This window comes from Ictidomys tridecemlineatus, unplaced genomic scaffold (assembly GCF_052094955.1).
Source record: "Ictidomys tridecemlineatus isolate mIctTri1 unplaced genomic scaffold, mIctTri1.hap1 Scaffold_38, whole genome shotgun sequence".
NCBI lineage: Eukaryota > Metazoa > Chordata > Mammalia > Rodentia > Sciuridae > Ictidomys > Ictidomys tridecemlineatus.
In genome coordinates, this window is record NW_027522508.1 from 1,201,690 (window position 1) to 1,339,235 (window position 137,546).

At 39.2% G+C, this 137,546-nt stretch overlaps 1 pseudogene; it reads right to left on the reverse strand.

Annotated features, from left to right (window-relative positions):
• Positions 1-49,462: 49,462 nt before the first annotated feature.
• LOC144373385 (biotin--protein ligase-like) lies at positions 49,463-121,487 on the reverse strand (annotated as a pseudogene).
• Between the last annotated feature and the right edge of the window lie 16,059 nt (positions 121,488-137,546).

Below are 137,546 nucleotides of genomic sequence, written 5' to 3' on the forward strand. Positions count from 1 at the left end.
CTGGTCAATGGCACTAGAAAGTGTACAGGAAAGGGGGATTTAGGAGATGAGAGAAGGGGAGTCAAAGATGCCTTACAGGAGCTGATGTTTGAGCAGAACTTTGGAAAGGGAGGTTGGGCTAGAGAAGGGAAGAAGAGCATCCTAGGCAGAAGGGATAATGTGGCAAAGGCAGGGACTTTGTGGGAGGATGAATCTGATGTATTCTGAAGTGATGTGCTTGGTGTACTACAGGTGGAGCTGAAAAAGTACACCCACAATGAATTTTTGAAATGTGGAATGTCAATTTGAGGAATCTGAAGTTGTTCTTATAGATATATAGGATTCCAACAGAGGTTTTCTAAGCAGGAAAATAACATACTTAGATATATTATTTTAATCTTGGAAATGACCTACAGAAGGAAGGAAGGAATGGGGGTGAAGAGGTCGGAACAGATAGCTGCAGCGGAGATGGGTCAAGTCTGAAACTGAGTGATCACAAAAGAGATGAAGAAAGATGAGAATCTTTGCCTCTGAGCTGTAGCCCCAGCCCTAAGCCCCCTATTTTGTAGGATGAACAAGTTGAGGGAGGATAAAAAAATGGGCATCTAATTCTTAATGTCAAAATGCAGTGGGGCCTTTGTAGAGCCTAATGGGTAGAAGAGCTGACAGACTGCAGGGATGTTGGAGCAAATGGGGAAGGGAGTGAGCCACTGAAATAAGGAATGGAAGTCAATCCTACCAGAAGTTTGGGGGGGGGGGAAGGAGAGATTGGGAAAGAGCTAGAAGGGGTTAGGGATTGTTTGGGGGTTTTGTTATCTTGTTTATATTGCCAGAAGAGATTGGCTGGGATTATGAAAAGATGGGGGGGGGGCAACTGAGAGACATCTGATGAAAGGTGTTGAAATGAAGGGAATTACAGCACCTTTTCTAGATAAATTCAAAAGTATGGAAGCCAGGCCAGCAAAGAAAAGCTCATACCCTTTTTTCTTTGTTCAGTGCAACTAAAATCTCTTGTTTCTTGAGGGAAAAGAGTATGGGTACTAGTAGAACATGAAGGCTGTGGGACCCTGCGGAGAGATTATGTTCATTCGGGTCCTGGAGGAAGAATTGAGGGCTTCCCTTAAACTTCTTAGGTTCCAAGCTACCACTTCCAGTGGACTTGAATAATAATAAAGAGGGTGTGTGGTAGGGGACAAGTGTCAAACCTAAAAATGCCATCGGGAGTTTTATTATTTAAAATATTTGTTCGGTGACTTAGGATGGCAACAGACAATTTTAAACCATGTGCACTGCAAACAACAATGTAATCGGCACCTCACATGGGTTCAACTCATTACCTGGGGGTGTGTATGTGTGGAATCCAGAGCCTGGCCTGGCTTGGGGCCAAGGGGAGTCTGGGAACTATGAGGAAGAGATGAAATGAGTTGCAGACCCAGCTGGAACCGCAACGTGTAGGTTAAAGCACAGACGGGCACTTCTACCAGATTCCTGTTATTTCCTTGGGAAATCCTTTATTTCAGATGGTTCTGCGGCTCTATCTTGGCAGCTTGGCCCTGGGCTTCCAGTGCCAGCGGACGGAGAGATGACAAAAGATGCCCCCTGCCTTGGTCTCAGCACCCTGATGGAGCCCTGCTGGGCTGTTTTCCAAACCCCAAGCCTTGGTTGCCACTTGCCTCCCTCTCAGCCTGGCGAGTCGCCCTCCGCCCATCCTCGCCTAGGTAAGAGCTTTAGTTCTAATTTGGAGATGCTGTTAGGCTGAGAGAGCCATGTCCAGAATGGATCTTTACATTTTACTTTTTAGTTAGTTAGTTTTTAAGAAAGCAGAGGCCCATCCAGGAATCCAGGACCTGGAAGGATGTGAGCCACTGGGAGACGTGTGTCCTACCTGGAGGATATGGGAGCCCAGTTCGTGGCCAACGTGGTCCAGGGGGCTGGTCCGACTTGAGTTGCCCCCTGCCTCACCAAGCCCTGGGAAGAAATAGAAACAAACTTTAGTATCAGAATCCCAGCCCGAGTGTCAGTTGGGGACCAGTTTGCATTTTTTGTGATTTGTTACCCATTAATGCAAGAAGCCCCTGATAATATTTCCCGTCCCCTCCACCCAACCTGCACAGTGGGAAAAGGTTATTCCAGAGAATAAATTTTGTCCCCTCCCTGGGTTCCGAACAGAGGCCAACCTCTGGCTCTGAGGGAACCAGGTGTCTCAGCTAGGAAGGCTCTCCTGGAGTGCTTTCCTGGCTGGACCTCAAGGGGCCTCTGCGCTAGAGAAGCCCCCAACATTACACAACAGCGATCACTTTTGCGTAGGTTCACTAGGTTGTTTAAGGAAAGGAGAGACACTCATTTATTGCCCAAAGTTTTCATCATTGTCCTTACCAAGAGGCAGAGGATGTCCCCCCACATAGCGAACCTCTGCCCGCAAAGTGGCCCCCCAAAACTGGCCAGGTTCATCTGGTCCCTGGCGTCCTCTGTGATTGGCTGCGTGACTTTCTAGACATTCTCCTCTCCTGGATCTGACTTTAATCGCCTTCAAAAAAATCCTTGAGCTTGCGGTTGACTTTCAGTCTGACGCTTACCAGCATCCCTTCCTAATCCTTCATCTTCCTTTTCCTTGTGAGCCCCAGCATTTCACACCCTAGTCCTGTCCCCTCCACCTCCAAAAAGGGGCAGGGGGACTTCCCTGAAGTCGGTTACCCTGAGGTTCTAACAATTTCTTAGCAATATTTTCATTGCATTCTTGACATAGAAAGTAATTCCATTCTCTACTTGTCAGGTACCGTCTCCTATTAACAAGGACAGTCCATTCATCTCCTCTGTTACCAGGTTAAGATCTTTTGAGGCTTTGCCAGTTTTTATGGTGATGCCTAAAACAGCAAACCTTCAAGACTCTCATGGTTGATTTTTTAAAAATTAATAGTCTACTCTATTTATTACCTGTGTACATAAAGAAATAAAAAGGCAGAAGAAACTTGGACAGAGCTATGTTGAATTTGTTATAGATAATATCTCTAACAGGGCTTGTGGAATGATATCATCTAGAGAGTGAAGTCCTTCCATTCTTACATCATTGTACAAGGTTTAACATGACATCTTTTAATTTTTTTAGATGACCTTCATTAGGGGAACATTCTTAAAATGTACGATGACAAAAACACTCTAAATGTGGCGCTGGGAAGAATCTTTCACAATAAAGCAAGGAGTTAGGTTTTTTTCAAGGTGTTGGCCAGGAGCTGCTTCCTAAGCAAGCAATCAAAATCCTGGCAAAGAGTAACACTGAATGCCCCTTAAGCTCAAATAGGGTCTTTCTGGGCGTTTGAACATCTAACTAAATCTAAAGATTTCCCCACCGCTTGGTAAACACTGAGGTCCCTGCCTGCAAAGGGACTCCTGACAATCCCTCGTGCAGACTGACTCCTCCTGTCTTTTTAGCCCACCCCAACTTCCCTCCCCAGAGTGACTCCACTGCCCTGGTTTCTTTCCTTCTCTGGACCATTCCAGGAGGTCCTTGTCACAGTCACCTGTAAACACCCCTTCGTGTTGTCTCCTTCCACTTTGCTCCTCATGATTAAACCAATCTATTCTCCTTGATATCTGGCACCACATTTTCTTTTCTTTTAAGTCTCTGTTCAGACATTGCTACCCAGAAGAAGAGTCAGAAAGAGCTGACTGTGGAGGCTAACAGGGTAAAGGAAAAGGACCCTGCAGAGAGTGCCGAACTACATGGTTTGCCAACATATTATCAACCACCATAAACTACTGGGAGGGTCATCTGGCATCCCAGGTATTTCCCTGTTTCATGCTGATTGGTGGCTGCTAGGGTTGCTATGGATCCCCACCTAGCCTGACTGAGTCAGGGACACCTGGCACAGCAGATCTCTCCGGTTATTTGTAGATAAACAACTTAGCAGGGTGGGAATGTGCCTAGGAGAGCTCTGTGGGTTTTTCCAAGGACAAAGATGATGTCCCTTCCTTGGACAGGTTTTTCACTAAGTCTTCCTTGTGTGGGGAGACCGACTGAAGCCCCCAGAAGTGTTGGAAACCTGTGCATGGCCAACAAACGTCTTCAATGTGAAATTCTGTTGGTCTCCAGGAGCGCCTATCCTACCAAATGATCTGAAGATCTCCCGGGCTGGGCTGTTAGGGGTGGGGGTGGGACACTGGTCTAGGACTTGCAGCCACCCTCCACTGTTTCTGGTATCGGGTAACGGCCTTATTATTATGCTCCTATGAGGGAAAATAAGACCTTTCAAAGGTCAATAAACAGCCCATCAGGGACGGGTTAACAGAGACCTCCCTCCCCCTCACTTATCCACTCTCCACCCACCCCCACCACCTTTTTAAGGAACCTTTTTGCTTTCACAAAGCATTGCCTTCTATTTTGGTTTCCCTTGGAAATCTCCGTCACTCGGTTGAGTCTGGCTTAAGGTTTTATAAGGAACAGGCTACCCTCACCTGTCCGTCTTCCCTGAGATAATACCAGGATGAACTCGCCCTTTGGGGTGCAGAGGACACTCCCCCAAGCCTGCATCAAGGGTCCTCCTTTCCAAAAGTCTCCAAGTGGGCCAGAGACCCCTCTCCATGGACCCCCTCCCTCTTTCATTCAGTGTCGCGCTCTGGCACCCAATTTCAGTTGCGAGGGGGGAAGCTGAGATTTCCTTTCTGCACTTGACCTACTGCAGAAAATTTGCAAATCCTTTTGATTGTATGTTTAAAATGAGGAGGAAACCAGCTCCCTTGGCGGTGGGATTACAGTGGGAACAAGATCTAAAGATTCTCTTGTAATTCGGTGAGGCCGAGGGAACAGGGTTTTGCAAAGGAGAAAAGGAGCTCTGTGAGGGAGGCAATCACTAAATCGTTTTTTTAGACAAAAAGATTTTCCCCAGCTAAAGTGGCTGAAGACAAAAAAAAAAAAACATTATCTATTTTGGAAGATTTCCAAGATATGCCACATTAACCTTAGCAGACAAATTTTGCTTCTCCCAGGCCCCCCTCTTTCCTTCAAGTCTGGTTTATCATATTTACATAAATAGCATTAGAAGGGATGTATCTATTATGGATCTAAAGGGCTAGCTCACATTTCACGTGAAAACCCCTGTAAGTTTCAAGGTTGCTTTACCCTTGGTTCAAGGTGCCATTTCCATTTAAATACCCCCTGACCCAAGGATTACCTCGATGGACTGACTGCATGGGTTTTGTAATTTTCTGAAAATGAGATTTTGATTTATAAAACAAGAAACCAATTAGTAACCAAATGAGGCTAAGTAGGTCCACTAAAATTGACCTAATCCCACAGGCACCATTTAGGCCCATTCTTGCCGAATGAATAATGTGCCTCAGTCTAGCTGAGCCCAAAGCATCATCCAGCTGTGTTATTGCAAGCAGCAGAAATAAATGGATTGAGGTTTTCCTTCCAAATGAATTTCATACCCTTGACAAAATACAGATTACAGATCCTGCATCATTGCTGCGTTCACTCTGACAGGAAGAGGTGGAAGGAAAGAGCGTGTTCTTTCTTGTATTCTGTACACCCTCTACTGCCTCAGAAATGCATGCTCCCTGTAGTTGTTCCCGGGACCACTATCTACTCGATGGATCAAGGTATGCCTTTCAGGCAAGGAGGGGATAAATGCATAAACTAGAGAAGCTGTCCCTCCATTGGACGACCACCTAGAGACTGGGGCTGGGAAGACCCTGGAAGGCACAACTCCTAATGTTTAGTCCGAAGTCATTTGTCCAAGCTACCTGGGGTGAACTGCGACCAAGGGTGAGGGGGAGAAGGCTGGACCAGGAAGGAAATCCCAAAGCCTATGTATCCTGCAGAGCCTGGGCATCATCACTGAACACAAATGCTAGAATTCCTCCGCCACCTTGATACCACGCCACCTTGGTGTTGGGGTTTCCTGCGCCTCTGCAGCTGGACTCTCTGGGGAAGAGAGATGGAGAATGGACACTTCCCATTGAGACAGACTCCTGGATCAGTCCTTGGGCAAAAGGTCAACTGGGGAATGGACATGCACCCTCTTCCTCCTCTAGTGCAGGGGCACTTCTAAGCCACCCGGCCTGTGTGACAGTGCTCCCTAGGGCATCGATGACCCTGCCCTGCCAGGCCTTGTCCTGCACCAGCTCCCCGGGGCCCCACAATGTATGACTCTCCTCTGTCTGCAATGCATGTGCCCTGCCTTCGTTTGCCTGCCGCTCAGGGGCCAGAGACGCTCTGTGGCTGTGCCTGAGAAGCCACTAATGTTACTGCAAATGTGGGAATGGGGTGACTGGGCCACTGCAGAGAGAATGGGACTCACTATGCCAACTTAATTGGCCTTGGACCTTCAGACCTTGATACAGGTGAAATGAACTTGAGACTGTGATATGGTAGCTGTCCCTAGCCTAGGCTGAGCCACAAAGGCACAGTAGTCGCCCACTGTGTGGGGAGACCTGAGGAGGAAAATTTGTTTCATTGTGGACATTCTTTTAGCATCCTCAGAATAGAAGGACCATTCCTAAATAATTGAGATTCCTCTTCCTAGCATAAAATTTAAATTTTTATGGATCAAAGACTGGCAATGAATAACCCACTAAAATCATTAATATTATAAGAGTCTGAACCTTTTTTAAAAAAAAAATTCCTGGATCTATAGAGAAATGCAGCATCAATCCGTGGCTTTGTATTCTGTGTCACCATTTGTCAGGAAAAGTCTCAAGCTACTGGGATTCCCTAGAACTGAAAAACAACTCTTGTAAAAATCAGGTTTTTTACTCTGTAAGCTTAGTATTGTTTTAGCTTCAAGTACATGATCATACCTTATTTGAAATCATCACCATAGCTTTTTATACCTGTTTTTTTTTATATTTTTTCAGGTTATTATTTTTTGGTAGTGATCTGTCTCCTTAAGAAAAAAAGTGTTCCTCCCACCCCAGTGGCTAGACCTACAATTTCTAGCAAATAAATCTGCCTTGCAAATAATCTGCACAAAATTTAGTTCTTCACTCCACATTTTAAATCAACATCAAAACTAGAATCAAACGGAGAAAATCAGTGTAGAGCATAAACTGTGCTTAAAGGCTTTTAAATGAGAAAAACTTCTGTAAGAAAATAAACATGGAAACTTAATGGTCAATCATTTCCTTGAGCAGAAAGAAAAACAGTCTTGAATCACCGATGCACGTGGGAAATGGGCGCCGCTTTCTTTTCTTAAGTTCTCTGCTTCAAAAAATATAATACAATTAGGGATTTCAATCTAGAGATGAATATTATAGAAAGGGTCTGTGGAGGTTTGCTTATTCATACTCTCTTTCCTGAACACTCACTCATTTCAATTGTGATTATTTTTATTTTCTAAAGAGGTTTTGACAATGAAATGGCAGATATTACCAAGACTGAACAGCTATAGACTTGAAAACATATTTGATTCCTTCAAAGTTCATTCCACATGCCACTATGCCCAGTAAAATTGCATTATAGATGGATAATTAATATGTATTTCTTTTTAGTTGAATTTTTCCTATTTAGCACACAAACAAGGTCAAGACATCTCTTTTTTATCCTGTCTTTCCAGCTTTGATAGCACATAAGATTTATATATTTCTACATGCCTCAATCTTTCCTTTTCTAGACTATTTAGAAAAGACTATTATCAGTCAGAAGATATGTGCTTTTAATGATGTCACAATAATGTTATCAGAATTTCTTTTTTACTTTACTTTTTTTTACTATTAAATCTCAAATTCAACATAGAAATCTAATGTTTTATTCTTAATTATTTGGAATATCCATATCCCATCCTCTTTTCTCTATCATCCTCCCTTTATTAGTTTATTATTCTCTACTCAGGTAAAATAAGTTTAAAAGCTGAAACAGGCCACCAAATAAAAGCTAATAGACTCTTGAGTGAAAAACCACACTTAGCAAGGAAGATTGGAAAGGAAATGATCTATATTTTAATTATTTTTCTCCTTTAAAAATAAGTATGGGGAATTTTATTTGTTCATTTAATTTATAGCTTTTTGCATTGTACAGTAATATAGTTGAATTTGATATGAACAAAAAAAACCAAATTTTACAATCTCATTATGCCTATAGCTATGTCACCAGATTTATAATTATTTGAGAGTGTCTTACAAGAATCTTTGTGTAATGGAATATTTACCATAATAATCCCCGACGTTTGCTCTTCAGTCCTATTGCATCCGAGATGACTCTGAGTCCCTTTATGTAAAACATGAATCCCAGGTAACTCTTTCCGACCACTGCGAAGACAACAGCATCAGAGCCTAAGAGATCTGTGGCTCCGCCATCACACCCTTGCCCCTATTCCGAGAAACTGCTGTGAAGGGGCCTCGGCGCCCTCGGCTTTCCTAGCAAGGATCAGTCATTTTTGTTTTTTTTTTTAAGATACAAAGAAAGGAGCAGCGGGACTGAGCACCCTGCAAATAACGCTCGCCTTCCCTCACCCATGTCAGCCACGTTCTCCAGCCTACTGGGAACCTGCCCAAAAAAACAAAATACATATTTTTGAAGACCCTTAGAAGATCTTCAGCCTTGGGTCTCTGCACGGGCGCCCAGGCCAGGCACACGTCCCAGGAAAGCAAGTTTCAGCCAATCAGAATCCTCCACAGCTCTGCGGACAACGCCTTTCAGGCCCGACCTTGGCAGATCTGGAGCTGGGTCACCTCTGTAACATGGGTCTCAAGTCTGAGGGCTTCTCAACAAGTGGCACTGACTCATCAAGCCCCTCGGGGCTCCAGAAGGGAAGAGACCCAGCAGGGGAGGTAACCCTCGGGGTACTCAGCGCCAGGTTAACAGGTGGCACACTCACCGGCAGCCGCTTCGCAGGCGCTGGGGGACGGAAGCTTCCCAGCCTAGCACCCCCAGCCTCAGAGCTGGAACGACGCTGGGCGGGCCTAGGGTGTCTTCTGCTTTACCTACCTTCAGTCCTGGAGGGCTGCAAAGGGTGCGAAGAGACCCACCTCTTAATTGTACTCATGCCTATGGTCCAACTGAACAACTATGCCGGCCTCTCCGATTCCCGCTAGCAGAGAGGTGCAGAGCATTCCCTGGCTCCTGTCCCTTGATCATTAATTGGGGGAGGGGTACGTGACGGAAGCAGGAGGATGCCGGCTTTGGGACGAAAGAGGTGGTTTAAGAATCCTCCTCCTCGGTTGTTGCCAGTATTATTCCTAATTGGAAGCCCAAAGCGCCCCTCAGTAACTTCTTTACAGCTCAAGGCGCTTAGCTTCCACTTCACTCCCGGGCTCCCTTTCTCCCACCCTTTCTCAATGCCACTCACCAGTCTTCCCACCTCCTATTGGCCGGATGCGCCTGCGGGGCAGTGTTCATTGGCTAATGGAGCTGAGTGATGACAGGACGCCCCCACTGCCCCCAAGTGCCCCCGTCTGAGCTCCCAGTCCTACCACCCGCGGGGTCACCACAAACCTAATGAGACCAGGGTGCAGGGGTCCAGTTGCCAAGCTGCCATGGTCTTTCCGGGCCTCTGGGGCCTGCTGGGTGTTGTGCACGCCCCGTGCTATCCCTGCTCCCCTGGTTGGGTGTCTGAGCACTCAGCTTGAGGCACCAGCGTAATGGTGCTGGGAGCACTTAGAGGTTGTGTGCTGCAACCCCCAGGCTGCAGAGGGCGGGCTTGGAGGCTGGGGCTGCCGGCAGGCAATACCGTTGCTTCCCGGACTGAGCACTCTGCCCAAACGCTATTTTCTCTCCCATTTCTCTGAAACCAGAAGGACACCGAATTCATCACCAGAGGAAATAAATACAATGCCTGTCTTTACTCCCAAAGAAGAGCGTCTTTTTTGAAAGGCGTCGGATTTGTGGCTCATTTGCTCACTGTGGAAATCTCTGTTGGGGGAGTTTCTTCCTATGGCAAGCAGCAAATGGACACTAGGAGAAAAGAGGCTATATTTCAGATCCAAATAGAATTAGAAGTGATTGACAGATATCTCACAACAACCCATTATCTTAAATATCAGCCGACTCTTTAGTTGGGTTTTGTTTCAAGAAATAAAAGCCCAACATGAATATTCTTTACAGAAAAGATACAGTCTGCAAAATTGAACTTAAAATGTCTACAATTCCCCACTAGGAGCTTTTTAAAAGAACGCTCCCAAGTGTTGTTGCTGACAAATGATGGTTTAGATATCCTCTAATTTGGATTGCCCTTTCTTTCTGTCATCTGAGAAAAGACAACAGATAGCAAGTCCCAGAATTGGTTTCCTAATTTAAGAATATCTTGAAAATGCAGAATAAATTTCCTATAGGAAGCCAAGAGACTGGGTCAATTCAGGATGTATTTGTATGAATATACCTCCTCACTTGCAGAACCATAGACATATAGAGGAATTATTATCTAATTTAGTTAGATGTAAGTAGATCTATCCATATCTAACAAATATGCAGAATCTAGCAGTGTTCCTGCTTTCTACTGGATACAATTCAAACAAGTGGAATAAAAAAGAAAGTCATGTTTGGATTAGTAGTACTTTCAATTGAGCCCAGTATCTAATGTGTTGACAAAAGCACTGTTGGGCTGCTTCCCAACCAGACACATCAGAGGGACTGAACAGAAAGTATTAACAGGGCAGTAGAGGGAGCTAGGAAAAGGAAAAGCAACCTTGAGTTTATCGAGGACTGAATCAAGTAGGTAAGCTAAAATTCCCATATTTACTACAAATATGCACCCATATTTACTACAAATGTAGTAAATATGGGTGCATCTTCCTCACTTGGGTAGGCTCATTGTCTGGCAAGTTCCTACCCCCTTTGCTTTGAAATTCCTTCCAGTAAAGTCACTTACCTTGTGCGAACACCCCTCTCATTTTGAGATAGCTGGTCATGAGTGAGTCTGATTATGGAAGCTTTGTCCAGCTGAGAGGTGATAGCTGAGGGCAAAGGCAGTGATTCAGCAAGTTCATAAAACTCACTGTTTTCCTTCTCCCTCCTAGTCTGGGCAGCATTTTTGGACTTCTCTTTCATTGTGTCTCGTTCCCCCCTTCTTCTTACAATGTGAGCTCCACAGATTTATCCAAAACCAAAAATCAATTTTCAATTAGATATCATACTTGGCAAAAACATAAGACATACTTTAAATGAAGAGGCTGAAGTCTGCACCAGGGAATGCAGTGCTGGTAGTAAAAGGACAGCACAGAGAACAGAAAATATCTTCTTTGAAAAAGTGTACAATAGGAAAGTTGCTGATACACGGCAATTTGGGCAATCCTGAGGTTTCTAGTCTCATATGTTGTCAGGGCAACAGAGGAACCAACCTTTTCTTGTATTCAGTGCTGTGAACCCCATTCCTTGGACAATCTTTATCCTCCCGTTTATGGTGCTGATTGCTGCTGGAAAAAAAAATACTCTAGAGAGGGTTGTGTGCCATTCTACTGATGTTCAGAACACCTTTAAGAGTGTTTGTTTAAAAATACAGACATCTGCTATCTCCTTGCTGCTCAATGGCATAAGCTCTAAGTTGATGTCAGCTTTCTGGTGTTATTTTCACATCTGGGCAACACCTGGCAAAAAGGGGTCAAAGGTTGGGATAGTCAGAAAAGAGGGAAAGAACCAAACAGATTTTGTGGGTGTTTCAAAACTGGAACCAGCTAGTGGGCTGTAATCTAGAAGGAGGAGTCATTTCCCCAGTGGGTGTAGCCACTTGGAGACCTATTCTGGGCAGTACGCATCACCAAATGGTGTACAGTAGCAAGAGATGGTTAGGAAGATTGAGATGTTATGTGGTCTGGTCGCTTTTACACAAAATTCCAGAAAGATCAGATAAAGTCAAGTCAGCTACTACAGTAGCAGTAGCAATTGGAACCAGTGGGAGAGATTCGGAGGGCGTGAAAGAACCTTTCCTAGCTCTCCTCTTTCTGCCAGTGTGGACAGATATCAGGATAAGATGGAGCCACCGGGCTAAGCAAAGCCACTTTAGGGTTAAGAAGCAGTTTTCTATTGTTCTAGACAGGATTCCAGTGAAGTCTGCGGCTGCTCTAAACCCTATCTCTTTTGCAAATAGCGTGCAGGTGTGGAAGTGCTTTTCTGGAGTCTGAAACCTGTACTCTGTAGGGACTCTGGTGGGCGGGGGCGTGTGGAGAGCCTGCATTTCCCCCCTTTTCATGCAGGGTGCGTTTTAAATGGAAGAAATGTAGTATTTTTTCCTCAGAAGCAAAAGGGGAAAAATCAGTTTTGAAGTTTTTACACCAAAGGCGGATGTTGTGGGCTGCCTAGCGGGTTACTCCAAGGCCCCAAGGTATCTCTTTTGTTGATGAACCCAGTAAAGGTCATTTAATAAACAAAGTGAACATAGGGCCCTGAGGTAACAGCCCCTCACTAAATCCTTGGCATACAACTGTGTGAGCCGTGTTTACCCAGAGAGTGAATCAGCACAGCGACATAACACCTGCTTTTCTAATCTCTGAACTCAGTTTGGAGCAAGGACTCTTTCACTCCCCCACCCGACCCAAGGACCCCACTTGGCACCCTCTTGGCAATCCCGCCCACCAGCCCCGCACGCATCTGCGCCTTGCCAGCCTGGGACGTGAACCCTGAATCAGAACTTCAGGTGCCTCCCACGTGTTCTGTGAGTTTGCCTTTGCCTCCAGCATGGGAAATTTTAAATAAGTTTCTTGAGACTAAGAGGCTAATCCTACCAACCTCTTTTCCAATATAAGAGGAAAGCAAAGAGATGGGCACAGCGAGCCACCCACACCAAACAGGGATCCTACAGAATCTAGGCCATCGCCTCCTTTGTATTAAAACTTAGCCCTGTGGTCCAGAGGTGGTCTACACTGCCCCTGGAGGAGACTCAATTAAGTGAGGAAAGTGATCCTGATCTATACAGACATCTCCCCCAACCAAGAAGGGCAAACAGACGAAAGGCAGCACGTTGTTTCCTGAGCCCCTTCCACATTTGGGGCTCCCTAGAATGCTGCCTTCGTGGAACCTGCTAGCAGCTGTGGCCCAGACACCTGGACATGCATAAGCCCAGGGCTCTGGTGGGGTGAGCTGTGAGCTCGCTGTGGCGGATTGGGAATCATGCCTGTGCCTGTGAAGTCTCCTGCACTGCATGTGTTCAGAAAGAAAAAGAGGGGGGCCCCCAAGAGCCGCCTGACCTTTTCGACATCAGGCCAACTCTGACTAGAGATGCTGTACCTTGTATTATAAAAGAAAAGGTCAATGCCAAGAGGAATTCCCAAAACAAACTGCCAAACTGGATTGTAGCACTGCGGCACAGACCTGGGCCCATTGCCGTTCCAATCCTGCTCCAGTATAGACCTCCGTCCTGTCTTCCTGTAATTACTCTCTGTTCCCAGCTATCTGAACATTTTAATCAAAATAAGAGTGATTTCTGATGCTTTTCTTTTTAAAACTGCCAGAAAGTCACACAGTGTCATCTTCTCATATCACATGTGCACAGATGCACAAAAAACACAGACATGGATTTTACTCAATGAGCAAGGTCAGAATGAGGGATATATTTATAATCAAGATGAAAAATTCAAAGGTGTCCACATAAACATCTCCGTATGATATATCCAAATGTTCACTCTTTACCATGGAAAAAGGAAATTTTATCCAGAAAACGTTAAGGTCTTTAGAAATAAATACTCACATGTTTCTTCCATGTATACAAGGTGGATTTTTTGGTTTGCTTTGGTTTGGTTTGTTTTTGTGGTACTGGGGATGGGACTAAACAAGTTAATGTTAATCTTGTCCTTGACCCATTTTATTACTATAATTAGGATGTTGACAACTCTGTGAAGTTGTGATGTTGAAGCAGAAAAAAGGGATAAGCCTATCAGAAAAGAAAGGAAAAGAGGAAACAAAATAAAGGGGAAGTAGCCATTCTTAATGCCTTAAAATTACAGGAAATATTACTTCTTTGATCAGGAAGTTTTGAAAAGTATATTTTCTGCCAAAGAAAGAAAGAAACCACACACACACACAAACATACACACACACACACACACACACACACAGAGAAAATAAAGCAACTTGAAAGATAAGAGTGGTGAATATAAGAAAGGATTCTGCACAGTTTCTCTAAATATTCTGAATAATGTTATCCATCCAGATTTTCAAACCACATTCTAAAACATAACCTTTAATTGGTTACTGAAAAAATGAGTGCTTTAAAACATTTATTAGAAGTTGCAATAGCTACAAAGGAAAGTCTGAAACTGTTTATTCTGAAGATAGAGTCAGGTGGGTTGCCTTCTGTTCCCAGAGAGGGCCATTTTTACAGTTTTTTCCCCTTCCAGAAACCAACTAAGAATGATGCGTGCACATAAGCCAGCAATTGTGGACCTAGGAACACAACAGAGATATTCAAACCTGATGATGAACATGGACTAACAACTTCAGGTTGAAAGATACTTTGATTCCTAAATTGTTTCTGTATTTCAGAGGAAACTACAATCTTGGTAAAACTGCCTATGGGGGGGGGACCCTGCTAATAGCCAAGAGGGACTGGGTAATGTCATTAGCCTGGGAAAGGCTGAAATCCCTGAGAATGGGCTGGATTCAGAGGGCAGGTGCCTATGTAACTTCAGGTCTTTAACACAAACTTTTCACAACCTTTGAGACCTTTTGGACTAGGTTTCTAGAGAATTTCTACCTCTGAGTCCCCTTCTCAGGACCCAGGTGGCAGTGCACCCCAAATTATGTCACAAACACCTAGCCCTGCACTCTTGAGGCAGGGTGAGTAAGGGATTCTGGTGAGGTGAATTCTTTAAATCCATGAACAGATTCTCTACTTCCAGACCTGGCTGATCCTCAGGGTTACCTAGTACAGAGGTGAGAAAGGAAGGCATCTTTTAAATATGGGCTGTGGGGGGCCTATCTGATTTAGGAATCAGAAATTCCTTTTGAACTCCCAAATTGGCATTCTGTAAGATGAGAGGCAAGGCGAATCTGATCACCAGGCAGCCACAAACGTGGGTGGGAGTGGGAGTAAGGGTCCACTGATCCAGAGGCATGAGTGCATCTCCTGCAGCTCAGTAAGGGGGCAGGGATCTGCAGCAGTTTAGCAAGACTACCACACTGCAGGACTAAGGGCTTTGAATCTCCTGGCACAGAGCCAAAAGTAGCTGCTGCCTGCAATTGCTTTTGTGGTGTTGCATCAGGACCCTGGGCCAGAGATCAAGTGCTTCAAGTCTAGGTAGCACATCCCTATGTCCATCTTTATCTCTGGGCCAAGGATACCCATTATCTGCCCTTGAAATGCTGGGTGCTTAGCGTGGTGTATTTGAAACTTGAGTATGCACAGAAATCTCCTGTTGTGTTGGTTAAAATATAGATTTCTGGGTCCCATTATAGAGTTCAAGATCAGTAGAACTAGAGTGGGACCCAGTGATTGACTTTTCAGGTGCTGCTGCTGCACACTTAGAGAACTATTGCTTTAGTCTGCTTTTTCTAAGTCTATTTATCTTATTTTATTTTTTATTTTTTTCTTTTTAGATATACATAACAGTAGAGTGTATTTTGACATATTATATATGCATGGAGTGTAACTTATTTTAATTAGGATCCTATTCTTGTACATGATTTCAGTCTTGCTTTGATTAGGAGGGAAAAAATATTGTAGTGTCTAGGGCATGTGACATGGGATAATATGGCTGACAGATTGAGGCCCAGGAGTGAAAATCTCCTCTAGAAAAGTGACGGGATCTCTGAAGGTGGCTCCTTTCTGTTTTCTAAGGAAAGAGCATGGCCTCAAGATCAGGGAGAGTAGGCCATGACTCCAGCCAGACCACACTTCTATGGGGAGTTTGGCCTCAGAATGATAGAGAAGTGCTTTTGACCATTAGAATGTTCCAGGGTTTGGGGGTTTTGGCTCTTGCAAGAAAGAAGTCCAGAGAATTCAGGAAAAAACTAGGCACTGGTTCTTCTGTTGGTCCCAATTTGTTTTCCTAATTTTAAAAGAATATGTATAGATAAAGGGTCCAAGGTATTTGTGGTATTGTGGCAGGGGAATAGTCCATAGAGAAAGAGGCCCTGACATTGGGCTGGGGAGGTCTAGGCCTTCTCCCTCCTCTTCAGATCACATCTTAACATTATAACTTTGTTGGCAATTAGGAATTTCTGTTATGTTTTTATGTGCTCCTTCCTCCATAAGAAGATATTTTAAATTATATTTTATAACTATTGGTATAAAGATGGATGCAATTCATGCTGGATTTATTATCATATACTTATTATTATGTTTATTTTTATTCTGATTATAAAAGAAATTAGAGTTAAAACATTCTCATAACCCATAAAATTATATGGGATCAGGGAATATGGCTAAGTGCAGAATGGTTAAGTCAGCACTACTCCTGAAAGGGTATGGAAGCTGCTCATGCCTCTTTTAAGCTGTGATATTTATCTCTGAGTCAAGTTCCACATCTGGTGTGAAACTGGTTGGCCCCTTAGTACATCTACTAAAAAGTCTGTCCACCCAAAAACCGGGTAGAAAAATTCAGACAATTAGGTTACCAGCATAATCTTATCAGCTGGCCTGTGTAATTTATTTTCTTTATCTGAAAATCCAAATTATTCCATGAAATCCAATTGATGTAAACCAAGCAAATATATATTTGGACTATTCTTCTCTGCTGCTATACAATGACTTAAGTTCCTAATATCTTACTAGAATTTCTTTAAAGCAAACACTATGATTAATATTTTATACCCTCTTCTGCACCTATTTTTTTTTGTTTTTATTTTTTTACTTCTCATGACAATATGCACGGATCTTCTTTATCCTTTCTTTCCTAAACACCATGTAGCATTCTGTTTTAAGGATATAGTGGTGCTATTTACAACTGAAGGCATCAGTTTTGTTTTCTGTTATTGATATCACAAGCAATACTGCAATGAATAACACTTTATACATGCCATTCACCTGTGTACAAATGTACCCACAGAAGAGTTCTCAAAAGGGGAGTTGCTGGGCCAAAGTTTACATGGATTTGTACTTCTGATATACATTGCTAAATTGTCCTTCATGAGAATTGTGCCAACTGACATTCCCACCAACAATGTGGAAGGACAACTGTTTGCTCTATGACTGAAGCATCTTATCACTCCCCACCCCTTACTTTGATGGGTGAAAGTCATCAGTTTATTTTAATTTTTTTCTTTTATTAGGGAGATTCAGCCTAAAAGCCATTTTAATTTCTCATTTGTGAACTGTCAATGCAAGAACATTTGAAGGTGGGGCTTTCTCTGGCTCTAAATTGGTTAAAGCCCCTTGAAAAGGAAGAAGAGGTAGAACATGGTTTTTAAAAAGAGATGAGGGCTTCTTGAAGCCCTGGGAGCAGAGCTCTCTAATCAACCTGACAAATGGAGATAATTAGGAACACAGGTTCAAAGTTCAGAAGTCATCTACCAACACTTTTATTCATATAAAATATTTAGCACTCTCTAATGCAAAACACAGAATAAAAATATGCAAATATAGTTCCAGCGTGTCTTTATCCAACAGACTTCATGACTAATTATAATAAATTCTATTATGTGTACATATTTTAAAATTGTGATTAATTTCTGGATTCTGATTGCTTTGAAATTCAGTCACCCCAAATTGACATTTGATAAACCTTTTTCTGTAGTTTTACCTACAAACACACAGGGATTTTACCACAACAGCTCAAGTAGTGACATATGCTAGCCAATCACTTTTCATGATTTGAACAAATAACTTGGATAAAACAAGGGGATAGATTCAGCTCAGCATCAGTTTCACAGGAGGGAAAGCCATAATGTTTTGGTTAAGGATCTAAAAAAATGATGCATAGGAGAAAACAGAGGAAAACAAGTGTACTGCAAATGTGCAGCTATGGCAGTTTAGATCTGATCTGATATTTATTTTCACTCCTGGAGAGCCAATAATCTGTTTTCAATGATAAATGTCATACCATAAGCCATCATGTATTCTCTCTGAATAATCAAAAGTCACAAAAAAGAAACCTTGATGACAATGTATTTTACTCCAACACTTATAATTTTATATTAACTCTTCTTAATTTTTAAAGACCTAATTTATTTAAGAGCCTGGCAGCATTGGGAGTATAACCCAGTTCGATATCAGATAGCATCCCCTCTCTTTCTCTTTCTCCTGACTCCCGCCTTCCTCCCATCAGAAAGACATGATAATGAGAAATTATTCCAGAGGAGGAGCTGCTTTAGAAACCAATAGATTTCATGGCAACTCCTGATTCCACATGACTCCTAATAACCAGCATTTCAGTTAAAAATTGTCTGTCTGACAATTACTAATTGGGCATTATGTAAAATTGTGGATGTGTAACTGACGTGATTCTGCAATCCGCATTTGGGGTAAAATTGGGAGTTCATAACCCACTTCAATCTAATGTATGAAATATGATATGTCAAGAGCTTTGTAATGTTGTGAACAACCAATAAAAAAAATAAAAAATTAAAAAAAAAGCAGAAAGAGGTTCAAAAGCAAGTAATCCCTTCAGAAACCCTCCTGCTCTGAAAAGGCTTTTACTAATTCTTTGTACATCTAAACCAGAAATAGTATTTAAAACCAAAAGACAATGTGTACTTCCTTTGTCTAGATCTGTTGGCAAGTAGACAGCAAGTAAAAAGAGCAAATCTTCAAGCCCCAATCACTCAACAGTGAGCAACCCACCCCTCACTCAATGCCGTCACCTGCCTGAAAGTGAGATAATTTAAATAAAATGCTATTTCCAGTATAAGGGTTACAATTACCCTTTCGTTACCAACAGGGAAAGTGAGCAGCAGATTAAGCAGCTGAAGCTGTTAAAATAGTCCATTCTGGCTAGGCCTGCAAAGACACAAGCTGTAGAATGCCTGGCATACATGCTTAGCACTTTTTATTCATCACTAAAATTAACACTTAAAAAAAATTGTCTGTCTGATATTCTGTCCAATGCTGGTGCTTTATGTGGGGTTTGCCCTAGTTTACATCTCAGAAATAAAGTCTTAACCTCCAGTTTTATGAATAAGCAGCAGCAGCAGAGATATGTCACCACCTGTAAGCATGATGGAGCTAGTGATTTGTCAAGTATTTTTGTTTCTGATTTTCAGACTACCTGATAGAGATGGACACTGAATGAGAAATGTCCAGAGCTGGTAGCACATAATGTAGAAATCTGGGAGGTGTGTTCCACTGCAAATTGACAGGGAGAGTCAAATGTTCTCATTCCTCTCCAGACCAAGCATGGATCAGGCCGTTGATGGCAGGTTGTGAGTGTTGGGCTTCTAGTCACAGACCACTGAACTGGAAGATGAAAACTAAATAAAAACAAAAATCATCCAAAATCATTTGGTTTTGCCCTAATGAAGAATGATCTGCTGGCCTCCCAAGACATATTGGCACCACTGTCAAAAGTCAAAAGAAATTTGTACCAGGACAGATTTGTAAAACGTCACATCTAACTATTTTATAATTCTTCACTGTAACCCAGAAGCAAATCGTCACTAGTGAGTCAAGTGATTGCTCTTGGAAACACTCCAAGTCTATGATGGAGTTTGGTACAAAAGTAAGGCTGAGTTAGTTTTTATTCCTGAGCTTCTTCCATAGTTTCTGGGTCCACTTAGGGAGCATGGGCCTCAACTATAAAGAAAAAGACTGGAATTCAGCCCTGGATCAGTCCCGTGTCCCATGCAGAGAGTGTGACATTTTCCTGTTTGTACAAAAGCACTATACAATCTAGCTCCAGCTCTGCTGATGCTAACTTTGAGGATTTTTTAAAAGTTTGTGTGAAAAATGCCAAGGAGAATTTACCATAGTGCATTGGACATAACTATGTGGTGGCTGATGGATAACCAGCAAATGAAATTTTTACCCCAACATGGGATTGAAATAACAGAAGGTATATAGCAAATTTGCTTAGTGAGGGCATATTCCAGAGAAAGTGAAAGAATTAAAAAGGAATGTTTCTTTGAGGGAGAAAGAGATGAAAATGTGGAGGTGGGAAGCATTGAAACCAGTTTTACAAAAATCTTCACATCAACATGTACAAAATGCTTTAAAACTCAATTGATCAAGTTTAGAGGAAAATGCTTTAAAATATCTGGATATGTTTATTTTGAAATATTAAACAATCAGTTTGTGCATTAAAAAACCACTCTGCTTTGACTAACTGAAAATATAAAGAGATGTATGAACCTAGTGTAGACTCATAATATTTAATAATATTATAAGCCATCCATTCTTTTTTTTTTAAAGAGAGAGTGAGAGAGGAGAGAGAGAGAGAATTTTTAATATTTATTTTTCAGTTCTCGGCGGACACAACATCTTTGTTGGTATGTGGTGCTGAGGATCGAACCCTGGTCGCACGCATACCAGGAGAGCGCGCTACTGCTTGAGCCACATCCCCAGCCCCAGCCATCCATTCTTCAATGTTCAGAAATGCTGTAGTTTATACAGAACCTTTCCAACTTTTTAGAATGAGCTGAAACCTGACCAGTGAGACCAGTTCTTCAGTGTCTATGAAGTAACCTAAATGTGGTAGGTGCTCACATTAGGAGAGAGTGCTTACCCCAGCTCCCAGTTGTCCTGTGATTTCTGCATGGAAGGAGTTAATTAAAGCTTCTGTGAATTTGTAATCTACCACATTCCTGTGAATAAAGGAACATAGGATATCTTCCTAAGTGGGCAAAAGGGAAGGCTGAAGAACAGAGAGCTGTGAAACTTTTTTAGAACCATAGTGGGATAATCTTCACTCAGTTAAGGATTCTCTGAAAAGAAAAAAAAAGACCAAGTAAAAAGAAATTAAATATATTGAAATTAGAGTAACCAAGGTTGGGAGGGAATAGCATCCCAATAGAAATGAAGGAAGCAGAAACATCTCTTTCTGAAAGGAGCTTAATAGTTAGCATAGATTTCTTTTCTTTTTTCCTTTTGTTTTTGTTTCTATTTTAGTCAGCTTTTTCACTGCTGTGACTGAAAGTTCCAACCAGAACACATGTAGAGGAGGAAAAGTTTATTTGAGGGCTCATGGTTTCAGAGGTCTCAGTCCACAGACAGCCGGCTCCATTCCTCGGGATTTTGAGGTGAGGCTGAACATCCTTGCAGAAGAGTATGGTGCAGGAAAGCAGCTCATGTGATGATCAGAAAGCAGAGAGAGAGAGAGAGAGAGAGAGAGAGAGAGAGAGAGAGAGAGAGAGAGATTCCACTTTCCAGATACCAAATATATACCCTACAGTCATGTCCCAATGATCCACCTCCTGCAGCCACACCCTACCCATCTTCAGGTACCACTCAGTTAATCTCAGCCAATCCTATTAATTCACTGATTGGTTTAATTAAGAATCCTATAACCCAATAATTTCTCCTTTAAACCTTTTTGTGTTGTTTACATATGAGTTTGGGGGGACTCCCTCACAGCCAAACATATAACATAGAGTTTTGCTAAGTTGTAGAGGCTGACCTCAAACTTGCAAACCTCCTGTTTCAACCTCCTGAATTGCTGGGATTTCAGAAGTGTGCCAGTACTCCCGGTTTGGCAAGGATTTCTTGAAGCTTTATAAACTTCTTATTTTGAACTAATGACAGACTTACAGAAAGTTGCAAATAAATACACAGAGAAGTCCAGTACACCTTTAACCCAGCCTGCTACATTATTAACATCTTGTATAACTATATTGCATATAAATAACAGAAAACTGACATTGATATAATTCACAGGGCTTATTGGTTTTCTCTGGTTATATTTGCACTCATGTGTGTGTGTGTGTGTGTGTGTGTGTGTGTGTGTGTGTGTGGTTTTATGTGGCATTGTGACATGTGCAGCTTGGTGTACCATCAGCACAAGTCTCCCTTATACTACCTCTTTACAGACACACCTGCACCTTTCCCTCTGTCCCCATCTCTAATCTCTGGTAACCATAAATCTTTCTTTATTTCTTTAATTTTATTATTTCAAGAATGGAATATAGAAAGATGGAATCCTAGGTCACTGTTTGAAACTGAAGTGTTCACTAGGCATACCTCCAGAGAGTCACCCATGTTGTTCCTTTTTGTTGCTGAGTGATATTCAAAGGTATGAATTTGCACAGTTTGCTTAATCACTTACCCTCTGAAGTCATTTGGGTGTTTTCCAGTTTTATGATTCGTAAGGCTGCTATGAGCATTGTTGTACAAGTTTCTGCATGAATGTCAGTTCTCCTTTCTCTGGGACAGATGCCCAAGACAGCAACTGCCTGATCATATGGAAAGTCCCTTGTTTTGAATTTTAAAAGAAATGGCCAAACAATTGTTATCACCATTTTTCAACCCTACCAACATGTGTGAGTGACCCATCTTCTCTACATATCCACCATAATTTGGTACCACTGCTGTTTTATTTTAGCCATTCTGATGTCTGATATTGTGGCATTACTTTGTACCTCCCTAATGACTAGTAATAATGAATATCTTCTTAAGTACTTATTTGCCACATGTATGTCACTTTTGGTAAAATGTCAACTCATGTTTTTGTGCATGCTCTAATTGGATCATTTGTCTTTTTGATTTTACTGTTGAGTTTTGAGATTTTTATACATATACATACAAGTCCTTTTTGAAATTTGTAATTTGCAAATATTTTCTCTTTGTATGTAGTTCATCTTTTCATTTCCTTTACACTGTTTTTCATGCAGCAAAAGTTTAAAGTGTTGCATGGTATCCAATTTTTCATTTTTTAAATTGACTTTTTAAAAGTCTTAGGACAACATCACCCACAAAGGTCATACACCAGCATAAAACAACAGCCCCATGAGGTTGTTTCCATGATGGCAATAAGAACAGGAATGGAATGTTCATAGACTAGATGGATCAGAGTGGAGATGGAAAGTGGGGGAATGTGAGAGAAGAGGTCACACTTTGCATGCATTTTACTTTGAGCAAAATAAGGACATATGGCAAGGTCTTGGGCAAAGGGCTGAAAAGATTGGACTCGGTTTTGATAGAGAAACTCTGGCTATGTTTGAAGGGGGTCAGAAGGGAAACAGTGGGACTGCTATGGGGATCCAGGCCAAAACTTTAGCAAGGGGATAGCAGTAGAGGTGGTGACAAGTGGCTGGATTTTGCACATATTTAAAAGTAAGTACATCAGTATTTTCTGATGAACTGGATTTGGTGTGAAAGAAAGAGGAAAAAGAAAGACTCCAAGATTAAAGATAAAACAATATAAAAAAAATTCAAAGTTAATGAGAAGAAAAGGAAAGGAGGGAAAGAGAAAGAGAAATGGAGCCAATGAAAAGACAGCTCAGTCTTTGTATGGGGTGATTTATTAGTATTATTTAAAATTTAAAATCAAAATATACTTTGGTCCAACTATTGTTTAAATAAATCTGTCCTTCAGAGGTACTTGCCCATGTGCACATTTATATGTAAAAGGACTTGCTAAAGAGCTGTTTTTCATAGTGATAAGCAGAAACAACCTCAACATACAGCATTTGGGGAAAGTTTTTTATATTATATTAACTATAAACCACCATGTCCCATGAAACTAAGTGACATATATCTACACAATGCTCTTCAAGGTACATTGGTAAATGAAAAGAAAGCAAATAGTGGAGTAATATATGAACCAGGTGAAAAAATTACATACACGGTTGCTTCTTCACATATATGTAAACATCTAGGGACAGGTCCGAAGTGACACATAGGAAACTCTTCATAGAGCAAGGAATGATGAGAGAAGACATCTATTTTTATTTTCATAATATGTTTAAGACTTTATTGAATGCTGTTTCAATGAAACACATTGAATGGGATTATTATATACAATTTTTTTAAGTAGAAGTTTTTTTTTTTTCTTGTTAATCAACTCAATTATTCACTACCTTCCTTAAAGGTCCAAGGAGGTCCTGGCCTCACTCTAAGGAACATCACTTTCCTGGTTAGGGAATGAGTGTGGGGTGGCTGGGGTCTCAGATGGCCAAGGACAATCTATTCAGAAATGCTCTGGAGAAACTGAAGGCACGTTTCTGTGAGTGATACACCCTCAAAGAATTTGTGAGCCTACCCTCAAATCCTGGACCACTTTGGCACTTTCAGTGTTTTGTGGAAGATAGAGATAAGACTCCAGTATACCTCTCCCCTGAGGCTCCTGATCATCTGTTTCCTCATCTATGAAATAAGGGATAAGAGCCATGGTCCCAGGAGAGATGGTGCTAGAAGGACTTTGCAGTGGCAGTGTTGGTGGAGGGGGCTGAGGTCTCAGGCTGCTAGGGCTGTCAAAGTACGAGTGTTTTTCTCACTCCAAGCCAGGGGGTGCTATGTTGTAGGACCTCTATAAATATGTTAATAAATGCATTTGCTGCAATTCAAGGAGGTATTTTTTCAGGCTAATCTAAGTATTTTGTGGATGTTTTTTTCTAAGGTAAGTTTTTGTGAAAATGGTCTTTCTGGATCCATTTAGGTTTCTTCTTTTCATTCTTCAAACTTTACTTTCATTTGCATCCCCAGTGGCACTTGTTTGCAAGGGTACTCAAGGACAGAATGCCGGCAGTCCAATTTGCCACCTATAGGTGGACATTTTCATGACATGAGTTTCCCTGTGGCCCAGATAGTGGACTAAAGAAGCAAACAAAAACTAACTGCAAATGAACAAACAAACAAAAAAGTCATGCTCAAATCTCCTCAATGACTTCAACATCAACCTTACTCTCCACATTTCTGTTTTCATTATCCCATTTTGTTTTCATTATCCCATAAGAATTGATGTTAATTAGGGTCACTAGCCATGATTTTGTGATTACAAATCTGTACAACTTTGGTTATATGAAAATTCATCTAAATGTTTTATCTTTTCCTGTTAGGATTTTATAATACTATTTCTTCCCTCGCCTTTCCCCTGACACTGTGCCTAGTTCAAATGACTTATTTCTTTAAAAAACAAAAGAACATGCCTGTCACCCTGCCTTGTTTCTTATAGTACAGGAGGTGAAGCATGGAGCTGTGAGTCAACATCATTCACATGCTCCACTGATATTAGTCAGTGGAGGGAAGAACCCAGGACTTGTTTTACCTCTGAGCTTCATCATGGTCTTGCTTCTGAATAGACATTTCCTCATCTGCTGTGCAGTCCTTTCTAGCTCTAATAAGCTAGGCTCTATGGTCTAAATATAATTAAATCATAATAGTTCACATTGATTAATCCTTTTATACCTACCAGGCCGTGAACTAAGCACCATCTTATTTGATTTGTTTGACAAAACTGAAGTAGGTGCCACTATCACAAGTAAGAAAACAGAGAAATATGGAGTCTTCCCCAACTTAAAAGGAAATGCATGCTAGGCCAGAATTTGAACAGACAATCTGACTACTGAGTCCATTGAGCCTCGAGTCACTGTAATGTGTTTCCTGCTAAGTGTTGTCCCCTTTCATATAGATCCTGTGGATGTCTAACCATGTATTCCAATAATGTTGTCACCGCTACTTTTGGAGTACTGTTTAGAATAATAGAGTATTCAAACTAGTGTACTAATTTGAATCAAACTAGAAAGTTGGCTTTATTTGTGTTTGGATGATGCCAAGGTAAGCAAGCATCCTAGCCAACTGATGTTCTTTCTTTCTTTCTTTCTTTCTTTCTTTCTTTTTTCTTTCTTTCTTTCTTTCTTTCTTTCTTTCTTTCTTTCTTTCTTTCTTTCTTTCTTTCTTTCTTTCTTTCTTTCTAAAGCCATGCTAGGAATTGAACTCAGCCACAACTACTGTTTTTTTTATCTATCTGCATCCCACATATATCAAGCTCCTAATGATCTTTATACAAAGAGATAAAAGAAAGGGGTCTGCAAGACAGCATGTGCTGGTTGAGGGAGCTGTGGGAACTGCTGAGGGTCAAGAAAGGAGCTCCCTCCCAGGCAAAGTCCTTGTGAAGAAGGAGTGGAGCACAGCAGAGAGCATGTGGCATGTGAGAACAGTGAAGAGTTGGGCAAGTGCAGTAGGTATGTTTAACCAGAGAGGAGGGTTTGTCTCTGGAATCAGAGACAAAGAACATGGAAGTCTTGTGCGCCAGGTCAGGTAGTACAGAATTCCCTTGGGAATGAGAAACTTCTCTGAGCAGGGGTCTTGGGTGACCCTGCTTGGATCTTCACTTATCTTTTCTCACTGAGCTCTTAGATAATGTCCTTGATGCATTAGGGACTCCCCATCACCCCATTTCCATGGCTGTTCACATTTTCTTATAGCATAGAGCACTTCACATAACCCAGACTTGTATTAATATGCCACACCCATGTGCCTACTGGTTGTTTGCTTTAGGACACTCAGACTGAGCATGTACTGAGTGGGTTTCTCATTTGTTCATGGTCCTAACATAATGGAAGACACCAAGATCAACTGCTGAAGGACATTGTCAGATCTTTATCTCTTCTGTCTTTCACAGACCCCACCAGTCACCAAAGCCTATCACAGATGCATTTTTCCATGGTTAAAGCAAACAGACTTTGGAGTTGAACAGATTTGAGTATGGATCTTGAATGTCATTATTAGTTGTAAGGCCTTGGCCAATCTTATTGAGCCACATTTTCACCATCTATTAAATGGGCAAAATGCCAACCTTACTTTCTTACCCACAGAATTAAATGAGCTACATGTAACAGAAACTTGCAGTGATATTATGGGAATTTTCATTTTCAATACTCAGAAAATGTCTATTAGATTGAAGGTTTCTGAACAATCTCATGGTAGCTAAGTGCTCTTCCCCAAGGGCCTCCTACATATCCATTTTGTATCCTTTCTACCCTGCAGCTCTGTGCCCCAGATGCTAAATATATACAGAGTCCCAAGAGGAAAACTGGACTTCCTCTATCTTCTAGTTTGGTTTAATCAGGGGGCATCCAATGGAGAATGGAGGAGAGAAAGTTTTAACTGTTTACTGCCATGATTTGACCACTTCTTTCCATGAACTTGACAATGGCCACATTCTTCTCTGGTGCAACTCTGATGAGCAGCCTCTATCTATGGCTGAAGCACTCACCAGTTTAGGGAATCCTTCTTTTCTTGCCTCATCTTGCCCAGAGCAAGACCCTAGTGTTGCTTGTACCCAGTGTTAGTTACTCTTTGGTGGTGCCCAGAACAGGGTCCCATTTCTGCAAACAGGTTAAACCTGTTTTAAACCCTTATCAGTTAAACCTTGTGCATAGGCTCATCAGTTTGGGTTGGAATTGGGCTAGAATAATATACAAATGTCCTTTTGGAAAGGATCATCTGGTGGTGGCCCACAAGGTGGCTTGAAGGGATGAAATCTATCTGGAGAGAGATCTGGTGAGGGACTGGGTTAGAAGCAGCAGGCAGTTTAGTGAGGGAGGAGAATAAGGGCAGGTGCAAATGTCCTCTTTGCTATGCAGCAGCCCTACTTCTGCTCCCAGCTACGTTGTCTAGAGGACACAACTGTTCACTGCATATTTCAAATGCCAAATATCATTTTTAGGTGACTGAAAGATAAATCCAAGAAACAGAACATCTGATAGGCTCCCATTGTTCCAATGAAACCATAATCAGTGCTCAGGACTGTCTGCATCTCATCAGAGTGCCACCCTATCTTGGTCACCTTCACCATAACAAATTTGAGATTTGATTTAGATGACACTTTCCTAACTGAAGCATATTTTGCACTCTGTTCTTTTTCTTCTGGCTTTATGTGCATCCATCCTACCCACCCTCTTCCTTTCTGGCAGAAGCAGAACCTGCCTGGGAAATATGTGGGCACAGCAGGAGCTACTGGGTGACTGGGTGGTGCCTACCTTTGTGTTTCCCATGCGCAACACAGATTTTCTCTCTTGTCTTCTTCCCTGGCTTTCACTCTTTATATTTCAAAACTAGGAAATGTATTGTAAGACTGCTTTCATTGATTCCTGGATTAAAAGATGGTCTGACAATGCTGTGATAATCTCAAAAGGAGAGTGATACCCTGTCCCCAATAAACTCTTTCCTTTTTGTTTTTCATATTTTTATCTTTTCAGCCTTGACTAGGCTCAATTAAAAACAATGGCCACCTCTTCAAAAAGGAACACCAAGCCCTTTGAATGGGCTCATTCTGCTCCAGATTCTTGCCATCTATCTTCCCTTGGCAAGTGCCAGGAGAAGTCCGCAGGTAGTTGTCCAAATATAAATGAAAAGGCTTAACTCTAAAACATTACCATCTGAGAGGGGTTTTAGGAGACTTTACTCTGTGGTTTTGGCAGTGACAGTGTGTTCCTTTGCCAGCATGCAGAGAAATTTGCCCTGTGTCTCTTGGGAGTTAGAGATTTTCATCTCTAGTATCACCACACAAGACCTATCCACACTTTCACCTCCCCAATAAATCAGAAAACTCAAAAATAAAAAGTGAACAGCCAAAAATAAAATAAAAGTGAATGGAGAGAAGGTAGGGGCTGAGGAAACAAAGGAAAGGGAAAGGTATGGCAACACTGAGTCTATATTTTATCCCTTATCAAAGACACATTTATACATGTAAAAACAGAGGATATTTCAATATCTGAATGAAGGAAGAAGAGAGGTGTTTTCAAGCAGATTCCTCCAGTACAACTGTCTCCATGCTTACACTAGTGTGGCACATTATTGGAGTTATATATAAAAACAATGTATATTTAAATGATCATCAGATTCTCAGGTAAGGACAGAAAAATAAAGCAACAAGAGAATATTAGAGGGAAAGACCATAGGGTATAAGCTTTGCAATTTACCCTTAATTTTTTTGGTACTTTCTTTTTTATATGTCTCTGTTAGGCAGCAACCACCAGAGACAGGTCTTATGAACCTACAGGAAAATGTTACTTCCAGGCAAAATCCATTTTCCAAAGCAGATTCTGTTGTGTTTCAAAGTTGCAGCAAGTTTAACAGTAGAATGTGTCACATAGTAATATTATTGAGAACTTAGGGCTTCAATTATGAATCTAACATTAGATTCTTCAACTTTCTGAGTGAGTGATCCATTTTAGACTATTTAGAATACTTTATTTTCCATTTTGGTAAGCCATTCTAAGTATCTAATAATCTCAAATAACCACTGAAAAGGGATAAATATGACAGCTTTTTTTTTCTTATTTGGAGGCACAAAGCTTTGATTATTTAAGTAAAAGAACATAAACATCTGATCTCAACTTATAAATGACCTTAGAAAGAAAAGTTATATGAACAAAATAAAAATCCCCAGGTAAGTATCAGTAACAAAGGTAAAAACTCACATCAACAGTAGGCCAGTGTGGAGCCCTTGATCCTCCTTCTTGTTAGAGGGTGGGAAATCTTGACCCTCAGCCCTAAATATTGGGCTTAGGTCAGGGGACAGACCACCCAGCCTCAGTATCTGCCATCCCAAAGGTTCTGTGCAGACAGGCCACTTGTGCCTCCTGACTTAGAGTTCTCTTAGATGCCTGAGGCTCCTCCTCTGTTATGTGGCCCAAGGGAACACACACCCTGCTTTAGCCTGATGCTAGTTTCAGATGGGCTCATGACAGCTGACCACTCTACAACAGGAGTCCCCGGTAGCCTGGGTAACTCCAGTGTGTTCCCAAACACTCAGCCAGAATCCCATCTTAGCCTGCTACTGCTGCTGGAGGCTCAGCATGGAGCAGGGAAGATGCTCCTGTGCTTTCTTCTAAAAAAGAAAAGGGGCAGAGTTGGACCACAGGGAGGTACATAGATGCTTCCAATGAGTCCAGAAAGGACATCATTATAAAAAACTTTATCCTTTATTTTCCCATATGTACCAATCTTATTCTTTCCCTAGAATATGGAGAAATTGCCAAAAGAACTGAGCCCTAAGCATTATAAGCACCATGAGTGCAGAAATATTTTGTTCCTCAGCCCTTGTGATGGCATTACAGAGATTAGCACTTGATAACCTTGATGGTTGTGCACTTCTGAAGTAAGTAAAAGTCTCCTAATGAGCTCCTAAATTAAGGAAGAGAGGAGGCCCAGCTAACTTCTACATGCTATTAGCATCAGAAGCATGGCAAAGCTACAATTTAGCACTAATCTTAAAAGCTTATGAATGCCAGAAAATGATGTAAACTGAAGAATAAGTCTATCGAGCAAATCTGCTGTGTCCCCTCTATTAGATAATTAGTTCTGTGAGCTCTAAGAGAACTAATTTTCTACATTAGACAAGAAATAAATTACTGATCCAGGTGAAAGGGGAAAAATTTATCATCAAGTCATAAATGTCTAATTAAAACTTTGAGAAAAGCAATTAGCAAAAATGAAGGCTATGATTTAAGCTGATTTAGGCTCAAAAAGAGAAGAGAACACCTTTTTACACCATCCATTTGTGATCCAGCAAAGCTTCATTTGTGTGAAAAAGACTTTCAAACTTCTCTTTGTGCACTAATTTCCAAATTGACTAAGACAGAATCTCAGTATCATCTTGTTTTTGGCCAAATCTGTTTTTACCTAAATTGATTGTGTCAGATTTTTTTGCCATTTCCAAAGATTAAATTCTGTCTCCAAGAATGTTTGTCATCACAGAGGAAAAACATTCTTTAGGTTTGAAAAGGAATTCTGCAAAAAGTTTCAGAAGCAAGTGGGCAAGCTGGGCATAGTGCTGCATGCCAATAATCCCATGTTCTCAGGAAGCTGAGGCAGGAAGAGTGCAAGTTCAAGGACAGTGTAGGTAACTTAGCAATACTCTGTCTTAAAAAAACCCACACTAAAAGGTGGCAGAGATGAGCTGGGAATTTAGCTCAGTGGAAGAGCATTTGCCTACCATGTGCAGGGCCTGATTTTCATCTCCAGTACCAGAAAAGTAAAAATTTTAAAAAGTGCATAATAGTTGCATTGTTGAACCAAGAATAGCCTATGAAAATTATTGTTTTGCAGAAAATAATATTAATTTAATGTTATTTTAAACTTTGGCTAAAAGTCAAATTGATTTATAATTATTTCTTTTAAAACTAAGCATCTATATAATCAAATTCATGAAAGTCTTTTTTATATACTTTTTCTATTAAGTTATACATGATAGTAGAATGTATTTTGACACATTATACATTTCTGGAGCATAACTTCTCATTCTTCTGGTGGTACATGATGTAGAATTACATTGTTCTTGAAATCATATATGCACATAGGCTAGTAATGTCTGATTCATTTTACTGTCTCTCCTGTTCCCATTCCCCCTATCTTCCCTTCATTCCCCTTTGTTTAATCCAAAGTACTTCCAATTTTCCCTAACCACCACTTCCCTTATTGTGAATAAACATCTGCATATCAGAGAAAACATTCGGCCTATGGTTTATTTCACTTAGCATGATATTCTCCAGTTCCATCCACTTATGGGCAAATGCTATAATTTCATTCTTCTTTATGGCTAAGAAATATTCCATTGTGTATATATACCATATTTTATGTATTCATTCTTCTGTTGATGGGCACCTAGATTGCTTCCATTGTTTCACTATTGTGAATTGAGCTGCTATAAACATTGATGTGGCTGCATCACTGAGTGCTGATTTTAATTCCTTTAGGTATAACCCATGGAGTGAGATAACTGAGTCAAATGGTAGTTCAAATTTCAAGTTTTCTGAGGAACCTCAATACTGCTTTCTGTATTGGTTCTACCAATTTGCAGTCCCACCAGAAATGTATGAGTGTACCTTATGAGAGTCATTTTTAATCAAAGGACTATTGTTGAAATTTATACAATTGCTTTTAAGATAGTTGAAGAAAAGAGAAAATCTTTTGTTTCTCTTTAAAAAAAACACTGGCATGCTAAAGCTCTCCTTTTACATTCTTTGTTCTTATGAAAAGATCTCATTTCATTTTCCATGTCTATAATTATTGGCTAAGAAAAATTATTTCCTTTCACTTATTTTCCATTTTATCTTTACTCTGTCTTCCTCAGCCTATTGAAATATATGTTCTCTAAATTTTAGAGATTTTGACTGATTTTGAATTCCTTGAAATTATTTTCTTGTTGATAGATAGCTCTTAGGTAGCCAGGAAGTTGTGGGGTTCACCTAGAGTAAATAGAGATAACAAGCCCTAAAAGAAATCAGGAAATGTGTGAAGTCCTAGATTCTAATTCACTTTTCAAGATCTTTTTTCATCGAATTTCCCAGTATCTATCAATTGTAGTAATATGGAAGCATCATTGCCCTCAGCTCTGAATTAGTCTTTTCCTATTTCCCTATCTTCACATGCCACCTTCGTCTTGTGTCTAAAACTCACATTGACATCTCTGTAACCACTGGAAAATTTTCAAAGCTCCAAAGTTTTCTGAAGGACTGATTTAGAAAGATGAATTGCTTGAGGTGCATTTTTAAAACTTTTCCAAAGGTTTCCTATTCTTGTGGTAAAGCAATCAACATGGGTGAAAGAATTGCATAAAGCTCTAATCCTTGCTGAGTTATGAAATTATCACGTCTGCCTCACACACAGGTCAGTATACTGGTGCCTCACAGGGCACTTGGAGTGCAGAGGTTAGAGAGGTAGGAGGGTAGGTAGTGGTGATTTTTTGGAAATAAACAGCATTCACTGGTCAAGGTGTTTACATGATCTCTTTAGAAGCCACTGGGATAGAGATAGTGGGGCAAGCAAGGTGATTGTGACCACACAGTGTGGGAAGATAGGTTTCCAGGCAGGGAGGCCTCCATATGCCCTATCCTGGCTCTAAACTACCAGAACCCCAAAGAGTAGGAGACATGGGTGGCCACTGTGCTTAATGCTGCAATGTTGAGACCTGTGAGTTTTCCATATTTGAGTTTGACTAGCCAATCTCAAAGTCAGTGTACCAGGGTAGATGCTACAGCTGAATAGATATTTGGGGGTCAAAATTTCCAGTCTTGCTCTTCCCATGTATTATTTGCATGTAGAACTTTTGTGTGAGTGCTCTGTACCCTGTGTTTAACCATGTGAAAGGAGGTGTTCTGATTTCATCCTACAACTTGGAAACAAGATTCAAAGGTCTACGACACACAGGTAGGAAATGGCGGGGATATGGCTTCCCTCTAGGCCCAGCTCCAAGTCCTGTGATTTTTCTGCCACCCATGGGTCTTGGTAAATGTTAATTTCTCCTCAAGAAGATTCCTCAAATTTTGAGATAATAGGGGAGAAGGAGAGTGGGGGAACAGGCAACCCTGGTAATAATCTGAGGAAGGCACTGGTACTTTATGGGGACCTGCTGGCAAAGGAAAGATGTGTTTTCAAACCCGTCCTTAATATCAGCCATGGTCAACCTGAGAACAATTTGCAGTGGAAAGTTGCACCCAGAAAATTCTGCAGCCTGATCCTAATTAGGACCTAACCTCTTTCATCAGGTGAACTTTTTCTTTATTCCTTCACTGTAGAAAACGGACTTTAATTTGTTAGTGAAATAGCATATTAATATATGTAGCCTTATAATTTGTGGATGATTGAGAGAAAATAGTTTCATTGGAAAAATTGGGCTTTTGTTTCTAACTTTCCTTTTTTTATTTCTCCAAAATAATTAGTGCTTTAAATGTGTTCTTTCAGTTTTATAATAAAGGAGTGAAGGAGACAACTAACTTCTTCCAGAGCCTTCTTTCTTATCTACCTGTGTGTGTTATCTTCGTGGCTTTGTGGTTTCAAATCAGGGAGAGTTTATATATTTCCCAGAGGACATTGAATGGCAGTATTTGAAGTGGAGGCTGCAACCTCAAAGAAACTTACCAACAAATGAAATCAAGGCAGAAGCACATGGACACAAGTGAGAGAATAGGGAGTCAACATGCCCCAGAGAGTGCAGGTTTATAACCCAGATCTGACACCACTCTGGGGGACTTCTTTGCACCTTTGGACTCTTATTTCATGGATATTTTGAGTTGGGAGGAGCAGTGATTATAGAAGTGCTAGAAGCAGACCAGATGCCCAGTTTCTCCCTATCTTGACCTCTTCCCTTTCTAATCCACTGCAGGTTGCTTATATTCCAGGCAATGGCTCTTTATTTGAAGGTGTTTGAAAATGACATGCTTCTGTGTTCTGCCAACAGTAGGAAGAGGGCAGTTCCACTGAGGAAAAATTCATTGAGCACTTAAGTGTCAGGCCTTGGGAATAAAAGATGAAGAAACCCTGCCATGAGTGGGTTACCCCCACTGGACCAGGAAGACCCAAAGGCACTGTAAGCATCATGGGTAGGTGCCCAGGGAAGTGCTGGGGAGAACAGGGAGTGGACACTTGGCCAGTCAGAGAGATGCCTCTGTAATAGACTTGAAGAGGAGAAATGTCACAGGCAAGAAGAGGATAAAGACCTTCCAACAGAGCTGGGCCTGGACATGTGGAGAGGGAGGCAAAATGGGAGGTCTGCAGCGGAGACACAAGGCTGCTGGCACTAAGGCCTGGCAGGAGTCTCTGAAACCTGTGAAGCCCAGGAGGTAAAAGGAGAGGGTTTCTTCAGTTTCTTAGGGCTTCCATTAAAACAAAACAAAACAACAACAACAATAACAATAAAGCCAACTCCTAATTGGATGGCTTAGAACAACGGAAATTCCCTATGGCCTCACAGTTCTGGAGGGTAGAAGTCTGCTTTCAAGGAGTCAGCAACCTGGGGAAGAAGGATCCTGGTCTCATTGGGTTCCCATCACCCTTGACTTTGGCTTCAGTCTCTGTGGACTTGTTCTCCTGGGGTCCTCCCAGTATTTCTTCAGGCCATGATCCCTCCACACATGTCTGTATCTGTGTCCAGACTTCCCCCTTTTTATAAGGACACCAGTCCCATGGGATCAGGGACTCCCTGATGACCTGTTTGCATTTGAGTGCTTCTGTTAAAAACACTATTTCCAACTCCGGTTACATTCTGAGGTACTGAGAATGAGGACTCAAACGTCCTTTTGCTGAGAGAGGAGTGGGAAGAAGACACAATTTCAATCATTCTAGGCATTAAAGGGGAAAATAACCCTGAGATTTTTTAAAGCATAAAACAAGCAAGACAAGACCTCTTTTAACACCCCTCCACACTAACCACCTCCTTCCTCCACCCAAAAAAACCACAACTTTTTTTTCTGCCTAAAGCACAATGCAGGGTCTACTTTTGTTTTAATCATCCTCTATTGCAGACTCATCCCTGGTGACCATCTTACTCAGGATCAGAGTTTTATGGAGGACTTGAGGGCTTTGGGCAGCAGTGGGGTGATTTCCCCAGACTGCAAACACTTTGGAGGCCTTGTGCCTTCTCGGAGGAGGGTCTCCCCATGGACCCTCTTCACGGATGAAAAATCCCCCTTCCCCGTAAGTTGTCCTTGGCAGGAAATGAAAGCTTTTCCCTCGACTCTCCATGGGATCCTCTCCCTTCATACAAACAGCTCACAAACCACTTGTGAAGGAAACACTGCATTCATCTTTTGGCTTTGTTTGTTGGAAGCAGACTATGATTTTGAGCATTTTATTCTTTTTAAAATGTTTTTATTAGTACATTATAGTTATACATAATAGTGGGTTTATTTGGACAGAGTATATCTTCATGGAATGCAGTTTGCTCTATTTCAGTCTCCAGTACTTTCTCTTCCTCTCCCCTCCTCCTTCCTCCTGTTGGCCTTCTTCTCCTCTTCTGGGCTTCCTTTTATTGATTATTATTTTAATTAGTGCTTAATAGACATGCATAAAGATGGAGTTCACTGTAGTCTATTCATATATGTTCATAGCATCATTTGATTAATTTCATTACAAAGTTCCTCCCTTTTCCAGTTCTTCCTCCCTCCTTCTCAATTCCCTTCCTCCACTCCACTTATCACAGCTCTATTTTCAGGGATCCATCTTGTTTTTTCCCCCTCATGTTTGAACATATTCTTTTATCCAACATTTGAACCAATATTTTTTTTTTGTCATGCTGGTTATTGAACCTAGGGCCTCATGCTAGGCAAGTGCTCTGCCCCTGAGCTGTATCTCCAGCCTGAATCCAACTCTTTTCAATGGAAAATTACTGTGTGAGCATGAGGTTACCAAAAAAAAAAAAAAAAACCAAATACTGCAAAACATTAAACATGAAGTCTCTCCCTCTAATCCCTCCTCAGAAGCCACTGCTCATAAATTTTCTGTACAGCCTTCCAGAATTATTCTATGTAGAGCATTGAGTTCTTTAGACAACACACACTTAGTAGGAAACATGTTGTTAAGTGAATAGCAGTCTGGGGTGGAGGCTGTATAATATTCTCCAGCAGTGTCTGTTAGACGTTGGGGACCGAGTTTTACCAGAGAACTCTTTGCCTGAAAAAAACCTTGAATTTCTGAGATTCTGTTAGTACTTTGTTCTCCTTCATATCAGCTTTCCAGCTACAGGAAGGGATTTGTCTACCTAATGACCTGCAGCCAGGAAGGATATTCGGTAACCTCACTTTGTTCTGTTGACCTTCACTGGAGCCTCAACTGATCCTCTGAAGAGAAGATGGGACAATGAGCATGATGAGTGCTTGAGAAAGCTCTATTTAAATGTTCATTTTCTCCTGTTCGTTTGTTGGTTTTAATCCTTAAGTCCATTATTTTAAATCTGTCTGCATTGCACAGATCATTCTCAAGCACTTCCTCTGTACAAGGCTGTGGGTGCAGGTGAGGAGACAAGGTGAACTTGTGCCTGAGCACCGACAGCATTCCCGGCAGAGGTGGTGGTGACTCACTGGGTGGGAATGGTGCAGGAAAGGGCCAGGGAAACCATCCAAGGCTTGTTCTTATTGTCTTTTCTATTCTGAACATCTGCACAGTTCAGTTCCGGTCGAAGGTTGGACTTTGTATGTATTTCTTCTGATGATGCATATGAGATGCAATATATTCTGAGAGGGATACGGATTGCTTCTGAAAACAATTCAAATGATGAAGGAATTTTATATGTGATCTTTTTGTTTTTTCTTGAATAAACCTTAAGTTATGGTGACATGGTGACTGAGGTGCTCTGACAAGTCTGACATCTCTTTAAATAGATCCCCCATTTGGGTGTGCATCAGAATGAAAGCCATTCGAGGCAGTTCATTGCAGAGTGTTGCGGTATTTGCATTTCTCATCAAAGCTGTCTTTTCTTTATTCAGCACTTTTATTTCTCAGTGAGGGTGGTGTTGGAGGTAGTGATGTTGGAGGTAGTTTGCTTCTATGGTTGTAGCTAAAACTGGGAAGTAATAATTTTCTGGGTTTTCTTTTCCAATCCATGTGATAGGAAATACAAAAACATAAAGAAATCTGGTTAATATGAATACCCCAGGGAATACCATTTTACACCAAATATACTCTAAGGGAGGAATGATTGTTAATGTCAGCTTTAAAAGTCTGTAAATCAAAAATAGAAGAGAACCTTGAAGACCTTTGTCACACCATGAAGCATTGTTGATTCATGTTAACATTTTAGCCACCCTGCTTTTCTAGGAGAGAAAGAATTCAGGACACATTCCCATTTCTTAGGAGATTCACTAAGAGACACGGGCAGCCCAGTGGCTTCACTGTGCACCTTTGGGCAGAGCTTGCTGTGTCTCACTGGGAGAGCAGGAAAAGAGGGGGCTCTTGACTCTTATTCATGGGATTCCCAGGGAATTCTCCCAGAGGAAATCTCCCCAATCACAAAAAATCCCAGGAGTTCCTGGGAAGTTTTGCAGTTGAACCTTAGTTTAGAACAGCAGAAGAGCAAAGCACATGCTAACCCTGTCGTCTTGATATATTTAGGGTAATTGTGAGAAACTGTTGCCCTGTGGACCTCAACCTGGGTCTGAAATATGTTGTGTGGCTGCCTTTATTCTACAATTTCAGAATCACCTGCTGAGATATAGGGGCTGGAGGTGGAGCTCAGTGGTACAGCACATGCCTAGCCTTCACAAGGCTTTGAGTTCAATTCCAGCACCTCACCACGCCCCAAAAGTCATACTACTCTAGGAAAATCATCATTTATTCTGTCTGATTTCTTTTGATTCCTGAACTAAAATTTGAACTTGAATATTGGTTACCTATGTGCATTTTTTTTCTGCTAGGGATTGAACCCAAAACCTAATGCATGCTAAGCACATACTCTATCACTGAGCTATATCTCCATCCTGGCTATGTGCATTTTGATTAAATTAAAATGATAAGATCAGAAATGGGAAAATTTTTGTTGCAGCAATTATTTGTAGTATCATGCATATAAAAGCTCATCGACTTAAAAATGAGCAAACTGTTCTATGTTCATACAGTGTAATAAACTAATTTTGTGTGAAAAATGTTTAAAAGCTTGGTAAGTGCTTCTGTGTTAGTTATCTATTGATAATAAACCCCAAACATGTTAGCTTAAAACAATACACATTTATTATCTTGTAGGTTCTGTTAATCAGGGATCCTGGAAAGATTTAGCAGCTCATTCTGGCTCAGAATCTTTGAGGAAGCTGCCTTCAAACTCTCTTCTTGGCTATGGGTGCCTCTCTGCAGATCTTTTTCCACAGGGATGCCTCATGACATAGCACGGCCATATCAGCTGCCTATCTCCAATAGGGATGAATCCTAGAGAGAATAAGAGAGAGTGCCCAAGATAGAAGTCATAGTCATTTTATGACCTAACCTTCTAAGTGGCATCACATTACATATTCTGTTCACTTAATGAGAGAAAATTCCCCAAGGGTGTGAAGAATAGAAAGTTGGGATAATCAGGGGACCAAATGGAGGCTGTTACAACTGATTACTATTTTTGAATGTATTAAAATAAATGATAAAATTGTATAAAATATGAAAAAAAATTGTAGTAACATCAATAATAATATTATGAAAAGAAACATGAAATTTGGGGTGAGGATTGGCTCTTGGAATAGAAGGTGGGAGCAGGATTGGGAAAGGGTAAAGAGTACCTGTAATTTTTTAGTTCTCTTTAAAACAGTGAATATGGGGCTGGGGATGTGGCTCAAGCGGTAGCATGCTCGCCTGGCATGCGTGCGGCCCAGGGTTCGATTCTTAGCACCACACACAAACAAAGATGTTGTGTCCGCCGAAAACCAAAAAAATAAATACTAAAAAATTCTCTCTCTCTCTCTCTCTCTCTCTCTCTCTCTCTCTCTCTCTTTCTTTAAAAAAGAGTGAATATGAAAATGTTATACTTCAATAAATTTGGAAGACAGTGAATAAATGTACATTGACATTTCTGTATTGTTGATAGGTCTGCAATATTTCACAATATTAAGGAATGAGCAAAATAAAAATAATCAAAACCCCTTCATCTATCTTTTTTGAGCTCACTGGGATGGGCTTCAGACATTTGGCAGAGATGTGAGAGATAGAGGAGAGGGAACCCCCGACTCTCTGGTTATCTGTTTTGCTTGGGTTTCACTTTATTGGAGATTCTAGTGTTACTAAAGGACCACTATTCAGCCAACCAGTAACATTTTAGTGTGTAATAGACAGTCTTAGATTGAGTGATAGGAAAGCCGACTCACCCTCACACTCTAACCCGAGTCTTCCCTAATTTAGGGATATGGATCCTTGCAGGAGAAGGCATAGTTAAGTTTTCATGAATGGAAATTTGTTTCTGCACTTTATTTTTAAAGATTTCTAGAAACAACAACTTTCATCTCTAGTATTTAATAGGTTACTGAAATACATTTTCAATAAAATGAACTGGTGAAATGGTCTGGAGACCATATCTGTATGTAATTGCAGCCTGTGTATACTCTATATTTCTCTTTTTCATTTAACATCTCATTGTTGTCATATTATCTTCATCTGATCTTATTAAAAGATTTTTGTTATGAAACATTTTCCTAGGTTTTTTATTATTGTAATTGGTAATGTTTTTCTAAATTCTTTTTTAGCAGTTTTCCTGCATTTTAATTGGTGTTTTTCCTTTCTGATTGCTGATTCATGGATTTTCTGGAATGCACATGCAGATTGCATCTCTGTGAACAGTTATTTTAAATATGCCAGGATTGTTCCTAGAAGATTTCCTAAGTAAAAACTGATTCCAATCAACTTACTTAAATTCATTCTGAATTACCTCAGACTCTGTCTTTAACACATTCAATATTTATGAAATGCATCCCCATGAGTGTTTAAAAAATATTGTTTGGGGATGGGATGAAGCATCCAAAAATAATTAACACAGTGGAGAAAGATAACAAATGGAAAAAACTGAAATAGGTTTTTAGTGAATATAGTTAAATTGATTTTCATGCTTATATAAGCATGGGAGGAACACAACTCCCAGGAAGGTTGGGTGGGTATAGCTTGCAATATTAAGCAAAGTACATAAATGCTTTCAAAGGACACTACAGAACCTGCTTGACCATTTTATTTCACTCTAGGTGTAACAAACCTTATGATCCATACACTCAGTGAGAGTGTGAAGTACCCCATATTCCTGCTCTCAAAAGTTCTTCTGCTCCAGAGTGATCCCTGTTTCTGCTGATTCAGACATCAGAAATGGCCTTTAGTAGTCTGTGAAGTGGTGAAGTTTGTCTCTAGAACACAGATGAGTAGAAATGAGGAAGTCAGACCTCTCTTCTACTCTCTGGGCTTTCTAGGTGCTGTTTACTATCCCCTCAAAACATGGTCTCAGGAAATACCCACAGAAAGCTCCAATGAAGTAACTCAGGTTTCCATATGGGTACTGAGCTACATTTCAGAAGTGGAATACCTATTCCTGAGAAATAGGACACAAATACAAAAATTTATTATTTTTGGTAGAAGTGGAGATGGTAAAGTGTGTTTTTAGTCTACTACCTTACTGACACATAAAATCAACCCTGAGAATGACATTATTCATAGTTTACTAACTTAGACTTCCATTCTGTTAGCTATTTTTAATTATTTATCATTTTCTAAGCATTTTCACATAAATGATTCATTTAATGAAATTGATCCAACACTTGCTGTGTGAGAGGAAGCCTGAGCAAGAGTTAGCTCTGTTTTTATGGGTGAGGAAATGGGAACAGAGGATAGTCAATAGGATATTTTACCCTAAATCTTTCAAAATGTGATTGGATTACCACATACAACATGGGGTGAAGTAACACCACAGAAGCTCATTAAAAAACAAACAAACAAAAAAAACCCAATAAATCACACAAACAAGAACTGCTTCTTTTGGCATAGCAAATACAGCTTTTCTTTATAAGCTTTTCCTATTCCTTCTAGATCCCTGGTGAAATCATGTTGTAAAAGACAGTAAAGCATATTTATGATAATACTAATGAGCTCAAGTAACACAGATAAAGATGCACACTCTTGGTAAATAGCCCATAATCAGGCCATTTTTTGTATTGTAATTAGAAGAATTTATTTGAAGATAAAATTGAAGTTATCAGCATTCCTTGTTAGAATTGTAAACACTTTCATGCAATATTGATTTTAGATATTTAAGGAAATATTCAATGACTGGTTTCCAGTGTGTCCTAGAGTTTGGTAGAGAGAAACGGTTATGTTGAGGAAGATAATGTTTGATTAATGAAGATTTCCATTGGTAGTTTGCCTATTCATTATTTTTTAACCATAGTGTGAAGTTTGATTTTTTTCTCATTTTAATCAAAACTTTCTCTTCTATAATTTTATTTTATTTATTTAAAAATGTATCTTGTTTTTCATGGACATAAAATAATTGTACATATTGATACAGTACAATGAGGGTCTTGATACATGTGTCCATTATGCAACAAATTGCATCAGGGTACTTAGGATATCCATCACTTCATATGTTTGTTTGTGTTGAGAATATTAAAAATTTCCTTCTAGCTATTTTGAAGTAGTCACTAAATATTGCTGTTTTAAAATGTTTGATGAATATTGCTAGCCATATCTCTACTGTGCAATAGAACACCAGAACTTATTCCACCATTTTAACTGGATTGTCTCCTGAATAAATGGTGCTGGGAAAACTACAAAAGAATGAAGCTAGACCTCATTGCTCACCAAATACAAAAATCAACCCAAAATTGCTTAAAGGCTTAAATGTTAGACCTGTAATAATAAACTATTAGATACTCATTTTTTTTGCCAGTTCACTCTGTTTAGTTTTTTTTTAATTAACCCATGTATACAATTTGACTCAAGGCAGTTATAAACCTAGAACTCACATATCCAAATAAGTCCTGACCTTTTAGTTTGCTACTTTTGGAGAATATGTGCCAATCCTGACACGTTGTCATGAAGAACACTTTTAGGACTTCTCTTTTCTGATTGTCTTTCGTGTCAATTCACAAATCATGAGAAAAGTAGTTTCATTTTTGACAGTTAGCATTACTCTGTGTTATCAGCCTTCTCCTTCTCAGAAATTATTTGGTTATTTCAGAAGTTCCATTTATACCACAAAGGAGTAACATTTGACACCTTTAAGGGCATTTGGAAAAATGGGTCATTGGCTTTGGGGAGTTCCAGAATTCGCTGTAGCAGTCTAAAAAAAATAGACTTTCAGGACAACCAAAAATCAATTATTATTCTCAGAATTTTTGAGAACCTGGAAAGAAATAATATAACAAAACTTCTTAAGCTCAAATTTTTAATTTCTTGTGTTGGCTAGATTTTAAATTTTTATTTTTATTTATTTTTTAAAAATATTTATTTATTTATTTTAGTTGTAGATGGACACAGTATCTTAATTTTTATGTGTTTATTTTTATGTGGTGCTGAGGATCAAACCCATGGCCCCTGCGTGAGAAGCGAGTGCTCTACCACTGAATTACAACCCCAACCCCTAAAATTTTTAGTTTTGAAAGCAGGAAAAAAAAAGCTTATCCAATGCATGTCTTTGAAACAAATTTCTATATTCAGTAATACTCATTTGAAAGCTAAAACCTTAATTCAAGTTAGTTTTTCTTTTTAAAAAGAAGGTGGTTTATGACATATTTTTTGCCTACTCACTTTGGATTATTTCTGAAAGACAGAAGGCCCAAATTTTTACCAATCTTTATTCTTTAGATATTTGAAGCTTCTGTTTAGGAGGCAAACTAAAATGGTCATATTCATTTGCAACTTTAGAATACTTGTAATATCCAAGATGTATTGCTATATAAAAAATTTCACTCTCCTTTTCCTTAAATCACCATCATTGTTATCATCAAAATATCAATTAAGTATACTTTTCCTTGACAGAAGATATAAGAAGATCTGGTTAGTTTTTGTTGAGCCTCTAAGCATAGCTGTGATTTCTAGAACGAGGTGGAGGTGTGTGGGTACTTTATAATTCATCTGACTGTCCATGAACATTTAATGATTCAAGAAATATTTATTGAGCTATTGTTAAGGTGAGATTGCAATAAATCACCAAGTCGATCTTAAAGCAGGAGACAGAAACCTTATTCATCAGCCATTGGTTCAGATCCACCAGCTGGCAGGCCAAGGGGTAGGCTGCAGGTCTGTACTTTTTGACTCCCTCCTGGGATTTGAGGACACTTTTTGTAGTCCCAAACTATACTAATCATAAGTAGCTGCTGCTGTGATTCCAAACAAATTTCATGAGATCTAAAATCATAAGCAGAAGGGGGAGTGGGTCAAAATGTCCCTAGTTGAGTACAAGTTGAATGGTTACTCACATTTAGACAATCAGTCTTGGAGAGGGTACATTGTCCAAGAAAAATGAGAACCAAAGGGAGAACAATTTTACATTGTATAAGAATTGCCATTTTGTGTTGTCAAATATGCTTTGCTAAGCAACTATTGATGGATACAGAAGTGAGGCTTTCCCACGGGAGAAGCAGTTTTTATGTGACAGGGAGTCTCAGGGGAAGATGGAGTCTGTTTGGTCTTTGCCTGTATAACGTGGTCTAGAACACTACCACAAGCCAGGACATGCTGTCAGTCCTGGTTTTACAGTAAAAGACAAAAGTGACAAAAATTTCTGCCTTCCTGAATCTTAGTCAGGAGAGACTCCTGCTTCAGTAATAAACCAAAGGATAGTTTTATAGTGGTGATAGAAATGATGGAGAAAAACCAAACAGGACAGGAGAATGGGTATGACTGATGGGCTTGGCACTTAAACTAAGATGGTCAGACATGCCAAACAAGGCAGGGAAAAGCTTTCCAACTGATGGAATGAAAGGGAAGAGGGTTTTCAACTAGCCGCAATGTGACCCATGGTTTGATGTGAACTGAGCAGGAGAGAGAGTAAGGAGATAAATGAGAAGGAGGTGAAGGCAGGAGACAGCAGACCATGCAGGGCCTTGGAAGGCACTGTAAGGATCTGGGCTTTTATTCTGAGAAAGGCATTGGAATCTCTTGAGCAAATCAGACTCCTGTTAAGACTTAGGTTTCAAAAGGCTGACTGTGTAGAGAAAAGATTTGTGAAGGGGCACGATGGGTGGGAAGCCCATCAGGAGGTAGCATGCAAGGGGTGGTAGAGGTGGAAGTGTCTGGACGAATTCAAAGGTGTAGCTGAAAAGGTTTGCTGACAGATGTGGAAGATGTGCTTGGGAAACGACTGCAGTTTTCCAAGGATGCTGATTAGTGATTCACTAAAAGGGTATGCTGAAATTTGAGGGGGAGGGCCGATTTTGTGTTTTGACTTTGTTGTATTACTTGTGTGTGTAATATTTGGTGACCAAATATCTCATGTCACTGTATCCTCTTCCCACCAAAGCCATCTGTGGAATTTGAAAGAACAGGAAAAAGAGGGTTCCTTATCCATGTAAGAAAATAGGTATATTCCCCTTTAGATGCTGATAAAGCTTTTGTGTTCTTATATCAAGGGTTATGGAGTATGAAGGTGGTTTCAGATCTTGAATTCTAGTTGCTCCTACATGCAATAGAAAATGTAATAGGAATAAATTACAAATATATAATGGGGATATATGTACACATACAAATACATTAATTTACATTAATGGATGTGGCAAGGGGAAATACTGGAAGGAAAAAGGCTGATTTTTACCAATTAGTAAAAATTGATGCCCTATCATCACCCACCTCAATACAGGTGATAGCATGGGATCTTTGAGGAGTGAAGCCAGATAATTTACTTATTCATTACCTATCCTTTCTAGTTGCCCACCCAGATCCTTACCTCCTACTCACAAAGTTTCTGTCTTCCTGTTTTGCTGAAATACTTAACCATCACTAATGACAACTACACTCAAAGACCCTTGACTTAGTTCATGCTTCCTTGACCTCTTGCCTATTTGGTACCCATTACCCACAACAGACATGGATGCATGCCCTGTTAGGCTCTTGGGTGTCTCCTCTTTCTACTGATTCTTTGTTCTACTCTCAAAATATTCTTTTCAAAACCTTCTCTGGCCCCTCAGGACTCCTTACTAAGGAATACTATATATTAAATTATTTTCAGAATGTTTTTTCCTTGACTTTCTTAGTCATACCTTTCCTACATGTACAACAATCAGATTGATTTTCTAAAGAAAGTTTCTCCAGTGTCAAGCCCTGAGCACTCGTGAATTTTCCGAGAATTCCGTGGCATGTGCATGAAGTTTGCAGTCATTACTAACTCAAGGTTACTTCACAGACTTGGGTTTTTGTTTGCTGGACTCTGAAAATGCAAACCTCCCTTTCCTCTGAACGGAGCCTCCGCTGCCATGGATGAGATGGAAAGCCTTCCAATATGCTGGGCCCATCGACCTCAGATTGATCTATTTTGACCCTCAGCAAGCAGCAGATGCAGGAGCTGGAGGCACACTTCCTGAAGGACCCCTTTCCATCCCACGGTACCACGGTGGCCATGGCCTCCAGCCTCGTCCTAGAGGAGCAACTGGTGCAGAATTGGTTTACGATGCAACAGAAGATATAACCCAACTCTGAACGAGGCTGTCACCCATTTGCACAATGCCTCGGGAGGCCTTGCGCTCATCCTGGGCACACTCCACCTGGGCAGGCCCATTCTGGTCAAGCTTCTGTTGTCCATGCCCATACTGCAAAGATGTCCACTACCCCAGCCCAAGAAGAACCAGAAGCTTCTCCATTCAGGCCCAGGAGAGTGCCTGGCCCCTCACGGGAGAGGATGAGGAACTAGAAGCCGCCTTGAATAGACTCTACACTGCAGAGCCTGAGTAAGGTGACCTTGAAGACTCAGACAAATCATCATATCCAGCAGATTTCTGAGTGGATGGGAGTTCTGCACCTGCCACCTTCCAAAGGTCCCACAGGTCCTCCCTCCGGCTACTATTCCATCTAGTTGTTGTCCCCACCTGTCATTTGAGTCACCTAGAAGTGTCTGAGTCTCCAGTCCAGGAGTGCAATTCCTGGGTGCATTTCCTTCCCTTGATGCTGACCCCGCCCATAGCCAATTTTATCACTCTTTCCTAATTTATGGGGATCTTTGCCCGCAGCCCAGTGCCGCGGCTGCCTGCATCTCCAGGAATGAGGGACATCTGCTTTCCCCAAGGATTTTCCCACAGTCCTCTGCTGACAGCCACACCCACATCAGATCCCATCCCCCACCTCCATCTTTTAGATACTATATCCAATATAATTTCATCATTTTGAAATAGTTTGGAGCTTTGTCTTAATTTAGGTATTTTTCCTCTTATTTTCTTTTGGTCTTTGCTTTGTTACTTGTTTGAGGTTATTTTTCTGTTTGATTTTCCATAAATTTTCTACTTTTGCTTCAGTGAAAAAAAAAGAAAAAGAAAAAGAAAATGCAGACCAGTTAGACACTCTAGGTTGGGCTATTTCAGAGTCTTGCTAATACTGTTTTAACTGTAATCTTCTTTCATCCTCCCCTCCCAATTCTAATCAGCAGCATTAAATGATTAAATGTGTAGATCACTTTGGGTCATATGGACATTTTAACAATATTAATTTTTCCAATCCATGAAGATAGAATGTATTTCCATTTATTTGTGTTCTTTTCAATTTAGTTCTCTCTCTCTTTTTTTCTTTGAGTTCCTTATATATTCTGGTATTAAGATCTTGTTGGGTGAAGAATTTGCAAATATTTTCTCCCATTCTTTGTTTTTTTTCTTCACTCTTACTTATAATCTTTTGCTGAAAATGTGTTTTTTAGTTTTATAGTATCAGATCTTACATATGTAAGTCTTTAATCCATCTCAAGTTAATTTTTTAATGTGGTGTGAGAGAGGAATCTAATCTCATACATCTATGTGTTGACATCTAGATTTCTCGATAGCATTTACTGAAGAGGGTAATTGCCCAAAAGCATGATCTTGGTGTCTTTGCCAACAATTTGATTTTAAGTGCATGAATTTATTTCTGGGTTTGAAAAATCCTATTTTATTAGTCTTTGTCTATATTTGTGCTAGCACCACAGATAGTTTGGGTCACTATAGTTTTATAATATATTTTGAAGTTGGATTGTGTGATGCCTCCAGCTTTGTTATTTTTGCTCAAGATTGGCTATATTAGGTCTTTTGTCATTCCATATGAATAAGAGTACGAATTTTAGGATTTTTTCCTATTATTGAAATAAGTATGACTTTAACATTTTAATTGCATTCAACGGATACATCATTTTGGATAGTATGGATATTTTAGCACTATTAATTTTTCCAATCCATGAAGATGGAATGTCTTTATTTATTTGATATGTTCTTTAGTTTCTTTCACTAATGTTTTATGGTTTTCAATGTAGAGATCTCTTGCTTCTGTGGGTAAATTTATCGCTAGGTATTTTTATTTTATTTGTAGCTATAGTGAATGAGATTGACAAATGATGTGAGCAGACATCTCAAAAGAAGATTACAAATGGCTAACAATTACCTAAAAAAACTGCTCAATATTACTGGTTGTCAGGGATATTCAAACCAAAACCAAAATGATATCTAAAAACCCAGTTAGAATCACAATAGTAATAATAGTAATAATAATAATAATAATAATAAAATACCAAAAAGGCAAATGTTGATGAGATTGTGGAGAATAGAAAACTATTATACACTATTGGTGAGAATGTAAATTAGAATAGCCACTATGAAAAAAAGCATGGAGTTTCCTCAAAAAACTAAAAGCTGAACCAGTACATATAATAGTAACCCCATTACTATTAGCTATATATACATCCAAAGGAAATGAAATTAGCATATCAAAGAGATACCTACACTTTCATGTTTACTAAAACACTATTTACAATACTCAAATATGGAATCAACTGTGTCCATCAATGAATGAACTGATAAATAAAATGTCAAACACACAAATGAAATATTATTCAGCCATAAAAGAAAGGGATTATGTTATTTGTGGAAACACAAATATGTTGGACATCATGTTAAGTGAAATAAGCCATGCATAAAAAGACAAATATTGCATGATTTCACTCACTTGTGGAATCTTAAAAATGCTGAGCTTATAAAACTAGAGGGCAAAATACTGTTTATGAGAGGTTGGGAGACTAGGGGAGATGTTGAGGAGGAGATATTGGTTAATGTGTACAAAGTCACAGCCAAACAGGATAAATATAACTACATATCCTTAGTTATTCAATACACAATGTATCAATGTTCCAAACACCCATAAAGATGTACAATTATGTCAGTAAAAAGAGCATAAAGTAAAAATAAAACTACAACAAACCCGGTCTAAATATTCCTTAATATTTTTATGTAATATTTCTCTAACCCACAGAGCATTTTCTTCCTATTACTATTTTGATTTCTTTATCACAATTATGTACATCTTGTTTTCATCACTAGACTATCTCGTCTGAAGGGCGGGTATGTCTTTAATTCATTAGAGTACCCAACACGGTACCTAGGACAAATAGGATCGGCACTGCGACTATTTTGAATCGATAAAATCCAAAGGAATATGAAAATGACCTACCATAGAATTTTAGGGTTGTACAATGTAATAGCCAACTCAGAGATGATGCAGTATCTGAGGGGAAGGGGGCTGTGGGGAGTCTAGTTAAGAAAATCATTTTATGGCAATTAACTGAAATCTTTTTTCATTTCTCCCTAAGAAAACAAAATACTCCTCACAAATTTTAGGACAAATAATTCTCTGAGCAGTCAGTATTTGAATAATTTTAAATACTGATGAATTTTTAGGCCATGAAAAGTTATGAGAAATTTATGATTTATAAATCTAAAAATAGGACTAATCTGATTATTATACATCCTATTCATGAAACACATAACACTAAAATTTTGGGTGAGTAATCAGTGTGGATACCATCATAGACCCATCAGAATAAGATTAACTTTTGTATCCAAGTGCACCCTGCTTGACTAGTACCCTCTGTGCCTTATTTTGAAACTTAAAAGATTTGTCATGTTACTATTTTTTCTCTCTGATGGATATAAATCCTCCTACATCCTGTGTCATGATCAGTGAAGCAGATTTCCTACTTCCCAAAACCTGCGTGCTCCCTAACAGAGAGATGATGCTAAAAACAGGAAGTTTCAGGTGAGGCTGTATCCTTGCAAGTTTCTGTATGGACTGGTAACTGTTGTCTACATGTAAACTTCATTTTCTTTAAATTCCACTAAAACTACAGAGAAGGCACAAATCTCAATTAGGAAATAAACTTCCAAAAGAAAAAACACAGAGAACTCACTCTATCTAAAGCTTTTGGGGACACCTCATCCCCTCATTACTTGGCATGTTCATCTCAGTTATTTAGATTTTATTTTTGGAAAGTGACTGCTGGTTCCCTTCATGCTACTTTTATTTCTTCTTCCTCCTTTTCTTTTTATTTTAGCATGAAAGAGGAGATATACATAAACCATAAATTTCGAATTCAGAAAAACTTATATTTTACTACTTGTGACAATTAAAAAATATTTAAAGGTCATTCATTCAGGAATCACTTTTCAAAGACAGAATTGCATTCCACTAAAATATATACTATGTGGATGTTGAACTTTAACAACATTTTAGTTTCAAACAATATTTTTCCAAAAAGGAACTTTATGGACATAGATATTTCCATGATTATACTTGGGAACCTATCTGTGGAAGTGGATGATAAAGACCAAAAATTGTCTCCACATGTTACTTCATAAGTTAGACTGTAGTTTCCTCCTTGCATAAATAAATATGTCAAAAAGAGAAGTAGTCTTGAAGTAGAAGAGAAAGAAAAAGAGGGAAGAATAGGAAAAAGGGATATAAAGGGAGAGAAGCAGGAGAAAAACCTGAGTCAGCCAGAGAAGCAGGAGAAAAACTTAAGTCAGCTTGTCTTGAAGTGGCACTCTGTATATTTTATTTCCACCAGTATTGTATCTACCTTTTCTAAGATCAGTATATTCTTTTATCTTTTTTTAATTGTCATTGGACTCTGAAATATAGTTTTACATCATGTATTATTAACATTTATAAGAAATTTTTGAAATCATTTCATCGTGATCAGATCACAGTATAAATTTTGCTCACAAGACACACTGTATATCACCTCATAGATTTATACATTTTATGATGCAGAGTTAAAATCCTAACATGGTCACACCTCAATGTAGTTTGTATTTAAAAAAGGAAAAACCAGTATTCATGTAAACAGTACATTATGAGATGTAAAATTTGATTGATAACTCATATAACCTCAAATATACACAAATTATAAGATTATTCTACATGCTCATTCATTTTACATGTAAAGAAAGAAGACAATATTATAAAAGGCAACATTTGTTAAAAGGCCACTGTGGCTAACTTGGTGTCGCTGGAGTCAGTACTGCAGCCACTGTTAATTTCCTGGATGTCTTGAGGTTAGGAGTAGATTCTGTCAAGGCAGACATCAAGTAATTCAACTTTGTCCAGATGACTGAACAGCCAGATTCCTTAACAAATTCCTTCAAATGCACTGTTTGTGTCAGGTTATTGTATTGCCAGGTCAGAGAAGGCATCAGAGACCTCTGTGTGGACCTGCATGGAAATGCTTGCTTGTGAAACGTTGAGATAAATGTCACACTGCTGGTCCAGACCAAGGTAGCAGTCACTCATGAGATAGAGAGTGTAGATATACCTAGAATAAGAAAACAGAACAAAAATGTAAAACTGGTTTCCTAATCAGAGTCACACTTAATTCTTTTATAACTTTGGTGGTAAGATTCTGCTTACCTTCTGGGTATTTCAGTGGTGAAAAAAGAAAGGGAAGCAATGTGATGATTTCGAACATATCCTACTTGTCTTAAAGCAAGAAGTTCTCTCTTGTCCACTTCTCCAATATCAAGAACCATCCTTCATCTTTTGATTTGGGAAATCAAGGGGTAACTGCAGAGCTCTCTTGCTTTCCCTATAAACCACAGAAAAAGATAAACTATTGACTACATCTAGACTTTTCACATGGTTTGGAGGTGGTTAAAAGGCACCGCTCGGGGCTAGGATTGTGGCTCAGCAGTAGATCACTTGTCTAGCTTGTGCAGGGCCCTGGGTTTGATCCTCAGCACCACATAAAAATAAATAGATACAATAAAGATATTGTGTCCAATTACAACTAAAAAAAAGGCACTAGGGTCTTACCAGAAGGCCATAAAAAAAGAGTTCAGCACTTCCATCTGGGATGTCTTTAATTCCCTTCCTTTGTGGTGATTGATATGTTTTTGTATGTTTCTTCAGGGCATACAGAAAACCCTTTGAGCTACTACTACCAGAATATTTGGCTCAGAAAGAATAAAGCTCTGAATCCTGACATCAAATTAGTAAAATCTCAAGCCATTCCTCCAATTAACATTAATACCCCACTTATAGAAAAACAAACAGAGATATAGCCATGTGAACCAAATCTTCCCAGTCTTATTTACAAAGAACTGATGCTTAGGAAAACAAACAAAAACCAGTCAAGACTAGACTGTGTAACTCAAGATAATAAGCACAATATCAGATCAATATCTTCTTTCCACCCAAGAATAAAATACACATAAAAAAGCACATAGTATATCAAAAGTTCCTTTCTTTGAGGAGTGAGGAACTATAAGTCATGCAATTTGTAACACACAGGAATCACCACAATTTAAGACTAGCACCAAAGTCGGAGCTGGGGTTGTAGCTCAATGGTAGAGCGCTTGCCTAGCTTGTGCAAGGCCGTGAGTTTGATTCTCAGTACCACATAAAAATAAGTAAATAAAATAAAGGCATTGTGTCCAACTATACCTAAAAAATATTTTTTAAAAAATTAAAAACAAAAGACTAGTACTAATGTAATGACAGAATCTGGAGTCTTTATCTTGGATCAACTTTTACAAAAACAAGGTTACTATAATGTGTCTTTAAGACAATGACTTTATGGCATAAAACATATTAATAATGACATGTTCCTATTGAGATTTCACTCTGTATTCCAAGGGGAGATGCTTCAGTTATAGCATTTTAAAACAGAGCCAGAGAGTAATATATAGTTCCATAGCAGTTAGGAATAACATCTACAATTTTTTTGAACATGATTACATCTAATTTTAAAGTAGATTTTGAAGGTTAAAAAAAACAAATCTACCTTTGCTCCATGATTTTATCTTTATTATTATGATTTTTATAACTATTTATATGATTAGTTTATGATTATTACTATTTTTGGAAGCTGGAATTTAGTAAGTCATCTAGAAATGCTCATATTGAAGCTCTGAAATGCTAGAGGCCTATCAGTTCATGTTAGTATTGGCTGATATTTAGTATTAGAAATGAAATGAAGTGAGACCTGTACTGAAAGGACATTATAACAATACACATGACTATTCTATGAAAACAGAGAAGCTTACTCATCCCAGAGGGTTACTCTAGATATTAAAAACCCTGAATCCACTAGGATAAAAAGAAAAAAAATGGACAAATTCTTTCGTATTTTAATTACTATGGTATTAAAAACCAATCAGCTCACACTATGTGTACTAATATTCTTAGAGGACTAAATAATTGATTTTGGTGTCAGAGGCTACAGAAAAGAGCATAGTAATTTAAAATAAAACTACTGTACATTTTTGGTCTGTATGAAATTGACAAAGCTCTCTCATGTGCATTATAATGAAGGAAGCAGCTAGATGTGGCAACTGAGTCTCAGAAAAGCTTAGCTTCTAATTCAAATTCAATAGAGCTAAGAAGGAAAGCTTCAATTTCATCTGCATCTGGCCTGATGTGTTTCCTATACCAAAGTGCCTCTAGTGCAGTACTTCTCAAACTTTAATGTCCTTAATAATCATGTGTACATGGGGGGACTGGGGATGGTAGAGCATTACCTAGTGTGTGTGAGGCCACTGGATTCAATCCTAGGTACGAGAAAAAACCAAACCAAAACAAAAAAAGGATCAAGTGGGGCACCAAAAAGAGCTTCAGTTTTGCGAATCGCTCAGACCCTGAGATTCTGATTCAGTCATTCAGGAGTGGGGCCAAGAATCTATACTATAAAGGCACTCCAGGAAATTCTGCTAGACTGAGTGTGTAAACCACACTTTGAGAATAGTACTCCAGGCAATATATGACTATGTAAGGTGGATATTCTGGGGTTGAAAAATGGCACATGAGAACTGACTGACTACTGTCAAAGACTGACTCTTACTGGTTAAGGCCAGTTGAGAAAGCAGGATTCATGAATGACACGGACACATTAGTAATAGAAAAGATATGTGTGGTGGCACATGCTGGTAGTTGGTGCCAAATATTTGAGAATGGAGACCAAATACTATACCTTGTGGAACCCAAAGTGAACTCTCTGCAAGCTGACTTGGAGCACATACTCCTGATCAGCGTGCAATCTGATCCATTTGTTGTCATCTCGTTTGTCTGCAGTCAGAGTTGAGACAGAGAGTTCATTGTGTCCTTCAGCTAAGTCATCCCATGAGCCTTTAACACTTATGCCAACATCTATCACTGGCAAATGAGATAAAAAATTCCATGCCTAAAAAAAAGGAAAAACAACAAAAAATGTCACATGGAGTATTCAACTAAGAAATAGTGTAATTTTAGAAAAAAATCAAACTTTTAATTTTGAGATTAATTCTGAATTAGATGCAATTGAAAGAAATAATGGACATCTTTTGCATCGTTTACCCAGTATCATGCAATGCTGGCATTTTTCAATACCAGGATACTGACATTGACACAATCCACTGATTATTCAGGTTTCCCTAGTTTTTCTTGTACATAGGTGAATATATGTAGAACAGTGTTTTATAAAATCCTCTTTAAGTTTTTTTTATAAACCAAAAAAATTATTATCTAAACTTTTAACTTATTATAAATGCCTTTTCATATTGAGTGGTTATTGACTATACTTAAAAAAGAGGGATTAAAAGTGTTTATTGCTATTTTTTTTTAAAGAGAAGCATCTATTTTAACGTTTATGTGACATTTAAGGTAGAAAACATTACTTAGCGATATAAAGGAAATCTGAAAATAAATCTGTGATGCAATTGTTAATGTCAGTATAATCCATTGACACTTGTTATATAACACAGGGAATCCTGTAAGACTAGGGTTCCTTGTATAAACAAATAGGTTTTTTTGGGCATTATCATGCTGAAAGTACCAGCTAAAATCACACATATTAAAAGAGTAGAAATATTTTACCAACTTTATTCTTGCCTTTTAAATTAAAAGATATTTGTGGGTAATCAGTATTCCAATAGTACATGCTTAACAATGCTGAATGAACAAATCAAGGAGTGAATCTTATATTCATGGAAAGTATATATAACACAATAAACTTTAGGACTATGTAACTGTAACTTTTTTTTTTTTTAACATTCACAATTATGTGGTAATGTAACTATTGGTCAAGACACCTTTTTTTAACATTTATTTATTTTTTAATTGTAGTTTGACTCAATATCTTTATTTATTTTCATGGGGTGCTGAGGATTGAACCCAGGGCCTCGCACATGCTAGGCGAACGCTCTACTGCTGAGCCACAACCTCAGCCCAAGACAACTTCTTAATAGCTGTTTTATCAGTTGTTACTTTCTAAGGTCATTTTATTTTATTTTATTTTATTTTATTTTTAAGAGAGAGAGAGAGAGAGAGAGAGAGAGAGAGAGAGAGAGAGAGAAAGAGAGAGAGAGAGAATTTTTTAATATTTTTTTGTTGTTGTTCTCGGCGGACACAACATCTTTGTCGGTATGTGGTGTTGAGGATCGAACCCGGGCTGCACGCATGCCAGGCGAGCCCGCTACCGTTTGAGCCACATCCTCAGCCCTAAGGTCATTTTAAAAATTACACAATGAGTTTAATTTTAGTTTTCCTTTTAGTTCTTTTATATATGGTATGGATTTCCTTATAAGCTTTAATTTTCTGTTTGCTAAGACTTTAGTGTTGCTGGTATATGTAATTAAACGCAGTAGCCCTGATGAACCAAACTATCACTTAGGAATTAAAAAAAAATAAAGATAAAAAAATAGATCCAATGCAAAATTTCAATTCAACTCCAATCCTATAACTTGTCTTGTGAATTTGAAATTATGCCTACAACTAGACTTCTGAAATTGAAATTGTCAAGCTACAAAATGTACTTCAAGTACAAATGATGGTCTATCTCCTACTAGAACCAAAAGTCACTGAGTTCAGAAGCTGCACCAATTAATGTTCTAATATTGGCCGACACAGAAAAGTGGTCGAGGGAACACTTAAATATACAATTTCTGCAAAACATTTAATTTTGTGAAACAAAGCAACTAACATTTACCACACAAAGCAGGACTTCATATGCTTTTATACTCATACCATTAAATTAGTCAACAATATGATGTTTTCTGATATTAGCAACTCACTGAGATTTTTCTTTACAAAGCTTCCAAATGTCTAACTGGCTTATATTTACATATGACATCTTTTTGTAGGACTTATTATTATGTTTTAACTTATAATGTGTACACATATATTTATTTGGTTTATATGTATTTATGTATATAAAACATGAGCTTTTTAAAAGAAACTGCTAAGATATTTCAATACCAGCCAAACATATCTATCTGAGGATTAATCTTCATCTATTGAATGAAGCACTGCCATGCATACAATTATTTAATTAGCAGCCAAATCCTCTGCCAGTCAGCAACCGTTCCAGGCATACTGATGGGTAGGAGATGCAAATCTCACAGTTGTACTGCTTTTTCTCATTACTACTGCAATTAGCACTTAAATTGATGCTTTAAACATACTAATTTCTGGAATAATTCAGGATTTGTATGGGATCACCTCACTGCAAAGCCAACACCAGATTGCTCTGCAAATTAAAGAACTTTTGAGCCCAATAACCATCATCATATTAGACAGAGCCAATTTGCATTTGGTTTTAAAGATAACAAAATGGAAATTTATGCAAATAAATTAGTAAGTTTACTTGTGAATTCTCCCTGAACTAATTATAACACATCTTGTTCAAAAAAAAGTTTTACTTGGAAAGAAAAAGAGACATGCTTTAAAAGTTTCTTTAATATGTGCACATACAAATCAATATAATTATGTTATAAATCCTGAACATTCACTTTGACACATTTAGGGTAAAACTGCTTAAGACTTAAAAGGCTAGAAAGCCAAGTATCTGGCATTGTTCATTTGGTTTTTGGCCTTCCAAAGATTGTTTAGATTTAACTTTCCTTATAAGTTACATAGTGAACAAATAAGGGGTTTATTTGAAAGAATCTCTTTGAATCTAGGAACAATAATGTAATTAAAATAAGAGTGGAACATAAATAATTGAAGGAATTAGATGAAAATATACCCTACCATAAAAGGGCAAAACTCCCTAGAAGAGATGGAGTAGGTTCCTGGGTAATGCAATCTGGTGATGTAAAGGCTAAATGGAGCCTTCCAAAGTGAGCTTGAAAGCCTTATACTGAACAAGTTCTCATAATGCCAGTAATGTTATTAATCACTATTACTATCATTTGTTCAATTATTATTCTATGTCAAGAACTATATAAAGCAGCTTACATAATACTATTTTGCTTAACTTTCACAAGAATGTCATAAGATATATATAATGTTTCTATAGTTAGTAAATGACAAAGACAGAATTTTAACACAGGTGGGACTGACTTCAAGACACACACCCTAAGTTAGAAAACTCTTGGTACAACTTCACAGAGTAAGGCGGCCTTACCTGCTTTGTTTTGGTGACCTGCAGCTCCTTCTCAAACATGGAGCTGAATATATGGTCTTTCCATACACAGGCATGAATCAGGGAGGCACTCAATGGAGGTTTGGCACCTACACATGAGCACTTTATAACTGGTTTCCATTTCCTTAGAAATTATATCAACACCAACAAAATAACTCTTTCAAAGCACAAGTAAGATTTCTGATAACATTGGTGTGTATAATATTAACAATTGTTAAAAAATTATCATATAACTCTTTATAGGCCATTATATTAAGTTTTAAATATTGGCTAACATTCTTTATATCAACCTAAGGCAGTATCACTATCATTATATGAAATCTGTAAACTTTAAATAATGTATCAGGTTCAGTAAATACATAAAAGAGTTCATATGCAGTGGATGTGTTTCTATAGGAAGCACCGATGTGAAACAATATTTCCATGGAGATAAAAGTGCTGATGTGAAACCCTGACATGATTTTGGTGAATGTGTGCAAGTGTCTACTATAATTACTTGAATAAAGTTTTTAAATTTTAAGTTTGGGGAGCACAGAATTTAAAGTACACTTTGGAGAATTTTGAGATAAGTTTAAGTTGTGCCAGATCACAGGAACACGAGCCACCTAAATGTTATGGTAAGAAGAAAATATAGTTGAAATTATATTAATATTGAATTTTTAAGGGTGATAAGAAAATTGGACCAAATCTCCTATACCCTCCAGCAGATTCCCTCATAGATGATTCTGTGTGAGGTTGTGCCTTTAATGTGCTTTCTATACTACTGAAATCCAACTCACATAACCTTCAGAACCTTACCAGCAGAGCTTCTGACAAGTTGTAGATATATCTACCTTCTCTCCCTGCCACCTGTTGCTGCTATGGCTCACTTTCTGAATGTGTCTGTTAGTTTCCAGGGACATCCTATGGTAGGGAATCAAGCATACCTGTCACCCTGTCACCCAGTACACTTGATTCAAATTAGGGATTTTTCTTAGGGGACCCCAGGTGTTCCTGAGGTTCTTGGTGGCATCTGCACTTGGATGGCTTAAATAACTGTGATCCTCATGCAGCTTACAAGAGGTAGAGGGTGCATGATGGCAAGCCAGACTATTTTGGTTATCTCCATAACTTTGAAATAACATTCTGGCTTCAAGGTATCTCAACTGCTGTGAAACATTGGTGTGAAAGGATATTTTCATTTAAACACTTTCAATCTAGCGTGTATACTGTAATGTTCTTTTCCTTGTTAAAACATTTGCAGCCATGTATGTGAGACCTAAGTGTTAAATTATTCGACACTATTACAAACTCAGTACAGATTATACCTTGAACTCCCACTACACCTGACTATCTAGTTTTGGACATTTCAGATCCATAATTTACTATTTTTTTTTAAAAAACATTTTCTTTTAGTTGTCATAGGACACATATCTTTATTTTATTTATTTATTTTTTTGTAGTTCTGAGGCTTGAACCCAGCACCTTGCATGTGCTAGGTGAGCCCTACCCAGTCCCCCATGGTTTACTTTGGACAATGGATTTCAGATCCCTCAGTCTCTTCTACTTAACAGAAGCTGCCAATTTATCTTGGTTTTAGATCACAAAGCACCTTAATAATGTTTTCTTAAATAAAGCTGATAATGTATAGAAATAAATGCAGTTAAAATAGAAACATATTTAATATTGCAAAGGGAGAACACACAATTTAGGTAGGAGAAGGTTAAAATGAATTGTGGTTCAGCTTGGTACTGAGGGCAGGTCTCCTTCTGGGAAAGGGGCATTTTTACTCCAAAGAATCAATATTGTAGGCACCACATGAAATTCCAGTGTCTATATGTATTTTAATAAGGGAATTTTTGGGGATCTGGGTGTGTAGCTCAGTGGTACAGCCTAGCATGCATGAAGCCCTGGGTCTGATTCCCCAAAATACCCACTCCTCCCCCCAAAAATGCATTAAAAAACTTTTAAAAAATTACATTGCAAATTAAAACAATTACCTGAAAAGGTGAAGATGGTGCTGTTCTATGTTTGGTAGGTAAGAAGAGAAGAATCTTTTAACCACCGGCCCTGGATCAACATCTGAATGAGATTGGTGGTATTCAGGGCAGTCACCAGCCAACCTTGGTTTGCAGCCACATCCAGCATTGCCTGAATAGGCAAATAGCACATGTTACAAGAACATCAAGGCATTCACCCTCTCCCATTGGAAATCTTACATTAGCTTTAACAAAACAAACAAAAACAAAAAATCAATCATTTTATCACTAAATTAGTATTCATCCAAATAAAAACAGAATAAACTACAGTTGGATGGGGAGAGCAAAATGAATTTCCTGTAACATCCTACAAAAAGTCAAACCCTAAGCTAATTTTAAGAGTAAAAACTCATTGTACTTTGAAAACAAATATTTAATAATTCACTATATCAAGAATACTAGTAGTTGCATTTCTTCTTTTTTAAAACAATTCTTTTTAGTTGTTGATGGTCCTTTATTTTATTTATTTATTTATACACAGTGCTGAGAATTGAACCCAGTGCCTTATGCATGCTAGGTAAGTGCTCCACCACTAAGCTACAACTCCAGGCCCTTCACAGAGTCTTTTAAATTTGAAAACTATTTATGATGGTAAGGAGAGAGAAGGTTTTCTTGTGAAACCCTCATTTTCCCCAAAGAGCAAGTTAAGAATAGAGTCTTGTTCTCAATGACAATAATACACCACATCCTAGGCAAAGGGGCAATTGCCAGTGGTATATGTGGAATGATGGAGAGCTATTCATATCAGTCTATACATTTAATCCAATGTTTTATGAACAAACAAAACGCTGCATTTGCTTAAGGCAAAACTAAACAGTGAAATCTTATTAGTTTAAACAGTGAAGTCTTAGAAGTTTACACAGGCAAAGCCATTTCAATTAAATTAGATTCTGGAGAATGCTGTCTTAAAGACACATAAGTTAATATTATGATCTTAGGCAGTTATTTCATACAGTTTTAAGACTCCACTCTCTTATTTTTGGATGTACCTAGCAAAGCATTACAATGATACTTTAATGGTAAATATCTCACTGACAGCAAAATATTTTAAAAATATTGAACAAAAATCTATTAATTTTGAAATAATTTTAAACTGTTCTAGTAAAATCAATTTCCTGTACTTCTAAGAATTTTGACAGAAACACATTCTTCTAAGTTGCAAATTTACAATTCTGTGTTTTCTAATTTACAAAAAGTAAACTATTTTAATAAATTTGGTTAAACTAACCTATGATCTCTTTATATACATTACAGGGAAATAGAATAAAGTTTTTGCATACCCTAATTAGTGTTAAAGGATGGTCAAAATGATTTTTAGTACCTGCTAACCTGCTAGTTATACATTATAAAGTCTGAATGTTGGTGTAATAAATATATGTGTCTTTATGTGCATGTATGACTGTGTGTACACATATGAATGTACATATTTATGAATCCAGAGAAGATATATTTATATTTTTTTTACAAAGAAGAAAAATGCACTTTTTCTGTGAAGTATAGGAAACAAGCAGGTTATGATTAATATATGCTACATACAAAAAAAAGTAGTTCACTAGTTGTAACTCTTGAGACTTGCTAAGGGAAAAGGAAAAGAAAAATGAAAAATTATACCTAATTCAATATCATAACTTGTAATGTGGAGTAAGTATGGCAATTTTATGTGTGATTTTACATTACAACTTGACTGGAAATAAATTCCAGACCAAAAATTCACATACTAGGAGAGTTGGATGAATGAACCATATGTTTTTAACTTTGAAGTTTTGACGATAAAGTTGAAAGATTGCATAAAATTTATGAGACTTCCCCAGAATTTTTTATTTTATGATCCAGATGTGAAAATGTAAAAAAAAAAAAGCAAAATAAGTGCTTATCATGTGGAGTAAATGAACGGCCATATCACTTATCATTTATTTTTTAGTTTTCGGCGGACACAACATCTTTGTTTGCAAACTATTATCTTTTATTAGTTTACAGAAAAGTCAGGTGGGTAGATCAAGAATCCGGGATGATAAAAGGTTTTGAGGCTTGTGTGGTGAACCAAATACTATTCCCCTTTTCTCTCTGCTCACCCGGCCCTGGTGCTCCTGTTGTCTCCTCCCCACTACTTGATACTGATGCTCCTGTCTCTGCTGGAACATTATATAAATTTCCTTTATTCTCAATCTCATAAGTTTTCTTTAATTTGTACTTTATATTTTTTCAAATTGAATTTTTAAAAAGGTAAAACTGGTCATGTCATTCCCCTGCTTAAATTTCTTCAATGCCATCAGTTGGTAAGGAGAATAAAACTAACATGTCTCTCTGCATTACAGATGGTCAACACCCCACTATCTATTTGGTCCTTGATTTATCTGGTCCTTACTTTTCTCTCTGGCCATCCCCTCACATAGAGCACTAGAAAATTACTGGTATTTTTTCACATTTACCCTTGCTTTTATTTATTTATTTTGTAAAACAAATATCATTCCTTTTGTTCACCTGAGAAATTCCTATTCATTCTTTGGGTCTAGCTTAAACACTACTGAAACATCACTGATTCTTTTTTTTTAAGAGAGAGAGAGAGAGAGAGAGAGAGAGAGAGAGAGAGAGAGAGAGAGAGAGAATTTTAATATTTATTTATTTATTTTTTAGTTTTCGGCGGACACAACATCTTTGTTTGCATGTGATGCTGAGGATCTAACCCGGGCTGCATGCATGCCAGGCGAGCATGCTACAGCTTGAGCCACATCCCCAGCCCTTCACTGATTCTTTCAGATGGATTTAGTCCTTTCTCTATGCCTTTGCTGCTTTTGAGGAATGCCATCATTATTATAGCATGACTTTTTGTTTACACATTTGTCCTTTGAACTATAGGTTCTTTGACAGCAAGAATCTGGGATTATTTTCTATAACTCCAGCCCTAGCAAAGAACACTCAAAAAATACCTGTTCTACTAAAGAACACTGGAAAGCCCATGGTACATGCTGATAATCCCAGTGGCTCAGGAGGCTGGGACAGGAGGATTTTAAGTTCAAAACCAGCCTCAGTAATGTAATTAATGTCCTAAGCATCTTGGCAAGACCTTGTCTTAAAAAATAAAAAGGGCTGGGTATATGGCTCAGTGGTTAAGCACCCCTGGGTTTAATCCTCAGTAACAAACTAACAAACAAAAGAATATAGATTAAAAAATTATAAGAATTATAATAAATTCTGCCTAAGTTACTGTACAAAACAGAAGATAAAACACAAGTTTTGATGTCACACACACACACAGATTTGTATCCTAATTCTGTCTCATTTATAACTCAGGAAGATCACTTTACCCTACTGAACCTAAGCTTCTCACTAATAGAAGGGTACCATATTTCACCTCCACATGCTTTCTTTTCCAAGAAGCAAGATACTTGCAGCCCTGCCTGGCCTAAGTGGACAGAATGTCACATTCTTTAGCAAACTATCTGTTAACTGCCAGAGACCAGATTCTGAAACTTTGAGAGATTAAAAAAAAAGGTTCCTTCTAACCATAAAATCTGTAATCCAATTTGAACTGGTCAGCATGGGTGAAGGTGATCTGGAGTTGCTATGACAATGGAAACTTGAAAAATTCAAGAGGTGAACCTAGCCGGGAAGCCTGGCTCTTGCCCCTGGCAAGACCCCTTGCTATGACACTCCTAGGCCTTATATTCACTCCTTACACGTTAAACTGCCTGGTCCAGTTTGTTACGTCATGCCTAAAAGCAACAAAACTAAAGATGGTCCTGACTTCTGAACAGAAAGACCTTAAATATCCAGCTTTATAAAGGTTGATGCCTCATATGATACAGACAGGCATCAGAGGGGGAAATGAAGAAGAAACATTGGTTTACATTACATTACATTACTTTACAGTTTTGGTCTTTGTAAAAGTGTTACTTAATTACTCATCCCTGTAAGAGTGTAGTTTAGTGCTAGATTTTTTTTTAATATAGCTCTTAGAAATGTAAGCTTACAGTTTTTGAGAAACTGCTGCCTGTGGTGAAGGTCACTTGTGATTTCGCTTGGAGGTATTTCACTGCATTCATTCTGCATCTGGGTACTACTTATTGAAGAAATCCTGTACATGATTCTTGGTCACACAGTTCAGTAATTCAAACTCACCAATGTTGTAATGGTTAAAAGAAATGATATCAAATTTCCTACAACAGTTCCACATAACCTCAGCTCGGGGCCCAGAATTTCAGAGCACTAACTCATCTGGGTACACCGGAATCATAAACCTGAGTTCTCCAACAACAATCCCCCCCCACAAAAAGGTATCATATTTCCTTTTAGGTGATGTATGAGGGTAAAATGAAATGTTCTACTTACTATATTAGTACCTAATATACTATGCTACAGAGTGGATACTAATGGACAAATGCATATTTTAAAGTTCCTCTATGATAAGATAAAGACATCCTAAATCAACCCATTCTTTCTAACAGGAATTTTCTTTGATCTTTTTGTTGTTGATTTCTACACTGGGCAGTAGTAGATGGGCAAAGGAGATGCATGGGATGGAAAGTACAGGTCCATCAAAAGAGGTGTGCAGTTATAGGAAAGCCAGGAGAGAAGGTCAAAAGCTGATCCTGCAACTTAGGTCACACTGGAAGGTGTGGGCCTTCTCAATTCAGTAGGCAAGTTTATTTTACTCTTCAGAAGTGCATTAACTAATAGGAGGTAAAGATGGGGGTGGTCTAGGTAAACAAGCTGGGGGATTCTGGTAGTATGTACCTTTATATGACTGAGCCTAGAAGAACTGACTCTATCGCCTTATCTTTATAGTAGTCTGTCTGGAAGATAAGGTCTAATATGCTCCTCTCCAGAGTCTGGCTTTGGCTACAGTGGAGAATATGGCTTAGTTTCCATGTTACCTTGAAGTCCTTTACAGTGATGCAAGGCTTAACAATAAAAGGCTTCTTCAGTACGTTGAGAAAGAACCCTGGACATTTTTTAGCAACTTTACATTAATATTAGGTAGATACTGAATCCCCTTTCACCTCTTATCCACTTTCTCCTTGGCACACAATCTATCAGACAAAGAATAATTCTGAGTACAGGGGGAAAATACATGGGGCTCACTGCATAAGACCTTCTACCACAATGGCACCAATTTCAATTGATTGCTGATTCAAAACAATTTTTCATATCCAGTCATGGCAGAGTGGAAATGTGATTTCTAGTACACTATGCATTTATAAAATTACAATGTAACCAAAGAAAACCTTTATCCTTATTACTAGAAGCAGTGGGGCAATTGTCATTTGCTGATGAGGGGTGGGTTGAAAAGGAGGCGATGAGTTTGGTCTTGAACACATTTTAACTAGAGTGCTACTATGAAGCCAGGTAAGAAGTTCAGGTGAAAATGAGCTGTGGAGAAAGTAGAGACTGGAGCTCTGGACTCTGAAATCCTGTCAAAGAGTTATATGAGCCACCCTGTCTGTGGCAGAAGTAGAGAGAGTAGAATTGAGGTTACCAGGAGATCTGGAAAGACAGAAAAGAATAATGGAGGAGGATATCTAAGGATTCTCAAGGCCAAGAACAGACATTTGTTAAGTGTCTACTATTTGCCAAAAATTCTGAAAAATGTTTTATGTAAGATACTGAATTTAAGCCTATTTCACAGATGGAGAAATTGTGGCTAAAAGAGGTAAAGAAACATGTCTAAGCCTGCATAATTCTAGTAAGTGGGATTCAAATACAATCCAAATGATTTACTTTAACAACATTGTGGGTAATATGGAAGGTGTGTAGAATTTAAATGGGGTTATAAACTAGAATTACAGATTTTATGAGAAATGGGTATAGCTGTAACAATGAAACTTTGAGAAGTTTTCCTGACAACACACTGTATTTAAAGTGAATATAGTCAGTAATCCCTTGGTATATAAGAGGGATTGGTTGTAGAACCCTGGCAGATACCAAAATTTTTAGATGGTAAATCTCTTACTTAAAGTGGAGAATTTGTATGTATCTTCCTGTATGCTTTAAATTCTCTCTAGATAGCTTACAATACCAAATAAAATGTAAACATTATGCAATTAGATGTTATACTGAATTGTTTAGAAAATATGATGAGAAAAATATGCTGTACATATTCAATACAGATACAATTTCTTTCCTTTACATTTTTAATGTACCATTGATTGAAACTGCAGATATGGAATTGAAGAAAATGGAAGGCCAACTTTTTAAATTTTGGATAAAGTGTAAACAATAGTATGATTCATGAATATCTGACACTGATTTGAAGGTGGTGTGTGGTACACTTCAGAGAGACTCAGAATGACAGTTTCAAGTTCCGTGCCTCTAATTTTACTATGAAACCTTGGGAAAATCCCTTAACTCCTGGTATTTATTTTCCTCATCTGAAAAATATTATTTGATTACGTACTTTTTAAGGTTTGTCTTCTGTCCAAGCTTTACTCTTTCAGTGATTAAATACTAATACACTCATAGTATGTAATTATTTGTTTTTATGAAGTTTGCTTTTTATCATTTTAGGTGGGCAATAAGATTCTTAAGGTCAGAGGAAGATTATACTAAATACAAAATAAGCTGTATGGAGAAAACACCCTCCTGAGTTCAGAAGATGAGGGTTTCTGAGGTCCAGAAACTGATGATACTGATGCCAGAGGCTTTCAGTAATCTCTGTAAATTGGAGGTGATATCTTATGCTGTGAGAAAGAAAAATGCTGGGAATAATTACTGGTAGGATAAAGATGTGGAAAACAACAAAACAAAATTAGAGCTGCTGTGAGCTTCAATGACTCTGTACTAGCAAAAATTAGCAGTGCCCTGTGGTTGTTTACAGCAATAATGAATAACTTGGGTGTGAAAGCAGAGAATTCAGGTGTTACCCAAGGAGGTAAGATCTTTTAGGGAATTCTGGCATTATTGTTAAAATGGCTAACTCTGGGACTGATGCTATTTAGGTGGCAATCGAGGTTTTAATGGGACTGAGAAATAAACTGAGGGATCAGGAAGGAGAGAAGATATCCCAGGTCATAGTATCACAAATGTTTAGTCAAGTTGATTGACAAAAATGGTGCAGCCAAAGAGGTGACTTGGAAGATGATATCACAAAGGTGGAGGTTGAAGTGGTTTGGATATAACAGCAATAAGAGTAAAGGAGTTTGGGATGCATACCATTATGATATACATAAGGTTATTTGTTTAAGCTTCTGTGATGGAACCAAAGATGGAGAGCTGAAGGCTATTAACTGGTGCTTAAGGAAGGTGGGGAAAGAGATCTAGAGATTGGGAGACACTTGAAAACAAATCTTATGTACAATGAAAATTACAAACAACATAGATGGAAGAAGCAGGAATCTGAGAAGGAAGTGGTTGGAGAGACCCAGGGAGGTCTACTCTTACTGTGGGGAGTAAAAGAATCAGCCAACTCAAGAGTTTCAGAGAGAAAGGTGAAATGAAGATGGTGTGTGTATCTGCTTCTATTTCAGCAAGAGAACAAGAGAAGGGAGGAGAGAAAGAAGGATAATGTGAAAGGAGGAGGCAAAAAATAAAAAGAGACAATATACTCTTGCTAGAACTCCTCCCCATATAGGAAGTCCAAGAGCTTCTGAAGTACTTGGTTATATACAAGGGTAAAGCCAAACAAAACAGCAATGGAAAAAAAAAACAAACAAGAAGACAAGGCTTAAAACAGTGAGAACTTAGAAAATGAACAATCTCTAGAAGGAAATGTTTTGGGTGTGAGATTCCTAAAGTCAAGGTGTGCTTTTTGACTTAGATACATTTCATGTCCTCAACATTTATTTTGAATCCATTTCAAGAATTCCCTAAGTTCATCAAACTTGATCTTAGCATTTAAATTCAACCACAGTTTTATAGTGCTGGAACTATTTTTGCATGTCAGATTTATTCAAATCTACTGATATTTTTCTTCTTATTTTCTGAGATTGCCAATTACACTTTAAACAGCTAATACTTAAAGTTTGACAATATCTCTATATTTTATAGCAAGTATTATGAATCTCATGCAATTATTGTGAAAAGATTCAAATGGTGAATTATATAACGTCCAGACTGTGTAGACAGTATGTATATATAATATAATGAAAATATTTGTACAGTAATATATAGTATAAAACACTTTCACAAATGGCTATCATTTAATCCATAACAATACCAACTATGAGGCAGGCATCAGTATTACCTGCTTTCCACAGACAGGGAAACTGAAACTCACTATGTCATTCTTCTGGTTAAAAAAAAATGGGATGGAGTTAAGGATTTCTCTCAGATCTACGCTCATTGCACAATAACCCATTACTTCTGCTGACTTGCACCCTGTCTTGTTTCAAAAGGATTTGAGATGGCTTACATCTGATTCTCTTTTGTTTACATAGCTGAAATTACAAACTGCAGATAAAATTATGTGTTTATTTAATTATTATCTCTGCAAGTGAATTTAAAACTTATGTTAACATAAATTTTAAACACATAAAATTTAAAAATTAATTTTAATCTACCATTGGTTATAACTACATCTGAATATTTGATCTTTAGGCATTTACCTTTTGGACACACCTGAATTCTTTAGTTAAATAATTCAAGGGTAGAATAGAAAAATTGAGTACTGTGATCAAATTAAGTCAGCTTCTTTGTAAGATAACTGAATCACTGACCTAGGCTATTAAAAGAAAAAATGATATCATTAGAAGAAAAATGATACCATAAAAAGGTATATTAATATATCTGGCTCTAAGATTTTTTTTTAAAGAGAGAGTGAGAGAGGGGGACAGAGAGAGAGAATTTTAACATTTATTTATTTTTTCTTAGTTCTCGGCGGACACAACATCTTTGTTGGTATGTGGTGCTGCTGAGGATCGAACTTGGGCCGCACGCATGCTAGGCGAGCGCGCTACCACTTGAGCCACATCCCAGCCCCCCCTGGCTCTAAGATTTATTATTAAAAATTTCTCCTAAAATCTAAAGTTCAATTTGAGAAATCTGTGAGTTTAACCCTCAGTGTTGTCAAGATTCTGGCTGTAGGATGCATGAGTGGAGCTGGACAGATAATGTTCCAGACTTTTTCTACATAGTGGGCACATTCTATAGACTTGAACCCTCTTTTCCTTTTCTCTTGATCCTCCCTCCTCCTCCAGGGACCCCTGCCCCCTGGATCTCTTGGAGTCGTCTTGATGTCACCAGTGATTGTACAGGCACTGCAACAGCACAGGAAAATCATATCATGATGAAAGTTAAAATGGCTGGTGATGTTGCTAATTCTATTCAGGTTAAATGATATGAAGATAATATACTGTTATAAGATTTAAAATAAAGATTTAGTTAGTCCAGAATGAGAAGAAAATTGCATTGATTTATAAAAATCTAGTGGTTATTAATGGAAAAACAACAAAGTAAGAGAAACTGTCACAGTCAAGATAAGAGGAGTCAAAGGAGACATGAAGAGTACAGTTAAATAATGTGGTATTATAAATGAAATTCTTGAGTACAGAAAAGATATGAAATACAAATTAGAGAGTTATGAATGAATATGCACTTTTGTTGATAGCAAAAATAACTTGTTAATGTATATAAGCTACTAACACTAGAGGAAAAGCAGGTTCAAGGTACACAGGAACTCTATATTTTTGCCACTTTCCTGGAAATCTAAAACTATTCTCAAATTAAAAGTTCATTACAAAACAATAACATAACCATGGAAGTTTATCCTAGGCAGCTTGTTAAAACATTAGTTGTCAGACGTCTGCTAGCAAATGCATTATTTAACTCAAGAGCTCCCCAAAGCTTTAACAGTGCTGGGAAGACCTAAAAAAGCTTTCTTGACAGAAAGGCACACTCTTTTAAAAGTTCAGGTCAGTTGCAAGTAATGATACAATATTTTGTCAATAATTAAAATGCTGTAAGTACATTTATAAGAATATTTTCCAATAGCACCAGTTGTTCATAGTAACTTTCTCCTGAACTTGTACCCCCAAAAGGTTAGCATTCAGGAAGCTCAGCTGCTGTCTAACAAACTTAATTAATCAAAAACTCATTTCCAAGCTGTAACTATGAGTAACAGCACTTCAAGTGTGCTAGCAAGCCTACAAGTTAATCAAAATGCTAATATAGTACAAATTATAGTTGTGATTAACATTTCACAGTAGCTGCTTAAGTAAATTGATCACACAAATGGGTTAAGCATTACTCATTTCCTACAGCCCCAACCGGGAAAAGGGTTGTTATGTGGGGATGCAGAGAGGAGCTTTGGGGAGAATGATCCTTCATAATAGCATCATATCATCAATACACCATCACTGAATTGTCATACAAAAGCTTACAGGTAAAGTCATCCATGAGAAAATAGCCTCCCAAATTATATTATAGTCCTTGAAGGGAGATTGCTTTTAAATCCACAAGAGTAAGTAAAGGTGTTTAACACTGCAAAATACACACATTTGTGTTAGTTTCGGACATGCTAAATACACCAGCTCAGTGCTGTTTTCCTAGTGGGGAATGGTGCTTTCTTTTAGGGGATGTTCTAGTCATTATCCTTTGGAGTTAAACTGTACCTTTGACTATCCAGGATGACTTTTCTCAACTACTGTGTGAATCTTTGTAAGAGTAAATCATTCAAGAGTAAGCTCATTTCTTAAAACTATTTGCTTTTAAATACCCATTAATAAAACGTCATCAGGTTTTTATGGCAAGATCTTAGCTTCTGGAAATCTGGCCAGGAGAGCAGCCAGATTAGAGTTTACACTGCTCTTTATGAATTTGATAGCACTACACAAATATTTATAACAGAGACTACATTTATTGGTAGAAAATTCAGATTTGGTAGACAATCTTGAAATAAGTGGTAATCTATATACATAGAATAAATCTATCCTTTACAATTTTTTCTTATGAAAAAACTAGAAAGGAAAAGTGAAATATTTATTTCATTCTGAAACTGATATCTACTATATGCCAAGCACTGTGCCAAAGTAATCTTAATAGTGATGCTACAGGTATTGAAAAGTTTCCAGCATATCTTAGGTGACACAAAACCTCCAAATATATGTTCAAACCATTGATACTTTTTGAAACATGTTATGATAGACATGTTATTGACTGATAATCTACCTGTCTTTTTAGAAGAATGATCTGAAAAAGCTTTCTAAAGCCTGTTGTGCTACACTAACCTTTGTTTTCATTTGGTTTAATTATAAACATTTAAAAATTTCAAAGAATTTTACTAAGAGTAGTACTGAAGATTACCTGTCATTTGCTGTATCAAAACATTTCTTGCAAGTATTGGATTAAGGATTTGACTAAGTACTTCTTTTGTTAAATTTGATACTACCTTAGGACTATTTTCACTGCTAACTGCATTTGACTCTGCAATTCTAAAACTGACATTCTTCAATACACTACCAATCCACTGTACCTTACTATACATGGGAAGCATTTGTCAATGAGACATAGTCCTCTCTTATAGTATCCTCAATTGAAAGGCCTTTTTTGAGTTTACCCATCTTTTGTTGTTGTTGTTGTTGTTGTTTTGGTGCTGCTGGGGACCAAACCCAGGGCTGGAAAACTGTTTCTGTGTCCTTTACTTTCCTTTTCTCCGACTCTGATATGTGTACATACATGTTCACACACATATATCTTATGCATCTCTATAATTATAGAGAGTACAGAAAAATATAATATTGGCTATGTGAAATGTAATATATTTTTAATTTATTAGATGTTGTCATAAAAATAAGAATGTCAAAGTACTATTTTGAAATTTAGACTAAAAAAAAAACCCTGCCAATAAACTTTAAATGTCTATTTTGCAAATTTCAGAAGTCTCTCTATAAAATAAAGAGAATAAAAAATTTTTAATGTTAAGTCACTATGACACAGTAAGGATATAGAAAACCTACTAACCATGAGAATCCTAAGATTTATTTACTTGAGTCCCCAACTTATTGTTTTACTTTATGACGATTAATAATGCTTCATGCTTGTAAGATATTATTTTAACTCAGACATCAGGGTTTAAGTGATCTTCCTAAGGTTTCATAGTAAAATGACAGCAGAGGAAATTTATAGAGGTGGTGTACCAAGCCCCATCCATAAAAGACAGGATCAGGCTGCTGTGCCATGAATGCAGTATATAATTTTCAATCGCTAGGAGGGCTGTATCTTGGAAAACTGTTGAGCCAATACTTTCTATGACTAAGAGTACCCATGTATCTAAATGAGAACAAAGGCACAAAATTAGAACATCAATCAGTCTTTACAGAAAATTTTAATCTGAGACAATTTGAGAAGCAAAATAAAAATGACAGCAAGGAAGTTTAACCAATAGGATAAAACAAACATCTATGATCCTATAGTTATGTAACTGAATAAAGTAAATAAATGTGAAAGAAATTTGTGCAACTTTATAGTGCAATTTCAGGAATGACAGAAATAGAAACTCCCAATAGTGGGATTAATGCAGATCTTAAAAATTCCAGTCATACATTTTAGCTGTTCCAATTTTATAAAATACGTTATTCACTAAAATAGCACTTGTATAAAAAATGTCTCAAACTAGAGTATTAACTTTTCCTTTTGATTTTTTTAAATATATGACAGCAGAATGCATTACAATGCTGAACCATGTTGGCTTAGGAAAGGACTTCCTCAATAAGATTGCTAAAGCACAAGAAATAAAATAAAGAATCAATAAAAAATCAATAAAAAGTTTCTTCACAGCAAAGGAAACAATCAAGAATGTGAACAGAGAGCCTACAATATGGAAGAAAATTTTTGCCATCAGCATGTCAGACAGAGCATTGATCTCCAAGATATATACAGAAATCAACAAACTTAACCAAATAAATAAGTAAATAATAACAACAACAACAACAATAACAAATAACCCAATTGACAAATGGGTTAAGGAACTAAACAGGCACTACTCAGAAGAAAAAAAAATATGAATGGTCAAAAAATATATGAAAAAACATGTTCAACATCTCTAGCAATTAGAGAAAAACAAATCAAAGCTACACTGAAATTCCATCTCACCCCAGTCAGAATGGCAGAGGTTCATTCATACATTGTTGGTGGGAGTGCAAATTAGTGCAAACACTCAGAAAGCAGTATGGAGATTCCTTAGAAAACTTGGACTGGTTGTACATTCTGTGTCGAAGGAACTGCTGAGCTAGAGTCAACACTATAAATACAGAGATTTGATAAATTGTGGTATAAAGGTGTATTAAGAATCGTAATGCAAAAAATTATGAATGTATTGCACTCCACTATTGTCATGTATGTAAGAAATAATTAAAAAAAAGAAAACTTGGAATGGAACTACCATTTGACTCTGTTATTCCACTCCTTTATTTATATCCAAAGGACTTAAAATCAGCATACTACAGTAACACAGCTACTTCAATGTTTATAGCAGCTCAATTCAAAATAGCTATGATACCAACCTAGGTGCACTTGAAGAGATGAATGGATGAAAAAATTGTGGTATATATACACAATTGAATATTACTTAGTCATAAAGAAGAATAAAATTATGGCATTTGCTTGTAAGTAGATGGAACTAAAGAATATCACTCTAAATTAAATGTCAGTCACAAAAATTCAAAGGCATAATGTTCTTTCTGATACGTGGATGATAAGTCACAACAAAGGGAGTGGGGTTTCGAAATTCACTGGACTAGACAAAGGGAAATGAAGCAAAGGGAGGGGGTGAATGCAATAGGAAATATGGAATATCATTCCTATCCTCATATATAAATAAATGACCAGTATAACACTACATCATGTACAACCACAATAACAGTATCCTAATTGTAACAAGTTACACTTATTCTATGTATGTATAATATTTCAAAATATACTCTACCCTCATGTAAAAAATAATAATGATAAAAAGAAAAAAAACCTTTCTTTTTCATAAGGTTATAGCTGAAATCAAAGAATTCTAGAATTTCAGAAATAATGGGGACTTTAGAAATGATTTAATACAATTTTTTAGGAAAAAGTTCCAGAGAAGTTGTGATGTCCCTTGTGTCACACAATAAATTGGTAGTGGGGGTAGAACAAAAACCTGATTTTCTTTCTTTGACAAACTGTGGAAAAATTTAGAAGCCCCTGATTGATTTCATGTAATGAAATCATTATGTTTTCTTTGGAGTTTTATTTAGTTAAATTAAGTTTGCCCTGTTCCTACATTTATTCAAGTAGTACTGACAACAACAGAAAAAAATCCTCAACCATGAGAACCAGAATAAACGTGTGCAATCACAGTTCATCTATTTCACCAAGGACTAAAGGTCCAGTGAAGTTGTGAAACTTGCCATCATAAAGAATTAAAAAGTGTCTACCCATTCTGGATCACAGTCTCCTTTTCCAGCTTCCACTTTCCAGTAAAGTAGACTTTATTGCAATCTGAGTCACATTATGCTGTTTTATAAGCATATAAAATAAAATTAAATGTTTAACTGAAAAAAGTAAGAAACTAACTACCCAGAACAATCTTCAGATTCAATGTAATCCCTAACAAATGCCAATAGCAGTTTTCTTAGAGATAGAAAAAATCTAAATTATTAAGGAACCATGAAGAACCAAAAAACCAAATAAATCTTGAGAAAGAATAAAGTTAGAGGCATTCTACTTCTTGACTACAAATTATAGTACAAAGCTTCAATAATTAAGATAGTATGGTGCTGGCACCAACATATATACATAGACTAACAGAACAGAATAGAGTCTAGAAATAAACACACATCCTGTCACTAATCTGACAAGAATACTAAGAAAGAAAAGGATAGGCTTCAATAAATGGTGTTGAGAAAACTGAACATCTACATTTAACAGAATGAAACTGGAACCTTGTCTTACACCATATGCAATAATCATCTCGAAATTTACTAAAAACTTAGATGTAAGATCTGAAACCATAAAATTCCTAGAAGAAAACAGGGAAAAAGATCTTGACACTGGTCTTAGCAATGAGTTTTTGAATAAGTTCCCAAGAACACAGGGAAAAAAAAGGTACAAATAAACAAAGCTACAAACCTTCTGCACAGAAAAGGAAGCCATCAATGAATTAAAAAAATAACATATGTAATAGGAGAAAATACTTGCAGATGTTAGTAAGGTGTTAATATCCAAAACCTAAAAGGAACTTATATAGCCCAAGAACAAAAAGGCTAAAAATTCTATTATAAAAAAAAAAGGTGGAGGGACAAATGAGGCCAATAGATATCATTCTGTTGAAATACAGAATGGCTAACAGACATGAAAAGGTGCTTACTTTCACCAATCATTGGGGAAATGTAGATCAAAATCCCAGTGAGGGCTGGGGTTGTGGCTCAGTGGTAGAGCACACGTCAAGCATGTGAGAGGCCCTGGGTTTGATCCTCAGCACCACATAAAAATAAATAAATAAAATAAAGGTATTGTATCCAACAACAACTAAAAAATAAATATTTTTAAAAAATTGCAATGAGTCAACACCTCACATCTGTTAGAACGAATATTATTAAAACAATGAAAGTATTGGCAAGGATGTGGAGAAAAGGAAACTGCTACACACTGCTGGTAGAAATGTAGTTGGGGAAGCCATTATGGAAAATACACATGGACAGCCTTAAGAAATTACACATGGAAAACATCATCATCATCATCATAGAAATTCTACTTTTGAATACAGAGAATTCTACTTTTGAATACAGAGATCAATATCCCAAAGACATGTACACTCTATGTTTATTACATCATTGATTAGAAAAGCCAAGAAAAAGAAACAGTCTAAGTGACCCAAGATGGATGAAAAAAGAAACTGAAACACAATGGGAGATCTTTCAGCTTTTCAAAAGAATAAAATCTTGCCATTTGCAATACTATACATTGTGTTAAGAGAAATAAGCTGAAAACAACAAAACACTGAATAATTTCATTAACAGGTGCAATAATAAAAAAGTCAAATTCATAGAAGCAGATTAAAATAATGGTTAAGAGGGGGTGAAAGTGGGAGATAAGAGGAGATATTGCTTAAAGGATACAAAGTTTCATTTATGTAAAACAAGTTCTAGACATCTAAGGTACAGAAGGGTGACTGTATTTAATAATATCATATTAACAGACTTGAAATTTGCTAACTAGATATTAAATGTTCCCACTGCAAAAATATGTGATTATCTGAAGTGATAGATATCTAGCTATCTTGATTCTAGCAATTATTTTATAATTTATATGTATATTTAAGTACCACATTGAACACCTCAAATATAAATCATTTTTATTAAAAATAAAATAGTATTGGGGAAAATTTACTAAATATTATGTTTTTTAAAAAAAAATAAAAATCAATACTTATTTGATTCCGGTGTTATTTGACATTAATTGATAATATCAATATTTGGAGGAATGTAGCATAAATTATGTCTATATTTCCTGTGTATAAATGAAGTGTTTTAAAGTATTAGCATTTCATTCATATCCAAAGAATGATTATGAATCATTATATACCTAACAAGTACAGCTAAGAATTAATTACCTCATAAAAGAAGTACCCATGAATTATAGATATGAGGATGTGTGAGCACTATATACATGAGAAATTCACCTAGAAGCCTCCAAAGTTGATATCAAGTTTTTTGCAACAAATTATTTTAATACTGATATGGCCCCCTGGAAAATTCACTGAGAGTATAACAAAGCTATTCACCAGGGTATGTCAGGATATTTGGACCTGGCTAGTTTAGAGACATTAACTATCTTTTCTAATTGAATATAATAAGCACACAATATGTTCAACATACCTTTGAGGAGGGATACTTGTTGAAGACTCTGAAAATAGCTAATTCAGCTGCAACAGTCTTTCTTGATCCAGTGGGTGCTCCAACTAGGACACTACAGTCTGTGTGATAACAGTGTATGAAATATTTGTGTCTGCACAGGGTTAAAGTGGCTGAAGTTGTACAGGGCTTCATATGCTTTACATCCCAAAGCCATAATTGGCAAAGGCTGAAGATCCAGTAATTCTGAAAAGATCCAACAGGTACTTCTGAAAAAAAAAAACTGAAAAAACATGCACAATACTGAATACTGTATTTTAAAGAATAACATTTCCTAATTATCTCTAGAGAAGAACATATTTAATATAAATTCTTATACACCAGTGACACATCTTATTCAGTCACTACATTTAACATAACTGATAAATAGAACACTTTTATTGAAGAATCCCCTATAAACCAACTATATATTTCTCTTCCAAAAAGGGAAATAACTTGAATAAAAGTACATGAAGGTATGTATGTTATGGTACAAAAATAAATCAAGGAAAACCATTTGTAAACAGCAGTATTGGAAGGGTCATTAACAACAGATTTGATCTGCTACACACTGACCAATCCTGAGTAGCTGAGGGATCTTTTGGTATAGCCAATGGAAACAAAAATGAATTTAGCCTTATTCAGGAAGGAACAAGGATAGTAGTTTCAGAACACAGCATGACTGAGTAAAACAAAATAAAATAAAACAAAAACTCTCCTTAAAGTGTACAGGTCTTCTTACTTTCACTAATCATTGGGGAAATTTATGTTTGTAAAGTAAATTTATGTATTGAAAGACACTAGATTTGGTTGCTTCTCATTATATGGACTGGGTGCTGAATAAATTAGATAATTATTACAAAGCTTAAAAAAGAAGATATAAAAAATCAGTTAAGAGGACACCTTGATCTGACCTTTATAGTATGGTTGCAAAATGAAAAATATGGTAAATTTTCTTCTAAAAAATATACTTAAAATCAAAAACTAACTTAGTTGGGCATGGTGGCACAGGCCTGTAATTCTAGCAGCTCAGTGGCTGAGACAGAAAGATCCCAAGTTGAAAGACAGCCTCAGCAATTTAGTGATATCCTATCTCTCAAAATAATAATAATAATAAAAAGACTGGGGATGTGCTTCAGTGGTTAAGTGCCCTTTGGGTTCAATCCTGGGTACCTTGTCCCTAAAGGAAAGAAAAACAAATAAAAAGATGACTTTAAGAAGTTATCTTTTCCCCAACCATTGCTCTACTCTATTACAAGGATAGCTGAGAGCTAACTTCATACTCTCTATGTCTGATTATGATTGTTTAAATTTTCCGTAGCTCTGGAAATCCAGGAAGGAGGAAGACATTGCATGATAAGGCATGCAATGTTAATCAAACATATTTTTTAAATAAAAGACTAAAAATTAAACATTGTACAATGTCAAATGCACAGTTATTGACAATGTTAAATTAAGATGATCTATTACAGTGATTTTACCTAGATGGTATGTTTATACTACATCAGCTAATTATATAAATAGGTTGATATGTATTTGGTTGCTTAAGAAAAAAATTATTAAATTGACATTAACATATAATGCTAATATATGTGGAATTAAGTACTTTACTAAAAGAAAGAAACCTAGCAATGATATTGGAAGCATATATTTTAAGTTAAAACATCATCACTTCCACATATTTTGAACTTATGAGATTCTAGATATCACATAAACACATTTGATGAAATAAGACCAGAAAGACCCTCTGCAATAAGTAGATTACTAGATTATACAGTCTCAATATCATTCTATTTTGATACATTTTTTTGGTTTTGCTATGCCAAGATATCAAAGAGAAATTGAGATGTAGTATAAAGAGTATCTCAATGAATAGTATGAATAAGGTGTACATTTGACAAAATGAAAGATTATAAAGTCATATTTAGGTCTCCTTTCACTTCTGAAAGGACTGTCAAATAGCATGCTATTTAAAGTAGTCAGAATAACATTTTTATTCTGAAAAGTCAAGCAGTTTGTCTGAAATATACATGGGAAAGAAAATATGACTCCTAATTTATGTCTGTAAAGTAAATTAAGGACCTCTGAAAATCAATACTCATCAATTATGAATTCTCAAAAAATGAAATTAGTATACTAGTTTCAAGATGTTTTTGAAATAGATTTCAGGGGTACTTGAAAGTATCACTGCAAATATTTATTCATGAAATTTTGCTTTTTTAATAAATCAAAATAGAAAGGCATTTGTTCATTTTATGAAAACCTAGAGTTTATACATTACAACAATAAAAAATGCTGCTGAATGCTCTTACTATATATCCCTTTTAATAATTTATTATATATATACAAACATTCCAAAATCTAAAAAAAAAATGTAAAATTTGAAACACTTCGGGTTTTAAAAATTTTGGATAAAAGATAACCTGTACTAGAATTAAGTTTATGTGAATTGGACTAAATGTAAGAAAAAAGAGATATCTCAAAACTTTAACAGAGAATACAGATTAAATGATAAATGACAATTGCAATGAAAAAGGAAGGCTATATGGAGAAATAATGATTATATGTACAGATGAAAGTCCAGTAACTCAGAAATAGTAACTCTCCACATTACTATGATTATCAGAATTGACTAAGCCTACTTTCATGCTTTTGGAGCTTAAATGAACAAAAATTAAAGGTCCACAATTTGACTATCTACATATACATATTTGATTTTGAAAATTTTGAACATACATTTTAGAAACAATTTTGTCAAGTAAGTTGGACTTTGATTCAGAATAAAACAACTTTATACTTGTCAACATTAATTAAAATAACAATTTTGGGAAGTCAATAATTCACATCAACACATTAATGTTCAATTTGTTACCTGTATGGGTCTGATGCCTGTCTGGTAGAATCAGATGTTGGAAGCTGATAATCAAACAGCCTCTGCTCCTAACCATCTATCAGAAACTGCTTGGATATAGTATTGGGAAAGCAAAGGTTCAAAAATAGGGATTGCAAATACCAGTAGTTAAGCTTCTTTACTAATGACCTAATGTGAAATAAAGTCTAAAATAAATAAAGTTCTTAGTAGTCAATTCTTAATAGTATCTATACCAGATGTAATAAAAATAAACTATGTTGTATTTCTAAATAGCTCAGATATTCAGGTACTACAGTAACTTGTAGGTGATTTCCTTCTGAGGATTATTTGACATAACAGAAGGTAAAAAATTATACTAACTTTATATTATTTATATATATGTTATCATTATGACATGTTACCAGTTTGATTCATTATCAGAATTTCCCAAACATGATTCATGCAATTATTTCATGATTTCTATAATTTCAAGTACCATATTATTATTTACTTAATATTTTTCTTTAAATCTGATCAGTATCTTAAGTGAAATATCTGAAATCTCTTAAAATATATAGGTTACATGGTTATCAAGAAGATAAATGCATGAAAAGAAAATATTGCTATAAAATACTATTGCTATCTAGTCAAGATTTTCAATCAGAAGCTTGCTTTCTCTGATAAAAAGAGAAATTACAAATAAAACATGAGTTAAAGATGTAGCAACAATTGAGTCTTTACAGATAATTTTACAAGGAATGATCTTTTCACTAAGCAATTTATTATTTTGCAGGAAATTATTTTACCCCCCTTATTTTATATATTCCACGCCTCTAGAAGCCATGCCTTAAACCATGGTAAAGATTATAAATGTATTTCTTGAACTAGGATCAAACTGAATAATCAATATTGTCACACTGAATCTCCGTGTTCCTTTGAAACAAAACAGGAAAACAGAACATAACAAAACTTTCATGGCACTCTGAAATCAGAGAGATAGTAAAAAACAAAAATTGTTTATGTATTTTTTTATGATAGCTAAATAATAAGGTTATATTCACCTGTTTTTTAAGAGCTAGAAAATACTCTGAATGATAAATATGATCATTTGTAGGATCTTCCACCCAAATCCACCAGGGTTCTCCTACTGTCCCATGGACCTAGAAGAAAAATTATCCTAGTACTATGAAAATCATAACTCAAGTAACAGTACTGTTTATATATCAGCACCTATTAGTCTAACAACTTTTTTGATATATAATTTATAAAACAAACTTCACTCATTTAAAGTATACAGTTTAATGGTTTTAACATATTTACAAAGTTGTACAACTATGAACATAATCTAATTTTAGAACATTTTTATCACCTCCAAGAGAGTACTTATATTCATTAGAAGTATGGACATGGCTATTCTAAACACTTTGTTAAATGGAATAATATAACATATGGTCTTCTTTGACTGGCTTTTTAAACTTACCATACTATTTTTGTAGTTCATCCATGTTTTAAACTGCATCAGTACTTTGCTTCTTTTTATTGTCAAATAATATTCTACTGGACACATATATCATATTTTGTTTATATAAGCCAATCTCTCTTTTTTCTTTATATGGTCCAATACTATTCAGTATCCACTTCTTCCTCAGGGACTCATGAAAAGGAGATCACATCCCAATCATTTCTCCTCCAAATCTTCTTGCACTATCTCGCATGAGCTTTTGGGGGACACCACATTTAAACCATAACACCTGGGATAATTTTGATTCACATAAAGCCAATCAGCTCATGGCATTCTCCTGACAATATCTATAGTAAAGGAGAAGTCCATAACAAACACTTGGCATAATTAGACTGGGGGGGCATATATTTGTGGGAAGAGGGCTTACAGTTTATGTTGTGGGCTGAGGAAGTGGGTATGTGTTCCCCTTACTCCATTAACAGTGAAAGAGAAGCAGGAAAACATTCGGGAATAGTGTGAGCAGAGCAAAGAAGTGGAAAGATCTTGGGCCTTGAACAATACTATTAACCTCAAGACTGGACCCTCTTTAGGGCCCATCTGATCTGTGGACCTTTTATTGTACAAAAGAATATATTACCTTACGTAAATCAGACTGAGGCAAGTTAGGTTTTACATTCTTGAAGTTAATAGCATTATAAGAGAGTTCATTATAAAAACAATCAAGTACTTTCTCCTATTAATTAATAAAACTAAATTAGGATGTATTATGAATAGCAATAGTAGAAAACCATGTGCAAAAATAATGAAACTTCCATTCCTTTAAAAACAATCAAAAATTTCAAATATGAGCTTATACTTAAATATAATTTTATATTTTATATAAAATTTCATATTTATAAAAATATTAACTGTAATTTGGTGTTATCAACTAGTGCTCATATACTGTGAGAAAAATAGGAATTAGGAATGCTTTAGGAATTAAAGGTCTGAATGCTTTAATGACAATGTGGAATTAAATTAAAACATAGATGGGTGACTTTAGAACACGCTGCTGAACAAAATTCATTTACATTAAAGATGCATAAATGTTAACTAATATAGGAAGTACCTGTAAAGGTAAAATTTCTAAGCTGATTCTAAGCTGCAAAAGTCTGAGTTAAAGTGTAAAAGACCGGGCATTGTAAGGTCTCTAAATGGCAAGGCCTGGGCTAAAAAGTAAAGACTAGGTATTGTTAAATTTCTTCTGCTACCCCCAGAACCTGTAATCTCTGTAGCTGTTAGGACAATGCTGGAACTGCCCAGTAAATATCTCCATTGATTCCCTGGTTGTTTAATAGCTAAGTGCTCCAGGTAACATGGCATGTAAGCCTCTAGGCTCAAAAACCAATCAGTTTAAATTTGTACCCCGCTTAGAAATGACCAATCACTTCTGCCCAGGTTGTTCCCGCCAATGTATGTACTAATCCTGACTCAGAGATGTTGTTCAATTTTCCCGCACCTCATGATGATTTGTTCTGATGTATGCAAAGCCCCCCACCCTCTCCAAAAAGTGTACTTAAGATCCTCTTGACCTCTGCTCTGGGCTCTGGGCTGCTCTCCCTTCCTGAGTGAGCCTTGAGCCCCAGCATACTGGTTCAATAAATCCCCTTTTGCCAATTGCATGGAGCCAGTCTCTTGTGTGGTCTCTTTCTCCGACGCTCCGCCGGACCCTTACATATCCAAATACATTTAACTAGAATTTTATAAGACTACTTGATGTAAGCATTGTTATATACAGTTTCTGATTTACTTGCCTTGCCCAGTTAGTTTTTTGAAACTGAAGACTGAGTAGAGAAGATGCTACTTTAATACTTTAAAGCATTAGGTAAGTGCCAGGCTCAGTGGCACACACCTATGATCCCAGTGGCTCAGAAGGCTGGGGCAGGAGGATCGTGAGTTCAGAGCCAGCCTCAGCAACAGCCAAGTGCTTCTCAACTTGGTGAGACCTCTGTCTAAAAAAAATACAACATAGGGCAGGGGGTGTGGCTAGGTGGTCCAGTGCCCCTGAGTTCAATCCCAGGTACCCAAAAAATAACAAAAGCCTTCGATGAAAACTTTAGTAAACTCAGAATTCCCATGTTCAGGTCCCTCTCATTATTTCAAAGTCATCTATTTGGGAAAACTTAGACCAAGTAACACAAGATCCACATTTCTATACAATTATATTTTATAATCTATAAAAAGAAAACTCCTGCAAAGTAAACATTCAGGAATAATGAATAATTTAGAAAGTCTAGAACAGATTTTTACATGTTGATATGTGTTTGTGTGTATGCATATAATATTCCATTTGAAATAATGCAACAGTGTAGGTTATCAAACTCAGAAAAAAATATCAATCAACATATTTAACAGCAGCAATATATTAATGGGTCTGACTTTATATATATATATACATATATTATATATAATAAAATATCTTTTAATGGAGCTTATGAATTTGTATATATCTTATTAAATATCTTATTAAGAAGCCCATTACTTTAAATATATCTTACTAAGTATCTTTCAATTCTCAGTTTCATTAATATTCAGCCTTATATTCTTAATATTTTCTTTCATTCAATTTCAAGTGCTTGAGTTAGATGTTCCTGACTTGAGTCTGAATGCTGACAAGCCCATAGGTGCCTTGCGACTCCAGACTGAGGCAGCTGAAAGCACAGAGGGAGATTCTGAAAGGACATACATTCATTGCTCTTTTTTTCTTGATATGATGAATTTACTTACTGCCTTTTTAAAAGAGGCTAATTAGCTTTTCAGAAGCTGCTGGAAATAAATTATAAGGAATATACTAATAGATGATACATATTCAGATGGACAGGACAATAATCTTCTCGGAGTTCAAACTGTCACTGTGGAACTGCAGGTTTCCACACACACTCTGTGCTCAGTAACCTTTGTTGGGACTAGAGGTGTGGCTCAGTTGTACAGCATGTGTGTCGCTGTATGTGAGGTCCTGTGTTTGATCCCAAGCACTGCAAAAATAAATTAATAAATCAGAAGCAATATTGTCAAAATGGCCATACTAAAAAAAAGCAATGTACAGATTCATTGCAATCCCCTTCAAAATACCAATGACATTCTTCACAAAATTAGGGGAAAATTTTTTTAAATTGATCTGGAAGAATAAAAAGCAATACTAAGCAAGAAAAGCAAAGCAGTAATTCAGTAATTCAGCAATCCCAGTAATTCAGGAGGCTGAGGCAGGAGATGGCAAGTTCAAAGCCAGCCTCAGCAACTTAGCAAGGCCCTAAGCAACTTAGTGAGAACCTGTCTCAAAATAAAAAATAAATAAATAAAAAGGGCTGGGGATGTGGCTCAGTGGTTAAACTCCCCTGGGTTCAATCCCTAGAAATAAAAAAAAATATATAGCACAGAGGCAAATCCACATACCTACAGCCATTTGCTATTTGACAGGTGCCAAAAATATATCTTAAAGAAAAGGCAGCCTTTTAAATAAATGGTATTGGGAAAACTGGATAGTTATATGTAAAAAAAATGAAATTAGACCCCCCATCTCACCCTTCACAAAATTCAAATCAAAATGAGACTTAGGAAATATACCAGAAACCTCACAACTGCTAGAAGGAAAGGTGGGTCAACACTCCATCATAGGTGCTGGCACTGACTTCCTTAACAAGACCCTCAAAGCATCAAAAAAAAAAAAAAAACAAGAATCAAAAACAGGATGCCACCAAACTAAGAAGCTTCTGCACAGCAAAGGAAACAAGAATGTGAAGAAAGCCTCCAATGGGAGATCTTGGACAGCTACTATTCCAGGAGGGGACTGGATATGTATCCAGAAGACACAAAGAAGTCAGAAACTTAATACCAAAAAATAAATAACCCAATCAATAAGTGAGCAAAGGAACTCAAAGTAACTTCTCAAAAGAAGAAACACAAATGGCCAACAAATACGTTTTTAAAATGTTCAACATCTCTAGAAGTCAGGGAAATGCAAATTGAAACTACATTAAGGGGGCAGGAGCTGTGGCTCAGTGGTAGAGCACTTGCTTAGCATGTGTGAGGCACTGGGTTCGATTCTCAGCACTGTATAGGAATAAAATAAGGGTCAAAATATCAGGATAACTTTCCAAAAGCTACACTAAGATTCCATCTCACTCCAATGAGAATGGCAATGGTCAAGAATACAGAAAACAATAAATGCTGGAGAGGTTGCAGAGGAAAAGATACACTGGCAGCTTATTGATGGGACTGCAGACTAGTACAGGCACTCTGGAAAGCAGAATGGAAAGTCCTCAAAAAACTAGGGATGGAACCACCATACAACCCAGCTGTCACACTCCTGGGTATTTTCCAAGAAATCTAAAATCAGCATACTACAGAGACACAGTCACATCAATGTTTGTAGCAGCACAGTTCACAGTAGCTAAATTATGGAATCAACTCAGATGCCTGTCAGCAGATGAAAGGATTAAGAAATTGTGGTGTATATACATACAATGGAGTTCTACACAGCCATTAAAAAGGAATGAAATTACGGCATAGTAAACGAAGGAAATGGAGGCTATCGTGCTAAGTGAAAAAAGCCAACCTCAGAAACTCAAAGGCCAAATGTTTTCTCTCCTATGTAGAAGCCAGGGTAAAATAACAGAAAAGGGGAGAGGCTAGAATATCATAAAAAGTCAATCAAATAAAAATTAATAGATAAGTGAAAGGAAGTCTAGTAGAGTAGAGGAAGGAGAACAGGAGAGGGGAGGGAGAGCAGAAAGAACAGAGGAAAAGGGGAGGATCATGAACCAAAATTGATTCCAGGCATGTATGAGTTTGTTGGGAAGAAGCCAACTACTATGTAAAACTATAAAGCTCTAATTTTAAAAATCAGGAAAAAAATAATGAGGGAAAACAACTAAACGAAAGTCAAGGAAAAGCCACACAGATAGAAACACTGGCATGAGATGACAGACCCACTTGGATTCTGCCCCTCACATGTTCCCACTCATCTACACAGTGTACACGTGTAATGTGACATTCATACATGCATTCTGCACGGCCTAATTGTTCAATGTTTCACTACGGAGGCCAGATGCAGGGGGCACACTTGTCATCCCAGCAGCTCAAGAGGCTGAGGCAGGGGGATTACAAGTTCAAACCCAGCCTTGGCAACTTAGTAAGGCCCTAAGCAATTCAGCAAGACCCTGTCTCTAAATAAAATTTAGAGAAAATTTTAAAGGGCTGTCAGTCTGGTTAAATGGTTAACGCCCCTGGGTTCAATCCTTGGTGCCCCAGAAAGAAAATATTTTAAATTACACTATTTGAAGAAATTAACAATGTGGTATAAAAATAAAATTATTATAATTTTTTTTTTAAAAAATGGATGGTACACGGGCTGGGGTTGTAACAGTGGTAGAGCACTTAATTCACATGCGTGAGGCCCCAGGTTCCATTCTCAGTACCACAGTGCTGTAGTCTGGCTGGGCACAATTCAGGAGCCACTTGTCAAAAGAAACAAAATTTACTTTTAGAACCACACAGGCCAAACAAAACAGCTCCTCAGGAAAAACCCTCAGAGCCCAACTGCCACCACAGGCTTCCCACAAGCCTCTCAACCTCCCCCACTCCTCCTGCTCTTGAGGCCGATTGGCTGGATCACGTGGGCGGAGCCAAAAAGTCCCCCAATGAGCAGCTCCATGGTCTGAAAGGGCAGGGAAACAGCACAGTGAGCATCACTCCAGAGGAGCCAATCAGCTGGTAGCTAGAAGTTTGCTGGGGCCGCTGTGAGCCAATCATCAGCTGGCAACTGGAAGTTTGCTGGGACCCCTTCCGCTGTGGCTCTTAACACCACAGAAATATTTTAAAAAATAAAGACATTGTGTCCATCTACAACTAAAAAGAAATTTTTTAAAAAAAGTGGATGGTACATGGGGCTGGGTTTGTGGCTCAGTGGTAGAGCGCTCACCTAGCATGTGCGATGGGTTCGATCCTCAGCACCACATAAAAATAAGTAAATAAAGGTATTGTGTCCAACTACAACTATTGTAAAAATAAGTAAATAAAGGTATTGTGTCCAACTACAACTAAAAAAAATACATATTTAAATAAATAAATAAAAGTGGATGGTACAAGTAAAACTGTACACTGTAAAACTCATTTTTTGGTAAAGGATGACAAAGATTATGAATAGCAGAGATCCCAAAAGGTGGTATGTTAAAAACTGTTACTCAACTTATCTTTGAGGAAACACAAAACCTCAACATTTCCTCCCCAACCACTTCCTTCTTTTAAACGTGTTATAAAGCACTCATCCCATCTTCCTAACATGGTTCTTGAAAAGAAGGTTTGATCTTAACGTGGATCTTTCTTCATCACATGCCTCAGATCTTCAAAAAAAGTTGACCTTTAAATTCAATTTCTTCTACTTTCACCCTGCAACTAGATCTATGCTTGTAAGAAGATAAACTGGGTTTTCCTTTATTCAACAAGACTTTAGTGAGACCCTGCCCTGAGGAACCCCTGACCTAACAGGAGGCAGGCAAGCTCATGCGTGGTCACAGGATCCCGATGTGTCCTCGTGCCACAGGAGCCTGGTGAACTGGGAGAAGGAAGAGGAAGAACTTCCCAGGAACAGGAAAGCAGATTTTGTTTTGTCCCTTCCTAGAATCCAAATTCAGGAAAACAAAAGGCATTTCTATGGCAATCCCAGGAAAAGACAGAGAGGTAACCTGACCATGGTGAGGAGAGCAGGGGGCCCAGGAGGCAGGGCAGTGTGGGAAGTCCTACTGCCTGTCACTATGCACCAAAGCTCCCTTCAGCCCTGCCCCCCCGCCCAACCAGGGAGCACGACAGAAATGAATGGAGAGGGAAGAGCAGAGGGTACAAGGGAAGGTGGCGACAGGAGGGGTGCCACACCAGGCGCTCAGAGTGGAGGCTGCAGACTCCCTCCTGCTGACCTGCAGGGACTCCATGTAAACAGGCAGCTGGAGTCAACAGCAAGTTCTGTTGGTTTTCTAGACTAGTCAACGTGAAGAAACAACCCATCTCTTACCAATGTATCTTACACACAAAATATTCGCAGGCACTGTCACACTCAGGGATGAAGGCACACAGCACAGGTGACTTCATCATCAGAAGATGGCACTGTGGATACATCAGTCCTGCTCAGGGTCCTGGCCCCACTGAAGGCAGGGGTGCTCACTGGGCAGCTCTCAGGTGGACTGTGATTCCCAGAACCAGGATCCAGCCAAACAGGTTTCAGGCAGGGCGTGGGATAAAGGCCACAGGTGCACCTCCTCGTCTGACTGCCCCAAGCCAGGTGCTCCTGTCCCAGCCACACCAGCCCCTCTGTGGTCTGCTGCCCTTGCCTGGCTGGCCAGACTCCTGGTAGGACGGTGGCTTCCCAGCCTGGGTTCCCAAGGCTGGGCTCCTACTTCTCAAGTGCTCATCTGTTGACCCCAAGCACCATCGTGCCACAGTGAATGGGCCCAGAGGGGCTTCTGACCTCAGTGACACTGTGTTGAAATCTGTCCCCTCACAGACTTCAGGGCAACCATCAACAAGAGACACCCAGGAGCCAAGATGAACCTGGAGATGTGGTTTGTTTGGTCCACCCATTTTGAATCAGGGCTAACATTTAGAATGGGGCTATTTCACAGCGCCTCTTCTGCCTCTTCTGAAGACACAGCAACTCTTCCCACATGGCAGTCACTGGCTGGGGCCAAGTGGGACACACTCTCCAACTGGACCTGCATGTCCCCCAACTGGCCAGCTTCACTGTCTGCCCTTCCTCCTTCCTCCACAGGTATCTGGTGGAGGCCACACATCTGGCCCCGATCCAGCAAATTCTCCCCTGGGGCCCTTGATGACACTTTCCTAGTTAGGTACATGCTAGTTCATCAGAGTGACTCTAGCAACACCGACCCTCGAAACAGAAAGGGCCTATAATTTTTTCTTAAAAAGTTAAACAGAGAATTAACATATGACCCAGCAGTTATGCTCCACCCTGTCACCCAAAAGAGCTCAAGCAGGGACTCAGATACTGTATGCCGCTGCTCAGAGAAGCAGCGTCCACCAACCAAGGAGGAAATGAACTGTGTCCATCAACAGATGACTGGATAAACAAGATGTAAAGGGGGCGGGACAGGCATTAGATATAATATTTAATTTAATATTATCCAGCTTAAAAAAAGAATAAAGTTTTGATACATATTACAACATGGACGCACCCTGAAAATATTACGCTAAGTAACATAAGTCAGTCACCAAAAGACAAATAACTGATTCCACTCCTATGAAATACCTAGAATAGACAAATTCATAGAGGCAGAAAGCAGAACAGAAGTTATCAAGAACTGGAAGTTGGAAGAGAAATAGGGAGTAATTGATTAATGGAGAGTTTCTGTTTGGGGTGATAAAAAAAAGTTTGGGAAACAGTGCGGGTGGCTGAACAACACTGTGAGTGGGATTCACACCACTGAATTGTACCCCTAGAGATGGCTGACGTGGCAGTTTTACTTTACAGATACTTGATCAGGAGAGAGAAACGGGGAGGAGGCCTCGATTCCTTCATTCCCAAGAAGCTCCCTGATCTCTGTGAGTTCACCTGCCACTCCTGGGCCAGCCGGCACCTTAGCCACTCAGGGACTTCTCAGAACAAAAGTCTCTTTCAGAATGACTTTCCACCCGGAAGCAACCAGCAGCCTCTTGCCAACAGTATGAATGCCACACCTGTTGCACACTCGCTCCCTGCCGAGCACTGTGCTGGGTGCCCTGGATCTGGGTCCCCACTCCTCCCCAAGCCACACCGCTGCATTACTGGTACCACCCACAGGTGACAAATGGAGCCTCAGGCAGCATTAACAGCATGCCCAAACCACACAGGCAGTTAAGTCACAGAGCTAGAATTTGAACCCGTGAAATAAAATCTGCCGGCCCCTAAATACTTGCCCTAATTCTTCTCCCACAAGCCTCAGCCAGGAGACCCACGGGACCCAACACAAAGCAATATAGGAAATGCCTATCTACTGCCACCAAAATGCTGATGGCATCACAAAGAAACATACACTCACATGGTATGCAAGCATGAGGCAGTGATAAACATGGGCAGGGCTTGGAGCTGGGAAGTGGGGTGGAGGGAGCTGGGCAGTGGGGTGGAGGGAATTTGATCCACCACCCACTAACTGCAGCTACTTAGACAAAGATCCAAGAGGACATTTTCACATTTTACCACGTGAGTGAGTTATGGCTGACCTCCCCACAATCCAGTTTTGGCAGAAGAGATGGCACTTTGAGAAGAGTTCAACAAAGGACTGCCTGCAGAGAAGCAAAGCATGAGGGGCAGAGAGGCACCAGGGCCAGCAGTGGGGACAACAGAGCCACTAACAGGAGCCGCTAGGCAGGAGGAGGAGAGGTAGGGACACGGCTCTGGACTCTGTCCATCAGTCCAGCCAGCGCATCCCAGTGATGGAATCAACCAGAACTAAGAGGAAGGGCACCCAGAGAAGAGCCAACAGCACAGAGAGCAGGGTGGACAGTGTGGCCAACACCCTCCAGGAGGGAACACCACCGTAGCTCAGGGCTGGTTGTGTGGACCCCTGGTTAACCACTTAACCCTCGAACTGGCCGGCCCCAGGGTGCTGTATGAGCTTCCACACATCCAGATTTTTCCCCAGTGCCTAGACCAAATCTACCATGGCAATTCTGCGGCTCTGAATGATCTCCCACGGAGGGTCCCACTATCCGAATCCTAGGAGTTGCTCAACGGCTGAACTGGGGCTCTGCACCCCAGGGTGCTGGTGGGAAATGCCTGCACACTGGCCAAGAGTGGACCAGCCTGGCAACGTGCACTTGAAAGTGACTGTGAGCACTTCCTGCCACGGTCTGAGTGTGTCCCCTACAAGTTCACAGGCTGGGATCTCAATTCCTCTGTGCAGCAGTGCTGCCCGATGAGAAACTGGGTATAGTTGCACGTGTCTATAATCCCAGTAACTTGGGAGGCTGAGGCAGGAGGATTACAATTTAGAAGACAGCCTCAGCAATTTAACAAGGTCATAAGCAATATAATGAGAACCTCTCTCTCTCTCTCTCTTGTGGGAGACCTTTGAGTCACATGGGTGGAGCCCCTGTGCAGGGCTCAAAGCCTCTCTCCAGGGACGAGTCTCAATCACTCTGTGAGTCTGCATTAGCTACCATAAGGGCAGCTGTCATAAAGCAAGCCCACCCTTGTGCTCCAGCTCTTCTATCATCACCTGCTTGCTCTTCTGCTTCCCACCATGAGCTGAGGTAGCACGGCCCCCCAACCACCCTCACTGGTGATGCTACTGCCCAGTCCTGAACTTCCCAGCCTCCGGCTGAACTTCCTGGTTCCGACTTTAAGTCTCATTTTCCTTTATAAATTGAATGTCTTCCAGGTGCAGTGGTCCAGTGGGTCAATAATCCCAGAGAGAGGGTGAGGCAGGAAAACCACAAGAAAATCACAAGTTCAAGGCCAGCCTCTGCAACCAAGCATGGCCCTAAGCAACTTTGTGAGAACCTGTCTCAAAATAATAATATGGTGGGGATGTAGCACAATGGTGAAGCACCCCTGTGTTCAATCCCCAGTACCAAAAAAATTAAAAACAAACAAAAAAGTTATCCAGTCTACCAGGTGCAATGATGCACACCCGGAATTCCAGAGATGTTGAAGGCAAAGGCAGGAAGGTTGAAAGTTCAAGGCCAGCCTCAGCAACTTAGTGAGACCCTGTCTAAAATAAAAAAATAAAAAGGCCTGGGGATGTATCTCAGTTGGTAAAGCCCCCCCACCCCGCCATGTTCAACCCCTAGTATGAAAACATGAAAATTTAAAAATAAATAAATTATCTGGTCTCAGTTATTTTGTTCGAGCAATAAAAAACTAAGACACCTCATCTCTTCTCAAACCTGAGTGTGTCCCAGAACCTGCTACTACTGTCTGCTGTGTGCCTGTCACTGGTCGACTGGGCTGGACCCCTCTGGAGCACTGTTTGTGAGATAGGGCATGGGACCAGGCCAACAGCGCCACCACCAGCCAGCAGTGAGACCTGCAAGGCATTGCGGACCTCATCATGGTCATCTTTTTTTTTTTTTTTTTTCTGGGGAGGGGTGGGATACTGGGGATTGAACCCAGGGTGTATAGCCTCTGAGCCAATCTCTAACCCTTTTTATATTTTATTCTGAGACATGTTCTCATTATATTGATTAGGACCTTGTTAAATTGCTGAGGCTGTCTTCTAAATTGTAATCCTCCTGCCTCAGCCTCCCAAGTTACTGGGATTATAGTCACGTGCTACCATACCCAGTTTGTTCATTTTTAAAAAGAGAAAACTAGAACACCCCTTTCTATCAAAATTGAGCTTCAAGTCTTGTCTCCATTGTTTGATTCTCCACAAAAATGTTAATATTTTTTCCAGGATTCCAGTATTAAAATATATGTCACCTAAAAGGAGAGAAGTAGCTAGGAAAGAGTAGCCGGGAGAAGGGCGAGCCCATCCTCCTCCAGGCTGTCTTAGCAGAGGTTTGTTTCTTCAGCTGGCTGTCCCTGTCACTCTCTGGAAAATTCAGAGAATCCAGGGAACAACCCATGCAGGGCCTGGAGGGGAGAGCAGGAGTCCAACGTGAGCAAACAGCGGGCAGCTCTACACGCAAGAACCTCTTCAGTTTTAAGAGGATGTGATCCGAGACACCATGCACTCTGGACAGGAAGGGGCAGCTCGCTGACGGTCAGTACCAGACATAAAGATGACTGGACGCATCTTTAGTAACAGGTAACATGCTCCCAGCTTCTTCGTGGCTCCATCTTGCCGGTTTTCCCTAACACATCCGTAGCCAACTCTGGCGAACTCTCCCACACAGCTGCTGCAAATGTTCTGCTCCATCTGAATACAGGGTGACAGAGCGACTGGGCCAGGCGGCCATCCCAGGCAGGGTGGGCTTTCCCTCCAGGCCTGTCCAGAGGTGGGTCAGTTGTGGGCTTGGAAGCCAAGAGGGTGTCCCATAATACGTTAGCAGGAAACCTCGAAGTGCTGTGTGAGTCTCACACACGCGCTTGCTGAACACTCGCAATAAGCAACAACCTGGAAACAGCACACAAAGATCAACACCACACAGTCCTAGTCTTCAAAGGTCTCACATTACAGTTAGTGGAACAGATATATGCAAATAATATAACAGCATTTGCACAGTATTTAAATAATTTTTGACCACAAGTCATAATACCTGGTTTAAGAAATTTAAAGAAAAAATATATATGTTACATGGTCTTTGGAATTTTCCTAGACAGGGGACAGAATCCGTTTGGGGGGCATAAAAGAGCAAACCTTCATCCTAAGAGCATCTGGTCATAAGTTTTTTTACTGTTCTATGATTTAAGACTTTTAAAATATCTACTGTTGTAAGAACTTCACACACATAGACTTTATCTGTGCTGATTCACCTGAGGATGGACATGCCCCTCCTGAGGTCAAGTCACAGGAAACCCTTACACACCAAGGGCCTCCAGTTTCCTTTACAGCTTCAAAACAAACCCACCCAGGCAAAACGAAGCTGCTGGTACCCTTCCCACTAGGCACCCAGGAAGAAAAACATCAAGGCGTCCAGCCCTCGTAAATAACTCCTGGTAAGTTCTGTGCTTTTACTTAAAAGCAGTAACGTATGCACCCATCTTTTAAAGCAAAACATAAAAACCATCGCTATCAGAAAAATATGGCAAAATATTACCCAGTAGAAAATTCCAGTGAAGGCTATGGGGGGTTTTCATACTATCCCTTTACCTTTTTCTGTTTCTTAATTTTTTTTTAATAAAAAACTGGAACAAAAATGAAGGGACTGACTTCAGAACCTCAAGACCTCAGCCAGCTCCAACGTGGGTTGCTGACTCTGGAATCATCAAAGGAGCAGTCTTTGTGAAAAAAACAGGACAGCAAAGCAGGACACCTTGGGGAGGTTCACGTTCAAGCTGGACTCAAGGAGCCCTTGTGCTGTCTGTGCTAGGGCAGGGCTGCTGAGGCCACATGGGGACAAGATCCCTTCCCCAAAACCACAGAATTCCATCTGCACGGAGCCGTCCCTCTGGAGCCCAGGTCTGAAATGGTCCAAACGCAAGACATACTTTTCCAAGTACAAAAACCAGTGCATCTCATGGAGCTTTTCGGTCTACGTGGGATCAGTGTGTTAATAACAGCTTACTGGCACTGAATGAAAAACACACAGGTCTTAATCTTCAGTCTTGAATTCTGGCCAGGTTCTATGTAATAGCTGGCTGCAAGGACTTGGCCCTAAGTGGGCTCCGTGACTGCAGGCTGTGTAGTGAGACCTGAGTTCTAAAACCAGGGTTGGTAGCTTAACAAAATTTACTGGTTGTAGAGAAAGTAAACTTGCCTCAAGAAAGGTGAGCTCAGCCTCGCCACTCTGACAGCAGCCCCTGGTGGCCAGTTCTGTAAAAAGTGTTGGCTCTGATGCCAAAGGCTCCAACCTTCCCTTCTTAATGAAGGTCGCTGGAGCAAGCAGGCCATTCTAGGAAACAGCTGGGGGTCAGGAGGGAAGCACAAAACCCCAAACTAAGGTGTGCCTTTGGGCCATGTAAGTTACCACGTCATTAGATGACCTGCCTCTTACACTCAAAGTAAAAATGATGTCCTTGCTTTCAGAAGTGGAAAAGGGGCAGTGGGCAGAGAGCTTGGCGTGTGTGTGAGACCCTGGGTTCCCACCCAAGCACCACCCCCACCACACACACACACACACACACACACACACACACACACACACTAGGGAAGAAAGAGAAGAGGATCTATTATAAAGGCTCAAGCCACAGGCAGATATCACTTGGACTGTACTGTTATTCTTAATTGTGTAGAAAACCTTAAATATTTCAGGAATGCAGAGTCCTGTATAAAGTAAAGCAGCCTCTGATGCTTACCTACACAGCACCAAACAGTAGGCTAATTTCTACATGCTGAACGCTAGGAATTCTTACTGGAATATAAGAAAACGCTCCTTATGGCAGAAACTTCTAGAAAATGTTGCTGCCATTCAGAGAATAAGAGAACACTCAGGATTGTGAGACCTGATTTCTAGTGGCCCAGATTCACACCATCTCTCCCGATATAAATAGAAGAATGATCACAGGCTGACAGCTGGCTTCAAAGGCAGGCAGCACAAGAAGTGGAAGCCGTCAGCTTCAAGCCTACCAACTTCTTGTTAAGGTGCACTCCGTCCTCAGCCATGAGAGAACAATCTGGAAACAATCTGCTGGGCAGCTGCTCTCATCAACAAACTGTTTATTGTAAGAAAGTGGCTGGGTCAAAGGCTAAACGTCAACCTGAACTGAAAGCATACGAGCAAAAATCAATACTGTCCCTCTAAGGAAACCCCAACTTAGCATGCAGAAAAGGAAGGGTGAGAAGCTCCTGCCTAGCTCTGAAAGGCTCGAAACAAAGTCCACGTACTTCAGCCTGTAGGGCTGTTCTGCATGTTACCACAACTGCTGCTGTTTTCAGAATGGCCTTATGAAAAGGGGCTAAATACTGCATTCAAAGAGATGTAGAAATCAGCTTCCCAGATCCCTTCCCCCTAAAAGTCACAATGGCTCATCTTAGTTTCTTCCTCCTCCATGTGTTTTACAAAGGGCCCAACATGTACACACGATGTGCAGGCAGTGCACCCCGTCTTCACATAGGCCACTTGGAAACAGAAAGTCCAACTAGATCTGATCATGGGAAGGAACTGCTTTACCTGAGGGGTGACAGGTCTTGTGATCAAAAAAGAAGATAAAATATTAATAAGTTTTTACCTTTTAGAGACACATACTTAAATTTTCACAGATGAGAAATACAATATCTGGGCTTTGGTTCAAAACAGTTCAGCAGAAGGAGCGGCAGGAATGAAGGAAATAAGACTGGCCAAATGTCGGTAACGGCGGAGGGGACTGAGGGGGACACGGGAGCTCACCGGGTTCCTCCACTGACTTCTGTATTTCTGAAATTTTCTGCAAAATGTTTTCTTTTGCTTATCTTCACAGTTCAACAACTACTTCAAAAGAAAAAAAAAACTTTCCTTAAATATGAGAATTAACCAACCAACACAAATGTACTAACTGCCACAAGTACACACACAGACACACAATGCAGTTGTTACCAGGCGTGACCGCGTTCTGAGCCATGTCTGAGACAGGGCTGGTATATTCTAACAAAAAACTGGAGAAGCAGAAAGGGACAGTCCATGGCTTCCTGCTGGGCCTGTGGTCCATCCTGCCAGACTCCGACACAGACACGGTGCCCTAAGGTTCCCCAGGACAGCAACCAGCAAGGGATGGAATGGAGAGAGGGGCAGAGCACTCACCTGGCAGGACGAGGCAGGTGGATCCTGCTCCACACACATTACATAAAGCAACATTTAAATTACTTTGTGACAAATATAAAGTTGCATTTAAGACAGTATCTTATAGTTTAACTGCACTATGGAGCAAGAGAATATGTGAGCTGACAGGGAAACCCAAGGGCCACATGGAGAGCGAGATTTTAAACAGACAATACAGCACACACACTTGGAAAATGCAGCTTCTGTAAATGTGCAGCTCCTACACGCTTCAATCATGATTCTCAAACTTAAAGTAAAGTTAATCCGAGAAAGAGCCTGAAGTAAATAAAAGTAATCAGAAAGCGAAATACTTTTTCATTGTACTCAACTGTGAAGCTGCACCTATCGACAATTCTAAGTTGTTCCAGTATAAAAATGAATATGGCAATCATCACAAATTCTTAGTAAAGGATACACTGATGTGAACCTCGTAAAAAGTCTTTTTAAAGTTTGTTTTTTAGTCTAATTGCTTTATCAAATTATTTTGTAGTCTGACAGCTTTGCCAAGACTAGCGCAAACACCGCGAAGCCTGGAAAGGATCAGAAAGGCTGTCTTGTCCTCGTGCCTCCTGATAAAACTGTTTTGCAATGAGAATTTGGTGACCGGCCTTTAAAAGGCCATTTCCTCTGATGAGCTCATTTAGCCAATCTGAGATACCACACCCAACCCAACATCACGGAAGGAAAATACACCCAAATGGGAGAATTTGAAATTACAGACTTTTGACCTCTATTGCATTTTTATGGACCAAAAAGCTGCAGAAAAACAAACCGTCAGTGTATCAGGGCCACCAGTGGAAAGTGATACTGCTGGGTAATAACCTGGGCATTCTAGTGAGCCAGGGTCTGGATGGGCCCAACTCTCCAAAAATTGGCCATCTTTTTTAAATTTATGAAACCACTGCTTGATGATTCTTTTAAAAGATAAACATCTTTATTAACAGAGTTTTAAAATGGGAAGGGGTAATGGATTTAAACACTACACCATGTACATGTGTATCAAAGCATCATATTGTACCCCACAAATGTGTATGATTTTTATATTATGTATCAGCTTTTAAAAATGGGAAGGGAAACTAATGAATGCCATCACTCAACTGCTTTCCAATAACAGCTGTGTGTAGGATTCACTTTTGTTCAAAGAGAAGAAAATCACTTGCCAGATGCTTTTCTAAGGCTCAGAAAAGCAGATCCTTGCATGCAGAAGGCAAATTCGCTTTAAAGCACAAGTTTCTGCAGCTCAGTCCTCGGGAAAGACTGTGGTCTGTGACCCCAACAGTCGGAGGACGCAGGTGTCCTTGCAGACTGCTAACGGATAATGCCTTCCCACCTCCGCTTGGTCAGAATCTGAATTTCAGTCTTGAAGCAAAACCGTCCAGGGCTAAAGCAAGCCCTCTCTTCACCCTTAGCCCGAATCATGTAGCCACACACCTTCCACTGTGAATCTCCCCTCAGCAGAAATGTTCAGACGTTCCAGCCCATGCCTTGGCATCCCCAGGGTCAATGGGGAGAAGACTGCAACCACAAGGTCAGGTTCTAGTTCAGTAATCTTATTTTCTCCTGCAGCTTTAATTAAAGTGGACATATGGGGTTAAATACATATTTATTTACATAAATATAAGTTTAAATAAATGTACATATGTGTGTATTTCTACACATCCATCCACTAACATACATGCTTCAAATTGAGAAAGATGAAACACCACTAAGAAGAATCAAATAAAACAAATATTTTAAAGGCTAAGTTGTACTTATTTAAAATCATGTTCCTCAGTTGATGAAATGGAATTTAGGGCTGGGGTTACGGCTCAGGGGCAGAGCACTTGCCTAGCATGTGTGGGAGGATTTAGGTTCGATCCTTAGCACCACATAAAAAAATAGAATAAACTTTTAAAAAAAAACAAGATTTGGAATTTAAACTGTACAACTTTTTATGAGGAATACTGTCTCCCACTAAGAACTGAAATTATGATCAACTCCAACATTTCTCCTTTCTAAAATAAATCTATTTTAATTTGTAAAAATTGTATCTATTCTTTGTGTGCAACATGTTTTGATAAATGTATTTGCTGACTCCAGCATTTCTTCCACAGATATTTTTACAACAAAGACCAAAAACATTTTAAGAAACAAAAATGCTCATGCCCAAGTAACAGGAGTGCATGGACTGGTGCTAAAACACGCAGTCCTAGACACTGCGTGTGGTCCAGCTCAGCCCTGTAGTGCCTGGAAAGACATGCGCACCTGCTCACAGGTGGCCGTGGGGCCAAGGCAGAAAACTGACCATGGAGAAGACAGCTGAGAAGAAATGAGCACTCTTCTATCTGCAGGAGAAAGAGCCCAATGGACAGATGGACAGATAGATGAACTAACCTTGGCTGTGTGTCCTGCTTTCCTAAAGAAGCCAGAGAAATGTACTTGCATGCCCTGGTGTCCCCGCTGAGGTGCGGCCAGGAAAGAGGTACTCCAGCACCCTGAGATGGAGAGGCTGCCTCCACCATCCCACTCAGGCAGGAGAAAGGCCAGATTCAACACCGTTCCACCCACAAATTGCCCGTCAGGTCTGAACCCCCCAAAACCCACCAGCGCTTTCCCAGACGGTCAGCACCATACTTGGAGGAATATTCTCAAACTATTAGCATGACTGAAAACTCTGATTCACATCCCAAGAGCTGAAGGAGAACATTTATCAAACAGCACTCAGGTCTCAGACCCCAGCATTCCTGAGCTGACACGCAGGCTCTGCGGTCGTGGACAGCCTCCTCCAAGGGCTGTTCCGATGCCACGCATGGGACACTGCGCACCCTCGCCCTCTAACCCAACCTTGCTTCTGCACCTGATTGCAGGACCTTTGACCGTGCCCTCTAACCTGGTGCCAATGTGGGCTTGTTCCCTGGGATGTGTTTTTTAGACCTGGGAAACAAAAATCTGCTGTTAAGAATGTTCCAAGATTTCCTAAAGACAGCTTCAATCGACTTCCCGGGAGGTAGGGCCATAATCCATACCCGCTCACACATGGCAGCGATTAGGAGCTGGTGGAGAAGACAAAAAGCATTTGGTCTTGGAGAATTTTTTATTCCGAAAGAGCCTGTTTCCCATCCACGAATTTGTGACTGTATAAATGGTAGATATAAATAGTATGAGGAAAGAAAGCCGCCCTTCCTAGACATGGTGCCACCCTGAGAAAGTAATGGCTAGGCAGCATGTCCCTCCAGCCCAGAGCCCACCTTCCCTTCCCAGACCCCACAGCGAAATCATAACCCAGAGAAAGCCACCACCCCAGAACTCAGAAAAAGTGGAAAACAACCAAGTGTGTTTCTCTGTTGCCCCAATTTGCGCTCTCGATTTTTACACTGGAGTAAGGACTCCGCAGGAGGCTAGAGACATGCCAGTGGAAACTAGATCCCAGCAAAGAGGTCACACAGGAGCCGGAAAGCCTTCTCACAAAAGCAGACTTCTGAGGATGAACTAAGGGGAACACGCCACCTACGATTTCTTCTGCCTTTTGACACCAAGTGGCATCAGGCCTTTTGCCCCAGGCACTACGTGTGACAACAGGAAGCCCATCAAAAGGAACAGAAAATGTCCAGTTTCAGTGAAGAACGAAGGAAGAAAGGAGAGAGGTACATGAAAGACCCTTAAAAACACTCCTGGCTATAAAAGCTCTAGAATGTTTGCCTTAATCCTCCAGCTGCCTCGGCTGTGGTACAGTAAAAGAGCCGGCCACCCCCGGCCACCCCGCAGCCGCGGCTGCAGCGATTCAGGCTGCACCTGGGATTCTGGCTTTTCTCTCCTTTTGTGTCTCCAAAAAAGGAGCATATCAGCTGCACTGCAGAGCAGTACTGCCGCCTCTGTGCCGGGCAGGTTCAGAACGAGGGCTAAAGGCAGCAGAGGCAGGATTCCAGGCCAAATGCTACAAGTCAAAGTTGCAGGCAAAGTTTTTGGTTCTTCGTTTGAAAGGGGAATTCTAATTAATTCATTAGAAAACTACACCACGCTCTTCTGTGTTGAAACCCAGTCTCTGGGCTGAGGGTAAAGCTCAGTGGCAGAGCTTTTGCCTGACCCGGGCAAGGACCTGGGCTCAATCCCCAACATGGCCAAATATTAAACAAATAAACAAAACCCCGACTCCTAAGGCTGAGGAGCTCTGCTCGGCCTCACCCACCCGTCAGGGTTACTGATACTGAGCCCGGGTGCCTGTGTAGCTCCAGAGCGTGCTGCGAAGATCAGAAATATGCTCTCGCAGAAGCCCCCATGGCAAGGGTCTTACACTCGATAGGCACTCAAATATTTGCTGAATAAAGTGGTCTATTAGACGGGGAGGGGTGAGGACTGCGTGATGTGACTTAGTCTGAGCTTCTTCCCAAAGACACCATTAGCAAAGTCATTGCCACTTCACTACAGATGAGTAGATCAAAACACACGTTGGACACCTAAGCCCTGACAATAAAAGATAATTCTTTTTAAAAAAGGAACTCTTTGGGTAGAAGGGGCTATAGTAGGAGTTTTTCAAGTTTTTTTATATTGATAAATATCAAAATATTCTTGCCAACAATACCTGTTTTTTAAAGGGAGGAAGTTTCAGAGTAAATAATTTGGGGTTGAGTTAAAATGAAACTCATTTTTGTTCCTAAGCATGTGTTATCCCTTCCACAATCCCACACCACCAAAACAACACACATACACACCACGGTGATTTTGCCCAGTTACTTCAATAACAAACTCAGTTGTCACTTCTTGTTACGGTTACATCTTGATCCCAAGGGTGAAGAAACAGGACACCTTCACAGAACCCCTGCCGGCTTCCATTTCTCAGGTCACCTATGTTCCTAGCCACCATAAATGCCCAAAAGAAATTCCAAGAGTTTCCATTTTAGGGGGAAAAAATCTGTGCTCCCCAGTTGCTGAGCAGGAAGCTCAGGGAGCTCTGCAAACGGCCCTGAGCCACAGCTGCCGCCGCCCACCTTCTCCCCACCCTCTGCTGCATCCTTCAGCCTCAATGGGAGAGGGAAAGGGACTGGCTGGTGACGCTGCCGAAGTGGAGGGGGTTCTGGCTCTGTGCCAATGCAAGGGTTCAGGGTCCCACAGGTCCCCATCGCTTGGCCTTGCCACAGGAACCCCTCTGGCTGGGTAGAATGACCTCTTCCCCTTTGTCCTGACTCCGGCAGAGATTAACTGGAAATGGAACCAGAGACCAGAAACAAGACAGCTAGATTCTAAAATGGAGAAGAATTGTATTATCTATAAAATCAAATTTTATACAAAATAAATCTATTAAAATCATCCTATGACACATCAAAGAATTGTGGGGTTTTTCTACAAAATCAGTGTTTCCCATAAACACGACCATGCTTCCTCACAGCAAAGTCCCCACCCGCATGGAGGCTGCCACGCAAGGTCACTTCACAAGACCCACATCAACAGCACAGCCTCAGTCTCCCAGTCCTGCAGAAAGAAAGCCGCAGGCAGCATGTCACGTCCAGAGAGCCCTCCCAAGAAACAGGACAGCCAAGCAGGGCTAGCACTGAAACTGGGAGCTAACACCAGAAGCACCTTCCCCGAGGCACCGCACGCCAACTAGAGAGCTCCTGATCGGTCACACCACTTACCAGAGTCGAGTGATTTACTAGCAAAGCTGAGCCTTTAAAATAACTAAACAGATGCCAAATATCCACTAGGTATCAATATCTATGCAAGACACTTAACCTTTTAACATTCAAGTTTTATCCATATATGGGGCAACTCCCAAGTTCAATGACATACACTAATTTGGTTTTTTAGTTTTTAATAACTGGTTTGCTCATTATAGAAAGTAACATCCACCCATTGTACTAATTTGGAAAACAGAAAGTTTTAAAGGACTATTAAAATCACTCACAAGCCCACCATCAGAATTTACTCCACACATATATACATGGACACACACACACACACACACACGTAGACAGGGAAATACAGAAACAGACAGACAGACATGAGTGTACTACATTTCCTTCCAATCTTGATTCTGTGGACAGAGGTGTGGGCTTCATGGTTTAACATACTAGAACTCTGCTGAAGCAAGCCCAGATTTTGACCCTGCCCCTGGGAGGCTGAATTACAAGAGGGGTTCTGGTCAGAGGGGAAGCCCAGCTGGCCACCCAGAGGCACACCCAGCACAGCCTTGCCTGCGCTTCTTGTGCACAGGGATGCTGATGAAGACACACGTGGCAGGATGTTCCAGTAGGAGTCTCACACTTGCTGTGGGGTCTGGGTGTTGTAGAGCCTCAGAACACAACCCTATCACGTGGGTCAATGTCCGCCAGGTGGGCTTCTCCTGTGTGGAACTCTCCCATTCTTCTCCATTGAATCACAGTAACATAGAAGCACACAGGGGCTTCATAGATCTTCTGTGCCACTCGCTATCAAGAGCATGGTTAGGGCACCAAACTGTATCAACTCGCTGGGAATCAGTAAAACTATTCAAGTAACGCATGCATGCATTTTGTTTTCATATTCTTTACTATAATAGGACCTAGTATATGGTAAATGCTAACTCAAAGTCATTATGAGCTATGACACTAAAATAATTTCTACAGGCCTAAAAGAAAGTGCCACCAAAATAATGCAAAACTTCTAAATTATACTAGGTGACACTGATAAAGAGAAAAAAAAATTTCTCAAGAACTACTTTGTGGTTCTAGGGGCCCATAGGCAGGCAGCCTAGATCAGCAGCAACACCTTGTGGTGGAAGCTTGGCTTACAGTAGCAGAGTATTTTCCAGGAAGTAGGAAATAAAAACCTGAGACATCCAAGTTCTAGGACAGGTGATTCCAGCAATTGGCAATACCAAGGTACTTTTATGTAACGTAATCCCACAGGCGTCAATGTGATCTATTAAGGCCACAGGAAAGAAAGCTAAAGGACAACTCACTTGTATTCCCAACTCTTGGGTCTGTGTCTGTAAATATGAATCCAGCAGTACAATGACTAGGTACTCAGATGTGTCTGTCTCAGCCTCAGTGACATCAGGACAACCACAGCAAGAGCAACCATCTGGCCACCTCCAGAAAGGCCATCTCAGTTTATCTATTTTCAAATTCATTGGAAAATAATAATATTAAACTTCTGACAATGTCCTTCTTAGTAGATTCAAGGTCTTTTAAGAGGAGTTGATAAATATTAAGGAATGGATATAGTCTCGGGGCTTAGTTCAAGGGAAGAGCACTTGCCTAGCATGTATGAGGCCCTGGGTTCAATCCCAGTACAGCAAAAATAAAAATATGTACAAGTGTGTGCAGACATGCGTACACACACACACACACACACACACACAAACACACACACACACAGTACAGCCAGAAATGAGCAAATAGAAAAATGCAGTCCACAGCAGAGACACCCAAGAAGACCAAACAGGACTCAACATTTCTGAGGCTAGTATGTAAGGTGGGGCTGATAGGGAGCATTTGTGTGTCCACAGAGCAAATGCTTGCTTTAACCAGCCTCGCCTAGTTTATGAAGGGTGAATCAATATTCCCCCAATTGATCAATAATAGGGGAAAATTTTCTCCCACACCTGCTGCCCCAGACAGTTTAAATAACTGGAAGGTCAAAAATATGTTTTAAGGTAAGTAGACACATAACACAAAGTTTTAGCTTGGGTATTTCCTTTATGCCCACCCTAAAGAATATACCAGAATGGGCTGAGGTTGTGGCTCAAAGATAGAGCACTCGCCTAGCATGTATGGGGTACTGGGTTTAATCCTCAGCACCACATAAAAATAAAATAAAGGTATCGTGTCCACCTAAACTTAAAAAAAAAGAATATACCAGAAAAGACCAGTGTTCAAAAAGTCTGCTCACAGGCCACTCTTTCCTCTCTGTTCTCAGTCCAAGAGTCCCAAGGTCCCAGTCCCGAGTCCACCATGGTCAGAGCTCCCAGGAAGGGTGAGGAAGCACTACCAAGGGCAGTCTGGTCCACGTGGGGGGAGCCCCGGAGCAGACAGGCACTCCTTCCAACTCCAGTCCAGCTCAGGGAAGGAGGGAAAAGCTTCAGACCGTGACGTTATACTCCCCCAGGACCCGCAGTCCTCATCCACAGGGCCCAGCCCCTCCTACAAGGGGCTTGTCTACAGGACCTGAAATGCTGCAGATGGCTTTATTGTGGTGTTTCTTTACGACAGAGTGGTGCTTTTCCTTCTAGTATCTGAATGCATGAAACAGATGAAAGACGGGGAATTCTGAGTTCCTGAGACGAAGGTACAAACAAAAGCCCCATCATAACTCCCCAGAGCATTCATCAGGAGCAGGGCAAGCTGTCAAGAGCTGGGTGAGGAAAACACAGCAAGAGCATGTTTCTTAAACAAGAAACAATCCATTGCTGCATTTTAAAAAATATTATTTTAGTTGTCAATGGACCTTTATTTATTTATATGCAGTGCTGAGAACTGAACCCAGGGCCTCACATATGCAGACAAGCACTCCTCACTGAGCCACAACCCCAGCCCTCATTGCTGTACTATTAATTTTTAAAATTAAACACATTACCTTTGATTTTTCTAGACTAGGTGCCAGGCACTGGTCAAGCACATTCTAAACTTTAACTTATTCAACCTCCCAAAAACCTATAATAATCATTATTACACTGTTATTTAAATAATAATTCTTTGTATCATAATGTAAATTATATATAATCATATAGTACATAATTATATTTCATTAAAATAAATTGTTATTATGATATTTTATTATTGGCTTATTTAATAAGCTGTTATTTAACAATAATTCACACAGAACTTCCACAGATATTATTTCACTCTGTCCTCAGGGAATCCTGTGAGGCAGCTCTCGGGTTAGACATCTGTCTTCTCCAAGGAGCAAATGGCATCCCTCTGTAAATTCAGCTTGCCAAGGACCCGATCGGTCAGGAAGACAGTGCCCTCTCTAGCCCCTCTGTTGGGGCGAAGGTTATATTTTGTTCTTCTCAAGGGAGGGCAGGTGAACCTGGTGTGTACGTCACCTGGGCAGCAGGGTATTTTCTGAATCTACATGGTCACATCACTAAACTGAGATCCCCCTGTTTAGGGGAGACAATGGAGAGACACCCCCAAGATAATCAGATTGTCACTAGGAATAAGAAACTGACAGGCAGGGCCACGTGAAGGGATTAGCAGGAACACACACCTGTAGAATTTGGCGGCCTGCCCAAAACCCGGTTTCAACAACAGGGAGCAAATGCAAACCCGAGGCCAGAGAATCCCCAAACACATCCCCAGCTTAAGGCATTTTACTTCTAGACACAAGTGACAGGGATGGGGATCCAGAGCACTTCTGCCACAAGATGGCAGACGTCTGCACAACACAGGGACTAGTCCAAAGATACGCTGAGGAAGGCCCAGAACAAAATAACTCATTTTTATCCCAAACAATTATGGTTCCCAAATGCAGCCATCCCTCGGGATCCATGGGGGACTGGGTCCAGCACTGCCTTCCAATGCACACTGAGGTCCACAGGTGCCCAGGTCCCTCATAGCAAAGGACAGAGTATTTGCATTTAACATACGCACATCCTCTGAATCCCCTAAATGAACTCCAGATGACCTGCACACCTCCCACAATGTGAGTGCTGTGTGAGTAGTATCACACTGTGTTGTCTAGGGAGTGAGGACAGGAGAGAAGCCTGCACGTGCTCAGTAGAGACAATTAATTTCTCCACTGTCTTTTGCAGTTGGCTGGCTACACCCTCAGATGCAGAGCCCACAGATGTGGAGGGGCACTGTTCACTCTTGACACACACAACAGGGATCTTCCCCCTAAAAAGGGTCATAACTTGCAGACCTGACACCTCCTGAATTCCAGTCTTCTCCACCTCCCTTACCTATGCACACCAAATCAAGTCAGAGACACCCGCACATCAGTAAGAGGGTTCCTAAACTCAAAGTCAAAGCAGAAATGGAAAATCATGATAAAAATCAACACCAAAGCCAATGGAAACAGCCACAGAGCGGAGTATGAGGTGCTCACCTCCAAAGCCAACAGCAGGTACAGGGGCATTAAGGCAGGAGCTTCTCACAGGTCACAGCTGACACCCAGGGCCAAGAGGATCTCCTGGAGGACTTCGTATCTTCTCATGTTCTTGGGTCTGCACCATGAAGGATCTGGGAGGTAGTTCTAAGTGCATCTGGACAAAAAGACAACACTTGTTAAATCAAGGCACTTACAGTCTCAGAGAGCTTCTTCAATGGGTTTTCTAAAAGTGAGAATTCCTCTCCTCATCAACAGCAATATAAACTTGGGACCTGAATATCTGAAAAGTAATGGCAGTAAAAACAAAAATATTCGAAAGGACCCTTTCATTGTTGTTGTTGTTGGTGGTGGTGGTGTTACTAGGGACTGAACCCAGGGGTGCTCCACCACTGAGCTACTTCCCCAGGCATCTTCAATTTTTATTTTGGTGGCCATTCTGGGGGTTAATATCCTGAGTTGCCCAGCTGGCCATGAACTTGTGATTCTCCTGCCTCAGCCTCCTGAGTTGCTGAGATCACAGGTGTGTGCTACCACACCGGGCTCTTGAGGGCCTCTTGCACTTGTTGCTACCAGGCTGAGACGTTGGGTAGAGTCAACCCTAAGGGGTTATCAAACTCTTTACAGGTTGATTTTTATCCCCAGCTGTGTGACCTTGGGAAAGTCACTTTAAGTTGGTTGTAAGCCTAAGTCACCTGCAGTATCCTTGTGCTGAGAGCCTAAATGAGGTGCTACTGAGCTCACACAGGGAGGCAGAGGGCCAAGCTGAGAACTTCCACCCTGTCCATCAGTCCAAACTGGGAAGCAATCCCTGGAGGACAGCATGGGGAGCATCTGTAGGACCTGAAACACAGGGGACCTCCCCCACTGCCCTACTCGATCTGGTGCAATTCTAAGACTCAGAGCCTCACGTGCTTACCCAGACCTGCTGTTCAGTGAAAATCAAATCATCTCTACCACCAACCTCTGTCTCACACACTGTAACTTCCAGCTCCCCTGAGATCAGATTTTAGTTGTGTTTTAAAGCCTAGAGCTTCCAGGATACCAGCAAAGTGACCAGAACTAGTTTGCTTTACTTGGTTTTTGTTCACTGTATGGAGACCTTCTGACCTGGAGATTAGGAAAATAAACAGCAAGGTGCCAGCCTTCGGGTACCTGCACAACTCTCAATTCCCACCTGAGCTCTGACCAAGCCAAAGACTCTGTCCCAATATATTGTCTACAATGGTCCAGATGCTAACGTCGAGGCCACATCTGAAAAGGTTTGCGGAACACTGTCCAACATGGTCCCCACGCTCCAGTTAGGCATCAGTGGCTGGGGCTTCCCCACAGACTGAGCAGGCCTGTCAGTGGGCAGCAGGGTCCCGCCTGTCCTCCAGACAGCCCCGGGCAGGGAGGAGGCAGAAAGCCGGAGCATGGGTGGGATCTGTGTACTCCTGTCTCCTTGCCCCAAGATGGGCCTCTGCGCTCAAGTGGACACAGCCAGGCTGGTGGACAAGCCACACCACAGTGAACACACTTCCTTCAAGTGAACAGGTGGCCATCCTGGGGGTTAACATGCCAGGATTTAAAATGAAGGAGAAATAAAACAAGCACAGTTCTGTTCCTGCCAGAGCTCAGGGAGAGAGGGAGGCACTGAGTGAACACACATGAATTCACTGGATGGGGTAAATACACAGAATATTCTAGAAGCTGGGGCAGTGAAATGTGCTCATCCTCACACGAGAAGGACACCGAGGGGGACTCCATCCACTAAGCCACCATTAGGCCTCTGAGTTCCAGGAGACAAGCCACTGAATGGGGAAAACACTTCTTCTTACTATCTTACGGTTTCAAGATTTTAGGTGCTGGGCCTGGTAGAGTGTGGCACATGCCTGTAATCTCAGCAACACTGGAGGCTGAGGAAGGAGGATCACAAGTTCGAGGCCAGCCTCAGCAACTTAGCAAGGCCCTAAGCAATGTGCTGATGGGGGCCATGGTTGGGTACTCTGCTATAAAAGCAGAACCAATCCTGCCCTGAGTTAAAGACCCTGTCTCAATAAATAAAAAGGGCTGAAGTTGTAGCTCAGTGGTAAGCACTCCTGGGTTCAATCCCTGGTACCCAAAATAAAATTTAAAAAGAAACAAAAAAATGTTAGATGCTGGACTGGGGTGTAGGTCCATGGTAGGACACCTCCTGGCATGCACCAGGTCCTGGGTTCAATCCCTAGCACCACAGGAAAAGGTTTAGGTGCCATGAGAAAAGAGGCTGCATCTGGCTCTGTGCTGTTAATAAGGAACAAAACAGCACCATGGGTATGTGTGTCAGGTGTGTAACTGGTTCTCCACGGTGTCAAACCTCAGTCTCACCCTCTGCTTATAAAACTACTACCACAGAGACAGGCCCATCTCCATAACTCAGCTTCTAAACTTCAGGCTTTTTAACTGGACTGAAAGTTAGAACATCTCTGGCTACAAATGGGGTTAAAGGCCTCTAGCAGGCAGAGCTGAGGGATCTTGCCAACCATCCTAACATGCACAAGGACCATCCCTCCCTACAAAGAGTTATTAGGCCCCAAATGTTGATGGGGCCATGGTTGGGAACACTGCTATAAAAGCAGAACCAATCCTTCCTTGAGTTAAAGCTCAATAAGAAAACACAAAAATCTTAGCTGGGCACAGTGGCCCATGCCTGTAACCCCAGCAGCTGGCGGTGCTGAGGCAGGAGGATCACAAGTTCAAAGTCAACCTCAGCAATTTAGCAAGGCCCTAAGCAACTAAGCAAGACACTGTTTCTAAATAAAATACCTTTTAAAAAGGGATGGGGATGTGGCTCAGTGGTTAAGAATCCCTGAGTTCAATCCCTGGTACCAAAACTAAACAAAATCTTTCTAGATCCATTTTTGAGCTTTATCTGAACAACTTCATGCCAAACTCTTGATACATTTGATAATCAAATAACAGCTTTAATCCATGGCCTTAGATTTTCCCTGCAAACTTGGTCAGCACCCAGAGCATCCAAATGTGTCCTTTTTTCCTGCATCACTGAAATTGAGCGGGCATCTAACAGGCAGCCTGCCTGCTGGGGTGCCTCAGCCAGCACAGCTGTGTGTCGCCTGCAGTACTTCTTCTCCTCGTCACCAAATTAATCACAGAGATGAAGACGATGAAACTGAACAGTGAAAGGAAACTGACCAGATTATAATATTTACTGGTTGATCCCACCGAGGGGTCACAGCAACACAGCCTGAGGAAGAAACACGGACCATATCACACAGAAGACTGGAAGTCATCTAAAATAAAAAATGGCATCCTAATCCTCAGAATCTGATGTGTGTAGTGGCATCATGTTGCCTTTTGTCCTCGGGCTACGCACTGCAGTATCAAGTTTTACGACAGTGATGGGGTCAATTTAAATGGTGCAGCCAAGAGATTGGCTGGGTAACTAGAAGAAGTAGATCGCAACAGTGCCGAATCGATTTCCTACTACAAATCTGCACACAGAGGCGGTAAAATTCGTTCTTCAGAACTGAAATATGGCTCTCAGAAGTCAGGGGTTTAGGTGGATTTTTTGAGAATGCACAGTTACTATAGTGACCATATTTGCAGAAAAGATAAGAAGTACATTTATTAGAACTCCAAAAACCAACCCAGGTGGCTTGCAGCCCTACAGGAAACCTACTTAGATTGCACACATTCATCTGGACCAATGTCCAGATTTCTTAATCTTAAGCATCTCTGTCCGAGTTCTCATCAGAACAGATGGGTGGGCTCTAGGATAGCAAGAAACTGACCTGACCCACCGGAAGGGCACCGGCTCAGAAAACTCAGGGGATTGGAGCTTCCAGAGGGATAGGAAAGAGACAAGGCCTGCAAAAGGAAAACAAACAGAGGAAGTGAGCAATTCTCAAACCCAATAAATAAAACCAAATCCAGGACGGCCACCGTTGGGAGCCTTCTGGGCAAAACACCTTCATCTCCTCAGCTCTTTAGATCCTGGTGCCTTGAGGAGGGAGCATTCCTCTAAAAACTCGTGCGCTCAGTGTGCAGGATTTGCAGTAGATGATGAATGATGCTGATCTCATCTGTGACTTTGCCCCCAACAACAAAAAGCAAAAGGGGAAACCGCAGAAGAGTCCAAGGACTTCCTAAGCTTGGGAAGAAAATCTGCATTTCTCTTGTCCTTTTTTCCATTTTCTTCTTACCTCTGTATGAGTATGCCATTATAAATCGACACAAATTCCACTTTATTTATTTAATTTTTTCGTAGTGGGGATTGAACCCAGTGGCACCTAACCACTGAGCGACATCCCCAGCCCTTTTTATATTTTATTTTGACGAGGGTCTCAGGGAGTTGCTTAGGGCCTCACTAAGTTGCTGAGGCTGACTTTGAACTTGTGATCCTTCTGCCTCAGCTTCCTGAGCCTCTGGGCATGTGCCACCAGGCCCGGCTTCACATTCTCTTACTTGGAAGTTTCCTCAACGCTTAGTTTTAAGAGTGACAGAAAGGAACTGTGGATTGGAGGATGTTTCTAACCCTAACTCCCTCCACGACTGACTGCAATATTTTAACAAGATCATCAGTCGCTGATGTCTGGAATCACCACCCCTGAGTCTTCCAAATTCCCACATTAAATAAAGGCTCCTGATATTACCCAGAGTGTACTTGAAAGCAATGTGTTTTAGAAAGACTGCAATCAGTAAAGATGGGAACAAGAAAGAACTTCCAGGCTAATGCTTGCTTAGCCAGCAGCCCTCCTGCCTCCTGCCTCCTTCACAACGTGTGGCTCCTCGGGGTTTTCACAAAAGCCCTGGACCAAACTAAACTTCCCCTCACCTCAGAACAACTCTCAGTTGGAGTCAAAAGTGCCCAGTGAGCCAAGCAGGCTCAGCCGAGAAGCACTTGCCCAGCTCACGTGAGGCCCTGGCCTCTGTCCCCAGCACCGTGGCACACAGCATTGAGACCTATACACATACAGCCTTCAAGAGCATTCTCCTTCCCAAAGACACCCAACGGCATCACACCAACTCAGTACCTGGCAAAGAATGGCTTCCCCTCCGCAGGTTCCAAAAGACACTTGCATGATCATCCTGTCCTTGTCCTCATTGTCCAGGTGGCCCTGGAGCTTTCCAGGGATGAGCTGCTTCCCGGGGCCCTCCTCATAAACACAGCCACTGCTCAGAACGCTGAACTTCATCTTGCTCTGGTCAGCCTTGGAGAAAACCAGGCTCTGGACTGTCTTCTGCAGCACACCCTTGCTTGTCACCTGCAAGCCATCAAACGTGAAGGATGAAGACAGGCCCAGTACCTTCCTTCCCTGAGAAAGATAGGCTAGGAACTTCTGGTACAGGTCTTCAGGGATGGGCTCCCTGATGGCAATGACCAACAACAGGCAGTTGTCTGGCCATGGGTCCCTGAGCACACTTTCCTCCTGCAGGTGGTACAGAACATAGCTGTCGGTGTCCACACAGTCAGCCAGGATGGCCCACACCTGCTGGAGCCACCCGAGGGCCTCCTGGGAGTCGGGGCCTACGTACAGAAGGATGTTGGGCCCCTTTCCCGTGATGTTGACTCTCCTCCCTTCTTCTTTAGGGCAGATCTCATCGGCAACACCCTCCAAACTGCTGCCATGATCATAGGGAAGGTCTGGAATGTTCTCTGCAGATGCAAACTTGACTGAATCAATGGTGCTATTCTCAAGTTCTAAGCATTTGTGGCAACTAGACAGGTGGAGGTGAAAATGCTCCAGAGGGCCCGCTCCCTGATCACTGTCCCCAGGAGGCTCACTCCCAGAGGCACTGCCCCTCCTCGGCTTGGAAGAACCTTCTGGAAGAGAAGAACCTTCTGGAAGAGCCTTTGGGTCATCCTTGCCAGGGTGCTCCATAAAGTCCCGTGCCGGCTCGGTCTCCAGGGAGGGTTCAGGGTTCCTTCAGAGCAGAGTCTTGCAAGTGCACAGCTGGAGTACAGGAAAGATCACAGAAGGCTCATCAGCACTTATTTGTCATGCAGCTGGCAAAAGAGCCTCACCAGCTCTCCACATTCTGCCACCTACAGTATGGCAGAGCCACCTGCACAGCTCCCACTCACATCCCCACCTCAACTCTGGGCATCCCTGGGAGCCACACAATCGATGCCACCAGCTGGAAGGGTGCTCCTGAAGACCCCCAGTGAAATTCCTGATTTCCACATCCTTCCTACTCAAATCAGAACCCCAGATCATCTTCTTGACTGATGAAGAAGGTGAGATTAAGAGGGGAGATTTTGCCTATTAGAGATTCAACTAGGCTAGGCTGTTATTCTCCTACAGGACACTGAAACTGAGGAATAAAAAGGACACATTCATAGACCCTACCCAAGCATGCCCCAGGAGGAGTCATGCACAGGACACTTCAGAGGATCTGCGAAATGGTCTATCCAGTGCAACATAAGCTTACAATAACTGATCCAAAAAACAGGTATTGAGCGCTTTCTGCACATGGGACACAATATTAGGCATGTGTGCATGGTAAATCAGATTCCCAGAGCCAATAAGTGGCACTTACTTGCCCCTGAAACAAATGAAAGCATCACACACAAGCCTAAGGAAAGCAGGTCATGTGCTACTTGTCCAACACTGTGAAATGCATATTTAAATAAAAAGCCTTTAGATTTAGACCTTCACAGTACAACTGGCTATTATTCCCTTTCAGTCAGAACTATAGGCGAGAACCATTATATTGTATTATGTTATGTAAAATAAACACTATAAGTCATCCAATATGGATGCTATGTCACAGATATTGCAATTATGAAAAACCCTAGTTTTTAATTAAGCACTAAAGATACATCTCCCTGACCCCAAAAAACCTCAACATTTGTGTGAATCATATATTTTCCTTGTTAAATCAAATCAGTTTTCTGAATCAAACTGAAACCAAGCACTGCCCTAAGTTACACCAACAGCAGCACTCCAGAGTCTACAAGCTGACAACCTAGGACGTTCCACACAGGACAGAAACATTTCCTAAAGTTACGTACAGACGATCTTTTGGGGCACCAGTCCATTATCCATCTGGAGAACATCCATCTGGAAAACATCACCAGAATGTTTTTTGTTTGTTTGTTTTTAATTTTTGAGACAGGCTTTCACTAGGTTGCCCAGGCTGTCCTTGAACTTGCAATGCTCCTGTCTCAGCCTCTCCAGGTGCTGGGATCACAGGTGTGAACCATGCCCTATGTTATATGGCACACCATGTCTTTGTTCTTCTGTCAAGAAGGGGATGTTGAAATCAGCAGGAATCAGTCAGGACCCTTCCTGAGAAGTTTGCAGGGAACCAAGCATGAAAATTAATAAATGAGAATTGCTGAGGGCCATTACCAAGTAGGAATGACGCATCGAAATTTCCTTGCCAAGCGTACCCCATGCAGCTTAGAGTACATTCGATGGGACATTGCATGCATGCTTTAATAAGGTGACCTTGCTCAAGGACCAAGGCGGATCCGGGTTTAGTGCTGATCAGGTTTGAGGAAGTAACCGGCTCCTTGAGTTTAAGGCGTTGCCAGTTTAAGATAATGGGTTTTAGGGAAATTGGAAGTTGAAGATTATTTCTGGGATTAGGGTGTTCCTGCTGCTTGTTCCCGTTGAGTTCTCGTGAGATTAAAATGGGATTTGGAGATAGCCTTGTGGAGTAGGTGAATTGTGCGGGAGACGGCAGAACGCGATTGCCCCTGGACCTGTGTGGAGGCAGTGTGAGATCGGGAATAAAGAATTGCTGTTTGAACCTACAAAGCTGTGTGGTGGCTCGTGATTCTGGTGCCAAGCCGAGACCTTGCAGAGAATAACTTGAATTCCAAATCCCACAATACCTGGAATCAATTTTTATATATTCAAGCTTTTTTTCTCTCTTTTTTCCCCCTAAGCACATCTTTTCTATTTTGTCTAAGCCAGGGATCCACCCCTCCAGGTTCTCTTATAGTAACATTTGGAAAATTAGCTGCTTCCATGGATCAGAATTTCAGAGTAAAGTTTCCTCCAGACCCCAGAGGGTTCCATTTTCCATGCTCAAAAGATGGGGGTGGAATGGGGCCTGGTTCCTAAATGGGACATCATTATCCCAGAGGTCTCAAGTTGTCCATTTAATCAGAGTGGGCCTATTAATTCTGGAATCCAGTGTTTTCAGTAGTGTATTCTCTTTGTTGAAGTGCACCTTTTCAGGTCAAAAAATTGATTTGCTCATTCAGAGTTCTGATCTAGTGTGTGGTTTATTACCAAGTCCCCTATCTAGGTGGTCACAGTTTCATGCTCTACTAACTTAAAATCCACTGTATGTAGGGAAGGCAAAATCAGACAGGAAGATGGGGGAGTTAGCTGCTTCTGGGGAAGAGAGACTTGGTAGTGTAGGCCAGTTTTCAGGTTGATTAATGATGTATTTGTTTCTTAAATATTAGACTTTATTTACCCATTTCAAAGCGTCAAGAATACCTGCAGAGTTCTGGGGAGAAGGTGCTAGCCAGTTTCCCAGTGCAAGCCACCCTTCATTTCTACAACGATGAGTCTGAGCTGGATTCAGATGAGGAAGAGCAAGGGGAGGAAACACAGACCTACCATCTTAAGTGCCAGGAGTCAGAAGGTCATCAGGAAAATGACCCAGGGGGACAGGGCAGAGGCGGGCTGGTAAACCCATCTAGAGAAGGGGATGGTCTAAGGGGCGGCCTCCGTGGTAAGGGTCAGCTCCTTCGTGGTGACCCTCCTGGGGGCAGTGAGTGTGTCTCATGCAAATGAATTGGGTCTCTCCCGTGTCTGCCCCACTGTACCCTGGGGCTGCTGGAAGACCCCTGCTTGTGTCCTAGAGACAGCCCCGGCAGGACATGACATCTTCCACTAGATATTCAGAGGCTGGAAACTGCATGTGCTGCCTCTGCTTAGCAGGCTGAGAACACAGCTTTTACTTTTTCTTCTCCTGGTGATTCTTTTTTGGTGCACTCACGCAGACCTTTTCAGAAAAGGTGCCAGGACAAAGAGGTCTGTGTCCACACAGGTTGTTATCAGGAAAGGCCAGCTTTCAAAGCTCCTCATCAGATTACAAGTGATTCCTATTAATAGACTGTCACCCATGCTTGCCTCTCACTTAAACAGAGTCATAATGCAGCTATTTTTGCTTTTGCAAAAATAATTTAAATATTAAATCCCAATTTTAACTCATTGTCCAATGAAAAACTAGGTGATGCTCCGTAATTAGAGAGTGTTTCTTTAGAGACTAATTATGAACACTGATAATCAGTGTCAGCCTTTGCCTGGAAGGAAATGAGTCACCTTCTCATTAGTAATCAAGTTTGTCCATTTTTTAAGAGTGACCCAGAAATTCAAGGATATGAGTTTCAGCAATACAAGACAGAACATCAGACACCACAAACATTATACACAAATAGGACTAAGGCAGAAAAATTAAAGTCAAGGAGCTTCTTGAGGTACTTTTTAGGATGACTGAGGTTTCAGAAAGGACAAGCTGCCTGGTGAAATAAAATGTGTCTGGCTTACACAAGAACCAACATTTCAAAATCTTAAAGGGATGAGTGTTTAAATGACTTAAGGCACTGCCATGGTCTAGGCAGGAGAATTTAAACCACTATTAAATGTTTTCCACACAGAATAGGCAGTCCTGGTTTATTCTGGATAATTGAGGGTTTGGATATGTAGTATATAATCAGAGGAAACAAGCAGTAAAGAACAAGAGCTAATTTGGGGTAACCAAAGACTTGGCTAACAGATGCTTCCTTACTCTGGATCCCTAAAATGAACAGATTCTGACCAATATTCACTGGACAAAAGAGTTTGAGACACCTGAATTCTCAGCTAAGAAACTGAACCACGCAGCACTATGAAGACCAGCCCTGTTCTCTGTTTTTCTATCACTCCCTCTACCACAATCCATTCTTTTTCTTGCCCTAGAGATTCCTGGACTGTTTGCTTACAAAAGAGTGTTCACAAGCCTACCTGGCTGCTCTGTCTGGCAGCAGCACAAGAATCAACAGTCAAGGCCAAAAAGGTCTGGGGAAGGGAATGGTAATTGCTCCCAGCTGCCCTCTGTTCTGGTCCCTTGGTCCTCCCCTCACCCTTTTCTCCAGGCATTCCATCTCCAAACAAAGCTAACACATGCTAAAGAATGATTTTTCAAATCGCTTCCCTGTCACTGTGAAACCAGATTAATCCACACACCATCTTATTAAAACCTCACACAAATGGAAGCAGAGACAGAAAAGAGCCACCAAAATGTAGAAGTTTTGAAGTTCTATCACTGAAGAAGAAATAAAGAAACTGGTATTGACTACTCCAAGTGTTAATAGTGCTTTCTAGTTTCCTCAGTAGCCCCACCCATCCTTTTTCTATCACTCCATCTCCTACAGCTCCAATAATATTCCAAGATTTAGAATCTGAGTAGTACACCAAAAATCCTTCGGTCCCATTGTAGTTGTTCCTCATGGGATGCTCAGTAGTTCTTGTTTTCCGTGCCACTTCAGGAAGTTTTATCTTATACACATATGTATGCGTCCTCCCCCCAGCAAGACTTCAGAGGGCTGCCACTCTTCTTACACAAGAGAAACAGTGTGCACAGACACAAGCTCGCATGGTACAACTGTGGATAATTCAGTCATAGGCCTCATGGTTTTTCTGCCTGTTCACAACACCCAGCATGGTGATCGGGCATAGTAGTCTGCTCAATAAATATCAGTGTGATGTAAACTAAACCTTTGTCTGAACAGTGAGAATTCTATGGTGCTTCAGAGTCCATCTAACCCTACAGCATTCAGGATTCAGGGTCACAGAGAGAGTAACTGCAGGAAACTGGCTTGAATCTACTCTAAATACCACTGTTCTACACAATCACCAAATCACACTATTTTCTCACTAATCTTCTCTTCATATTTATTTTGGGGGAAAAATTTGGACAAAATTCTCCAGTTCAATGTGTTCACAGAGTAATACCACCTGTCACTTAAATAACTTTCTTGTTCTTTACTTTCACTTTTCTTTCCTAAAGCCCCTTTCATAATGATCAAGTAGGAGACTACTTTGGTGAAGAACATTTTAAATTGAAGGTATTGCATTAATAATGATAATGGTACTAGTCTGAGAATCAGCAACCATTTTAGTCATATGAGACTAAATGCTTAGTGATATTTATAAATAGGTTTTAGAAAATTTGGGGAAATCCAAGAAAAATTCCAATTTACCTGACATCAGTATGTAAGGCAAAAAAACAGGACAAATATGGAAACAGCATACATAATACTCACACATATACATACTCATACAGACACACACGTATGACAGCGGAGGTAGGAGAGATACTAAACTTCATTCCTACCTACAAAATTCCTACTACTGGACATTGAGAAGAGGGCTTAATAAAAACCTCCATCATACCCACACATTTATGCTAGCTTAACAAATAAAGTCTACAAGGTTTTCATTTTTATTGTATTCTGATATGCCCTACTCCTTTGCTAGCACATATAGATAAAATTAAAATGAAGGACTTAATTAAGCTTCTCTAAATCCTGAAAGAGAAATATTTTTCCATTCTGCTTCCAAGAGAAGGGACAAAAACAATTCCTACATGAAATGAATGGTGCTGACAACCCACAGTTGAACAATAAGAAGGAAACTTCACATAGGATTATTGTTAACCTGGAGACTGTGTTGAAAGAAGTCAAGCTAAACTCATATCTATTAATGCCAGGTTTACAGGCCACACAGCACAAGAGGGAGACAGACAGTGAAAGCAGACAATGAAAGTTTTATTGGATGGGGAGCCAGAGGCATCTGGAGCTGTCAAAACAGCTGGAATTTTCTAGAAAAGACAACCATAGAAGAAGCAGCTCAAAGTATGCATAGAACTCTGTTAAAATCCTTTAACAATTCACTATGCAGAAGCAAATGGGATTCAGGAAACCAAGAGGAAGCAAGAAACTCAAGAGTGAAAAAGCAGGCAGAAGGCTCCTGGTTAGAGCCTTGCCAAATTAGTGGGCCTTGATAAACACTCCAGGGTTTGGTCAAGCCCTCATACTTTCCACAGAACTCTCTGAAGGGTCCTTAGAAATAAGGACCACATCTCAAGACTAAGATTTCACCTGTTAGAAAGAGAAGCAAACCTATTCTCAAACTAAGCCTCCATCAGATCAAGGTTATCTCTCAGGAATGGAACTGCCTACTAAAACAAAATTCAACATTCTTTAGTAGAAAAACCTTTTAAATGCATCAACCACAATGTCCAGTCAATAATTAAAAACTAAAGCACACTCAAAGTAAAGAGCAACTGAACCCATAGTCAAGAGAAGAAGTTGATAGAAACATAGCCACAGACAACCTAGATGTTAAGGACTGACAGAAAAAAAAACTTTAAATAATAATTGATAAATGTTTTTATAATACACATTTTATAAACTGTATAATTCATAACCTCACCTACCCCCAGCATCTCAGCAAACTTGAGTTTCCCATGATTTTTAATCAAAATAGGATTTGGAATGGGTTATTTTTGAAATCCTGGAGCGAACAACTTGAAAGTGATTAATGACATCCAAACTTAATTATATATTTACACCTCCCAGTAGGACAAGGGAGAGAATAAAATGCCTTCTCTCTGTGTAGTGAGAGGGCTTTATTAAAACCTCACAGCAACTATTTAGCAGCAATAATTGAGTTTTATGCGAGATTACATAGATTCCCCTTGTCTGGCATCACAATCTGATCACACACTGACAGGGTAGGTAAGTTTCTAACAGTGAGGAAAAAACAGTAGAGCTTTGCATAAAACCAATCTTTAAAAGTACTTATCCTCATCTGTCAATGTGATATTATCAAGGGTTTCTGTAATTTCTATAAACAATCATTATGTTTTAGCTGAGTCAGTAACACAATGCCCTCTTTGAGGAGTCAGACATCTTCTGTTTTAAAAATCACTTTCTACCAATTCCCACCCTCCAAAAAAAGAATTTGGCTTCAAATTTATTTTCTTAATCCACTGAGCAATCTCATGAATAAAAATATAATCACATAACCTGCATGCCTGATATAATTTTCATAAAACTTTCTAAATATTTTAATATTTATTTACTATTTTGTGAAAATATTTACTGAACATGCCGGCTTACCTTCTTTCCCCTGGAAAGGAAAGAAAAGAAAGAAAAAGCAAGGCTGATTAAGATATATTGAAAAGTATACCAAGTACACATTACTTTTGCTTAAGACTCTGAAGGAATCACCAACTCAGCCTCTGTGGTGAGTTCTTGCTTTCCCTATGAGTACAGATGGTGACTTTGCCATTCCTGAAAAGGATAATCTTACCTTTTCTGAAGTAAACACTCTTTTTACAAGTTCAGTTCTTCATATTGATTTCTCAGATGAGAAGGATGGCTTTACCATTTTTTTTCTTATTCTCCCTTTCTCAATCAAGGACCTTGCTTCCCTCAGAGCAGAATTGAAGATACCAGGTCAGTCATGACCCATCCAGAACTTTATATCCATAAATATTCCATTCTATCAACAATTAACACAGGCCCAGTGACAGAATTTAGGTAGCTCTATTTTTGTTAGCCACAAAGGAAGTTCCTTGCTTCTGAGTAGTGTTTCTCACAGAAAATGAATTGAATATCTTTTACTTCAAGAAACACATTGTTGGGACTGGGGTTGTGGCTCAGTGGTAGAGTGTGTGAGGCACTAGGTTCAATCAGCACCACATATATATAACTAGAATAAAGGTCCATCGACAACTAAAAAATATTTAAAAGAAACACATTGTTGAGCAATAGCAAATACCAGGTACCTTGCCTCTCTGGTCATGCTTACGAAGTCTGAGACTAGAACTCACATACCTGCTTCCTCACAAAAGTGACCCTTACTGTTCTCTCCAGGTAAGTGCTCAGAGCTTTCTCCCCTAGAAATTTTCTCTCCCCATGGCAGATCATAATCTATAGACCAACATTCAGAACCTATGTGAGGGCTGGGTTTGTAGCTCAGTGATAGAGCACTTGCCTAGCATGTGTGAGGCACTGAGATCCTTAGCACCCCATAAAAATAAATTTAAAAAATAAAGGTATTGTGTTCATCTACAACTAAAAACTATTTTTAAAAAAGAACCTATGTGAAATTCTCCCCACATAAATTACCACATCAAATTATATCCAAATAACTTGGCTCTCTGTATGGTACTACTATTCTGGATGCTGCCTAAAGCAAATAAAATAAATAAAAGGAGAGAACCTGTATCTTTTTTTTAATGTTTATTTTTTAGTTGTAGGCGGACACAATTTTGTGTGTGTGTGTGTGTGTGTGTGTGTGTGTGTGTGTGTGTGGTGCTGGGGATTGATCCCAGGGCCTTGTACATGCAAGGCAAGCACTCTACCAACTGAGCTGTATTTTTATGTGGTGCTGAAGACCAAACCCAGTGCCTCATACATGGTAGGCAAGTGCTCTATCTCTAAGCCACAACCCCAGCCCCCAGTATCTAATTTTTGAAAACAGTTAAGAGGCATATAAATTGAAGAGCTTTTAGTTCAGGAAGCACACTGTTTAGCAATAGCTACATGGCTGGTCCTGTGCAAGTTATTAACCATGAAATATGCCTAAGATCAGGACCTCATAATCTAGTGAGAGGAAAAAAATATCAACAAGTAATCACAGTGTAATGGGTTAACTGCACAAGACAACTGAATAACAGAACTGAATAACAAAGCAAGCAAGCAACTAAGGCACCAGATGCCTCTAAGAGACTAAACAAGATTTCAGTGACCAATTCTAAGGTATTAAGTTCCCTCCCTTATTATCTCCAGTTGAGGTCCCATTCTTAGAGGAGAATACACCACATGTTTTCTTTGTCAGCTAGAAAAACCAAGTAAGCAGTCCATAATCAGTTACATAAAATCTTTCATTTCCAATGTTATCTTTATTTCAATCCAAATAAACTATTGTTAAGCTTTACTGTCATCACAGCTTAAAATATTTTCACTTTGTTAAAGAAAACTGTTTCTGACTTGGGAAAAAAATAAATGTGACATTAAAAAAGTTAGATCCTGGTGTCAGAATGAACCCAATTGGCAAAATCTTTACAATTATATGAAGAAAAAGAAGACAAATATTATCAAATCTTATTTTTCCAACATTTTCCCTGAAATAAATAGAATGATACTTTATTATCAAAACTTTTCAGTTAAGATTAAAAAAAAGATCTAGAGAAAATATAAAGAAGCTGTTTATGAAATTATCTCACAGCTTTCCTCAAACAAGAAGTCTGGCGAATTATAATGCATTCCACTGTTGTCATGAAGGAAGAAAGGAAAGAAGGAAGGAAGGAAAGAAGGAAGGAGGTAGGTAGGTAGGGAGGAAGTCTGGCGAGACCACAAGGCTGGAGAAAAAGAAAAGAAATGCTCTTGACTCAAAAACTAGATGGCACAGCCTACTTTATCCCTCCTCCTCCTCAACAGTGATTTAACCCCATAGGATGCCCACTCACAGCCCTGCCCCAACCTTACATATGCATATACTGGGCTAATGAAGGGTCACAGAATATACATCTTATACATCTTCCTCCTTCACAGTCTCACTTTCAGAACTGGAGTTTTTTATACCGGGAGGAAAATTTCATATGATTATAATATTACACTGGACAGAATTAAAGTTACTATCTAGAGTTTATCTTAAAAATAAGATCATAGATGATAAGAGATTCTAAAGCTATGTTTTAAACTGAAAAATATAAGAGAACACACTCAATATGTATTAATTAGCCACTCACTAAAAATTCCTTTATTTAATTTTTATTAATGCATATTAATTACATAGAACAATGGGTTTCACTGTGGCATATCTATACATTCATAAACATATTTTTATCATTTCAAGCCTCATTTTCCCCTTCTTCTTCCCTGCCTCTCCACCTGATCCCCTTTCTTTTCTCTAATAGTCTCCATTCTATGAAGTCTTTTTTCATAAGGCAAAATATAATGGTAAGATAGCAAAAAATTCTTATTGACCATTTATCTGACATCCACATCTTTCTATATTCATCACCCACTAAAACTATCAGCAAAGTCTAAAAACCAATAACATTTCATAGAAATATTAAAAATAAAAAAAACAAATATTGTCCAGTATCCTACTGTATAAAAAGAAAATATGTGAAGAGAAAAACTTACTTGCAGTAGCCAGTGCCATTGTGATAAGTAACACAAATTCCTTCATTAACACAGGGCTCATAGCCATCTCGACACTGCAATGCTGAAAACAAGAAACATACATATAACAGAAATTAGTCACTAATCATAACCCTCAACACCAAATGAGATCCTCATCAACACTGATCCCTACATCTAATCTGATCTGGGTTTCCCCTCAAGTTTTAATCAGTTTATCTTTTAGCTTCTAAATTCATAAAAGCAGAAAAATTCATTCCTCAAGTGTCTTCCCACATGAACTACTTTTGTGGTCTTATATGCTTTTATTTCTCTGTGTTTCTGTATCTTTGGCTATTAGATCTCTCTCCCAGAGATAGACAGTAAGACACTTTAATCTATAACATCCATGGCATGTCATAACCATCTTGAGATTTGGATACTTCAGATAGAGTAATATTAGAATTTATAAATGAATGTTTAGAAGACCTAGGTAGATACTAGGTCACCATATTAGGAGTTATTTATCCTTAAGCTGAAAGTTTAAAACACTTCACACACAAAAAAATCAGAAATATCAATAATATCCATTCAACAAACAGAAATTGAAAGCCTAGTATACACACTACTAAGACCCAGGGAGAAAAAGGAGAAATTTTTGAATATATATTAATGAATAAAACATAATCTCTAATTATAAGGGCTCACAAAAAGGGAGTAAATCATGAATAGAGATTGTAGAGGAAGGGAGAACAGAAGTTAACAAAATGAGGACTGCAAATTGATGCATCTACTCTGGAAAGCATTATGGAGATTCCTAGAAAACTTGGAACGGAACCACTATTGGATCCAGTCATCCCACTTCTCAGTATACGTCCAAAGGATGTATACTACTGTGGCACAGCCACATCCATGTTTATAGTAGCTCAATTCACAATAGCAAAGCTCTGGAATGAACCTAGGTGCCCTTCAACAGATAAATGGATACGTCCAAAGGATGTATACTACTGTGGCACAGCCACATCAATGTTTATAGTAGCTCAATTCACAATAGCAAAGCTCTGGAACGAACCTAGGTGCCATTCAACAGATGAATGGATAAAGAAAAAGTGGTGTGTGTGTGTGTGTGTGTGTGTGTGTGTGTGTGTGTGTGTGTGTGTGTATACATACATACATATATATATATATATATATATATATATATATATATATATAAATACACAATGGAATATTATTCAGCCATAAAAAGAAATGGAATTATGGTATTTGCAGGTAAATGGATGAAACTGGAGATTATCATGCTAAGTGAAATAAGCCAATCCAAAAAAAAAAGCCAAATGATGTATGGATTTGATGTGTAAATGCATAATAAGGAGTGGGGAGAAATAAGGAGTGGGGAGAAATATAGAAGAAGTTCATTGGATTAGACAAAGGTGAATGAAGGGAAGGAAGTGGGGATGAGAACAGGAAGGCAGTAGAATGAATTGGACATAACTTTCCTATGTTCATACATGAATACATGACCAATGTAACTCCACATCATGTACAACTACAAGAATGGGAAGTTATACTCCATGTATCCACAATATGTCAAAATACACTCTACTATCTTACAAAAAAAAAAGTACATGTATAATGGCATAAATTGACATTAACATACTTTATATACATAGATACGAAAAATTGTGCTCTATATGTATAATAAGGATTGTAATGCATTCCACTGTTGTGTATCTTTAAAAATAATAAAAATAATAATAAAATAAAATAAATCAGACTACTCAGAAAAGAAACTGCACTAGTAGAAACTTTCACTGATTTCAGCCAGGAAAGTCCATCCCAATCTGGCATGCACTTGTCAGAAACTTACGGTTTCTTAATTGTTTTAGCTTTAAGAGTCATAATTTTCATCACCAAAATGCATATCATTAATCCTAAAGACAATTAGACAGGAAAGACAGAAATAAACTTAGTCTAACAATTGAAATCAAAGTTCAAAAACTCCATTCTTGGAGACCATGAAGATGTCCATCTCCTAAGATGTACATATACAAATACTTGAAAGCAAAACTGGGAAGTCCCCACATTTGAGTTTCTCTAGCCACAATGTTCTATATATAAACTGTGCAGTATCAGAGACTATAAGCTTGCCCATCCCAACAGCAAAATCAACTTCTTTTCCCAGAGAGCCTAGGTACAAGCTGGATGTCAGAGCAAGTCCTCTGACATACTACATAAGGACCCTTCATTAGCCCAGTACTGCACCAAGAAGTGGAATAATCTGAGAACATGTTTACAGAAACCTTATCTCATCCTTTAAAATAATGCTGTTTAAAAAATAGTAATGACAATGATAGTAGCAAACACAATGTAGCACTTACTAAATACCAGTTACTATCCTAATATACATCCATTAATTCTATCTTCACAACAACTATAAAAAGTTGTTAATTTAACTTTATGTATTCCACAGAGGGCACCTGACTTGATTACTATTACACTAATGACCTAAGGAGTCTGAATCTAGAAACTGTGCTCTTAACTACTGTGCTCTTTACTACTCTGCTTCCCACAGCCTGACACTGGTCCTCACAGGAAGGGCAGGGAAGGCATTATCACATCCATTTACCAGAAAGTGGAGGCCAGGGACATTAAGAAGTCCCCTCATAGACATCACCCCACTAGCTGATGGCAGTGCTGAGCCTAAGACCCATGTCTCTTCCTAAGTCCCAAAACCATTTCCATAACAGCTGCTGGGATTACATAAGCAGTCACTGGGCCGTGGGTGGAACAGAAAGAGGGTCATCTTCTTGCCCATGTCCCACTTCCCTGTAAGGCTCAAGTGTTCCCTCTTCTCCACTGATAAGCCCAATGCAAGAACTATAATTAAAACAGTTAATGTCAAGTTATTTCCTCCATACCAAAGATCTCAAACTGATTTTTTTATTCTCTTTAGACACTTTTATTAGTTTCCGTGAGAACTTCCTGGCTTTTCTCTATTTGCCCTTCTCCTTTAAATAAAAAGGAAAACTCTCTTAGGAAAGGAAAAGTCCTCCAGGCACAAAGCAAGGTGCTGGTTCCTGTGAGAATCCCCATGCAGTGGAGGAAGGCAGCAGACCTAAATTCCTGCCTCAACTATACCTTCCTACGCCATTGCAAGCAAGGCACAATCTCAAAGGGCTCAATTCCCTATAGGTAAACCAATCTGGAGGTGGACTAAATGTCCCTAAAGGTCCCTGTGATCCAACAATGACTCTCCTGTATTAAAAGAACATAAATAATGTGCCCCATACTTGGAGAAACCTATCCAGGACCCAGCCATCCATGACTCAGAAAACTGTGGGTGATGGGGTGGGGGGGGGGAAATCACAGTCTGTTCCTATTAAGTGTCCTGGCAAATCATTATAGTTGTGACAGGTTCAGAGAAATACAAACAACCCAAAGTCAATATGTGGCAATCAACCTAGCAAATAACTTTATAGCCTAGCCTTAGTGAACCAATCCAATTCGTGACTGAAAAGGAGGCAGGCTTACAAGGCTAATAATTAATGCTGTTTGACTGATTTGTGGGATCATGCTTCTTTGAACCTTTAACATTTATTATACCACAGTCCTCAAACTCTAGTATGCATCAGAATCACCTGAAGGGCTTGTTAAAACACAGTGCCAGACCTAACCCCCACAGTTTCTGATTGAGTAGGTCTAGAGGGCTCCTGAATATCTACATGTCTAACAAGATCCCAGGAGATGCTAATAATACAGGTCTGAGGAACCACATGCTAAGAATACAGGCACTGAGAAGATGTAAGTGTCTCCTAAAACCATACTCTCCTCCACAGGTCTTAAAATATCTAGATATACTGTCTGAATAATAAAAATAAAAATAAAGTAAAATTCGAGACTCATGACTTTACCTGGGGCTGTTTCTAAATGAATACTGTAATTATTTGTAGAAGTGAAAACTTTGATAATACAAAATGATGAGATGAGACTGGGAAAGATCTCATCTCAAACTTTAATTTTCTTTTTTCCAACATACATTTAATTTTAACAATGAAACTGAAGGCATCTTAATATTTGTAGAATGAAAACAAAATACTAAATCAAATCACAGAGAACAGATGCTTAGGCTGATGCTTCAATGGTTTCAAGACAGAAGCCACTCAGAGTGTTTTCCTCGAATTTTCTTCTTACATCACACACAGTAGATACTTAATAAATACTAGCTGAAAGAATTAAACAGACACTTCTTAAAAAACACAAATGGTCAACAAATATTATGGAAAAATGTTCAACATCTCTAGCAATTAGGTAAAGGCAAATCAAAACTGCATTGAGAATTTATCTCACTCCAGTCAGAATGACAATTATACAAATAGGGACTGGGGCTGTAGCGCAGTGGCAGAGTGCTTGCCTAGCATGCATGAGACACTAGGTTCAATCCTCAGCACTACATAAAAAACAACAAATAAAATAAAGGCATTCTGTCCATCTACAACTTCAAAACAAAAATTTTTTAAAGAATACAAAAGGAAAGGTAGCAGAATACAACAGTTACTAATCGGGCATTATGTAAAATTGTGGATGTGTAACCGACGTGATTCTGCAATCTGCATTTGGGGTAAAATTGGGAGTTCATAATCCACTTCAATCTAATGTATGAAATATGATATGTCAAAAGCTTTGTAATGTTGTGAACAACCAATAAAAAAAATTAAAAAAATAAAAAAAACTATCCTAGAATCTGTGTCAACATTTATTCTTTATCTCGAAATAAAGAAATGAAGATTATTAATTTGAAAAAAAACAAATAATAAATATTGATGAGGATGCAGGGGAAAAAGGTACACTCATACATTGTTGGTGGGAATACAAATTAACAACCAATGGAAAGCAGTATGGAGATTCTTTAAAAAACTAGGAATGGAACCACCATTTGGCCCTGTTACCCCACTCCTCAGTATATATTCAAAGGATCTAAAATCAGCATTCTACAATGATATAGCCACATCAATATTTACAGCAGCACAATTCACAATAGCTAAGCAATAGAGACAACCTAGGCAGCCTCCTCAGGTTGAGGAGAAGGAAGAAGGGACAGAAAAACGGAAGAATAATGGCATGAATCTGACTGAACTTTTGTATGTGCATACATGGATGTGGCATAGTCCATTCCACATTGGGTGTATCCACAGGGGACACTAGCTTATTTTTTAAAAATAAATCAACTGTACATGGATTGAAGAGAATAATGGAGTGGAGAGACAGGGAGCATGTTGTATTCCATGACAGTATAACTATGTCAGAGTGTATCCTGGTGTTGTATATAACTAAAAATAATTTTTAAAAATTTAAATTAAAAAATAAATACTGGCTGAGTGAGATCAATCTTACTGTATCTGTGTGTGCTTGTGCATGCTCCTCCCCAACTCAAAAAAATAAACAAACAAACAAGAAAACAGAAGTAGTGGATTTCAATGTCATTGCTCTATCACTTGGCAAAGTAACAAAAAATCTAGAGGCCAATTTCCAATTTGAACATTTTTCAACATATTGTGCTTCAAGACTAGCACACTAGTTCACAACAGACTCACAGAGCATCTGCTATGAGCAGGTGTGTGCCCTGATTTCAGAAATACCATGGCTAACAGATCACCCTCATGATCCTTATTTGTTTTAGGGGGAAAAATGGATAACAAATAAAAAACTACATAAAGCCATTTCAGACAGTGATATATCCTGTTAGAAACAAAACCCAGCAATGGGATACAAAGCAGTCATGATGGCTGAGGGAGCTGGGGAATACTTTCTAAAGTGTGCAGAAAAGGCCTGCCTGAGGAGGTATCCTTTAGGCTGAGAGTGAAGTGGACAAAAGTCATGAAGATAGGAGGAAGATCACTCCAAGAAGAAGAGAGGATGTGGAAAGCCCTTAGGTGGTAATGAGACTGGCATTCCAGGCCTGCACAGCCAGAAGTTACTAAACAAAATGATAGAAAAAGAAGACAAGCAAGGGAGGAAGGCAAGGGTTAGAACTTGGATGGATGTGGTCAGAGTTGCAGCTTCTACTCTCGGTGGGAGGTTAAACTCCTGGGTTGTGTTAAGCAAGAGAACTTACAAGGAAATAGCATAATTTAACATAGGATATTATATCAATAAATGGAATAAATTCTTCCCAACTGCCATCACTAGCAGTCTAATAAAAGACATAACAAATTGCCACAAACAAGACAAAACAGAACTCATTCTTCTTCTTTTAAAAAGGTATAGTGGTCAGGCACAGTGGCACACACCTCTAATCCCAGAGTCTCAGGAGGCTAAGGCAAAAGATTACGAGTTCAAAGACAGCCTCAGCAACTTGGCAAGGCCCTAAGCAATTCAGTGAGACCCTGCCTGTAAATGAAATATAAAAAAGGACTAGGTATGTGGCTCAATGTTTGTGTACCCCTGTGTTCAATTCCCAGTACCAAAAAATTTATAGCATTGCAGGAATAAGAGAAGTGATTGACTAAGATTGACTAAAGGTAAAACAAACACTACATAAGCAAAAATGTTGTTCATATTTAATAAAAAGAATTCCACTAATATTTGTTGAAGAACTATTTTGAGCATGGATCTTTATTAGGCAATGCACGGAAATCAAACATGAATAAAACAATCCTTGGTCATATAGTCCTTACAATGTAATGGTGGGAAGTTAGAGGATTAGAGGCTGAGAAGCTATGACCCAAATAAATGTAAGAAAAATATGAATGAAATAAAAACTGCTCTTATTACTACTAATATCCATCTCAGAATCACCCACAAAGAGCCTTTAAGAAAGAACACAAACTCTTGCTGTTTAACAAAAATCTTAACTCAATCCAGACAAGCCTCTAGTGTGTTTATTCAAGCCTATCAGACTCAACTATATACAAATACTGCAAACAACAAAATAAGCTGTCATTGACTTTTACCAGTTCCAGTGCCTCAGGAATTTATCTCTTTTAGGGATAGGCTAGAAGTGTCCAAACTCCACAAAATCCTCCTCCTTGATATTCCCTAGGTTTTCCAGTACCATGCCAGCTACATATCACTGGCTTAAAAGACTCCCTTTGTTTTAGGAATCTCTAACATGAGTAATTAATTCTGGTACCCAAGACAGTGTAATCTGAGTAACCTTCAATGTGTTTCACTTGTTGCATTGACGTGTAATAGTTTTAAATTGGTATTACTTGTTGCTTTGTAGCCTCTTCAAATAAACTTCTGTTGTCTATCTCACATGATTCTCTGTTGCAGATCCATAGCTCACTCAGAAGACTTGAATGGTTGGGGTTCCTAAAATATGTGAAGAAGAATTATACAGGGTCCCCCCTCCCCCCGCAATGTTTATGCAAATTTCAAGTAGCAGTATTTGAGAGAAGAAGTCTGAGTTTACTCCTAGGACTTGGCGGTGTTTGCCTGCTATTGCTTCTGGCACATGGCCTCTGGAAAAGGCACAGTAAAAATGAACACAGCAAAGTTTTCTAAAATGACTGTGTGTATTATTACCAAAAATAGGAGAACTGAGGGCAGACAAGGAGACACTGGGGATTTGCAATAATTCTCACAGCACCCTGCAATTTCAAACAACAAAGCTTTTACTAAATTTTTTCATTCCATTTTTTGGGGATCAAGCCATTTAAAAAAAAAGCAAGAAAGAAAAGAAAATAGTACAAACAAACAGAATAAGTGTGGAAGCTTCAAATCCCAAGTGGTACATTTAAATAAAAATGAAGTGGAGAAACATCTGTCTTCCTCCTTTAAATTAGTCTTGATTAAAAGGCAAAAAAAAACTGCAATGAGAGACACAAATTTTATTTTTTTTACAGTGTGAAACAACACAAACTCTTGCTCTTCACAGATATCATCTATCAGAAAACGTGTTTCCTACCTGAAAGAAACCAATACCAGATCCATAGATTAAGGGTTAGGCTACCCACATTTCACAGCAAAACAGTATTGCTTTTCAAATCTGGAAATATGCCTTGATTTAGGGATATGTAATCAATATAAATTGAACTTACAAGACAGAGTATATTTAGCGTGACTAGTAGAATTTTCATTTTATAAAGGAATTCATTCCAGAATGAGGTTGATTGTATTATGTGATGTGCATGTAAGAATACAACCTAAGGCTGGGGATGTGTCTCAAGCGGTAGAGCGCTTGCCTGGCATGAGCAGGGTGCTGGGTTCGATCCTCAGCACCACATAAAAATAAAATAAAGATGTTGTGTCCACCGAAAACTAAGAAATAAATAATTTTTAAAAATTCTCTCTTCTTCCCTCCCTCCCTCCCTCCCTCTCTCTCTCTCTCTCTCTCTCTCTCTCTCTCTCTTTAAAAAAAGAATACAACCTAAAGAATCCCCTATAGGGCTGGAGATATAGCTCAGTTGGTAGAGTGTTTGCCTTACATAAGGCCCTGGGTTGGATCCACAGCATCAAAACAACAAAAAAGCCCCTATTATGTATCATAATGCACCAATAAAATAATAAAAAATTCATTCCAGTGAATTAATAAATCTACAATAATCCTGGAATTCTAAAAATTCCAATTGTCCTTTTTATAACATTAGGTTTATTACAAAAACTAAAAGTCATCAATTTTTTACATCATATGGAAATTTACTATGCACTGTTTTTTTCCCTTTTACTTTTGTTTTTCTGTTCTTATAAAGACTACAGGGAAAAAAAACTTTATGAGTAAAATTCCAATTCCTGGGCTTTGCAGATAAAACTAATGCATTTGGAGATGAAACTCATCTTAGGAAATACAAGGTTTAAAACTCCACACATAAATGAGGATGTGGCTGATTTTACTGATGATCACCTCCATACTTTTTCTATCTGGGCCATAACAAGTATTCAACATTCAACAAGACATTCAATGAACTAATATCTGTAACTAAGACAAAAATCTATTAACAAATCCAGCAACCAGTTTGTGTGTTCAACATGTTCTAAGATTCCAATGTTATTAAGTATAGAAATACTTAAAATGTGACTGTCGAATTCTTACTTCACTGTGTTTAAGAAGTAGAAAAAGTAAAATTGAAGAAAAAAATAGTGCAAACTTCCTGGCCTTTTACAAAGATGAAAAGTTGAGAAAGTAGAACTGAACTTTTTTAATCTTCACAAAACTAAAACAACTTTGAAAGTTCCTATCTTAAAATTTGCATGAATGAAGTTACCCCCTCCAACCTGGCCCCTCTGTGACTCTTAAGCTATGTGCATTGCGGTAAAAACTGCCTGAAATAGTTTGAACAAAAGCCAAAATAATTTACATTTAAATATAAAATAATAATAATAATTCCAAGTTAATGGTAAAATAGTCTGTTTTCATTGTATGGAACCATTTTCCCTAAATAGCACTGATACACAACCACAGAACAAGTACCAATGAGATCCAAAGGAGCCCCAACATACCACCTCAGAGTAAGTATCCAACCCTTGGTAAAATGACACTGACCAAAATAAACACAGGGTGTACATGTCCAGAAGGTTTAGGATCTTGGTGTTAGAAAACCCAACAAAATAGAAGAAGCTGTATAATAATATTGAAAAGTTCAATTATTTTCTATACAAAAAGGCTGTATACTTGTGTTCTTATTAGTGTTCAAAATCAAAAAATGTCAATCCAAAGTGTTTTCACTTTATTTCTCTATTATGTATTCTCTGTTCAATTCTATTATCTCTCTCTCTCTTATCAAGACAAATTTTGCCTGCACCAATATCCTGTGTTTCTAGCAAACCCTCCCTTTTTAAGAAATTTTCTAAAGACAATTGTTAAGTACAACTTAATCTTTTTTAAAGCCATTAATTTTAAATAGATGTTGTTAAGTACCCTTGCTGGAAAAAAATGTATAATATATATATATATATATATATATATATAATCTTCTTGCTATCCACCCCCAAAAAACAAAGTGTTCATTTAGCTTAAATTGTTCAGAACACTTTATAAACGTAGGAGACAATTTCTAGTGTTTGTTCATTTAGAAGTAGACTCCCAAAAAGGGCAAATTATAAAATGGAAATGGAAAAAGCTATGATTGTTTCATATTGTTATACAAAATTATGAAGACTTCCCAAAACCAAAGAGGGAAAATCCAGAGAACAGTCTCAGATTTCCACCATGTGCATCCTTCCCCATAGACTTTAAAAACTCTCTCCCTCAGGATGGGGTTGTGGCTCAGTGGTAGAGCCCTTGCCTGGCATGTGTAAAGCACTGGGTTCAATCCCCCACACCACACTATAAAAATAAAATAAAAATAAACAAATAAAATAAAGGTATTGTGTCCATCTACAATTAAAACAAAAATCAAATAAAATAAAGGTATTGTGTCCATCTACAATTAAAACAAAAATCTCAACTAAAAAAAATCCCTTCTCTCTCTCTTTCCACCCCTCCCTGTGCCCCCCCCCCACGCACACAACAAAAACCCTTGTGCTGGCAATGAAGTTAATTCTCAAGAACTGAGGTTGAGAGGGGAGTCCCTAGAAGGCCAAAACCAATGTACTGTGTAAATGATGGTAGATAGGGTAGTCTCATATAAGGTCCAACTGTACATGGATGATTGTTCTGCAGTGCAGGTTTGGAGAAGCTAGAGTGCCAACAAGGGGCTATTCTTACATTTTTATCTGGGCCACAGAAGCTCTATACCTACAGGCCAAAACAAACCCTGCTCACCTGTGTATAGTACCCAACCCTGCACATGTCACTGAGAACCATCTAAATCTTAGAGTCTCAAAAATCCCTAACCCTTGGCTTGTACCCAAAACACTTCAAATCAACACAGAAACTAGCATTGTAAGAGAAATATCTAAATCTGGAGATGGTAAATGAATATCATTCCTATTTCTAGAGAACATGCCTGGGGTCAAAAGCCTTGGAACAGAGGAAGGTAGACAGCAGGAAAATATCAAACCTTTATTAAATACTAAGCACAGAAAAACATATGAAACATAGACCCAAACTTCAACTTTTATTTTGATTTTTCAATTTCTCACTTTCTTTGATTCTTCATACATAAATCTGTGTTAACCTACACCAATATAACTTAGTCAACTGAAAAAAATAATAATGAACCCCTAAAGCATAACTGATAAACAGCTAATGACTTCCATATTCAATAAGTTCCTCTTAAAAACCTCAGTCCTCAACTCTACATTTTTCAACTGTTCATACATTTTCCTTACTATGAGCAAAAGTCAGAATTTATCTCCAGGGCTGGAGTTGTGGCTCTGAGGTATAGTGTTCGCCTAGAATGTGTGGGGCACTGGGTTCCATCCTCAGCATGATAGATAGATAATTATATCTATATATCTATATATGTCTATATATCTATATAGATATATAGATATATATAGATATAGATAGATAAAGATTATTTCCACCTATAACTAAATATATATATATATTAGTCAATTTAATAAAAAACAACCCTGAGCACACTAGCAAAAAATCACAATTTGTTTTTGCAAATACACCTGTCCTCTTTGCTCATCTAACTATTGCTCAATGAACAAAGACAGCACAAATAGAAAATTTTGTAGACATAATAAGCAACCGTGTTGCAACTTAAACTTCCCATGTCTGTATCTTCAAACACTGAAGGAAACTCTAGATTTCTCCATCTGCAGAAACACCTGATTGCCAAACCCAAAGAGTTACAGTCTTTGACAAAAGTTTGCTTGTTTGAACTTCAGTGTGGAGTTCTCAGAAAGGTTTAAAAAAAGTAAATAAACTCCAAAATATTAAATTTAAAGTCTGGGGGCAAGTCCTCTAAGAGGTGTTGACTTTCCTTAACTCAGTGCTTCCTCCTTCCCTTTCATGGATGAGACATAAGTTCCTTAAAGAATTCTTAAAAAAATGCCCTGGCTTACCCTGTCCCCCATCCCTTCATCTGCTTCACTGCCACTCCTGTATAGAGCCTGAGAGAGTTCCAGAAGAATGCAGATTCTGGAACTGGGCAACACAAGCCATGTCTGCTCTACCTAGTATCAACCCAAATATGAGGCCTGACACAAGGTCAGGACTTGGAAAATGCTTGCCATACTGAACTGTGGAAGGGGCAGACCTGTGGTCTTCTCACTCCCTCCAAGAGAATGATAAACAAGATTTTAATTTCCCATAAGACAAAAAGAAAACCTGAAAAGTGATAGTTTATTCTAGGCTTTTAATGTCACAATGACTTGACAGAAGAGATATTTCAATTTCTTTTGTTTATCACTCTTAAAATTTTTCTCTTCCATAAAAATTCATCCCATTTGGGGGACTGAGAGTGACACTCATGATGAACACTAAGGATTTACAGAGGGAGTTTTAGCAGTTTCACCACTCCGGGCCTAGTGGGAAAGTGCTTCCCACCATCTCCTCTTCACATTATAGGATTAAGTCCTTTGGAAAACCAGTATGAAAGCAAGTAACCCTCAGTTCAAGCAAAGGGACAAAAGATTCAGTGAATGTGGTTATTAATGCAGTGTTGTGCTTAAATAACATTTCTCCTCCTCTTCCACTAAAGCACACATTACCTCACTGAAAATATTAAAACCAAGGCACTATAATCATTTTGGCTATGAGCCGGAATGTAAGTTACCACAGAAAGTCACAAAAAAACTCTTTTAAGTTTTATATAAAAAGCATTAAGCAAATAAAATATCCACTCCCTCACCCCCACCTAATTTAATCTGATTTTAGAAATGTTAACTAGAGCAAGTTTATAAATTTGAGTGTAGTGAGTTTCAGAAGTGCCCACCCACCTCCCACCCCACCCCAAATCAGCAACTTTTCAGAAGACAATACTCTCAGGAAGTAACTCTAAGGATATGAATTTCAGAAATTGGCATGCCACATCTTAAGACACTCTAATGGTCAGCATCCACCTAGTAAAATAAGACCAACAGGCATCTACTATACCAAAAGATGGAGCTGGTATTGACTAAGCATTGTTATGGAGAGCAAGGCCATGGACATATTTAGGGCTAGGACTAACATCCTGGCCTCTAAAGGGCAGAGATTTTCTGCTGATTTGCATCTATCCTTCTCTAGCCAAATCCGCAAGCATTTGATGGCCTTTGTGAACACCAAGGCCACATACATCAGAAAGTCAGTTCATGACCCTCAGTCTATGAGGGTCTCCCTAGAAGGCTGGCCATACACAGATGAACTGGCCAAAGACAATGCTATACTAAAAGTACATTCACAGTTTACCAAACATTTTCATATAAAATATCTTTTTTGCTCCCCACAACAACCCTATGAGGCATGCAAATTGGTATTAGCATAATTTTACAGAAGAGGAACATGCTACTCAAAAAATAAGAAACTTTCCCAAAGTCATAAAAAATCAAGGTATCTAAGCCAGGACTAGAACACATTTTTTTTTTTTAATGTACAGGTCCTATATTCCTTCAACTCACCACATCTGTACTGACATGGTCATGAAAACTTGTATCTACCATAACCTTAAACTTCCATAATACACATCTGTGACTGTAACAGTCTCATATAACCATTCACAAATTGGCCACGCAAATAAAGAACATTTATACCAAAGACCAGCTAATGACCTTATATTTGTCAAAACAATGAATGCCTAGGACAAGAGGGCCTGCCAATGATGTACTCTGGAACCACCCTGACACACATGCTAATGACAGACACCTATTCTTTAGTGTTACCATGACCTCCAAAATAAAAGAATCCCACTTGGAAAACATGGAAACTCTAGAATTCAATACACTGCTACATACTACTTCTCAAGAAAACAAGACCAAAAAAACCATGAGGTAAAAGAATGGCTAAAGGGCTGGGATTGTGGCTCAGTGGTAGAGTGCTTGCCTAGCATGGGTGGGACCCAGGTTCGATCCTCAGCACCACATAAAAATAAAGGCATTGTGTTGTGTCCATTTACACCTAAAAAATAAATATTTTTAAAAAAGAATGGCTGAAATTATACAGGGCTCTCTTTTTTCATAAAACTGACTAGACACCATTTCTTTTCCACAATAGAGTAGCATAAAACAAGCAGAAATTATGGGGTCAGAGATAGAACTAGATCATAAGAATGGTCGTAACTCATCTTGACAAGAGTTTACTGTTAAAAATCCTGACTCTAGGGGATGGGTTGTGGCTCTGTAGTAGAGTGCTTGCCTAGCATGTGTGAGGCACTGGGTTCGATTCTTAGCACGGCATATACCTAAATGAATAAAATAAAGGCCCATCAACACCTAAAAATACATATAAAAATTTAAAATCCTGACTCTACTAAAAGTAGGCAATCTCTCATCATTTGATTGAAGTACCCATAATTCCACTGATTAGAAATAAATCCTTCCAAAGAACACATGTGCAGTTAAGGTAATGAAAATTCAACCACTAAACAGGAAAAGTGTAGCCTACTACTCAGAGAGGCAAGTAATGACTAATATGGTAAACCAAAAATGCCATAAGAGATAGAATATTTTCTTCATCTGGTCTACTTCTCTCCAATTAAAAGAATCAACCGAGACAGAAAAAAGACAAAACTTGCCTTCCCAAACCAAGAAATAAACTATTCTAACACATACCCCTAATGATGTTGGATCCCAAGCCAACAAACCTTAAGATGCCCATAGTACTGTCTTCCCACAAGGCCCAGAACAACATTCTTGTCTTCCAAAGCTAAAAGTGTAAATTTTATCAATATAGTTTGATATGTTGTCCCATAAAATACCACTTTACTTCCTGTCTACACCACTAAAGGACTGTCAAAAACAATGGTACATTAAAAATAGATCACTTTAGTGTTTTCCTTTTTTTAATAGCTTTATTTTATTTATTTATTTTTATGTGGTGCTGAGGATCAAACGCAGGGCCTCGCATGTGCTGGGAGAGTGCTTTATCACTGAGCCACAACCCCAGCCCTCCTTACAATATTTTTTAAAGGCTATCTGGCATCATATACCTGGACTTCAAATTGGTAGCTGAATTAAAATGAAGTTCTAAACTATAATAGGTCTATAATAAGTAATATATTTTATAAATAAGCACCCTATCAAAAGTCAAGAAATCTAAGGATAGAAATCCAAGAAAAAAATAGATTTTTAAAAGACTCAAGCAAAAAAATAAAATGCTACAATCAAGAAAGAAAGGAAATGGGCAACCTTTTTTGTGCATCTAAGACCCACTTCTAAAACAACAGCTGTCTTTGCTCAGCTGGAGAAAAACCACAGGACTTGGAATAACTCACTTAACGTACTGTCCCTCCTTATGTTAAAAGGACATTGTTGACTCACCCTCAGTGGGACATGCATTTGGTTTAATTTGTTTTTCCAGTAAAGTAATGAGCTGAGCTCTCTAATACTGAAATAATTTGCATTCCCACAACTAAGAAAATACTTGGAAATACCTACATATTTAGCATATATGCCCCTGAGCTTGTCTGATTCTACCTTGTAGAAAAAAAGTTTTACTCCTTTTTCTAATTTGCTCTCCAGAGTCTTGCCACAATCGATGGCCAGAGTTCTCCCTTCCGATTTTGTAATAAAAATGAAAATTCTTCTAATAATAAAAATAATCTTTCATTGCATTTGCTCAGTATACTGTTATCTTAGCTAAGCTTCATTATTCTAGGCTTCCAAAGGCTGAAATGAAATGAACTGTCTAATTTGTTTCCCTTGTTTTTGGTTATATGTTCTGCTCAGCTAGACCCATGACAAAACTAAAACCCTTGCATGCTACAAGTATCACTATAAAGGGTTCCAAAGGATTCTTGGTAAATTCTTCATTCTATTGCTCTGTCACTTTGAGCTTGCTCTCTAGTTAAGGCTGAAAGAATGTTTTTTTAAATGAGTAAACATTTACTAAGCCCTACCTCTGAATTACAACCAGGCTACTGACTATAATGGTGGGAAGGGAAGGCTTAATGATATTAAGCAAGGGTTTCACGTACACCAACCCAGACCATGAATGGGAAGGTTCCTAATTCTCCTTATGCAAAATTTAAAATACTATTCCTTCTCAAGGAGAAATTTAACCTAATTCACATACATATTCTATTCTTAACTTTTGCACCCCCCAAAAGACAGCTTTTTAAGTCAAAACATTAATTCAAACACTGTTTTGTAAAGGGACATTTGAAACACTGGGAGT